At 37.8% G+C, this 144,179-nt stretch overlaps 1 protein-coding gene across 3 annotated transcripts; it reads left to right on the top strand.

The window, feature by feature from the left end:
• Positions 1 to 53,220: 53,220 nt before the first annotated feature.
• HTR1E (5-hydroxytryptamine receptor 1E) lies at positions 53,221 to 142,236 on the top strand. 3 transcript variants are annotated; one of them, XM_005552414.5, is made up of 3 exons: positions 53,221 to 53,507; positions 133,654 to 133,760; positions 137,328 to 142,236. In XM_005552414.5, the coding sequence occupies exon 3, from the start codon at positions 137,513 to 137,515 to the stop codon at positions 138,608 to 138,610; it is 1,098 nt and encodes a 365-aa protein (XP_005552471.1). In that variant the 5' UTR covers positions 53,221 to 53,507; positions 133,654 to 133,760; positions 137,328 to 137,512; the 3' UTR covers positions 138,611 to 142,236. The 3 variants fall into 3 exon arrangements, with proteins under 3 accessions (XP_005552471.1, XP_005552470.1, XP_045247145.1); XM_005552413.5 differs by lacking the exon at positions 133,654 to 133,760; XM_045391210.3 differs by lacking the exon at positions 133,654 to 133,760 and having other exon boundaries at positions 53,221 to 53,569.
• The last annotated feature ends 1,943 nt before the right edge of the window (positions 142,237 to 144,179 follow it).

The following is a 144,179-nucleotide window of genomic DNA, read 5'->3' as shown; positions in this document are numbered from 1 at the left end:
GAGGGGAAAAACCACTGAGATTGCCCCAAACTGCAGTCAACAGCACAGGAGTGCCAAATGATGATCTACAGCCAGCACTCAATGGGGAGAGGATCCCACACTTTCAGAGCATTGAGCAGGAACATGGCTGCAACTGTGAGGAAACATAGGGGAGCAACTCAACCGAACAAAAGTCTACCAACTGACAAATAAGCCTGAGTGCCACCTGCTAGATCACACTCTGAAGCTTCAAAATGAAAAATATCTTACCAATATACCTTCCTCTGAAACCAGAGACAAGAAGGCAACTTCAAAGAAAAACCCCACACAAAGCCTTGGCCTGATGAAAACATCCAGAAAATAAGTCTATTGACTGAACTCAATCTACACTGCAGTTAAAGGAACAGCCACACGCAGAGATGAGGAATAACCAACACAAGAACTCTGGTAACTCAAATAGCCAGAGTGTCTTGTGTCCTCCAAACAACCACACCAGTTCTCGAACAAGAGCTCTCAACCAGGCCAAACTGGCTAGAATGACAGAGATAGAATTCAGAATATGGATAGGAACAAAGATCATCAAGATTCAGAGAATGGCAAAACCCAATCCAAGGAAAATAAGAATCACAATAAAGTATTACAGGAGCTGAAGGACAAAACAGCCACTATAAAAAAGAACCTTATGGGTCTGACAGAGCTGAATAACACAATACAAGAATTTCACAATGCAATCACAAGTATTAACAGCAGAATAAACCAAGCTGAGGAAAAAAAAATCACAGAACTTGAAGACTGGTTCTTTAAGACAGTCAGACAAAAATAAAGAAAAAAGAATAAAAAGGAGTAAACAAAGCCTCTGAGAATATGGGATTACATAAAGAGGCCAAATCGATGAATCATTGGCATCTCTGAAAGGGAGGGGAAAAAAAGCAAACAACTTGGAAAACATATTTCAGGATATAATCCATGAAAACTTCCTCAACCTTGCTAGAGAAGCTAATGATCAAATTCAGGAAATGCAGAGAATTCCTGCAAGATTCTACACAAAAAGATCATCCCAAAGACATATAATCATCAAATTTTCCAAGGTCAAAATGAAAAAAATCCTAAATGCAGCTAGAGAGAAAGGGCAGGTTACCTAAAAAGGGAACCCCATTAGGCTAAAAGCAAACCTCTCAGGTGATATCCTAAAAGCCAGAAGAGATTGGAGACCTCTATTCAATCATCTTAGGGAAAAAAAAATCTTCAATCAAGAGTTTCATATTTGGCCAAACTAAGCTTCCTAAGTGAAGAAGAAATACAATCCTTTTCAGATTAGCAAATGTCTAAACATTCATTACCACAAGACCTCCTTTACAAGAGATCTTGAAAGGAGCATTAAATGCAGAAAGGAAAGACCACTACCTTCTAATACAAACACACACTTAAACACACAGACCAGTGTCATTGTGAATCAATCACACAAATAAGCTAACATAATAACCAGCTAACAGCACAATGACAGGATCAAATCCACACATATCAATATTAATGTAAATGGACTAAATACCTCACTTAAAAGGCACAGAGCTGGATGAAAATACAAGACCTAGTGGTATGCTGTCTTCAAGATACACATCTCACAAGTAATGACAATCCTAGGCTCAAAATAAAGGGATGGAAGAATATCTACCAAGCAAATGGAAAACAAAAAAAGCAGGGTTTGCAATCCTAATTTCAGAGAAAACAGATTTCAAACCAACAAAGATTTTAAAAAAGAGAGACAAAGCAGGACATTACATAATGGTAAAGGGTTCAATTCAACAAGAAGACCTAACTATCCTAAATACATATGCACCCAACACAGGAGCACCCAGATTTATAAAGCAAGTTATTAGAGACCTACAAAGAGACATAGACTCCCACACAATAATGTTGGGAGACTTCAAAATGCCACTAATAGCATTAGACAGATCATCAAGGCAGAAAATTAACAGAGATATTCAGGACCTAAACTCAACACTGGACAAAATGGATCTGATAGACCTTTACAGAATTCTCCACCCAAATCAACAGACTATACATTCTTCTATGTATAGTCTTCTATGTTACAGAGCACATACTCTAAAATCAACCACATAATTGGACCTAAAATAATTCTCAACTTATGTAAAAGATCCAAAATCTTATGAAGACATTCTTGGACCACAGCTCAATAAAAGTAGAAGTCAAGACTAGGAAAATCGCTCAAAACCATGCAATTACATGGAAATTAAACATGCTCCTTAATGACTTTTGAGTAAATAATGAAATTAAGGCAGAAATAAAGAAGTTCTTTGAAAATAATGAGAACAAAGATACAACATAACAGAATCTCTGGGACACAGCTAAGGCAATGTTAAGAGGTAAATACATAGCACTAAATCCCCACATCAGAAAGTTAGAAAGATCTCAAATTAACAACTTAATTTCACACCTGAAGGAATTAGAGAAGCAGGACAAATCAATCCAAAGCAAGCAGAAGACAAGAAATAACAAAAAATCAGGGCTGAACTGAAGGAAATCAAGATATGAAAAACTATTCAAAAGATCAAGGAACTAGGAGTTGGTTTTCTGAAAAAAAATAATAAAATAGGCCACTTGCTAGACTAATAAAGAAGAAAGAGAAAAGACCCAAATAAACACAATTAGAAATGAAGAGAATGTTGCTACTGACATCGCAGAAATAAAAACAACCATCAGAAGCTACTACAAACCCTTCAATGCACACAAACTAGAAAACAAAGAAGAGATCAATAAATTTGTGGACATGTACAACTTCCCAAGACTGAGCCAGGAAGAAATTGAAACCCTTAACAGACCAATAATGATCTCCAAAATTGAATCAGTAATAAGTCGCCTATCAACTAAAAAAAGCCTGGAACCTGATGGATTCACAGACAAATTCTACCAGATGTACAATGAACAGCTGGTACCATTCCCGCTAAAACCCTTCCAAAAAATTGAGGAGGGACTCCTCCCCAACTCATTCAATGAAGCCAAGATCATCTTGACACCAAACTTGGCAGAGACACAATGAAAAAAGAAAACTTCAAGCCAATATCTGTGGTGAACATCCATGCAAAAATCATCAACGAAATACTTGCAAACCAAAATAACTAACACATCAAAAAGCTAATCCACCATGATCAAGTAGCCTTCATCCTCAGGATGCAAGGTTGGTTTGGCAAACAAAAATTAATAAATGTGGCCGGGCGTGGTGGCTTACCACTGTAATCCCAGCACTTTGGGAGGCCGAGGTGGGTGGATCACGAGGTCAGGATATCAAGACCATCCTGGCTAACATGGTGAAACCCTTTCTCTACTAAAAATACAAAAATTTAACCAAGTGTGGTGGCAGGTGCCTATAGTCCCAGCTACTCGGGAGGCTGAGGCAGGAGAATGGCATAAACCTGGGAGGTGGAGCTTGCAGTGAGCTGAGATCATGCCACTGCACTCCAGCCTGGGCAATAGAGCGAGACTCCATCTCAAAGAAAAAAAAATTAATAAACGTGATTCACATAAACAGAACTAAAGACAAAAACCACATGATTATCTCAATAAATGCAGAAAAGTCTTTTAATAAAATTCTACATCCCTTCAAGCTAAAAATTCTCAATAAACTAGGTATTGAAGGAACATACTTCAAAATAATGAGAGCTATCTGTGACAAACCCACAGCCAACATTTTACTGAATGGGTAAAGGCCGGAAGCATTTCCACTAAAAAACCAGCACAAGACAAGCATGCACTATCTTATCACTCCTGCTCAGCATAGTATTGGAAGTCCCAGCCAGGGCAATCAGAAAAGAGAAAGAAATAAAATGCATCCAGATATGAAGAGAGAAAGTCAAACTATCTCTGTTTGCAGATGACATGATTCTATTTCTGGAAAACCCCATAGTCTCAACCCAAAATCTCCTCCATCTGATAAACATTTCAGCAAAGTTGCAGGATACAAAATCAATGTACAAAAATAATTAGCATGCCTTTACACCAACAACAGCCAAACCTAGAGCCAAATCAGAAAGGCAATTCCCTTCACAATTGCCCCAGAAATAATAAAATACCTAGAAATACAGCGAACAAGGGAGGTGAAAGATCTCTGCAATGAGAATTACAAAACACTCCTCAAAGAAATCAGAAAGACACAAACAAACGGAAAAACCTCCCATACTCATGAATAGCAAGAAACAGTATCATTAAAATGGCTGTATTACCCAAAACAATTTACAGATTCAGTGCTGTTTCTATCAAACTACCAATGACATTCTCCACAGAACTAGAAAAAAAACTATTTTGAAACCAAAAAAAAAAAAAGAGCCTGGATAGCCAAGGCAATATCAGGCAAAAAGAAGAAAATTGAAGGCATCATGTTAGCCAACTTCAAACTATACTACAAGGCTACAGTAACTAAAACAGCATGGTTCTGATACAAAAACAAGCACATAGACCAACGGAAGAGAATAGAGAACCCAGAAGTAAGACTGCACCTCTACAATAATCTGATCTTCGACAAACCTGACAAAAACAAGTAATGGATAGACTCCCTATTCCATAAATGGTGTTGGGATAACTGGATAGCCATATGCAGAAGATTGAAGCTGGACCCCTTCCTTACACCATATACAAAAATTAACTCAAGACAGATTATCTTAAATGTAAAACCCAAAACTATGAAAACCCTGGAAGACAACCTAGGCGGTACTAATCGGGATATAGAAATGGGAAAAAATTTTATGACAAAGACACCAAAAGCAATCACAACAAAAGCAAATATTGACAAGTGGAATCTAATTAGACTTAAGAGCTTCCACACAGCAAAAGAAACTATCAACAGGATCAACAGACAACCTAGAGAATGGGAAAAAATATTAGCAAACTACGCATCTGACAAAGATCTAATATCCAGCATTTGTAAGGAACTTAAAGAAATTTAAAAGTGAAAATCAAATAACCCCATTTAAAAGTAAGCAAAGGACATGAACAGACACTTCTCAAAAAATGCATACATACAGCCAACAAGCATATGAAAAAAGTTTAATATCACTAATCATTAGAGAAATGCAAACCATAACCACAATAAGATACCATCTCACACCAGTCAGAATGGCCATTATTAAAAAGTCAAAAAATAACAGATGCTGGCAAGGTTGTGGAGAAAAAGGAACACATATACACTCTTAGTCAGAGTATAAATTAGTTCAACTGTTGTGGAAAGTAGCTCTTCAAAGAGCTAAAAGCAGAACCACCATTCGACCCAGCAATCCCATTACTGGGTATATACCCAGAGGAATATAAATTATTAAACCATAAAGGCACATGCACACAAATGTTCATTGCAGCACTATTCGAATTAGCAAAGACATGAAATCAACCTAAATCCCCATCAATGACAGATTAGATAAAGAAAATGTATTATGCATAAACCATGAAATACTATGCAGTCATAAAAAAGAATGAGATCACATCTTTTGTGGGAACATAAATGGAAGTGGAAGCTATTGTTATTAGCAAACTAATGCAGGAACAGAAAACCAAATACTGAATGTTCTCCCTATAAACGGGGCTAAATGATAAGAATTTATGAACACAAAGAAGGAAATAACGAACACAAAGAAGGAAATAACAGACACAGGGGCCTACTTGATGGGAGAGGTTGGGAGGAGGGAGAGAAGCAGAAAAGACAACTATTGGGTAGCGGGATTAATACCTTGATGATGAAATAATATGCACAACAAACCCCCATGACATGTGTTTACCTATGTAACAAACGTTCACATGTACCCCCAAATCTAAAATAAAGGTGAAAAAAATTAAAACATAGACCTGAAGTCAAAAACTGTAAAAAGAGATGAAGACATTCTATAATGATAAAGGGGTCAATTCTTCAAAAGCATACAACAATTATAAATACATATGCAGCCAATATCAGAGCACCTAAATGTATAAAACAAATATTAAAGAATCTAAAGGGAGATATAGATTGCAATACAATATTTGTATGGGAATTTAATAGTTCATTTTCAACAATGGACAAATCATCCAGGCAGAAAATTAATAGGAAAACATTGGACTTAAACAACACTTTGTACAAAATGAACCTAACAGACACATATAGAACATTCAATCTAACAGCAAGAGAATACACATTCTCCTCAGTGAACAATGAATTCTCCAGAGTAGATCACATGTTAGAATACAAAATGATCCTTAGCAAATTTAAGAAGATTGCAATCATATCAAGTGTCTTTTCAGATTACAATGGTATAAAACTGGGAATCAATAATAGGAGGAACTTCAGAAAATTCACAAATATAGGAAATTAAACAACATGCTCCTGCAAAATCAATGATCCAATGAAGAAATTGAAAGGGAAATCAAAACTATCCTGAGAAAAGCAAAAATGGAAACCCAATATACCAAAACTTATGGGATATAGCTAAGCAGTTCTAAGAGAAAAGCTTGTAACAATAAATGTCTACATCAAAAAGAAAAAAAGATCTAAAATAAACAACTTAATGTTACTCCTCAAGGAGCTAGGAAAAGAAGGACAAACTAAGCCCAGAGTTAACAGAAAGAATAAAACAGTAATAATCAGAGCAGAAATAACTAATATAGAGACAAGAAATCACAAAAGATCAACCAAACTAAAAGTTGGATTTTTGAAAAGACAAGCAAAATCAACAAACCCTTAGCTAGACCAGGAAAAAAGAGAGAAGACTCAAATAAAATAATAAATGAAAACAGAGACATTACAATGGATACTGCAGAAATACAAAGATTATAAGAGACCACTAGGAAAAATTATATGCCAACAAATTACATAACCTGGAAATAATAAATTCTTTTTTTATTATACTTTTAAGTTCTGGGATACATGTACAGAACATACATGTTTGTTACATAGGTATACACGTGCCAGGGTGGTTGCTGCACCCATCAGCCCATCATCTACGTTTTAAGCCCTGCATGCATTAGGTATTTATCCTAATGCTGTCTCCCTTCACCCCCCATCCCCCAACAGGCCCTAGCATGAGATGTTTCCCTCCCTGTGTTCATATATTCCATGGGTCAACTCCCACTTATAAGTAAGAACATGCAGTGTTTGCTTTTCTGTTTCTGTGTTAGTTTGCTGAGAATGATGGCTTCCAGCTTCATCCATGTCCCTGCAAAGGACATGAACTCATCCTTTTTTATGGCTGCATAGTATTCCATGGTGTATATGTGCCACATTTTCTTTATCCAGTCTGTTATTGATGAGCATTTGGGTTGGTTCCAAGTCTTTGCTACTGTGAATAGTCCTGCAATAAACATATGTGTGCATGTGTCTTTATAGTAGAATGATTTATAATCCTTTGTGTATATAGCCAGTAATGGGATTGCTGGTTCAAATGGTATTTCTGGTTCTAGATCCTTAAGGAATCGCCACACTGTCTTCCACAATGGTTAAAATAATTTACACTCCCACCAACAGTGCAAAGGCTTTCCTATTTCTCCGCATTCTCTCCAATTTCTGTTGTTTCCTGACTTTTTAATGATCGCCATTCTAACTGGCATGACATGGTGTCTCATTTTGGTTTTGATTTGTATTTCTCTAATGACCAGGATAATGAGCTTTTCTTCATATGTTTGTTGGTCACATAAATGTCTTCCTTTGAGAAATGTCTGTTCAGATCCTTTGCCCACTTTTGATGGGGTTCTTTGTTCTTTTCTTATAAATTTGTTAAGTTCCTTGCAGATTCTGGATATTAGACCTTTGTCAGATGAACAGATTGCAAAACTTTTCTCCCATTCTGTAGGTTGCCTGTTCACTCTGATTATAGCTTATTTTGCTGTGCTCTTTAGTTTAATTAGATCCCGTTTGTTAATTTTGGCTTTTTTTGCAATTACTTTGGTGTATTAGTCATGAAGTCTTTGCCCATGCCTAGGTCCTGACTGGTAGTGCCTAGGTTTTCTTCTAGGGTTTTTATGGTTTTAGGTTTTAGGTTTAAATCTTTAATCCATCTTGAGATAATTTTCGTATAAGGAGTAAGGAAGGGGTCCAGTTTCAGTTTTCTGCATATGGCCAGTCAGTTTTCCCAGAACCATTTATTAAATAACGAATCCTTTCCCCATTGCTTGTTTTTGTCAGGTTTGCCAAAGATAAGATGGTGCAGATGTGTGGGGTTATTTCTGAGGCCTCTGTTCTGTTCCATTGGTCTATATATCTGTTTTGGTACCAGTACCATGCTGTTTGGGTTACTGTAGTCTTGTAGCATAGTTTGAAGTCAAGTAGCATGATGTCCCCAGCTTTGCTCTTTTTGCTTAGGATTGTCTTGGCTACATGGACTCTTTTTTGGTTCCACATGAAATTTAAAGTACTTTTTTCTAGCTCTGTGAAGAAAGTCAGTGGTAGCTTGATGGGAATAGCATTGAATCTATAAATTACTTGGGTAGTATGGCCATTTTCATGATACTGATTCTTCTTATCCATGAGCATGGAATGTTTTTCCATTTGTTTGTGTCCTCTCTTATTTCCTTGAGCAGTGGTTTGTACTCTCCTTGAAGAGGTTCTGTACATTCCTTTTAAGTTGGATTCCTAGATATTTTATTTTCTTTGTAGCAATTGTGAATGGTAGTTCACTCATGATTTGGCTCTTTTTTTTCTATTACTGGTGTATAGGAATGCTTGTGATTTTTGCACATTGATATGGTATCATGAGACTTTGCTGAAGTTGTTTATCAACTTAAGGAGTTTTGGGGCTGAGACATTGGAGTTTTCTAAATATACAATCATGTCGTCTGCAAACAGAGACAATTTGACTCCCTCTCTTCCTATCTGAATACACTTTACTTCTTTCTCTTGCCTGATTGCCCTTTCTGCAACTTCCAATACTATGTTGAATAGGAGTAGTGAGAAAGGGCATCCTTGTCTTGTGACGGTTTTCAAAGGGAATGCTTCCAGCATTTGCCCATTCAGTGTGATATTGGTTATGGATTTGTCATAAATAGCTCTTATTGAGATATATTCCATCAGTACCTAGTTTATTGAGTATTTTGGGGATGAAGGGGTGTTGAATTTTATCAAAGAATGTTTCTGCATCTATTGAGATAACCATGTGGTTTTTGTCATTGGTTCTGTTTATGTGATGGATTACATTTATCAATTTGCATATGTCAAACCAGTGTTGCATCCCAGGGATGAAGCTGACTTGATCATGGTGGATCAGCTTTTGATGTGCTGCTGTATCGGGTTTGCCAGTATTTTATTGAGGATTTTTGCATCGAAGTTCATCAGGGATATTGAACTGAAATTTTCTTTTTTTGTTCTCTGCCAGGTTTTGGTGTCAGGATGATGCTGGCCTCATAAAATGAGTTAGGGAGGAGTCTCTCTTTTTCTATTGTTTGGAATAGTTTCAGAAAGAATGGTACCAGCTCCTCTTTGTACGTCTAGTAGAATTCAGCTGTGAATTTGTCTGGTCCTGGGCTTTTATGGTTGGTAGGCTATTAATTACTGTATCAATCTCAGAACTTGTTATTGGTCTATTCAGGGATTCGACTTCTTCCTGGTTGAGTCTTGGTAGGGTGTATGTGTCCAGGAATTTATCCATTTGTTCTAACCTTTCTAGTTTATTTGCATAGAAGTGTTTATAGTATTCTCTGATGGTAGTTTTATTTCTATGGGATCAGTGGTGAATCCCCTTTAACATTTTTTATTGTATCTTTTCTTCTTTATTAGTCTGGCTAGCAGTCTATCTATTTTGTTGATCTTTTTGAAAAACCAGCTCCTAGGTTTATTGATTTTTTGAAGGGTTTTTCATGTGTCTCTCGTTCAATTCTGCTCTGATCTTAGTTATTTCTTGTCTTCTGCTAGCTTTTGAATTTGTTTGCTCTTGCTTCTCTAGTTCTTTTCATTTTGATGTTATGGTGTCAATTTTACCTCATTCCTGCTTTCCAATGTGGGCATTTAGTGCTATAAATTTCCCTCTTAACACTGCTTTAGCTGTGTCCCAGAGATTGCAGTATGTTGTGTCTTTGTTCTCATTGGTTTCAAAGAACTTATTTATTTCTGCCTTAATTTCGTTATTTACCCAGTAGTCATTCAGGAGCAGGTTGTTCAGTTTCCAAGTAGATGTGCAGCTTTGAGTGAGTTTCTTAATTCTGAGTTCTAATTTGATTGCACTGTGGTCTGAGAGACTGTTTGTTATTATTTCTATTTTTTGCATTTGCTGAGGAGTGTTTTACTTCCAATTATGTGGTCAATTTTATGATAAGTATGATGTGGTGCTGAGAAGAATGAATATTCTGTTAATTTGGGGTGGAAAGTTCTGTAGATGTCCATTAGGTCTGCTTGGTCCAGAGCTGAGCTGAAGTCCTGAATATCCTTGTTAATTTTCTGTCTTGTTGATTTGTCTAATATTGACAGTGGGGTGTTAAAGTCTCCTACTATTATTGTGCAGGAGTCTAAGTCTCTTTGTAGGTCTCTGAGAACTTGCTTTATGAATCTGGGTGCTCCTGTATTGGGTTGCATATATATTTAGGATAGTTAGTTCTTCTTGTTGAATTGAGCCCTTTACCACTATGTAATGCCATTCTTTATCTTTTTAAATTTTTGTTGGTTTAAAGGTGGTTTGTTTTATCAGAGACTAGGATTGCAACCCCTGCTCTTTTTTGCTTTCCATTTGCTTGGTAAATATTCCTCTATTCCTTTATTTTCAGCGTATGTGTGTCTTTGCATGTGAGATGGGTCTCCTGAATACACCACACAGATAGGTCTTGACTTTTTATCCAATTTGCCAGTCTGTGTCTTTTAATTGGGGCATTTAGCCCTTTTTCATTCAAGGTTAATACTGTTATATGTGAATTTGATCATGTCATCCTGATTCAAGCTGGTTATTTTTCACATTAGTTGATGCAGCTTCTTCTTAGTGTCATTGGTCTTTATATTTTGGTATGTTTTTGCAGTGGCTGATACCAGTTTTTCCTTTCCATATTTAGTGCTTCCTTCAGGGGCTCTTGTAAGGCAGGCCTGGCAGTGACAAAATCCCTCAGCATTTGCTTGTCTGGGAAGTATTTTATTTCTCCTTCACTAATGAAGCTTAGTTTGGCTGGATATGAAATTCTGGGTTGAAAATTATTTTCTTTAAGAACGTCAAACATTGGCCCTCACTCTCTTTTGACTTGTAAGGTTTCTGCAGAGAGATCCACTGTTAGTCCGATGGCCTTCCCTTTGTAAGTAGCTTGACCCTTCTCTCTGGCTGCCCTTAACAATTTTTCTTTTCTTTCAACCTTGGAGAATCTGACAATTATGTGTCTTGAGGTTGCTCTTCTTGAGGAGTATCTCAGAGGTGTTCTCTGTATTTCCTGAATTTGCATTCATTTTGCTTTGGATTGCTTTGGTTATTCAGGCTCTCTTTTGGCTCCAAGTGAATTTTAGAATAGTTTTTTTCTAGTTCTGTGAAAAATAACATTGGTAGTTTTATAGGAATAGCATTGAATCTGTAGATTGCTTTGAGCAGTATAGCCATTTCAACAATATTGAATCTTCCAATTCTTGAGCACGAAATATTTTTCCATTTGTTTTTGTCATTCATGATGTCTTGTAGCCATGTTTTGTAGTTCTCCTTATGGAGACCTTTCACCTCCTTGGTTGGACGTCTTCCTACGTATTTTATTTTTTGTGTGACTATTATAAATGAGATTGCATTATTGATTTGGCTCTCAGCTTGAATGTTATTGGTGTATAGAAATGTCACTGATCTTTGTACATTGATTTTGTATCCTGAAACTTTATTGAAGCTGTTTATCAGTTCCAGGAGCTTTTTGGCAGTCATTAAGGTTTTCTGCGTAGAGAATCATGTTGTACATAAAAAGAGATAGCTTGGCTTCTTCTTTTCCTATTTGGATGCCTTTTGTTTCTTTCTCTTGCCTAATTGCTGTGGCTAGGACTTTCTGGTGTTGTCGTTGTTTGTTTTTGTTTTTGTTTTTGTTTTGAGACAGGGTCTCATTTTGTCATCCAGGCTGGAGTGCAGTGGTGTGATCATGCCTTACTGCAGCCTCAACCTCAAGTGATCCTCCCACCAAATCTTGAGTACAGGCACATGCCAACATACATAGCTAATTTTTTTAAAAGAATTTGTAAATATGGGGTCTCCCTATGTTGCCCAGGCTGGTCTTGAACTCCTGGGCTCAAGAAATTTTCCCTCTTGGGCCTCCCAAAGCACTGGGATTACAGACATGAACAACCATGTCCAGTCTATTTTTTTCATACATCTAATTTAGCCATGCAGTTAGCCCATTTAACTTTTGTCTCTTTAAGATTATACTTAAATTTTCACTCACTGTGTTTCAAGTGTATGTCCTTATTTTACATGTGCTATTATCTAAGGTATAATTGGTAATTAAAGAATTTCTACATAATTATTCTAATGCAATTGAGATATATCTTCAAATTTCAAAAATATTCAGTTATGTTATTTCGCTGGAAAATGTAACATATTCTTTAAAGCTGTGGGCTTTTTGGTACACTAAACACTGCTCCAAAGTATAGTGTCAGTCAGTTCAAATTCAGAAGTGAGTATTTTTTAAGTTTATATTTATATGCTTCTAACACTGTCTAATGATAATTCAGGTCATGCTTTTTCATTGGTTGGCATTAAAAATCTATTATTTTATCACTATCCAACTTAATTAAGTGCCAGCTTGCTCAAAGTACCATGACCAGTAATAAATTAAATATATTCCTGGCAAGTCTATTCAAAAAGAATAGTTCTCTCATTCCCATCAAATGACATCCATATTATAATTATAATTCCAAAGGTAAAGAGGGACATTTTCTAAATATATTTTGATGATCAATTTTTTATGTTCACATATCACATCTCCAGCACAAATACCTAATTAGAAATTTTCCTTATCTTAAACTTAGATAATCATCAGTTCTCTCATGAAGTAAAAATATACAACTACAGTCTTTAGCCATCATGATAGTTTATTGTAATTAGAGCCTTTGTCACCAAGTAACCCTGCCTCTAGTTAGAATAATTCTTCACTTACAGACTTATTTTCAGGCCACCTAACTAGCTATACGGACATATAATGACATATATCCACCATCTAAGACATTAAATTTTAAGAAAATAACACAAAAATGCTCAAGAATCATTATACTACAAGGAATGCAGCATTATATACTAGATAAAACAGACCTAAAGCAAATAAATACTCTCGGGTAATATCGTTGTTGTCATAGTAAGCATGTGGGAGGCACAGAACTTCACAAAGGATGAAAAAAGATGCTGAACTTGTGTGTCTCATGGCTTCCCAGAGAAGTCATCCTATCCAGAGTTTCACAGGCTGTATAGGGAATTGCAAAATAGATGAGGGGGGATTGTGAGCACGTGCAGGGCTCAGAGGCCAAACACACCATGGCGGTCTTGGGAAACCACAAGTAGTCTGGTACTGTTGCTTCCAAAAGTGTGAAAGCCTGGGAGAAGTGAACAGGGGCCAGACCACACATGGCCTCACAGATCATGTTCAGAAGCTTGAATTTAATTCTGTAGGTAATGGGAATTATTAAAAGGTTTTCACAAAGGAGGCCAGTCAGGAGTTCTTTGTTTAGTCCAGGTAAGAAACGACAGATTTTTATCAAATGACACTAGCAAAACAAATGGAAAGACGGAATTTATACAGTGTAGGGTATAAAATGGACAGATCTTGGTGTCTGGTTAGAAGTTCAAGCTGAGGTGTGGCAGGAAAGGGAGAGACAAGCAGAGCATGAGTCCCAGGTACAACCTGACTCAGGTAAGAATCCAGTCCAACCTCTGCCATGCATTTGCACCTCAGTGTCCCCACCTCTCAAAGAAGGAATGAGACAAGATTATCTCTAAGGTCCCTTCCAGCACAAATATGTTGTAATCCTACCTTATGAATCTAGCCTTTCTGTAGCACAGAGAGAGGACAAGCTCCAGTGTTAGGCAGAAGCCTGGAGGGCTTCACTCAAAAAAAAAAAAAAGCCCAGACTTGCCGTTAAAGGCACTGAATGCAAATAGCCACAAATTCTTAAACATCTTTAAAGGTGGACTTATTTGATAAGTTTGAGGTCTTATCATCTAACCATCTCATGTTTGAAAGGAAATAAGATTGTAAGTTCTTTAAGAAAGACATCAATTTCTTGTGGTATTCATTACTACGCTGTGCCTGTTTTATCCTAAAAAAAAAAAAAAAATCAAATGTGATTGCTTGATTATAATGTTCCAGGCATTTGTAATATTGTTCTGCATTGGAAATGAATTTTACTTATATCATCATCTGAGGGACCGTGTAGTAATACATAACATATTCAAATTGCCTGCCACACAGACTGCAAAAGCCTGAGTTTTCTCTCTCTCTCTACAAAAGACAAACAAGCAAACAACAAATCCTCAAGGGCCTTGTAAATGTTACAGGAAGTTTGTAGGCTAAGTAGATTTTTGCAGTGCTAACAATTTTTCATCCTTCTTGCCAAGACTCATTTACTTGCTCAAAATAGCAACATTCCTTTTCCTTATATATTTCATTTTCCTTCTCCAAAGCCAGAGTTTAAGTACACAATTCTGAAAATTGTCAGACACTAAGCCTGATTCTCCCTGTGGCTAAGCTACTCCATAATTATAAGTTAGACATCCTCTTAGGTCACTAGGGTCTCAAATCTGTGAATATTTATAAAATAGTCTCCCCAGTAAGCAAATAAATGTTAATGCTTCTACCAAAGGTGATTAACAAAAACACTTATTCTCATGAAGAAATGCATAATTGTAATAAGATCGGAAATTACACTCTAGTAACAATTAACTTAGAATTGTTTTTAATGTAGGAAATATTATTGCAAGCTTTAGTCTGTGAGTTACAGTGCTTCTAAGACAAAAACCTCAAAAAGCATTAACACGTGGTTCTTGAAGTTTTCTGCTGGAACTCCATTTATGCATACAACTAATTCACTTATCCTACCATATGTATTCATTCAAAACATGTTGAATTCCTTTTATAAGCAAAGAACCCAGTATACAGATGTAAATACCACTGCTTGGTCCCTAGCCTCATAAAAATTAAAGTCGCCAAGTTGCCTCCTGGCAGAGACAGATAGTCAACAAGAAGTAATATAAATATTGTTTCTCCCCAAGGCTGACCCCCAGTCTCACTCCCAGCAACTTCTACCTGCTGAGTTGAAGGTACCTATATTGTCTGAGCAGCTATTCAACTTTTTATTACGCTGATGGAGGTACTGGGCAAGGTAGTAGAAAGAAAAAGAAAAGCCAGAAAATCTAGAAACGTTAATAATATTTAGAGTAGAAACAACAGAGCTACTCCTGGGAGGAAAAGAACTGCTACTATAAGAGAGGAAACAGCTCTCTATACACTGTGTTTTGATCAATGTTGCTAACCACAATGGAAAAACAAGGACTGTTGAATTTATTCCCCTGCCATAAACAACTAGAAAAATGGAAAAAAGCATGAAACAATGGCTTTCTGTTTTCTCAAGAGGAGACAGTCAAAATTTTGGTTTTTTTTAAATAAAAAGCCAGATTTCCTTGAATGCGAGCTTTAATGGTTGGCCTTGTTTGTGTTATAATTGGGCAGCTACTAGGCATCAGAGATTTAGAACCACTATACTACAAGGCTACAGTAACCAAAACAGCATGGTACTGCTACCAAAACAGAGATATAGACCAGTGGAACAGAACAGAGTCCTCAGAAATAATACCACACATCTACAGCCATCTGATCTTTGACAAACCTGAGAAAAACAAGAAATGGGGAAAGGATTCCCTATTTAATAAATGGTGCTGGAAAAATTGGCTAGCCATAAGTAGAAACCTGAAACTGGATCCTTTCCTTACTCCTTATACGAAAATTAATTCAAGATGGATTACAGACTTAAATGTTAGACCTAATACCATAAAAACCCTAGAAGAAAACCTAGGTAATACCATTCAGGACATAGGCATGGGCAAGGACTTCATGTCTAAAACACCAAAAGCAATGGCAACAAAAGCCAAAATTGACAAACAGGATCTAATTAAACTAAAGAGCTTCTGCACAGCAAAAGAAACTACCATCAGAGTGAACAGACAACCTACAGAATGGGAGAAAATTTTTGCAATCTACTCATCTGACAAAGGGCTAATATCCAGAACCTACAAAGAACTCAAACTAATTTACAAGAAAAAAACAAACAACCCCATCAAAAAGTGGGCAAAGGATATGAATAGACATTTCTCAAAAGAAGACATGCATACAGCCAACAGACATGTAAAAAAATGCTCATCATCACTTGCCATCAGAGAAATGCAAATCAAAACCACAATGAGATACCATCTCACACCAGTTAGAATGGCAATCATTAAAAAGTCAGGAAACAACAGGTGCTGGAGAGGATGTGGAGAAATAGAACACTTTTACACTGTTGGTGGGATTGTAAACTAGTTCAACCATTATGGAACACAGTATGACGATTCCTCAAGGATCTAGAACTAGAAGTACCATATGACCCAGCCATCCCATCACTGGGTATATACCCAAAGGATTATAAATCATGCTGCTATAAAGACACATGCACACGTATGTTCATTGCGGCACTATTCACAATAGCAAAGACTTGGAATCAACCCAAATGTCCATCAGTGACAGACTAGATTAAGAAAATGTGGCACATATATACCATGGAATACTATGCAGCCATAAAAAAGGATGAGTTTGTGTCCTTTGTAGGGACATGGATGCAGCTGGAAACCATCATTCTCAGCAAACTATCTCAAGAACAGAAAACCAAACACCGCATGTTCTGACTCATAGGTGGGAACTGAACAATAAGATCACTTGGACTCGGGAAGGGGAATATCACACACCGGGACCTATTATGGGGAGGGGGAAGGGGGGAAGGATTGCACTGGGAGTTATACCTGATGTAAATGACGAGTTGATGGGTGCAGCACACCAACATGGCACAAGTATACATATGTAACAAACCTACACGTTATGCATATGTACCCTAGAACTTAAAGTATAATAATAAAAAAATAAAATAAAATAAATAAATAAAAATAAACACACACACACACACACAAAAAGAGATTTAGAACCAAAGTGCAGTACTCACCTGGCCTCAGACAATATATTCACTGCATATTTGTGCAAAGGGAGCACCTTTACTCTGGCAGAAGGAATATTGCAATTACAGAGTACAGAGGTACAAAGTGGCCATTCTTAGACATTTACACAGAGCCAGAGAGAAATAATGAATACTATTCTAAGAATTCTTGATGGGTTCACTAAACTGAAGAAGCTGAAGAAATGCAGCCTACTAGCGACTCAGCTTCCATGGATATCATATTTCTTAAGAAATTAGGATCTCTGAATGAAGAAGGTGTTCAATGGCAGACAAGTTGGGATTACTTTAAGGCCTTTGCTACATTTCAACCTCCAAGATCAGATCTGCTGGAGATTCAGCTGTCACCACGAGTTAACTGGGTAAGCACACATAGGAAAAGGAATGCTACTTGAAATTTGAGAAAAGTAGGTAAGCTTCCTAGCAGGCACTGGTACTTAGTAAAACAAGAGGCTGAGTCATTTTTAGAGCATGCCACAGAAATGATGCCCACATGAATGACAAACATAAGAGAGAAATGCCACTCTCTAAGCAGCAGGGACTGGGCTGCAGTAGGTATTATGCATGTCGTCAAAATGCTCAGGATCTCTGTGTCTGTGGCAGACAACTTCACAGTTCCACAAAGAGTATACAGCAGAGTAGAGAACACCTGGGATTCACAGTCTGATCTCATAAACCTGAGCCTAAGTGACCTAAATCAAAGGTCATGACCTGGTTGTATTTGACAGGTAGAATATTTTATTTGATCTGCACAATGGTTTAGAAATTGAAACGTTTCTCACAAAAATCTATATTGTTGCATTCTCTGAAAAGATTAGAAAATCTAGAACACTAAATGATGGCAGCCAGACTTTTCTAAATGGAGCATGGACCCACCGGTCCCCTCAGTCTCTCTCTTCTCTATACTCATTCATCCAATATGGCAGAAACTACTCCTTTGCTTCTTCCTTGCAAATAGCTGACTTTCTTTAAGGCAGCAATGATGCCAGCATCCAGAAAAATACTTCGTTTTGAAAACATCCTTTTACAGTAAACAGTGGCCATGTGACAATCTTCTGGCCAGTGAAACATCAGGAAGTTATAGGAAGGCCTTACTTTTCCTCCTTAAAAGACGTACCGTGTGTGTGTGTGTGTGTGTGTGTGTGTGCGCGCGCGCGCAAAGTGGCAGATGGAGTATGGCATTGTAAGCATACTTCTCCCACTTGGAAGGACAAAGTAGCATGTAGAGATTCACACTGTGAACTTTTTTTTTTCAAGAAGCAATGCAGGAACTAAACAGGAAAACCAAAGGAATCCACAGATACTTTGAAGGAAATAATAGGCTACAGCCTATACTGTAATTCAAGTGAAGGGTTGTGAGTCCCCAGAGTGTGAAGCGGGGAAAGACTGCCTCCAGGATATACACCCCTATAGGGGAGGCTGAAAGTCCAAGCCATGGGGAAAGGTCTTAACCCTACAGAGCACAGAAACTGACTTAAGGAGAGTCCTGGAATATAAAAGTAGGAGAAGTAAGGGGAAGAACCTTGAGGTTACTCCCAGTCTCCAGCACAGACCAAGGGAAGCCATTCCTTATTGGTCTTCATGGACGACTCTGTGGAAGTCAGCCAAATAGTTCAGGCAGTGGTCACAGGTTGAAAGAAGCCCCCACCTGGGTTTCATGATATAACCTCAGGTGGGGACAAACTCCTTTGGCCAGGGACAGGGTGGGGACTGGGAAGAGAGGGGACACAAGTGAAAAGTGGACTGCAGCTGTCAGTGCAGGAGCTGGGCACCAGTCTTTGCAGGTGGATTGGGAAGTATGTGGCCTGAAATCTGTGGTTGCTAGCTTCACAGGGAGAGCTTTTGACCTGGGGCGTTTGTGAGTTCTGTGTGCAGGCTGCCTAGAATGCAGCTCACTGCTGCCGGCGGAACACTGAAGGAGATGATCTGCCTTGCCAAGTGTGTGGGATCTGTGTGGGGCTTACTGCCACCTGCTACTCCCCACTCTCTATGTGAATGTCTCTGTGCAGGAGAGGCAGCAACACTCCCCTCTAGAACACCAACCCAGTGGCCTGAGAACCACCTCTCAGGCCACTGAGGGGTGAAAAGGATTAGTATGCAGAAAAGGACTAGTATGCAAAATCTACAAGAAACTCAAAAAAAATCAGCAAGAAAAATAAATAATCCTATCAAAAAATGGGGTAAGGACATGAATAGACATTTCTCAAAAGGAGATATACAAACAGCGAACAAAAAATGCTCAACATCATTAATCATCAGGGAAATGCAAATTAAAACGACAATGAGATACCACCTTACTCCTGCAAGAATGACCATTATTAAAAAGTCAAAAAACAACAGATGTTGATATGGATGTAGAGAAAAGGGAACACTTTTACACTGCTGGTGAGAACGTAAACTAGTACAACCTCTAAGGAAAACAGTTTGAAGATTCCTTAAAGAGCTAAAAGTAAATACACCATTCAATCCAGCAATTCCACTACTGGGTATCTACCCAAAGGAAAAGAAGCCATTATATGAAAAAGACACTTGCACACGTATGATTATAGCAGCACAATTCACAATTGCAATGATGTAGAGCCAACCTAAATGCCCATTGACTAATGAGTAGATAAAGAAAATATGCTATATATACACCATGGAATACTACCCAGCCATAAAAAGGAATGAAATAATGCCTTTTGCAACAACCTAAATGGAGCTGGAGGCCCTTATTCTAAGTGAAATAATGCATAAGTGGAAAACCAAAAGCCGTATATTATCACTTATAAGTGGGAGCTAAGCTATGAGTATGCAAAGGCATACAGAGTGATATAATGGACTGTAGAGACTCAGAAAGGGGAGAGTGGGAGCGGGGCTAGGGATATAAAACTACATATTAGGTACAGTGTACACTACCTGGTGACAGGTTCACTAAAATCTCAGAATTTACCACTATATAATTCATCCATGTAACAAAAAACCATTTGTACATCAAAGGCTATTGAAATAAAATTTTTTATAAAAAGTTGTGCCCCATGCCCCTCTTCTTCTGGACTTACATAAAGATGTGATAAATGGAGTTGAAGCAGCCATCTTGTGTAAATAAAATCAACTAGTGAAACTCAGTTTGAAAGCTCTGAAATATACTTAAGAGAGGTCAAAGTGAGGTGACTATGCCTCAACTCTCTGAATATAAGCCCTCAGCAAGCACAGATCCGGGTCAGAAGGATTGGAGACAGCCTAGGGGTTTAGTTACAAAATGTACCCTCTGCTAATCAGTGTGGTGGTTTCACACAAATGCTATCACTGGTACCACATGGGCATCATTCCTTTGGCATTTCAGAAATCCTGTCTCCTTTCTTGGACAGGATAACAATCCTTGGGAGGAAAAGGGATTAACTAACTCCTTCTGCTGCCACATTCTCTCCTGGGAAGTTCCAATTATCTTCAATCTGGGATCATTAAGTACCGAGATTTTTATTCAGAATCTGTTTTCATTGTTCTTAATGTTTTCACATGCTTTCTATCCTGCTATTAGGTAGAATTTTTATAAATGTCCTAGTGAGTCTATCAGTAGAAATTGGATCTGTCCACAATTTATAGAGATGGAAAATATTAGCATAAATAAAATGTTATTTCTATCCCATATAAAGGTGTAGACTTAGGAGTGCAGAACTGGTATGGGGCTATGTTCTACAAAATCCTAAGGGGCCCAGGATCTTTTCAGCTCACGATTCCACCACCCTAAGACAAAGTCATACTCTGTGGGGTTCAAAATGACCGCTGTTGCATCCATGTTTTAGTCAGCAGGGTGGAGAAAGGGAAGAAGTGTGTGTTAAAGGTGTGTAATAGTTGTCTTTTAAAGAAGCTCCCAAAAGCTACCCCAAGACACTTCTGCTTACATCTCATTGACCAGAGTTTGGTCACAGGGCCACACCTTGCTGCAAGGCAAGCTGGTAAACAGTGTTATTATTTTATAGCCTTAGTGATGTATTAAATAAATCAATAGCAATGGAAGAATGGGGAAATATTAAGAGATAACAATCAATGTTTACTACAGAAAGTTATAGAAAACTGCTCATTGAAATCTTGCCTATCTACAAACATACAAGAGAATTAACTCTTTCCTTATTGAAACCACCAGGTCCCTCAAAATAACACACATTTTTAATACAGGACTATGTCTAATGTTTTTAAGCATTGTAAAAGGGAGATCTTTTACTGAATATTCATTTGAACTTTCTAATGTAGTATCATGTTGAAGAATTATCTATTAAAAATTAAAGTGAAAACAATTCCACTAAACAACAACGAGGTAATTGACAATCTTTCTGATCTTTGTTGAACTTATAGTAGAAAAAAATCTGTGTCGCTTTTTTGTATTGTTTATGTTTAAAACTTAGCCCACTAATGTCACTTACAACTTATATTAATCTATTTAGAGCTGTTCTCTATGACTTTAAAAAAAAAAGTGAAGCCACAAACTTGATTTCCACTTGGACAAGAGTTCATCCCCTCTGCTTAAATACTTACAAGTTTATTGTCTCTTATCCCTGTTTCCAAGTGTATTGAGTCTGCTCTTTGCTTATATTTCCTGAAAAGTTTTTTTCTTTGTTTGACATTACTAATCCAGTTTTAAGAAGACAGTAATATCTAGGATCATACAGAAAACTAACAGATTTCTTTATATGATCCTTAGCATATGAAACAAGTAAAAATGAAATTATTTATAATGGGTATATGTAGTCACTCATTTATTATTAGCTATATACTAGTACATATATACATACATACTATTCTCTTATAACAATGCAGAAGACAGTCTGTATATATAATGTATATAGCATAATGTATATAGCATGATATAGAAATATATTTGAGTGTATTAGAATGATTGTGTAAGTACACCAAATATCTCACTAAATGAGAATAATTGAGTCAGCCTGCTTTATTATAAATTTGAATAATATATTTTAAAGAAATTTCAAATGAATTAATTAGAACTACCTGAATTATGACAAAGATCATATTGTAAGACCCAGCAGTTGCACAACTCATTGCTGCTCTCATCCTATTGTCCAGAATATAGTTGCTCTGCCATAGTTATCTGCAAGAGTCTGTGAAATATGTGAAATGTTATATCTAACTGAGCAGCCATGTGCCCAACTAAGACTCAAGAGGTCTATTACTAAAATATTATTAAAAGTAAGAGAGGGGGACCAGGTAGACTGGACCTTCCATCTCTGACATATCTAGTCAGTATATTAGACAGATGTCAAGTGAATAAGGCAAATAACATTTACCGCAGAAAATTAGATCCTTAGCATATACAGCATCTCTCATATAAATTAATAAATGATTATTAATTGAAAAATTTTTTGTCCTTAATCTACCATTATTTCAAGAAAGTTAGAGATTTGATCCTGTAACACTGTTTATCTATATCTGGAAAATACCCAAATTTGGTTGCTAAGTTACTGGTTCATTTTACAGTTAAAACCTAATTAAATTAAGTAATCTTTAATAATAGAAGAGAAACTGCATAAGTAAATTTAAAGGACCCTAAATTAATTCCAATTAATGATTGTACATAGTTCTAAACAAACCAGTTAATTAAAAAGACAGTACATAAGAACTAAAAATTTATAAAAGAATAAATATAAATCACCATTTGTCTTGAACACATTTTATTTCCTTTTTCTGCTCATTCTCATAAACATAGTTAAACACAGTCATCTTTTTTGACAAGCCTCATATTAACATCTATGTGTAACAAATATGGATTTATAAGCATTTTCATGTTGAATCACAACTAAAAAAGAAGTGGAAAACATAATAGAATTAGAAGATCAGATGTGTAGATTCCCAGTGAACAGAAAGCAGAGAAATGTCCTTCCTGGCCTTATGTTCTCCAGTTACTCAACAAACATCTGGCCTGGCATGGTGGCTCACACCTGTAATCACAGCACTTTGGGAGGTTGAGGCTGGTGGATCACTTGAGGTCAGGATTCTGAGACCCGCCTGGGCAACATAGTAAAAACCCATCTACATAAAAATACAAAAATTGGCCGGGTGTGGTGGTGCACACCTGTAGTCCCTGCCACCTACATGAGGCGGGAAGGAGGATTGCTTGAGTCTGGAAGGTCAAGGCTGCAGTGATCCATGATTGTGCCTCTGTGCCCTAGCCTGGGTGACAGAGCAAGACCCTGTCTCTAAAAAATAATAATAAATAATACATAATTTTTAAAATTTGTTAAGCATCTACCCTGTGTTAGGCTTCACCCGTGCTAGGCAACACTGTCACAGCAGTAAAGGAAACATCATTTATGCTTACAAAATGCAAGTTAATTAGTTCTTTCATCACCATGTGTCATCTGTCAGCCTATTTTGAGACTACAGTTTACCCAACCACTTGTTTACTTGATTCCTCCCTTGCACTTCTCTTGGTTAGTAATGTTATCAGGGGAACCCGCCCCCAATATTTCAACTAGGTTCTTTCTATTTTCCTTAAGTGTCAGCCGGTCTGAGAAATAATGAGAAAGAGTACAAAGAGAGGAATTTTATAGCTGGGCCACCAGGGGTGACATCACATATCGGTGGATCCGTGATGCCCACCTGAACTGCAAAACCAGCAAGTTTTTATTAGGGATTTCAAAAGGGGAGAGGGTGTACGACCTACAGGGAGTAGGTCACAAGATCACATGCTTCAAGGGGCAAAAAGGAGAACAAAGATCACATGCTTCTGAGGAAACAGGACCAGGGCAAAATCCGAAACTCCTGATAAGGGTCTGTGTTCAGCAGTGCACATACTGTCTTGATAAACATCTTAACAGAAAACAGGGTTCGAAAGCCGAGAACCAGTCTGACCTCAGATTTACCAGGGCTGGAGTTTCCCAATCCTAGTAAGCCTGAGGGTACTGCAGGAGACCAGGGAGTATCTCAGTCCCTATCTCAACTGCATAGGACAGACACTCCCAGAGCGTCCATTTATAGACCTCCCCCCAGGAATGCAATTCTTTTCCTGGGGTCTTAATATTATATTCTTTGCTAGGAAAAGAATTTATATTCCTTGCTAGGAAAAGAATCCTACTTGCACGTCCGTTTATAGGCTGTCTGCAAGAAGAAAAATATGGCTCTTTCTGCCTGACCCCATAGGCAGTCAGAGCTTATGGTTGTCTTTCCTTGTTCCCTAAAATGGCTGTTATTCTGTTCATTTTCAAGGCGCACTGATTTCATATTGTTCAAACACACATGTTTTACAATCAATTTGTACACTTAACACAATCATCACAGTGGACCTGAGGGGATGTACATCCTCGGCTTGTGAAGATAATAGGATTAAGAGATTAAAGTAAGACAGGCATAAGAAATTATAAAAGTATTATTAGGGAAGTGATAAATGTCCATGAAATCCTCACAATTTATGTTTCCTCTGCCATGGCTCTAGCCGGTCCCTCCATTCAGGTCCCTGACTTCCCACAACATAATGCTATCAGGATGCTACAAGAAGACATCTGGGTTTAAAAAGATTGGGCTTTTGAGTTTCAATAGCATAACTCATGAAGGAATTAGTGCCTAAAGTTTATGTCATAAATGATAGACATGGAAGAGTAGTTAAGGAAACCGGATACCCCATCCCCAGTCTGATCTGGAGAGAAGCAGAAGAGCTCAACGGGTTCCTAACAAAAGCTTCTGTATCCTGCTGCTGACCAAGGCTCAGTGGCACATGACAGAACCTCCACTTGTAGGTTTAGGATCTAAGAACACAGAGGACTGAGAAGAGAGAATTAAGTGAAAATATTGTATCCACTTCCTTCACTTGTTTCCCCAAACTCTAACAGCTAGATTTATACTTTTCAAAAAAGAGTCTTGAAGATTTGTTGTTGGGAATCTGATCAGCCCAAGTGAAAGATATTAAGATACCATCCCAAATTCCCTGATGAAAGGGCCCTGCCAGATGTCCCTATAGTAAAGTTCACCATGGACATGCCCCACCCACATGCACATAGCTTCCAGTCAGCTATACGCATCCCTCCTTTAAATGCAAGGAGACAGCCAAAAATCACCAAACATCTGAGAAGTGTGTGTGCACGTGCACGCACATGTGTGGTAGGAGAGTGCTTCGAGAGAGGCAGCAAGGAGTATGCTATTACAACTGAGAGGGGCAGAAATATAGGACTTATACTAGTTTATGAAATTAACACATTTCTTGCTGGAGATCCAGTGACTTCTATGTTCTTCAACAGAGCCAGCAACTGAAGCCCATGGACCAAATCCAGCCTACCATCTATTTTTTTTTTTTTTTTTTTTTGAGGCAGTCTCTCTCTGTCACCCAGGCTGGAGTGCAGTGGCCGGATCTCAGCTCACTGCAAGCTCCGCCTCCCAGGTTTACGCCATTCTCCTGCCTCAGCCTCCCGAGTAGCTGGGACTACAGGCGCCCGCCACTTTGCCCGGCTAGTTTTTTGTATTTTTTAGTAGAGACGGGGTTTCACCATGTTAGCCAGGATGGTCTCGATCTCCTAACCTCGTGATCCACCCGTCTCGGCCTCCCAAAGTGCTATCTATTTTTTGTAAATAAAAATGTTATTGAAACACCACTATGCCTATCATTTATATATTGTCTATGACTGCTTTACACTGCTGTTGCAAAGTTGAGTAGTTGAAAGAGATCATTTGGCCTACAAAGCCTAAAAGTATCTACTATTTGGCCCTTTACAGGAAAAATTTGCAGGCATATCCTCTACTCAATAGATTATTTAAATGGAGTCTTCAGTTAATCATTCAATATTTTTAATGTGAGCTATATGAAGCAAGAAACAAAGATGATTAAGGCATGGATCCCATCCTCAAGAAACTTATTTAGTATGAGATAACATTTGTATAAACAATTATACTAGAGAATACATCATGGAAAGTACTATGTTGACTACAGATAATATGCTTAATATGCTATGGTTGTTGGAAGAAAGGCAAATATTTATATAGCACAAGAACCCAGAGAAGATTACTAAAGAAGATGATGTTTGAATTGGAACTTAAAGATTAGGTATAACTTTGAAATCTATACCTTCTCTTATACCCTTTGAAGTGCTTCATAGTTACTTGAAACTACAGACTTTTCAACTCAGATATTTAAAAAGTAATAATCTTGTTCTTTTTTAATGTTACCTTTTATACAAGCTATTTGTATTATCATTTTATTTAACTTCATTCCCATTTAATTCTTATTGTCAAGGGCCTTGAAAAATTTGTCTAAGGAAAGTAACAATGAATTCACATAATGTTCTCTCCAATACTTTGATTTAGGTAGGACCCATCTATTCTAAAATATTCTGTGTCAGGGAAGTAAGAAATGATTAGGTCAATGTAATTATAACCAAGCTATCCCTCTAATCACAAAGTACCTTTAGCTACCTGTTATGAATCTAATTTCACAAAACATGTCAATCACTATTGCTGGTGTGAAATAACTTTTTTAATAGAACACCATAGTTCTACAGCAACAGAAGACTAAAATGTTATTTTCAATAGTTCCAAGTTCCAAGTTTTTTAATTGTATTAGAAGTAGAGATGAATGTCTCTTCTGAGTTCCCTACAAATGAGTAAGCTGAGACTGTTCACCCACATCTGTCTGGATTGATGGTTTCTTACTTTTCTTTAAAACATAGCAGCCAGCTACTACAAACTTTACATTACAGGTCAGTCTCCTTGTGGGAGGGGTCCTGGTCACTGGAGCCCCAGCTCTTATCTCAGGATTCCTCTTTGAACATACTGGTTACTTCCTTGCGGGTATCAAGCACAGACCACAATTAATAACCAAAGCACAGAAGGGAAAAAAAAAACCTGGGACATTCACCAAGGCTTTCCTAAAGAATCCAGAATAACAAAGAAATAAACACAGAATATCACACAGAACTACATGAATAACAGCTCACCAGTACTCTCAGGCACTGTGCCATCCTCTACACTTCTGGAGAGGAAAAGGGTCACTGTTCCCACATTTAATTCCTTCAGCTTTTTCCTACACCCATTTTTTTCCTCCATGCTTCTAGGAGATACAATCATTTCACCATGAAAGAGTTTCCTTACTATTGTGTCTAAGATGGATGCAAATCAATGGTTTTTACAATTAAAATATAACTTGAAATTATTTGAATATATAATATATTGATATTTGCCATTTTAGCAGTGATATGATCCTGAAAAAGACATTTATTAAACAAGCTCAAAAAGTAAGTTGTAATCTCAGAAACAAGATAATAATAGGCATTCCGTGTCTGTCAAGGAATTAGCATTAAATCAATCACATATGACTAACTGCCTATAATGAAAGGACAAGGCTGACGCAAGATATTGCCTGCCCCATTTTCTTTCTGCATTGCATGACTGAGCTTCTCAGACCAGTCTTTTCCTTATTAATGTCTACTAATAGAATTCCAGCACTTTGCCTTGAAACTATAGGTCATTTGAATTCCTAATAAAAACAATTCAAACGATAATAAGAAAACATCATTCCCTCTCCACTACAGTTGCAGAAAAGCAAATTTAGTTTTGTGACATAAAATTTAACATAGAAATGTAATTACTAACAAATAAATCTTGTAAAACACTTAGGCTTCAAAGATAATTGCTATGCCCTGTAAAAGTAACTTCTAGCAACTAAACAATTTATTGTAATTGATTGCCTTAAAAAGTTGTTTTCCTAGTTAATATTTGTATAAACTCTTCCCTATTTGCCCACGACCTTTCCAGTTTTAGCACTGAAAGTCCCACAACCCAGGAAAACCTTTACTCCTAGATAAGCTCAAAGGGTTGGTCACCCTGACACCGTTGTGTTCTAGAAGGTACAAATGCATGTGAATTTTATTTGTAAAGTCAGAAGAGAATTATTGGTACTTAGCTCTTTTCCCTTAAGCAGGAAGGTAGTAAAACCTACGACTGCAATATTCCTTGCTTAAACTAAGAGGTTAAGGATCTGCACCTCACTTAAATTAACAATGCAAACTACTGTAAACTACAAACTTTCATAATAATTTTAAATAAGTCAAAGTGCCCTGAGTCCCATAAAATAGACATACATTTTTGTGTTTATTAAGTACTCAAAAAGAAACATGTTAAATAGATCTAACACGTAATAAAATAGATTTATGATTAATTTCAAACTGACAATTAACAATAATTTTGGTGTTCTCTTAAAACTTAGAAAGGCTTTGAGTAGAATGGTTTAGTGAGCTCAGCACTATTTAAAAACTGCCCTAACTAGAATGAACCTCGCAGTGCTGGATTAGAATTAGTGATATCAGTATGAACTCATTTTTAGCTTAACATAAAAACAGATTGATAGATATAATAACAATTATAAATATGTGTATATGGATGTATATAGATACAAGGATTAGTGCCTATGTGTGTTACCTAGCTTTGTCCTCAGAGAAGGCCTAGAAGTAAAGACAATCTAGTAGCAATTAGCACACCCAATGCCTGATCTTGGACATAGGAGCCAACATGAAAGAGCTTCCAATGGCTACAGCTGAAACAAGTTAAACAACAAAATAAATAACATAACATAGAATTAAAACTCAAAATATAAGATCCCACCAAATTTGTAATAAAGAAAACAATAAGGGCAATAAAAACAAGGAATTAAAAAAGGCAATAAGAGACAAGAAAGTGGATATTGGCAAAATAATATATTTCAAAATATATTTGGAAGAAGGAAAGGAGTTGGAAGGTTCTGGAAACTGATTAATCAAAATGGAGAAAAATATGAACAAAATTGCTCACAGAGGGACAATTTTCCTCATCAAATCTTGTGAATGCTCAGCCAGATTCAAAATAAGGTAGAGTTGAGGCACAAGGCTGAAGCAGGGGCTTTGGTTAAAAGTTCATATGTGAAACATTGGTGTTCCCCCTTACCTTCTACACGCCAGGTATAAAATCCTGGGAGCCAGGTGTCCATTCTTAAGAGGGCACCTTCTCAAGGGAAATTGAGAGGCTCAAGAGAAAAGATGCTCTCTGAGACCATAGATTAAACCTTCAGACGTAGTCAATATATGGCATCTATGAAACAAGGATGGAATGTTGATTCTTTCAAATAAAAGGAGTATCAGAAGCAAAAAAAAATTGGAAGATTCAAATTGTCAGAGAAATAATACTAGAGAAATTCTCAGAGATAACAAAGTCACAGGATTGAAAATTCCCACTGTGTCTCCAAAATACTGATCTTAAAAAAAAAAAAAAAAACTGAGTTAAAAAGAAAGACCTGAGGCACATTATTAGAAATTTTATAATGTTTTATAATGCCAGACTTGAATACAACAAATGAGAAAATACAGGTTTAGTTAACCAAGAATGAGAATGACCTGGGGTTTCCCATCAATAACCCTGGATGTTGCTAGAGCAAAAATATGAGAGAAAATTATTTTCAGCAATTAATATTCTACTCTGCAAAATTATCAGTCAAATGTAAGATAAAATAAATATATATATTTGTAAATGCACAAATTTAAATAAATTCTGCTTAGGTTAATTTAAGAATTTCTAAGGATTTTACTGAACAATATACTTCAGAAAATAATAGAGCTAACCATAAAGAGAAAGGTAAGGAAACTTGAAATGGTTCAACCTAACAAAATGGCTAAGGGAGGCCCCCAAATGCAGCTAACAACAGATCTGCAGAACAATCAGGCCAACAATCAAGAGCAAAAGAAAACAGGCCTTCAGGGAAAAAAGGAGAGGAGGTCAAATAGCATACAAACTGTAGAAAATTTAGAAAAATTTAAAGGTATATGGATGGAAACTGGACAAAATAAGGAGCACTTAGAAACACTAGGAAAAATTTTAAACTATATAATAAATGAATGTATTTAAGAAAATATTGATTTTTGATAACTTAAAGAAGATATATCTTAAAGTAGATATATATATATACACACACACACACTCCTACTTTAAGTGATATATATACTTATATATACACATATATATGGAAGGCTAGGGGAGGGGAGGGAGTGTCCCTAAACAGATAAATCTTTGCCAGTCAAAACAGGAAGTCAATAAGTGATCTCTCTCAGTTTGGAAAATAAGAAAATAATAGCATAAGCATATCACTGTAAATAAGAACATAACCACTGCAAATAAAGCAAATGAAAGATTTAAAAATTATTGTTTCTTCATGGAGATGGCAATGGAAAATGGATTGCTGGCTTTACATGTTCTATCACTAAGTAATGTTTTTAATATGTATATTTTTATGTTAAATTTGTATATTTAAAAGTAAAATATTAAAGACCTTATATTTTAAAAATCAGAGAAATAATACCAGAGAAGTACTCAGAATAAGGGGTAGAAGTGTTCAGCGCATGACTCGATTATATCATTTTGAATTATTAAAGATTAAAGAAAAGATTCAGAGATAGAAAGAGGCTTGTGTTAATTCCAGTTTATTTTATTGCCTGTATTTTCTTTTCTTTCTTTTTATTTTACTCAATAGATATTTTTCTTGAGCATCTAACGGTGCCAGGTACCATTCAAGCAACTGGGGGATATCAACAGCTGAAAATCAAAATTATTGCTCCAAAGAGCTCATTACTAGCTGGGGGAACAGATAATTTAACAATAAAATATAGCAGATATTAAGGCATGACCAGTTCTTAGGGTAAAAAAACGCAGCAGTTAAACATAGTCATTTCATAGAAAATTCTGAGTGAATTAAGCATTTTAAATAGTTTCACACTTTCTGTCAACCTGCTAATATTTCCTAAACCTTAGATTACAGCTATTGTCAAAGAAAAGTTGAAAGAATAAGCCAATAATCACCCACATACACTTCACCTAAATTAATCAATTCTTAACAATTTGCTACATTGGCTTCCTCTTATGCTCAGAGAGATAGATAGCACAAAGATAGAAAGACAGGCTATTTTATAGATTGATGATAGATAGATAGATAGATAGATAGATAGATAGATAGATAGATCAATAGATCAATACATAGACTATGATACAGTATTTAACTTTTTACTCAGCTGCTTCAAAATAAATTATAAGCATTATTACTTTACTTCACCATGTATCTCCTAAAAATAAAAGTATTTTCTCAAAAACTACAGGCCAATGTCCCCAGTAAACATTGACACAAAAATCCTTAACAAAATATGGCAAACGGAATTTAACAGCACATCAAAAAACTAATTCACCACAATCAAGTAGACTTCTTACCTGGGATAAAAGGTTCGTTCAATGTATGCAATCCTATCAATTAGACACAAATGAACAGAAAAATATTCCACACTCATGGACTAGAAGAATCAATAGCATTAAAATTGTCATACAGCCCAAAGCAATCTACAGATTCAATGCTATTTCTATCAAACTGCCAACATAAATTTTCACAGAACTAGAAAAATTTAATATAAAATAAAAATAAAGCACGAATAGCCAAAGCAATTCAAAGCAAAAAGAATAAAACTGGAGACATCACATTAACTGACTTCAAACTATACTATAAGTCTACAGTAAACAAAACAGCATGGTACTGGTACAAAAGCAGGCATATAGATCAATGAAACAGAATAGAGAATCTAGAAATAAAACCACATACCAACAGCCATCTGACCTTCAAGAAAGTCAACAAAAATAAGTAATGGGGAAAGGACTCCCTATTCAGCAAATGGTTCTGGGACAGCTGGTTAGCCATATGCGGAAGAAAAAAAACTAGACCCCATCTTTTCACCATATACAAAAATTAACTCAAGATGAATTAAAGCTTTAAATGTAAGACCTCAAACTATGAGAATTCTAGGAAAAAAACTTTGAAAACACCATGTGGACATCATCCTTGGAAAACAATTTATGAGTAAGTCCTCAAAAGCAATTACAACAAAAACAAAAATTGACAAGTGGGACCTAATTCAACTAAAGGGTTTCTGCACAGCGAAAGAAACTATCAACAGAATAAGCAGACGACCTACAGAATGGGAGAAAATATTAGCAAACTATGCATCCAACAAAGGTCTAATATCCAGAATCTATAAGGAACTTAAACTGAACAAGCAAAAACAGAAAAAAAAAAAATTTAAAAATGGGCAAAAGACACAAACAGGCATTTCTCAAAAGAAGACATGCAAGTGGGCGACAAACATAAAAAAAGATGCTCCACATCACTAATCATCAGAGAAATGCAAATCAAAACCACAGTGAGATACTATCTCACACTAGACAGAATGGCTATTATTAAAAAGTCAACAAATAACAGATATTGGTGAGGTTGCAATGAAAAGGGGATGCTTGTACACTGCTGTTGGGACTGTAAATTAGTTCAACCATTGTGGAAATCAGTTAGGAAATTTCTCATAGAACTCAAAGCTGAATTACCACTCAACCTAGCAATCTCATGAGTGGGTCTATAGCCATAGGAAAATAAGTCATTCTACTGTAAAGACACGTGCACATGTATGTTCATTATAGCACTATCCACAATAGCAAAGACATAGAATCAACTTAAATGCCCATCAGTGGTAGACTGGATGAAGAAAATTTGGTACATTACATGCAGCATGGAATACTGCACAGTTATTAAAAAAAAAAAAAAAAAAAGAATGAAATCATGTCTTTTGCAGGAACATTGGAGCTGGAGGCCATTATCCTAAGTAAACTAACATAGGAACACAAAACTAAATACCACGTGTCCTCACTTATAAGTAGGAGCTAAATATTGTTTACGTGTGGGAAGAAGGGGACAGCAGACACCAGGGTCTACCTTAGGGTGAAGGGAGGGAGGAGAGTGAGGATCAAACACCTACCTATCAGGTACTATGCTTATTACCTGGGTAGTGAAATAATCTGTACACAAAACCACCATAACACATAATTTACCTGTATAACAAACCTGCACATATACCCCTGAACCTAAAATAAAAGTTCAAAAACAGCAGTTGCTAGCAAGGCTGTGGAGAAAAGGGAATATTTATACACTGTCAGTGGGAACGTAAATTAGTTCTGCCATAGAGGAAAGCAGTTTGGAGATTTCTCAAAGAACTTAGAACTGCCATTTGACCCAGAAATCTCATTACTAAGTATATATCCAAAAAAAAATGTAAATCATTCTACCTAAAGGACATATGCATTCACATGTTCATCACAGCACTATTCACAATAGCAAATAAATGGAATCAACCCAGGTACCCATTGGTGGTGGAGTGAATAAAGAAAATGTACATATACACCATGAAATACTATGAAGCCATAATAAAAAAGAATGAAATTGTGTCCTTTGCAGGAACATGAATGTAGCTTAGGGCCGTTATGTTAAGCAAATTAACACAAGAACAGAAAACTGAAATCGCAGGTTCTCACTTATAAGTGGGAGCTAAACATAAAGATCAACATAGAAGTCATGGACATAAATATGGCAACAATAGAAACTGGGACTATCAGAATAGGGAGGTGGTGAGAGGGGCAAGGATTGAAAAACTATTGTGTACTATGCTCAGTACCTGGGCAATGGGATAATTCATACCCCAAACCTCAATATCATGCAATATACCCAAATAACAATACTACACATGTACTCCCTGAATCTAAAATAAAAGTTGAAAAGAAGAAGTGTCACAGCTTAGCAGAGGCAAACAAGCTCAAAAGCTGGTGACCTTTATAATGGAATACCAGAATAGTGGGTCACACTGCCTCTGCTTTTTGGAAGAATGTCCATGTAGTGCTAATAGAGGCTCCAGTGTCAGGGAAAATAGCATATTCATAATGGTCAATTTCTTGGCTTTCTTGTCACTTTTAGCAAAATCTATGAGGGAGAAATAAACTTAACAACTATCAAGTCTGCAAACTGAAATTAAAAAGAACACAGCTTTAAATCTGTTCTCTGCCTGTAGGCTGCAATCAAAGTTGAATGAGAGAACCATTTTGAAGCCTCCAAATTACAACAGCAACCATTGTTTTCATACTTTGGACAAAAGCAGTAATAAGAGGTGTCTGTAAAATGACCAGATCGAGATTATGGCTTCCCACGGGAACCATTATTTCAAATGTCCTCAAGAGATCAGCCTTGAAGCTGAATTAAAGCATTGTAGAGAACACCAAAGCCAAAACTTTTTTAAAAAGGAGACTTTTCAGACTTTAGAATTATGTATCTATAGAAAAGCCAGAGTACTATCATCCTTTTTGAAATGCATATAAAGCTACTGCAACAGCCCAAGACTATAACCTTGAAAAATGTCCCTGCCCCCTTGACTTGTATCTTAGAGAGAAAAAACCAGCTGCTCACTAGCAATCAATAGTCTACCCTAAAGCAGTTGTATCAGAATTGCTGCAAGGGAGGAAATCTGTTGTTGGTTTCCTTTCTCCTAAGGAGATCTAGCTGCTGTTGGCAAGACTAATGACTAGTTAATCCAATCAGAAACATTCTTCTGGGTTACCCTTCTGACCAACATAATGTTACCTTATAATCCTTGACATTTTCTGAGTCAAAATATTTTAATGCTGCTGTTTGATACTTGTCAAGGGAAGAAAAAATATGTAAAATACATCTATATCTTTTCAAATAAATGACTTAGGTTAGATAATCACAAAGCTAAATTTCAGAGATAGCTCTTACATGCCTCATGAAGGAGGTGAAGCTTGAGGGATGGGTAGAACTTAAATTAACTACAGATGATTTCAAGCAGAATAAACAGCATACACAAAAGGCTGCGAGAAGTCGTGTAGTCTGTGCACAGAAAGCTGGACTGGTTTCACTGAAGCTTCAGGCACAAATGAAGGGACACGTTGGGTAGGGCCTTGAGCACAAAGTGAAGACATTTGAATTTTGCCCTGTAAGTAACAAGGGTTCTTAGAGAACAATAGGTGATGTTTGAAAACACTGTTTTAGTAAGAGTTATATAGCAATGCCCGAAACTAAACCATGGAGTCAGCCAGGACTCAAACAACAGCACAAGTTCAACTAAGGAGAGTGAATGAGCAAAACGGGGTAAGCTGATGACTAAACTAGCAAGCCCCTTTAGTTCTCACCAGCAGTCAGGGATGGCAGGGTTAAAACGGAGTCGACTCTGCTTGTTTGGAAAAACTCTTCCATTTGTATTTCTACAGAATTAGACTAATACCAATTTGAAGACTTAGGTCGCATATGATGGATTATCCTTGCCACTTGAGAACTTTTTAAACCTTGCCTTTTTCCTTTCCCTGATTGTTTCATGGTAGATCAGCATTGGAATGCATCAAGGAGCAACAAGAGTCAGATCTGTGACTCATCTATCGAGATTAAAAGCTGTCCAAATACATAGTTAAGTGACTATGAATGTGTTAAAAATGCTAAAATAAACACAGAGGCTCTTCTAAGCTTACTAAGCAACTTTGAATTTTTTTCATCTGTTTGTATAATACACTCTCTGCAAGCTTTAATAGAGACAGGACACAAAACATTGTCTTTACTTAGTCTCGTTTATGTCCATCCGATTGTGTTACCTCACCTGGTAATGTACTAGAATTTCTTCTGAATTTTAGACAAGGTGATCGTGAAATGTGGTACTATCTCAGGTGGCTTGGCAAACAACCTTCCACATCACTGCAGTCATCTCAGCCTTTAAACCATCAGCTCTGGATTGTAAATTTGATCTGCCAGGTTATGAAGTTGAGTCAAAAACAAGAACATTATGCCTTGCTTTGAAAGGGGATTAGAAGCAAAAATGACTCAAGTGTTAATAAAAGTACTAAAAAAAGAAACAAAATATATATTCTCTCTCTCTCTCTCTCTCTTTCTCTCTCTCTCATTCTCTCTGTTTATCTCTTACCTTTCTTTTATTTGATATACTACATCCTTTTAAATTATGTTTGCCCAAAGGCAAAGATAGTTTTTGGTGGTATTTTTCTACCTCTGAAGAGAAAACAAGGGTGAGTGTCATTTGAAGATGGACAGTATCTTATTTGTCCTGTTGGAACTCCTGCACACTGCAGAGACTTGGTAAAAGCTCAAAAATAAGGAGGAAACCTTTCAGTGGTACCATCAAGATCAATGTCCAAGGTTATACTAAGAACAAGAATTTTAACTCCACAATGCCTGCATTTGTATTCTCAAAGATATAGAAAAACCCTTCTGAACTCAGGCACTTAACCAACCTGGTCTAAGCTTATAAAGAAAATGATAATTCTGATTATCTTTTTTCCTCCTTTTTCCTACTCCTAAAAAAAAAAAGCATAGCCCTCAAGCAGAAATTAACTGGACATTTTCTTTTTTAGTTTAAAGATTTATTTGACTAATAATGTGGCCTAAATTATGGGACTGTTTTCTTAGCAGGTTACCATGCTGTGTTAACACGGAGACAAAGACGATTGTCTGGTGCAGAACCCTAGGAGCTCTTCCTGGGTTGCCAAGTGTTACTGATTGAATTGTGCCCCCTACAAAGATATGTTAAAGTCACCGTGTCTAGTGCCTGTGAGTGTGATCTCATTCAGAAATAAGTTCTTTGCTGATGTAATCAAATTAAGATGAGGTCATTAGAGTGGTCCCTAATCCAATATGACTAGTGATCCTATAAGAAGAGAAAAATGCCACGTGAAGACAGAGATACATAGGGAGAATGTCATGTGACAACAGCGGCAGAGATTGGAATGCTACAGCTGCAAATCACAGAATGTCAAGGATTGTTGGCCACCCTACAAGCTAGGAACAGGCGAGGAAGATTCTGCCCAAAGTCTTGGAGGAAGCATCATCTGAAAATGCCTTGATTTGGAACTTCTGGCCTCCAAAACTGTGAGAGAATAAATTTCTGTTGTCTTAAGCCACCCAGTTTGTGTTGCTTTGTTATAGCACCCTAGGAAACTAAGACAGTGGGTGATGAGCTAGTTGAAACCAATAACTTTCCCTTTTCCCAGTCAGAGGAACTGCACCAGAACTTGACTTCTCATGGCACAGATACCACCAACAGTCTCTAGGTGCTGGGCAGCTGACAATTCCCAACATGCCTTAAACAGCCATTTTTCTCCTATTTTACCAGGCATCTCATACTCTGTCCTCATTAAAAGGTAGAGCAATGGGAAGTGGAAATCCCCTGCAGAAGCACAGGCCAAGCACAGAATACTAGAAAAATAAGAGGAGTGTCAAAACTGCTGACTTGCCGCTCATTAGTGCCACCTGCACCAAGTGACACACTGGAACTTGCCACATGCCCTTTGCAGCACATATAATGCACTCAATAAACTCTGACTTTCCATTTACATATTAAGTGACATTTGGAGTACGCATAGAGCTCATATTCTAGAGTCATGATGCCTGGCTTTGAAAGCTGTCCCCTGCACTTACTAGCAATATGACCTTGAGCAATGCATTACCCTTTTTGGCCTTGGTTTCCTTTATCATAAAATGAAGTTAATAAAAGATAACAAGAATTTCCTCTGGGGGTCCTTGGAAAAATTAAATGAAAAAAAAAATCCTTGTGAAATGGTGCACACACTTAGAATACAAGTTCTGTATAAGTTGCTTTGGTTAGTACTTCTTTTGCCTGCTGTAAGCATAAAGTAACTGAAAATTTATTTCTCATGACTGATGAAGCATTACCAGCCTCCCAGAGTGCCAGGCCTCTATCTTCTTACAACTATCACACTGACAAATTTCACTGGCTCATCATTTTCTCTTCATGAAGTCATTCTTGGGTTTCACGTCCTTAAAGACAGCTATGATTCCTGTTTCGATTATTACTTTCCCTAAATCAATAAGCAAAATAACTACTTAAATTTTTGTACTTAAGAGCAGAACTGTCTGAAGGCCTCCAGGTCCTGTCAGATGCATACAAATGGTGATTGATGAATGTCAGCTATGACCATCACAGTCATTCTGTTGCTTTCTTACTGAACTGAGAACAAGTAGCCACCATATCCCAAGACAGTTTTAAGTTGTCTTTAAGTTTTTCTAGATGCATAATTTGCAGTCATCTGGTCATCAAAACGTCTATAATGCAGCAAAAGCTAATGTTTGAACAAGAAAATATTGTGATATTAAATTCATTTTGATCCCTCACTTATTGAGAATAACCACTCACACCAGCATTGAGTTATTTGCAGAGAAAAGGGTTGCACATAACAGCCTAAACCTTTCTTTCTATCTCATTATTAAGATGCAAAATGCACCCCCCCCCGCCCCCCCCCACACACGCATGTACAAAAATATAAAAGGGTTAATTTTTTAATACAAATGCAAGAATTCCAACATCAATCATGAAAGCCTTTGGGATCCATTTTTAGGTCACAACATTTAATTAAATTTTAGTCAATATTTTAAACCAAGCATAACATAATATGTCATTATGAAATCCATTTCAACAAATCATGCTTTTTTTTTTACAAAATTAACTTAAAGAATTAAGTGATCACTCACTAGCTAAAAGAAAACAAGTCACAACTTGGCCTTATAATGTAAACCTATGTTACACATTATTCTTAGCAAACTATCACAAGAACAGAAAACCAAACACCGCATGTTCTCACTCATAGGTGGGAACTGAACAATGAGATCACTTGGACTCAGGAAGGGGAACATCACACACCGGGGCCTATCATGGGGAGGGGGGAGGGGGGAGGGATTGCATTGGGAGTTATACCTGATGTAAATGACGAGTTGATGGGTGCAGCACACCAACATGGCACAAGTATACATATGTAACAAACCTGCACGTTATGCACATGTACCCTACAACTTAAAGTATAATAATAATAAATAAATTAAAAAAAAAAAAAAAGAGACTGGAGGTCTCATTCAATAACCTCAATAAATACATACATGCATAATAAACAATAAACAAATAAAGCAAAAGAAGTCCAGAAGAACAGTCCTTTACTTTTACATTCACACTTGAGGCCCCAGGGAGTATCTGGGAGGCATGCCTCCAAATTACTCAACTTCTCCATTGGAAGCTTCTCCGTAGGCCTGGTAGGAAGAGGGGTTTTTCAGTTTAGAGCCTCTAAGCCACTTCAAATAGCCAACTTCTTCTCCTCAGTAAGACAACCCATCTATTTTTGAACTTCTCATTCTTTTCCTTCCCTTTAAATCTCAAAGTTTATTTACCCCCTTTTGCTTACCAACTGTACCGGGTCAAGCCTATTTATACTCTTCTTGGTTTTCAAAGCAGTTTTGCCCATCTCTTTTCTCTTCTGCATCTCCAGACATGAGAGAGGTGGGGTGGGACAGGATGGGAAAAGCTCCAATTAGGGTCTGGCACAGACTGGGTTATCTATGAGATAAGATGAAACTTCAAACTGTTCAAGCAGATCTTCTCTTGACATATCCCATTTATAATTATGCTTCAAAACAAAAGGAAGCCTCTGTCTCTTTTTTAGCACCTTTTAAATTGCTTTAAAAGACCCTCCTTAGTTACCCATATTTTGGTATATTTTAAGCTCCTGAAATCGGGTGAGATAGGAGAAGAGGAACCCAACCCTATGACATGTATATTATGGTTATTACTAAAAAGAAATTTATAAAATAATCTTTAATCATATGCTAATTTTTAAAAATTTTACTTGAATTACAAAATGACAACTGTAATTACTAAGCAAATTATAAAAGTATATAACTCTGTGAAACTGTCTAAGAGTCAAAAGGCAGTTGAACTACTCCATTATTCTAGACTACTAGGACTTCTCTGATATGTCCTGCTCAACAATTGATTGTATCACTTTGACACTATTTAAAGACCACTGATTCTTGATGTCACTGATTTTTAAAATTCCCCTTTGAAAACTTTAAAACAATACTAAGAAGAGAACAAAGTAATGAAGAAAACAGTAATGAAAAAAAGCTAGAAAACACTCTACGTGTATGTGTATGTGTGTGTCTTATTGTTATTGTTGTCAACAAACTCATTTGTTGACAGCAAGATTGGCTTTATGGACTGGACTGTGTCTCCCCCTCCAAAAAAAAAAAAATGCATATGGTGAAGCCCTAAGCCCCATGTGACTATATTGGAGATAAGGCCTTTAAGGAAGTGACTAAGGTTAAATGAGGCCATAAAAGTGGATCCCTGTTCCAATAAAACTGGTATCCTTATAACAGAGGAAGAGATACCAGTGAGCTCACTCTCTGCCATGTGAGGACACAGTGAAATGGCAGCTATCTAAAAGCCAGGAAGAGAAGCCCTCACCAGAAACTAAACCCTGCCGGAACCTTAATCTTGGACTTCCCAGCCTCCAGAATTGTGAGAAAATAAATTTCTTTTGTTGAAGCCACTCAGTTGATGATATTTTGCTATGGCAGCCTAAGCACATTAACACAACCACTGAATATTTGACAGAGTAAAGGAAGGGCTGCATAATATGAACAGTTTGAGAAAACCTGTCCTAAGACAAAATCACCATTTTGAAAACACATTGCATGTGAGTCTTCAGCAATCCTTTGATTTTCTTTTTAACAGATTAAGGAATTATTTGGGGGAGCTTCAAAAAATACAAATTCCTGGGCCACAGTCTCAGGAATTTTGATTCAGTAAGTTTAGGGTGGGCTCTGATTCTGTTTTCTCTCATTTCATTGTTTCATATTCCCCAGATGATTCTGACGCCTAGCCAGGTTTAGAAACCACTGCTCCAGGGTATCCAGAAATAATAGAGAGTTGTGAATGAAATCCCCTCCCCAAGTGTTTTCTCCTCCTCCTCCCAAAGCTGCCTGTTCCCTATCCACCCCTTTTCTTACAAGTAAAACAAATTTAAAGTAGTCAAGTTGTTGAATTGAAATCAGTGTGTGGAAATTTTCTGTTGAAGAACAAAAACTCCCCCCTCCCACCCTCTAGTCAAATAATCAGGTGACATGCACAAGAGCAAGACAAAACCCTTGGGAAGTCGCTGCATCCGTTCTCAACAGGTCTATTATAGATCTTCAGGTATTTGTATTCAAACTGTCTTCCTGGATTAATCTATTTACTTTTCTTTTCACCTTCCCATTTGAAACCCATAGTTTTCATGAGTAACCCAAGTCTCTGAATAGACCTTTCCTTCATAAGAAAAGAATATGGGAAGGTCACAGCAATCCCATTACTGGGTTTATACCCAAAGGATTATAAATCATTCTACTATAAAGACACATGTACATGCATGTTTATTGCAGCACTATTTACAATAGAAAAGACTTGGAACCAACCCAAATGCCCACCAATGATAGACTGGGTAAAGAAAATGTGGCCATGGAATACTGTGTCGCCATAAAAAAGAATGAGATCATGTCCTTTGCGGGGACATGGATGAAGCTGGAAGTCATCATCCTCAGCAAACTAACACAGGAATAGAAAACTAAACACCACATGTTCTCACTCATAATTGAGAGCTGAACAATGAGAACACATGGACACATCATCCTCTGCGGCCTGTTGGGGGTGAGGGGGGCAAGGTGGGTAGAGAATTAGGACGAATAACTAATCCATGCAGGGCTTAAAACTTAGATGATGTGTTGATAGGTGCAGCAAACCACCATGGCACGTGTATACCTACATAACAAACCTGTGCATTCTGCACATGTATCCCGGAACTTAAAGTATAATTTTTAAAAAAATTTAAAAATGGAATATGGGAAGGTCAAAATCAAGCCTTGAATTTATGTCTCTGGAGCCTGGGATGTCAAGCAATGGGCTGAAGCTGGAGTGTATGTGGAGCCTAGAGCTTGGAGAGAGGCAGTTCTGCAGCCTTTATCCCCTACCAGCAACTTTTCCCAATGCTGGGTGGTATACACACCTCCCTCCACACGCAACACAGCCTTGAGGCTTAGACCACATCCCAAGGCTGGGACCACTTCAGTTATAACACCAGGGACCCTTCCTCACAAGGTGAGGAGAGAGGAAGGAGTCGTAAATTCAAAGAGAAAGGCAAAATACTGCAGGATTCCACAAACAGCACTGCAATTATGATCACTGAAGTTCTTAGAGCTAAAATTTTGAGAGAAGCTCTCATGGGAAACTCATTTGATCCATTTTCCGTCCAGAGACTCACTTGAGGAAGTACTTGTTAATAATAGTTTCCAAAAGCTGAAACAGCTAAATTTGAAAACCTCTTTTTTTTTCTTTTTTAATGCCAAGCCTTTTTGAAAAGATTGTGGCCAATTCCCTCTGTACAGACACAGGATCCATGTGGAATTCTCATACTGGCCCAGTCACCTGTGAATCCAAGGATTTGTTGCAACAGAAGAAAGTCTGGGCCCTGTCACACATGCATTTTTTGCACACCAAGCTCAAAAAAAGCAAGTATATGCCTTTCATGCTTCTACTTCCCATTTCAATGCCCTCCCCTCAATACAGGCTCGTCTCTTTTCTCTCTCCCAGGATCCTAAATATCCCCATTATATTTGGTATAAATCTTTGTACAAGGTTTTGCATAAATCTTTAAGAAGCAAGCTAAAGACAAAAGTACTAACTTTGGAGTCAGCAAAACTGGATTCTAATCCAGGTCCTATCACTGCCCAGGCATGTGACTCTGGAGAAGGTCATATACACTATGCTTTTCTCAGCCCATATCTGTTCATAAAGAAGTATACTGTATATTAACACTCAACTGTACATAAAGAAGCTCTCATCCTTCATCTATACATAAAGAAGTACACTGTACACTAATGTCTATGGTGTCTAATTTCTCTAAACTTTTCTGGGATCTGATAATTTATCAATTTCATTTATGTATACATGAAGAAAAAGAGAAAATAAAACCACTTAGACATTGAACGTGTCATCTTCTAACTTCTCTAGGCCTCGATGCTGGTTCCAGATTGCCTGGTCTCAAACCCCAGTTTGCCACATACTGGCTGCAGATTTGAGAAAGTTACTTAACCTCTTCATAACAGCCTATCAATATAAAAGATGATGACAATAATAGCTTTTTCCCCACAAGGATGATGCAGGGATTAAATGAGCCAATACATAAAACATGTTTATAAAAGTGCTGCAAATAGAAAGAGTTCAATAAATGCCAGCCTCTTTTATCATCCTATTGTCATAATGTGAGAATAACAACCTGTCTTCACTTCTTCCCATGGTTCCTGAGGATCAACTAATATAATGATTGTCAAAGTGATATGTAAATTACAAAGTACTATTTAAAGGTAAAGAATTATACAAATGTTCACAAGCAGATGAATGATTTTAAAGAGTATGGCATATCCATAAATGGAAAACATTTTGGCAATTGAAAAAAAGGAACTACTGGTACATGGTTCATACGGATAAATCCAAAGACATTTCACTGAGTAGAAGAAGCTAGATGCAAAGACTGAATATTTATATGAAATCCCTAGAAAAGGCAAATTTATAAAGATAGAAAACAAGCGGGGCTCAGTGGCTCACGCCTGTAATCTCAGCATTATGGGAAGCCAAGACGGGCAGATCACCTGAGGTCGGGAGTTTGAGACCAGCCTGACCAACATGGAGAAACCCCATCTCTACTAAAAATACAAAATTAGCCGGGCATGGTGGCACATGCCTGTAATCCCAGCTACTCAGGAGGCTGAGACAGGAGAATCGCTTGAACCCGGGAGGCAGAAGTTGCAGTGAGCCAAGATCACGCCACTACACTTCAGCCTGGGCAACAAGAGTGAACCTCCGTCTCTAAATAAATAAATAAAACATACCAGTGGTTGCCTAGGATGGTTTTGGGAGTAGAGATTCACCAAAAATGGGCATGAGGAAACTTTTTAGAGTGATAGAGACATTCTACAACTAGACTGTGGTGATGGTTGAACAATTCTAGAAATGTACTAAAATCATTGAATTGCACACGCACAATGAGTGAATTTTATGTTATATAAATTATCCCTCAATAAATTATTAAAATAAATAATAAATAACTATAAAGTAACAGTGTTATCATCACCTACTATGTTATTTCATAAACAGTATCTTTTTTAGAAAATGATTTGGAATTGCCAGATTTTATGAAGATAGGGAAAGTGCTTTGAAAATTCTAAGTTTCTATACAAACTAACAATATTATTAATAAAAACAAATAATAAACCCATTTTAAAGAACTCTGTGATTTGTCTACCCCACATGTACTCACCCTGCCAAATACTCCCAGGTCAGGAAGCTGCTCCTTTAGTGACCCTGAGTTCTTCCTTCCCCCCACACGCAGTCCACTCACTCCCATAACCCAGCTTTCCCTGGAGCTCTATTAGCCCATCCTGGAACACACTGCAATGGGATGGAAAAGAACAGGCCTTAGTACAGACACAGGTTCAAGCCTCAGCTAAGCCACATTCTACCTGTGAGACATTAGGTAAGTTATTTACACCTGCACTCCTCCTTTGCTCTGTCTGTCAAATGGAAATGATAATGTCCATCTCCTAAACTTGTTTTGATTGTGACGATTAAATATAACATATGTAAATTACCTAGTATTTGCTCAACCTGGTTTTTCTCCTGTAGGGAAAAAAAAAAAAAAAAAAAACCACTCTACCATATTTTGTTAATTCTTCAGTATTTATTGTGTACCAAAGATGTTGGGGAAGTTTAAAAGAAACAAAGGTTTGAATAATTCTCCAGCAGAAGCCAAGTCTAACAGATAGCAGGTGTTTTTCTGGGGCTTTGGTAAGAAAGTGCACTGCACATGGTCATGACAGCTGCTAAATGACAAGGCCTAAAGAGCCAGGCCAGTGGGAGTGGTGTCTTGGCAATACCGAAGTCTCCTTTTTTCATACAAGAGGAAAAGCTTCCAAGCCCAAGAAAAAGAGTGGAGCATCTTTCTCCCTCATACAGGTCAGTTAGAAAAAGCCACAAGGGATTAAAGATCAAAGGAACATTTTTCTTTCCCTGAGTTGTGAATAGCTTTGGGTGAGTAATAAATTGAAAAGATTTAAGGGCAACAAGGTCCAAAAAGAAAAATTAAAAATATGTTAGAGAACAACAAAGCTCAAAGAGATGAATAAAAGAATATCCTGGGGATAAGCATGCTGATATACAGCTTGAGGAGCTAGCCCACAAAATGCACATAAAGGCCAATTCCTATGGACATCCCCCCCCCCCCACCCCCACAAAAAAAGTTATCTCCAGCTGCTGACTAGATACTATGCTGGGTGGCCTGCAGCATCCTCAAATTTAACAGGTTCAAAATTTAACTCTAGTACTTCTCCTATCTAGTTGTCTCAATCAGAAATTATACTTAACCTTTTTCATGATCTCTGCTACCATTACTTTAATGCAGCTCGCCATTACTTCATGAATAAAAGAATGAACGAAAGAATAGCTAAAGAATAATACCTAAAAGCCAAGTTTTTGGGAGGTGGTTAATTTTACTTTTTAATCAACAAATGATACTTGTACATATTCATGGGGTACATAATGATGTTTTGATATAAACAATGCATAGTGGTCATATCAGGGTAGTCAGCATATCCATCATCTCAAACATTTATCATTTCTTTGTGTTGGAAATATTCAGTATCCTCTTTCTAGCTATTTAAAATGATATAATATATTATTGTTAACTCTACTCAAGGGCCAATTTTTTAAAAAATGATTTAAAAATATGGTCGGAAAATTCTCATTCAATAAGTATTTATTGAGCATCTCCTGTATACCAAGCACACTGAGGAGCAGTGAAGTGTATAGTAGTACAGTGCAGCATAGTGTAGCATATGAATGGAGGGAAAAGTTAGAGGTGACAATGAATAGGTATTTTAGGGCTGAAAGTAATCAGAGAGATCTCCAGGATGAGAATCCAGAAAAGGGAAGTGATGTGGATAGCATAAGAGAAACCGCATTTTCCGGCTGGTCCCGGCGGCTCACGCCTGTAATCCCAGCACTTTGGGAGGCCGAGGCAGGCGGATGAGGTCAGGAGATTGAGACCCCGGTGAAACCCTGTCTCTCCTAAAAATACAAAAAATTAGCCGGGCACAGTGGCAGGCGCCTGTAGTCCCAGCTACTTAGGAGGCTGTGGCAGGCGAATGGCGTGAACCCGGGAGGCGGAGCTTGCAGTGAGCCGAGATCTCGCCACTGCACTCCAGCCTGGGCGACAGAACGAGACTCCGTCTCAAAAACTAAAAAACAAAAGAGAGAAGCAGCATTTTCTACTTTGCCACCCTAGAGAGACAAGGGAAACGAATACAAACTACACTGGAGCTTTGGAGGAAGAACTTGAGACTTGTATAAAGTAACTAAATATTCTTGTGTGCTTTGCCTTGAGATTGTGATGAACATGATTAAAATGCTATAATTCTGGATGCTAAAGGAGAAAGAATTACTGATCCAAATGTCCTTAAATACCAAGTCTAGTGCTTAAAAGTTCTTCCTTATCAAAATATTGGAGAATATATACCTAAATGTTTCTCTTTTGTTGTCCTGAATTATTTACATTTAACTATTTCATCTCTTTGGAATTTTGTTGTAATTTACATATGATGTGAGGATTTTGAATTTTTTTGTTGTTGTTGTTAATTTCTTTTTTTATTATTATACTTTAAGTTCTAGGGTACATGTGGACAATGTGCAGGTTTGTTACATAGGTATACACATGCCATAGTGGTTTGCTACACCCATCAACCTGTCATCTAAGTTAGGTATTTCTCCTAATGCTATCCCTCCCCTAGCCCCTCATCCCCCAACAAACCCTAGTGTGTGATGTTTCCCCTTCCTGTGTCCATGTGTTCTCACTGTTTAACTCCCACTTATAAGTGAGAACACACGGTGTTTGGTTTTCTGTTCCTGTGTTAGTTTGCTGAGAATGATGGTGTCCAGCTTCATCCACGTCCCTGCAAAGGATATGAACTCATCCCTTTTTATGGCTGCATAGTATTCCATGGTGTATATGTGCCACATTTTCTTTATCCAGTCTATCATTGATGGGCATTTTGGTTGGTTCCAAGTCTTTGCTATTGTGAACAGTGCCACATATTTATTATTCTTTTCACTGCTTTGTGTTATCTTACTATCACGGGTTAAGTTTGTCTATATTCAAGACCTCTCTTTGTGCTATCTTTTCTATTCTTTTTAGATTTATTTTTATAGTAATTTTATTTTTTTTTTTTTTTGAGACAGAGTCCCGCTCTGCCGCCCAGGCTGGGGTGCAGTGGTGCGATCTCGGCTCACCACAACCTCTGCCTTCCTGGTTCGAGCAATTCTCATGCTTCAGCCTCCCAAGTGGCTGAGCCTACAGGTGCACACCACCACGCCTGGCTCGTTTTTGTCTTTTTTTTTTTTCTTTTAGTAGAGACGGGGTTTCACCACACTGGCCAGGCTGCTCTCAAACTCTCGACCTCAAGTGATCTGCCTACCTCAGCCTACCAAACTGCTGGGATTACGGGCGTGAGCCACCAAGCCCAGCCAGTATTCCCTTTTAAAAATTACTTTATTCTTATAATAGATTATAACTACTTACCTAAGATAATTGTCCTCCAATTAATTCCTTTTTCAAAGTTTTCTTTACATTTCTACTACATTTATAATGTCATATAAACGTTAGAACCTTCTGTCCAATTCTCTCCATTAAAAAACAAAAAAGCTTCAGTTTTCTTATCAAGGCACATACCTCCATTTACTCAAGTTTGCTTTTTACTTTTATTATTAGCATTGGCTAGGTCTGCTGAATTTTTGAGATTAGAGGTTCTAAGTATAAGCAGCAACACCTAAAGTGCACTCAAAGAAAAACAAGTTAGGAAAGGCAATTTAAACATAATGGTACAAGAGATAGAAATACCAGCAGAGGTGCATTCTAGAAGGCAAAGGTAGAGAAAGTTTAAGAAAGACTTGTGGTAAGCAATGCTAACACTGATGAAGGGGACAAGGACAGAAAATCAACCTCTGAATTTGGGAGTTATTATACAAAGTCACTGATGATTTTCCCTAGAAAAATTTGATAGCATGACTAAAGCAGAAGCTATATTCAGTTTGTTGAGGAATGAGTGAGAGGTAAGGAAGAAGAAATGCTGACCATGAATTCTTTTTCTTTTCAGGACGTTAAATGGTAATGGCAAATAGAGGCAAAGATAATATAGATGAGAGAGAGATTCAAGAAAAAGTGGGGAGTAGAGAAGTGTACAGGGAATATTTAGGCTAGAGAATATCTATATGCAGGCTGGAAGAAAAGAGTCAGAAACCAGAGGCACAGACATTAAAAATAATCTTAGAAATGAATCTCCTTCTTACTCAGTAAATAAAAAGGAAAAGATCATAGCAATAGCTAACACCCGTTACTTACTGTGTGCCAGCCACTGTTCCATGAACTTTAATGCACTGTCTCATGTAAGAAACCCTCGTACAAGACTTATCCCCATTCTAGAGATGTTGGAAACTGAGACAAATGTACAATAAGTTGGCCTAAGGTCACTCTGCTGTAAGTAGTGAAGCTGGAATCTGAACCCTGAAGTTCAGATTCAGAATGCTTGATGACCAGCCTACATATTGTCAAGCAGAAGGGTGAAAGCAGGGAGCTGCCCTAACATTGATGAATCACCTCCCAAATCACCAAAGGCTACCTATGAACACATAACAAGGACTTCCAGCTTTGACTAGGACTCAGGAGTGGCAGAAACAAAGAAGTTCTCCATTACAAGGATGCCTATGCATGAATAGGTGTCAGTTTCACAAGCAACCACCCTGTCCTTCACACCAGTTTCCAAACCTTGATCTGCACACTGCTTGTTTTTTGTGCCTTCATGGTTTCCACTTGTAAGTTATTTATTTAATAATACAGGGACTTGGGTACAAAAAAATAGAAAGAGTGAATAAGACCAACTATTTGATAGAACAACAGGGTTACTGTAGTCAATAATACTTAATTGTACATTTTAAAATAAAGAGTATAATTTAATTGTTTGTAACTCAAAGAATAAATGCTTGAAGGGATGGATAGATACCCCATTCTCCATGATTTGCTTATTTCACATTGCATGCTTGTAGTAAAACATCTCATGTACTCCATAAATATATATACCTCCTATACACCGACAAAAACGAAAAATTCATAAAAATGAAAATAAAAAAGAACATAAAGGCAAAGGGACATAATTGTTTAGCCCACATGGTCATAACACAGGGCTTCTGGCCTGTCCATTTGAGAAAAGGGTTAGGCTGGTGAGTCCCCAGATGCACACGCATGCCACATAGTGATAGCTCCCTGGAGCACAGAGAAGCATGCTCTGGAAGGCAGGAAGACAGAAAAATTAGCCCTACACAAACAGGGCCTACTCAGACTCTACATATCTTTCCAAAGCCCCAATTCCTCCACAGAGGTTTCTCTGCTCCTTCAGCTCCTTCATGTAGTCATTCATGGAAATGCATTCACCTACCTTGGGTTTTTAGTTCTTTTAGAGAAGGGACCAAGCCCTACATCTCTTTCAAACTTCCAGGTGGGAGGTGTTCAAGAAATCGTTATTGAAAATGTATCAACTATTTCTACTCATGAGTAAGTGAGCTGCTTCTCATGATTACTTTTGATGAAAAAATGTGTTGATCATGAACTACTGTCAAGATCACTAGCGCTTGAGGTTTGTTCCACCAAGTCTGCCTTAATATTTCCTCCTGGGAACAAATATTAGCACATGCCAACAGGGAGTAAGAGCCAGTTTTTGGTCAGAGAGTAGAGCTTTTTCTCAGCACAAGGCCACCTTGCCAACTGTTCCCTGAACAGTTTAGATCTAGATGATGTATTCTAATCAATTAAGCTGTATTCTAATCAATTAAGCTATATTCTAGTTGATTAAGCTAATCAACCTAAATTCATTATTTTGCTCCCTGTATCATAAGGTTGGTGAACACAGTTAGCCAATAGTATCTGCAAATAAAACATTTTGTAGTGAAAATGCCTTCATTCAAAAGCATTGCTGGAGATTGTTGTCAATTTAATAATTAATCACAAAATATTGTGACTCTCAGGCCCATCTCTACAGAAGCCCTCCCTGGAATCCTTCCCAGTGGAGGAAGCCTGCTTTTTATTCACTTGACATCAGGCTTAGCCATATGATTTGGGTTAGCCAATGGAATGTGAGCATAAGTGATTTATCTCATAATTCAGCTGAAGCCTTAAGAACCACTGTGATGTTCCCCCATTACTCTTCCCTCTACCATGAAAATGGCCTGGCTTCTTCAGTCTGGATCCCAAAATGCAGTTGCAGACAATCCACGGCTAATACCTTTATTAGCAAGCCACTAACTTCTACCATAGCAAGCCACTGAGATTTGAGGGTTATGCTTGGTTACCTTAGCATAACTTCCTGAAAGCTGACAAATGTTAAAACCTACCTATAAACATTTCATTCTCTCCCTCTGGCCTTTGTCACACCACAGACATAAAATGCAGTTTGAAGCTCAGTCTCTGAAATCAACAGTAAAATGAGAGAACTATGTCACAGGGTTGTTGAAATTGTTTAGCGGAATAGTGTATGGAGAGCACCTAGGATGGTGTGAGCTCCCTCACCACCATAGCACCTTCCCTTCATGTTTCATTCCCATTTCCACGGTAGAGGTAGGAAATGACAGACAATGTCAACCAGAATCTTGATTCTTCTCTGTAATCATGTGATGAACAAGTTATACACAGTTCCTGCCTCACAAAACTTGTAGTCTTACTTCTAGCAGAAAAATGTACCATGTGCATGCTTGCTTCCTCATCCATTAATGTGAAGTTCTAGCATCCAAGTGAAAAGTTAACAAATGTAATTAGGATTGTCTAGGAGATGGAGGGAATCCATTGTTCATTATTTTTCCCTCTCCCAACCACTATCAACCACCCCACCACCTATACACACCACCACTGCCAGCACCACTTCCAGCAATTACTCCCTGGTCCTAAAACCTGGATTAGATTGCCCTCCTTTGTGCTCCCATAATATCCTGTACTTCCCCCTTCTCCAAACTGTTACTCTGGAATGGATTTACTAGTTTGGGACTCAGTCTTCCCACTGAGAGAATAAACTGTTTCTTCGTTATTTTAGTCATAGAAGTTGCCTTGTGCCTCAAACACGGTAGATATTTATCAACATTTTTTGAATTAACGAATGAGTGGATTTGATAATTTCTTCATAATGACTTTTTAGTTCCTGCTGCAAGTTGATGAATTTTTTATGCCAGATGTCCAGGGCTCCATGCAATCCTTATAGTTTTTTAAGTGACAAGGAATTCTCTATTATGAAATGGGGATGTATACCTACAATCTTAAAGCACTCATAGAGCCCACTGGAAATTCAAATGGGTAATACAAATTGAATTATCAGCTCTTGACTAAGAGAGCATTGATTTTATTAAAACTGGTGAAATATATGCCAGAAGTTAATTAATAGCTTGAAAATAATCAGACACTTCATAAAGCTGAACATCTGCCAAAAAGCGGGTATTCTGAGGTATGCTCAGGATCGTTTCCAAGTGTATAATATTTGTTTCCATAGTTCTTTACATTGTAATAACCAAAAAATAGGTAAATCAATTTTTTAAAAAGGAATTTAACAAACTCATATTTCCTTTATATTTTGGAGGAACTCCAAATTTGCCAGAGTAGGACAATGTCCTTACTTACTCTCTTGGAATATCTAAAAAAACTTCAGTCCTATAAGATTCTTTTTTTAAATGAGGAATGATTCTTGTTCTGTTTATTTTTACATAATACCTTTATCATCAAACAAACTTCAAGCTGTGTCATCTTTAGTAGAAAAACATATTTCCACCTCATCCTCCTGTTAGACTTCAGTCTACTTAAGCCTATTCTCAGTTTAATGGGATTAACAGAAGCAAATCACAATTCAAGACTATAGTTTACCAATCTTCCTTTCTCTTGTTCAGTGAAATTCCCCTGACATCCATCAGTCAGCCGCTGCTGGCCTTGAGAGGCACTCCAGAAGGCAGGAGGAAGGGCACGTAGGCTTGCTTTTTGAACTTAAGAAGGGTTTCATTTGGTTTAGAATTGCCAAACTTCAAAAAATAAATAAATAACTTAAAGTGCTTTTCAGATCAGCCATAAGGCTGCAAACCAGAAAGAAAAGTGTGAGGCAGGTGTTTGGGGAAGCTACCCAAGTTGCCTACATGATTTCCAAGGTCCTTCCAACTCTAAGATGCGTGTATCAGGTTGTCTACAGACCATACTCTCTCCATAAGATTGTCTAGTTCATTTTATGGCTAGTCTGAACAATCTGATTTTCTTTTTTTACAATGGCAGGGACTCGATCCATGTTAAGCTTCAAAGTTGAGTCGCCCAAGTTCTCCACAGAGAATAACCAACTAGCCCTAAGGAAGCTTCTTTTAGCATTGCCAGGATTCTGTAAAGTCCCTTCCAGCTTAACTTTTCTGACCTTGCCGCAGCAGCACATCAAAAAGAACAGCCCTGGCACCCTAAGAAGAGCACAAAGCCCTCTGCCAACCTGAGATGGCACCCAGGTAGACTTCCCTAAAAAAAAAAAAAAAAAAAAAGGCGAGGCTGCTTCACCAGGTCTTTCAGCCCCAACCACTCCATCCTCCGTCTCCTTTTCTTCTCTGCTTTCCCCATCTCTCTTCCCCACTTCCACTTTGACCCACCCCAATTTTCGTCCACTTCTCCCTCACCCCTTCCTTGTAATCTCTCTCCTTGAGGCGTTCTGTGGATGTTGACTGTAATCTCCCCTGGAGGAAAGCTAAGAAATGCACCTCCAGAGGGTTTGCCTGTTGGAGCCCCGCAGAGAAGGCGTGCAAATCTGTCAACCGCTGTTCCTCTCCCTCCTCAACCCAGGTTCTCTGCAGAAGAGGGGAGTAGGGTCTGCCCCCTTGTTGCATCTATTTTCCCCTTCTCCGCCAGGGCTGTGGCCCGCAAGGGGCTCAGGAGGTGAGTCCCTTGCACACACCGGCAACCCCGCAGGCCCCGTTTATAACACGGACAGCCCTGCCCTCTAGTGTTTGCAACCGGGAGCCCTAAGGCGCCATCAGCTCCATAATATCTCTTTTACAACCTAAGCAAGACCTGGAGCACCTCGGAGCTGCGACCTCCAGTTCACAACACCACCTGCCTCACACCCGGGCTCATCTTTTCATCCCACCCCCACCCGACCCCCCTCTCTGTTCACGGTGTCCTGGGAGGCTGCGACCTGCGTAGATGATTTAGCAGACTGCCCCTGCCCCTGCTTCTGCTCCTCCTCCTCCTCCTCTTTCTTCCCCTCTCTCTCTCTCTCTGTCGCCTCCTCTTCCAGCCCAGGCGCCCAGACTCGGCGAAGCGCAGTGCCTGCCACCCGCGGTGCCTCGGGCTGCCCGGCGCGCCGCGCTCCCAGGTTCTGTCTCGCCGCACCCCGGCGGGCACTGGCGCGGGCAAGGACGCTGGCGGGGAGAACGCCCTGGGTTCAACGCATTCCTGAATCGAATGTTGAGAAAAGCAGTGCTTTGATCCAGCTCAGGAGAAAAAGGAGCGGGTTCCGAGTGAGACTTCTGGAGCCAGCGGGACGCCCCAGTTTGCCCAGTGCGGCACGGCTGCACGCACCATCCACAAGGTGAGGGGCGCACACCTTCCGGGACGACCTTGGCTTCCTCTTCTTACCCGCACCCACTCCAGGTACTCTAGATCTGGCTTGGGAATGTTTGCCAGCTTTGAGGCGCAAAGGCGGCGGGAGTTGGGATGCGGGGTGTCGGAGGGAGACTATGAGGGTCGCCCAGGCACCGTGCCTGCCCCCTGGATTATAGTACTGAGCGCATTTCTTGTTCAAACAATTCCTCAAATGTGTGAACCTGAGAATCAACATCGTGTGTAACTGTGGTTTGAGCATTTCATCCCGCTTCCTTGCAAAAGGATTAGAGGCAGTTTAAAGATTAAATAGGTATGGAACGGGTGCTGGGGGGTGCCGGGGAAAACTTGAGTAGAAATCACAGGGAGGTGGTGTGCTCCAGGGACCCCGGGAGGACGGTGTGATTTCAAAGCCAACTGATTAAAAAATCTTTGATTAGAAAGGACTGCAGGTTGCTCCAGCCCTCAGAAAATAACTATGTGCTCAGTCCTGATAAAATACTCAGGTGAGGAGGTAACGGGACAGGCTCATTTTTTTTTTTTTAATACAAAATAAATCTTGGAAGTAAGAGTTAAGATGAGAAGTTTGATCTTAAGCCATCTCCACCCAACACTGCAAGGTGAGAGGCTGGCCCCCTACCTAATGAAAATGAAAGGAAATTGAGTTTAAAGGGAAGTGATTCCAGCTCCTATCACAGGATCATAGTGGTTTTGCATCTATATGTATGTTTCTGCCTGTGCCCAGTTTTGGAAGAAAGGACCTTGTATTCAACCCAATGCTGCTTGTCCTTGAGTTAGAAGGATAAGGCAGAGGGTGACAGCATCCCAAGGTGCTTCTTCCTAACCTCTCTTATTGTCCTTCCTTGCCTCCTGTACCAAATCTCTTGGGAAGGGAGCAGCCCAGAAGGAAGTAATAGATCGTCAAATGGGTTAGGAGAGCAGTGTTTTTTCAAAAATAATTTAGGCTCATTTCATCATTCTTATGTTTTCCCTCAAAACTCTAAGCAGTACATCGTCCTAAGCTGAATTTAACATTGCTCCAGAATATATATTTACCATGGTTATACATTCAGACACAATATGCATAACCTTAAACAGCCAGCATGCACTTGTGAGTCAGGGGCTTCCCTTACTTAACCCTGTGCAAGAGAGGCAAAGCAGGCACCGGGGTCTGATTCCCTGTGCGGTCTCCTTCATGAGGAGCATATGTGCAATACCTTTGAAATACAGAGAAGATTGAGACAGCTTTTCTCTTTCTGGTACAGTTGTTTTCCTGCTGAATTCAATAAGATGACCCTGTCTTCAACAAATAAATGACTGGAGGCGTTTGAGGCCCATTTAACAAAAGCACAAAATATGCCTACCTCGGTTTTTTCTCCCTTCAGAGCTTTAGCCTCCAGCCCACGGAGTTGTGATGATGAAGCTCACCTCCCAGGTGGGACTCAGATCAGTTTCTGTATCATATTTAAAACAGAGTATGTTGCTCATTTCTAAAATTGCATAGCACCTCACCACTAACTATTTTGCTGCATAGAGGTGGGAGAAGTACTTCTGCCCAGGTATTTCATCACTATGAGAGCTATACAGAGAAACTCAATCAAATCCTGATTCACCATTGTTGATAGAACTTAATTATTGTGTCATCATCACCTGATATGGGCTGCAGAAGCTCCAAGGATTGCTATAGATCTCAACTGAGATTTCTAATGACGACTAGAAAGGAGCCTTTTAAAGTGTAGCCATGACTCTAGTCATTAGGTATATGGATGTTCAAATATTCCCTTAGGTGACTGTTTTTGCTTTCATAACAATTTCCAAGGATGAAAACAGCAGATTATTTTTATAATGAAGAGTATTCAAATTAACAATGTGTATCCACCAGCTAACAAATTTTAAATTCCACAGAAATCAACATCACAAACATAGTAAGCTCAAGTTTTCATTCTTTCCTCTTCTGCCATAATGACTTCATTCAAGGCATAGTCCCAGATCAAGTGCATGGAGAGGATGGCTCATGTCTCTCAACATTTGCCCAAGGGAATGGTGCCTTCCTTGCAACTCAGCATGATGTCACCTTTGTTAGCCATTCTGGTGTCTATACAAAGTATTTGCTCTCCATTTCTTGTTATTGATGCCTGGTCAGAAGCAATCATATAAATAAGTTTCCATTCTTTTGAGGAAGATAACAAAGTCAGAATTTCTCAGAAGTGGTACCAAAGAAGAGACAAAATCTAGGATACGTCTCTAGTTCAGGTAACACTGCAGTGCATTTCCATTTCCTGCTGGGTTATTATTGAAGAGGGAAGCAAGATATATCATTGGCAGCACATTGTTCCCACCTGGATCAAGCACCGCCCATTCCCCAGGTGGGCTCAATATGCTACCCCCACCACCTCCAAGATACCAAGGCTTCAAATGAAAAGTAGATCTCAGCCAGGCATGATGGCTCACACCTGTAATTCCAACACTTTGAGAGGCCAAGGCGGGAGGATCACATGAGCCCATGAGTTCAAGACCAGCCTGGGCAATATAATGAGCTCTCGTCTCTACAACACATTTTAAAATGAGCCAAGTATAGTGGTGTGCACCTGTAGTCCCAGCTACCTGGGAGGCTGAAGTGAGAGGATTGCTTGAGCCCAGAAAACCAAAGTTGCAGTGAGCCAAGTTCATGCCACTGCACTCCAGCCTAGGTGACAGAGCAAGACTATGTCTCAAAAAAAAAAAAAAAGAAAAGAAAAGAAAGAAAAAGAAAGTGGATCTCTTTGCAGAAAGCCTCAGGCCCTGAACTTTTCTGTCATCTTCTCATTACTCAAGTGTCTAATTCCCTACATCTCACTTTTACACACAGGTCATTTTTTTTTTTCATGTTTGTTTTATTGCCCACCTTGGAATTCTATTTCTACACTACTCTTTAAAAGTGAAAGATCAAATCTAATACTCCAATGTGGGAAAGCATTCCCTCTATTTTTACAAGCTTATTTACACAAAAAAATAAGCTTGAGACTGATCAAAGGCTGACTTTCTACCAAATAGGAACTTATTTTTTATGTCATAAATTATCAAGGCCATCTCAAGGCAGAGGTGAGTTTAGCATCTCATGCTTTATGCTCCTTTCTTCTCCACCTACCAGATTTTTATTATGTGTGAAATTATATGAACATAAACCCCAGGAAAACATTGAAGATGAGTGTTCCATCATAAGTGACGAGGGGATAGATGAACAGGGAAGAGAAATGGGGCAGCAGCACTTTAGAATGACTTATTTCTCTCTTGTTTTTTCCTCCCCGAATCATTTTCTAAAACCGGTATTGTGGCCCCTAAATTTGGGGCTTAGGTCAGTCAACTTATCAAAGTTCATCTTCCTGGCGAGGAAAGGACTTTCATCAAAATCCCAGCTACTTTTTATTCATTCTCACATTTTGTGGATTAAGAAACTGAGAACCAGAATTTATAGAGATCATTCAATCAATTGTCATATTCCTGGATCACAACAAATTGATAAAATTCTTGAGAACCCTCTTTCTAATACAGATTGACTGTAATTTTGTCTTTCTTTTTTAGTTCTCTTATTTTCTCTTATTTCTCTTATCCACTGTGGATTATCTGGTTTACTGCAGTCCTTACCCAAATAGATGTCAGTGTTTTTGTCCCGTTGTTGTATTGCCCTAAAACACGTCAAATGAAAAGTACACATAGCCAACTGGACACTTTAATAGGTTTATTGTTAGCACTCCCTCATGTTGATCAATTCTCACCACATGCAGCTATAGGATTAGGAAGACAAAATCCTTTAGAAGAGGCTGTAAAACCTAATCCTGCATCTGGATCATTTTTAACTACAAGTTGTAAGAGGAATGAACATCTCTGGATTTCTAGTTATCAGTGCAGACCAGATGGAAGGCCTTTATGAAATCTGGTATGAGAAGGAAAGCATTTTATAGCAAGAAGAAAATATCTTGAGAATTAGCGACCAGCAGCAGCAGCTAGCTATTCTAAAACTCTCAGATCCTCCTAATGACCCCATCTACCTAAAGTGCCCAAATAAAGTAAAACCAGACCCCATGAAACATCTTTCCTCAGATGCAGCTGTTCTTTATTGCTTTATCAGATAACGAGCATGTGGTGATATTTCCAAGAGATTTGGGAAGGATCTGACACAAACATTAAAGTATAGGTTTTTTTAGGATAGCCTACCCAAGAAAGTTAAATTTGTGTCAAGATTCACATTCTTGGGAATTGAAGACAAGCCAGAGTGTCTTTTTGAAGTAAACACCAAATAGATAGTGAGATTGACAGAGAATAACTCCCAAAAAGTGACTTTAGCTACAATATCCTAATAATGTTCAGAGTCATGAGTTCATTCACCTGCACTTGTAGGGAAGCGAAAAGGAAGCAGGAGGTAACATATGCTGAGTGTCGGCTATGTTTCAGGAACTATGCTAGGAGCTGCACGTATGTTCTTTTGTTTAATGCTTACAAAAGCACTTCAATGTAAGTATTATTGGCCTCACCATTCAATCATTTATTTAAAAATTATATATATCCTCCATCTACCTAGCCTGCTGTGCTTTTACAGAAGTGCAAAAAACTCAGAGTGGCAGTGAACACACATGGGGGAAAAACAAGAGAGAAAGTTTGAGAAGTGTGTGTGAGTCATGGAGAGGAGCCTATCAAATTCCTCTTTACCTTCAGAGGAATCATTTAACAATGTTGGTGTTTTGTTTTATTTGAGACAGAGTCTCTCTGTGTTGCCCAGGCTGGAGTGCGGTGGCACAATCATGGCTCACTGCATCCTCAAGCCGGCAGGCTCAAAGGATCCTCTCACCTGTCTTCCAAGTAGCTAGGACTACAGGCACAGGCCACCATGCCTGGCTAATTTTTTTTTTTTTTTTTTTTTTTTTTTTTTTTTTTTGTAGAGATGGGGTCTCCTTATGTTGCTGAGGCTGGTCTCAAACTCCTGGGCTCAAACAATCCTCCTGCCTCGGACTCCCAAAGTATTGGGATTATGAGCATGAGCCACTGCACACGGCCCATTGTAGAATTTTTAAAGGTATTTGCGAAGAATAATACACATACAGAAAAGCGTACACATCGTAAGTGTTAAACTCAGTGACTTTTCTCAAAGTAGGCATACCTACGTAACTACCCACTGCCAAGATAAGAAATAGAACATCACCACTATACAAATTCCTTTCCTATTCCCACCCAGTCACGACTTCATCCTCCTCCTTAAACGGAACCTATCTGACTTCCAAGATCACAAATCATTGTAACTCTCATATACATGTAGATCATATGGAATGCTCTCGTCATTTGATTCAATGTTGTATTCATGAGATTCATTCATGTGGATGGTAATACCAGAGGCTTGTTTATTTTTTGTTGTTATATAATGTTATATTATATAAATATGTCACAATTTAATTACACATTCCACCACTGATGTACATTTGGGTTGTTTCTAGGTTTTCGCTATAATGAATAACACATTATAGTATCTCAAGCTATTAGCTAAGACGATTAGTTTTGTGTTAGGGAGAGTTCACTCTGGCTGTAACATGGAGTTGAAGGGAGTGGGCCTGGTAGAGGCAAAGGCTACAATGAGAGCCCGAACCGAGGCAGTAACCGTAGACATGGAGAGAGAGAAACGGAAACCAGATGAATTTCGGCTATAGGAGAAGAAGGAAATGATAATGTGTTGAGATTCAATGGATGTGAGGAGTGAAGGGGAGGATAGAATGCAGAACAACTCCTAAATTTCTAAACCTGTAGATAATGTTTCCTTTCGCCATGACTGAGAACACAGGAGAGTGAAAAAGAACGTATGTACTGAATCTCAGAAAGGCTAAAAGGACTGCCCAAGGTGACTCCAAACCTGTGCTTCTGCACAGATTATTTTCTCACTATGTCTTTTCTCACATAGTTCTCACTATGCCCCTTCCTCCTACAACAGCCCCCATCCCCACCTGCAAATGGTAATGGGTAGCCACCTAAAAAGGAATATGACTACTTCATATTTCCCGAACGGGTGAGCTATGAATCATTTGCTTTTCCCCTCAATTTTGTCTCCCTTTAGCAGCACAATTACAAAAACGAAGGAGATGTTGATCAGTTAAAACTTTGTTTTACCTTTTAGACTACAAGATAGAATTCAGGAGAAATGAATGGATACAAAGGAAGCGGAATTTGTGGAGGGTAGTCTTTGGCTGGCTGGTTCAAGAGGACACATCCAGTTAACAAAATGTTCAGAGAGTCGGTCCCCACCCTTCATGGCAGAACTTTCTAACCATATCTGAAAATACAAGTAGATTGTCCATACGGTGTGTTCTTTACATCATTAGAAGTAATTAGGCACAGCCTAGGCAGCAGAGTGAGACTTCGTCTCAAAAAAAAAAAAAGAGTGATTAGGCAATGTCTTTGGGGGCATATGTCAGGTTGGGTTCTCCAAGAAAAAGGCTCTGAGATGGGGTTTAGTATGCAGGATGTTTATTAGGAAATGCCTTTGGGAACCACGCTGAAGGAATAAAAGAAGGACGCAGGATTGGGTTGTGCTACAAAATGGGCCCAACAACATTCATAGCTGACTCCATGGTGAGCAACTCTGAGCTAAAAAGATCCATGAGAGTTGTCCCAAGATGAGCCAAAATAGGTCTTCCTTTCTCCCATAGTCACTGAGTGTGGTCTTCTCCCGGAAATGCATGCTCTTGGGGGAGGCAGCTTTCTCCAGCTGAGGACATTCCTGAAGGGGCTGACAGTCGAAGACTGTTCTGACAGCAAGACCAACAGCTGGGGCTACAATGAGAGGCAGAAATCTTGATGAACATATATGACCCCTTGATGAACAACTTCTCTTAAGAGGGTAGAAAAGGTATACTGATAACTTTCTTGAGTGGGAACTTTATAGATGATCCTAAAGAAACTGCGTTTTGCGGGGGTTGTGTGTGTGCATGTGTGTGCATGATGGTATCGTATTTAATGCTTGAAATAAACTTCACTATAGCTTTTTCATGGTTGGACCTGCATGACAACTGAAATACAACAAAAAACTGCTCATGAAAAACCTCCCTTTACTATCTCTGCCTGTTCAACTCAGTGATTGTATCCTGCAAACAAATTTTATGCTGTGCACTTTTCAAAAAGGGGCTAACTGAAGAACCTTTCCCAGGCAGAGCAGACTCTGCCAGGGAAGATTCCTTCTCTCATATCAGACACAGCAGCCCTTATGCCTCTGACTTCATGATTCATTCTGTCTTTGCTTTCGATGCTGGGACTGCTGCCCCTGGCTTTCACACACCTATATTCAGTGAATTCCTACCAAGAGCCACTCCACAAAATTTTTATGACCTAGAAGGGGCAGAATTACAGTCTGTTTTCTGCCTCCATCCCAGCTCTATTCCTGGATATGATTGACTTTCTCCTTTACTTTGACCTCCTTTAGGAAATAGTTTTGGTATCTGCAAAAACATCGTTATTAAAGAAACATGGGGTTGTTAAAGCATGCCATGGGCTATTTGACCTTTGTTGTGTTAATTTTCTGTTACATCCTTATTCCAGTTCTCCAGTTCACTTCTCTTATTTGTAATTTAATGCTCTCCCTCACTTTGTTCTTATCATGACCCAAAATAAATTATTTGCCCAGTCTGCACCTCAGTTGTTGCATCTCTAAAATGGAAATAGCAACCCCTGCCTTCAATACCAGTTGGAAGGAGTAAAGAAAGAGTGATGCTGCATAGGCTGGGAAGAAATAATAGGTGTTATTACAATTAATATCTTTATTATTATTCCCATGAGATGAGTTGTATAAATAATCCTGGCCTTAATCTAGGTGAAGTGTGTGGTGCTGGCCTTATAGAAAATAAAGACAGATAAGTACAGGCTGAGTTTCACTGCAGTGAACCCTGTCGACAAGATTTGTTCTCTTTTAATTCCCAAACTTTGCCTCAGATCAGGTACAGCCTCAAGACCTAGCGCATGCCCTTGAGTGCTATCTTCTCCAACCATAAATCCCCAAACTCTGAATCCACTGACACATTATTTCTTTATGCATGCAGGAAAAGAGACCAGTCCCTGTCTGTCACTTTGGAGTTCCATTTGCAGTTGCTCTGCACCCAGAGAGTCACATGAATTCTGTATGTTCTATAATGATGCTTCTCAAACCTTAGTGTGCAGAAGAATCACATGGAAAGCATGTTAAACCTCAGACTCCTGGCCCCCACCTGTAAAGCTTCTAGTCAGTAGTGTGGGGTAAAGCCCAGAATGTGCATTTTTAACAACCTTCCAGGTGATGCTGATGCTGCTAATCTGTAGACCACACTTTGGGTAGCGTCGATCTACAGGGTTCTGCATGATGTACAAAAAAATGTGTCTATTATAACCACATAAACAAAAGCCACATAACAGAACTTACTCTCAAAGAGCTAGCCCTGATTATAGACATGTCATCTTTAAGCAGGAAAATATGTTGCAAATATTTTATTACCAGAATTTTCTTTATGGGGAACTCAAATTGTCTTTAAAAATGAGTAAGAATATCACATCGATGAACCAAGGGTCAGCTGAAAATTTACCAAAAGTTTATAAAGTTCAACATATATCCATAGTTTCTTTAAAATTCTTAGAAAACTAGGAATAGAAAGGAACAATTTTTCACAATGAGGATGTCCTTCTCAAACAATTGTCAACATGCTATTAGTAAAACACCGTAGAGATACAAGAGGGATGCCTGCTATTCCCATCATTATTTGGCACTTATCTAAATGTATAACCAATATGTAGGGAGGAAGGAGGGAGGGAGGGAGGGAGGAAGGAAGGAAGGAAGAAAGAAAGGAAGGAAGGAAGGAAGGAAGGAAGGAAGGAAGGAAGGAAGGAAGGAAGGGAGGAAGAAGTATTTATAAATATTGGTCAGGGAAAAGCTTTAATTACAGATTACATAATTAGCTACTAGGAAAACTCAAGGGGATAAATAAAAATGCCATTAGAAAGAATGAGAGAACTCAATAAGGTGGCTAGCTACAACCGCTTGCCTGGTTAGCAACAACATAATCATAGGGATTTATATTATGCTTGTACACTGTTGGGCAGAAAACATACCCGAGAGGTATAAAAGATGCTGTTAGCATCCAAGAAAAATGGGAAAGGAAAGCCCACCTCATCTGAGGAAGATGGAGGAAGAAGAACCTACAGAAAAGGACTCCACATTCCAAACTCATCCCTCTGGATTCAATAATATTTATCCTACATGATTTCTGACAGTGTCGTTTGTCATTGTAATTATTTCCTGTAAGTAGACAAGAATTGTATACTTACTCAAGTACCTTACATTTTAAACTTTATTACATAGTGCTAATTTTAATGTTGAACTCTGCCCTAGTCAAGGAAGTATTTGTCACCTAACACAAGAATTTGATATAGAGTAATCCATAAACACTATCCTACCATATAGTTCATTACAATTTAACATTCAAGGAAAGAAGCATGATTTCCTCTTTTATTATGCTTTCATTTGAGCTGTTTTAACTTTCTTATTCTTTCCTTCTGAGCCTAATTCAGTTCCTTACGCAGATGCTCTAAAAATCAAGCATTAAATATGTAACTTAATTTATAATTAGCAAATAAATCATTTACAAGATACATTCATATTGGCAAGCATATTTTATTTCACAGATTGTAAACTGGTAAAACAAGGTAATCTCCTCACCCTCTCTGCAATACAGTAAGCCTGTTTCTAAGACTACCCGAGGTTTTACTTTATGTCCTAGCCATTGGAGAACCAGACTGTACTGACCCCAGGGTTTGGTGACTTACATATAAATGAAGCATCTTACCAAGAAGGGATGAAAAATGACTTTAGAGGAGGCAAAACTCTCAAAGCTCACAAGACTTGATTAGTTTCAGCGTGGTGACAGAGGCAATGCTCTTGTGATGCAGATGGAATAATTTCTCCAGCACAAAAGATGTCCAGCCAGGTCCCACTGGCTTTGAGATAATCTCTCACATTGTGTTAAGTGTACTGAGTGCTCTTTCTCAGACTTACGTACCATTAGCATGCATTTAATTAACAATGATTACATATTATTATCATTACCACATATTCCTGTTATATTAAAATACATGAAATTTGTAGCTATGTTTTGCCTGTTTAGTAAAATAAGTCTGAATCTAAGGGTGAGAGGGTCTACACACAGCCGAGAGGATGGGGTATTAACCCAGGCCTGTGTGAAGATATTTGCATCTCATGGAATGCTCTCCAGAGAACAAATTGACCTGCCCTGTGGATATCAGCTAACCTCTCACCAGCTTCCTCAGGTCTTGCTGACTGTACAGTGAGTGCCACGGTGCTGGCGTGGCAGTGAAACACAGGACCTGGGGTCAGAAGGCCGGGGTTAATACCCCATTCTCTTGGCTGTATGAGCTGCATGGTCTGTCATCATTACAATGGGGACAATCATACATGCCCTGTCTACCTCAGCCTCCTTTCACGGAAGTTTCTCAAAACAAAGTATGTATTGTGATTCATTGTCACCTGTGATGTCAAACTGCACCCTGTGTTATACTCCTAGGGGGTAACACAGCATGGGGCTCAAGCCCAAGCTCCGGAGTCCAGAAAGCCAGGTTCATATCCCAGCTCTGCCATCCATTAACTGCTTTCACATCTCTACACCTCAGTTTCCTCATCTGTTAGGGCTCACATAACAGTACCATGTCATAGGGCTATTATGAGGATTAAATATGTGTTATCTATGTGTTATCATTATCTATTGCTAAATAATAAATTACCCCCAAACCTAATGGCGTAAAGCAACAGATTTTTATTATCTCCATTATCATAGTTCTATGGGTTGGGAATCTGGGTATGGCTTAGCTAGGTCCTCTGGCTCAGGTCTTTCACTCACAAGCTGCCAAGTTTCAACCGAGACTGCAGACATCTCAAGGCTCAACTGGGGAAAGATATGCTTCCAAGCTCACTCATGTGGCTGTTGACAAGCCTAAGGTCCCAGCTGGCTGCTGGCTGTAGACATTCTTTTGCTACCACATGGACCTCTCTATAGGGCTACTAGCAAAACAGAGTGCTTCTTGCAGATGTTGCAGCTTACTCTCCTTGGAGCAAGGGCTAAGATTGAAAGACGGCAAAATGGAAGCCACGGTCTTTCTGTAACCTGATATCAGAAGTGATATCCCATGACTTCTGCTGTGTTCCTCATTAGAGACAAGACACTAGTTCCAGCCTAATTCAAGGGGAAGGGATTACACAGTGGGAGGAATACCTAGAAGAACCAAATCATTGAGAGCTGCCTGAGATACTGCCTGCCACAATATGATAACACATGAGAAGCTGTTTGATAAAGACTCAATTCAGTGTCACCTCATAGTTTTATCTCATAGTCATGTTCTCAGACTGAAATCAGATAATCTATGTCAAAGAATTTGTCAAATATAAAGCTCTACACAATATCAACATTTTATTAGTTTTATTAATGCTGAGAATCCAGTTCCACTTTATAGGTGGTGATATAAGAACAGCAAATCAATGATTAAGAGATGCGAATTCTACACATTGCTCTGTGTGTGACCTTGGAAAAGCCATTTATTTGTTTCATACCTTAGTTCTCTCATAAAAGTGATGATAATAACAGACTTACCAGGATAAAATAAGATAATAGACAGCCATGCAGCAGCACATTGACAATATTTTGGTCACCCACAAACCACATATATGACGGTGGTCCCAGATTATAATGGAGCTGAAAAATTCCTACAGCCTAGTGACATCATCGCTATTGCAATGTTGTTGTAGCACAATGTATCCCTCATGTGTTTGTGATGAGGCTGGTGTAAACAAACCTGTGCTGCCAGTTGTATAAAAGCATAGCACATACAATTATGTATAGTACACAATACTTGCTAATGATAATAAACAACTATGTTACTGGTTTATATATTTACTGTACTATACTTTTTATCATTATTTTGGGGTGTGTTCCTACTTAATAAAAAAAAAAAGTAAAAAGAAGTTTAACTGTAAAACAGTCTCAGGCAGGTGGTTCAGAAGGTATCCCAGTAAACAGCGTTGTTATTACAGGAGATGACTGCTCCATGCATGTTATTGCCCCTGAAGGACCTTCCAATGGGACAGGATGTATAAATAGATACAGTGATACTGATAATCCTGCGCCTGTGTAGGCTGAGGCTAATGTGTCTGTATCTTAGTTTTGTTTGTTTGTTTGTTTGTTTGTTTGAGATGGAGTCTCAGTCGCCCAGGCTGGAGTGCAGTTACGCAATCTCGGCTCATTGCAACCTCCGCCTCCCAGGTTCAAGCGATTCTCTTGCCTCAGCTTCCTAGCAGCTGGAATTACAGGCACTCGCCACCATGCCCAGCTAATTTTTTGAATTTTTAGTAGAGACAGGATTTCACAATGTTGGCCATGCTGGTCTCGAACCCCTGACCTCAAATGATTCGCCTGCCTTAGCCGCCCAAAGTGTTGGGATTACAGGCGTGAGCATCTTAGTTTTTAACAAAAAAGTTTGAAAAGGAAAGAAAAAATTTAAAGTTTTAAAAATGGAAAAAAGTTTTTAAAATAAGCTTATAAATAATGAGAATACTTTTGTATAGCTATACAATGTGTTTTAAGCTAAGTATTATTACAAAAAGAGTCAAAAAGGCTTTTTTAATTTAAAATTTTTGTGGGTTTTTTTTTTTTTTTTTTTTTTGAGATGGCATTTCGTTCTTGCCTCCCAGACTGGAGCGCAGTGGTGTGGTGATCCCAGTTCACTGCAACCTCTGCCTCCCCAGTTTCAAGCAATTCTCCTGCCTCAGCTTCCCAAGTAACTGGGATTACAGGCATGTGCCACCACGCCCAGCTAAATTTTGTATTTTCAGTAGAGATGGGGATTCACCATGTTGGCCAGGTTGGTCTCAAACTCCTGACCTCAGGTGGTTTACCTGCTTTGGCCCCCCAAAGTGCTGGGATTACAGGCATGAGCTACCACACCCGGCCTAATTAAAAAGTTTATAAAGTTAAAAAGTTATAGTAAGCTAAGGTTAACCTATTATTGGAGAAAGACAAAATATTTTTTACAAATTTGGTGTAGCTTAAGTGTACAGTGTTTTTAAAGTCTACAGTAGTGTACACTAATGTACTAGGCCTGCATATTCGCTCAACACTGACTCACTGACTCATCCAGAGCAGCTTCCAATCCTGCAGACTCCATTCATGATAAGTTCCCTATACAAGTGTCCCATTTTTTATCTTTATACCATATTTTTACTCTACCTTTCTATGTTTAGATATGTTTAGATACACAAATATCATTGTGTTACACTTGCCTACAGTATTCAATACAGTAACATGCTGTCTGGCTTCGTAGCCTAGAAGCAATAGACTATGCCACATAGCCTAGGTGTGCAGTAGGCTACACCATCTAGGTTTGTGAAAGTACACATTCTGATATTCACACAATGATGAAATGGCCTAACAATGCATTTCTCAGAATGTATGATGCATGGTTATATATAAAATTATGCTGAAATCTAAAAAAATGAGATGATGGTAATAATGACAATGATGAAGATGATTATATGTTTCAACTTCTACTCCATGGTCCTTTGAGGACAACTGAAGTAACTAGACATGATTTTCATCAGTTATGTTTTAAGTATATGTATCAAATCCAGCTACTCCAAGTTTTACAATGACTTTATATGGTTTAATCTTATCTTGCTGGACACATTAGATATGCTCCCCTGAAAGGTGGTTTGCAAACAGAATTTTTAGAAACTGAACCGTAATTAAAATGAGAGGCCAGGCACAGTGGCTCACCCTTGTAATCCCAGCACTTTGGGAAGCCAAGGCAGGCGGATCACCTGAGGTCAGGAGTTTGAGACCAGCCTGACCAACATGGAGAAACCCTGTCCCTACTAAAAATACAAAATTAGCCGGGCATGGTGGCACATGCCTGTAATCCCAGCTACTCAGGAGGCTGAGGCAGGAGAATCGCTTGAACCCAGGAGGCGGAGGTTGTGATGAGCCGAGATGGCGCCATTGCACTCCAGCCTGGGCAACAAAAGCGAAACTCCATCTCAAAAAAAAAAAAAAAAAAAAAAAATGCACAGAGAAGGTTTCTATGTATCTAGTGGAATTTTACAATGCTTGTCTCATCTTGTGATATCATTAATATTTTTGTAATATAAATAATTATCCTTATCTTATTATTTTAATTTTCTGGCATTATAGCAAGTGCCCTTGAATTGGGCACACCTGTATAAATATTTATAGTTACTTAAGAACTCACTAAACAACCTTTTGAAGTAGGCAAATAAAGCCAGCTCTTGGTTATCTCAAAGAGTTCTTTTTGTTTGATTCTTGTGTTATCTACATTTCTTCTTTCACTGTAAATTGGCATAAATTTGGCAGATGCAAAACAAGTGAAGTTCAAACTCCTCCATTCACCACTTTAAGGGATTTTTTTTTCTGCTTATAAGTATATTACATGTTCATTGTAGAAAATTTGGAAATGCAGAAAGGTATAAAAAATGTAGTTAAAGTTATTCTTATTGCCACCACTAAGAGGTAGCCACTATTGATACTTTGATGAATTTCTGCCTTACTGCTTTCCCTCTCTATAGGAAGAAAAGAGTGGTTTCTTTTTCAATTAAATCAGGAGTATATTATATACTTTTCTTGTATTCTGCTTTTCTTAATTAACATTATTTTTAAATGGTATTTCCATTTATTGATTCAACAACATAAATTAGTAAATATTGACTATATCCAAAGTGGAATTTGGATGAACTGTAAGAAATATAGTTAATAATTGAATTCAGATTTTTTAAATCGATTCCAACAATTGTGAAGTCGTTTTTTTTTTTTTTCCTTTTTTTTTAAAATTTTACTTTAAGTTTGGTGATACATGTGCAGAACATGCAGGTTTGTTACACAGGTGTACATGTGCCATGGTGGTTTGCTGCACCTATCAACCTGTCATCTAGGTTTTAAGCATGCGTTAGGTATTTGTCCTAATGCTCTCCCTCCCCTTACCCTTTACCCCGCAACAGGCCCCAGTGTGTGATGTTCCCCTCCCTGTGTCCATGTGTTCTCATTGTTCAACTCCCACTTATGAGTGAGAACTGGTGGTGTTTGGTTTTCTGTTCCTGTGTTAGTTTGCTGAGAATGATGGCTTCCAGCTTCATCCATGTCCCTGCAAAGGACATGAACTCATTCTTTTTTACAGCTGCAAACATTATCTATTTAATAAGTTTCACATATAATTAAGTATTATTTGAAAACATCATTTCTAATAAGTATATAATATTCTGTTGTATGGATATACTATATCTTATTTAACCAGTCATTACTATTGGACTTTTAGGTGGTTGCCAGTTTTTAATACTAGAAAATTATAGCATGTAAAGAAAATTTTTACATAAGTCTTTGTCATTCATTATTCTAGTTATCTTAGTACAAGTAGCAAAGGAGTCCTTGAAGTCACTAGGGGGAAATGAGGTTTGGTAATCCAAGTATAAATATACACACCACAGTCTTCTCTTCCCTCTTCCCTACCACTTCCTCTCACCTCCCACTGGCAGAAATTTGCAGACTTTTAGTGCTGGAAATTGCTGAAGTAACAATCTAATTGGGGTGGCCATCTGTTGTTTTTGGCCCATATGGTTCAGGTCACACTGAATGCACCCTTGGCTCCAAGAGTGACAGGGGACCCAGGCCCATCCAAACATCTTGTTCTCCAGGGCACTGTGATTGGTTCAGGGATGGGCCATGGTCCAAGCAGACCAATTGGAATCAATGAGGCTCAGTTGAGAGGTGTTCAGGTGCCATCATCTCCATTGGATTTGGAGATTTAAGGATACATGCCAGGAATTGCAGGGACCCAACATAAGGGGAGTGCCTCCTGAGGATAAAACTTTACACGGAGGAAGAGCCAAGAGATGGAGAAAGATTCTTGACTTATTATTTAAGTTTCTGGATCCACCTGTGCCTGATCTACCCTTGACACTGAAGTTTCATGAGCAAGTAAAGTCTCCTTCTTACTTACGCCAATTTAAGAAGATGTCTGTCATTTGTCTTTTAAAAGGTCATTAATAATCCAGAGATTTTTACCCTCTCAATTGATGAAAATGAGTTGTAGTTCAGACAGATTCTGGAGCTGAATCCTAGTTCCATCACTTGACAGTGTAACGAGGGAAGGTTACATGACCTTGCCCCAGTCAGCTTCCCTATCTATAAAATGAAAATAATGCTAACACTTATCACCTCAGAGGGGGTTTGCAGGGTTAAGTAAGTTCATATGTGAAAAAGTGCTTAGAACAGTACCTGGCATATTTTAATTACTACATTTTAATTACTACGTAAGTGTGACCCTGCTGCTGCTGTTGTTATTTTGAAGGCGGAAAGAAAACACAGGAGAGTAAATGACCTATTTCACTCATGCAGAGATTTAGCAGCCAAGCTAAAATTCAAACTTAGGTCTTCTCTTTTCTCTTCTTGTTGTTCTTTCTCAAGAGCTAAGTGTATCATCATCTTTATGATATATTTGAGCATTAAGCTTTCAGAAGTTTCTGTCCACATATTTGAACATTTCTGTCAAAAGTTTTTGAGGTAGACCAGGAGACCAGAAAATAAGTTTAAGTTACTGGCAATAACCAGATGCTACTGTAGGATTATAGGTTATCATAACTTGTAACTAAAAATTATGAGTTTTATTATAATAAGTTTAATTAAATGTATCTAATTTTAATTAACATTAAAATACATTTTATTACTATAATTTCTACTTTAACAAGTAACTGTACCTTTCACAGTGTTTTATTTAGTACCTTTCACAGTGTTGTTTTTTTAATATACCTTCCTATTAAACCAGTTGCTCTTTGCAGAATGCTTGAATCATTTGGCTCTTGGTTAGTAGGCTCCCGTTACCTAACCAAGCACTGAGTGAATGTACTTACTGGGGAGGCAGCTGGTCTCTCCCAAATGTAAATCAGATTTCATCATGTCTGGCTTGGAGAGAACGTGGCATATGGCAAATGAAGACACAGCTGCTTAGTGAAATTTTCCATCACAAATTAGTCTAATACCCAAATACAGAGTGAATAAAACATTTTCTAAATAAGAATATTATGCTCAAATTCATAATCATTGTTAAATATTAAGAGTCAGGTTATTCCCTTGACTTATATAAAATTTCACTATTCTGCTTGAAAAAGTACATGTTATCTTATATTTAATGTCATACTATTCAAATCCAGGCTGCCTTTCAACTTCTATTATTTAAAAATATTTTCAGATATCTGCATTGCCTGTTATTAAAATGCAAACTATTCTTTGAGTAGATAACCTTTCTGTAAGGCCTTACAAGGTTCTGATAGAGATGAAGTGCACAGAAGGAATGACAGTGTGGTGGGAAGGTCCATGGCCTTAGGGGAATGGGTGGGAGCCTAAGCTTTGGAGCAGTTACGTTGGAATTCAGACAAAGCCCTGCCACTTCTAGGCTGCAAAGGCATTGAACAAAGTACTTAACTACCCTCTGCCTCAGTTCCCTTATCTGTGATAAGAATAATATCGTGTAATGATAATACAAACATCATAGGATTGTCAGAATCGAAATGAGAAAATGTATGCAATATTCTTAGCATAGTACCTGCCATGTAATAGGCACTCAAAAATAATAAGACCTGCTTCATCACTGGCTCTAAAGTTTTGTCAAGTTGGTTTCATAACCCTAAAAAGGCTATCAAATCTTCCTGGGCCTCAGTTTTGTCATTAGGTGAGTAAATTGGACCAAATTATATAAAAAGTGCCTTTGGGGGGTTAAAATGCTATTACAATGCCCATACACATTGGGGTAAACCAAAAATCTATAACAGGGGCAAACTTGGGATGATTTTTTTCAAATCTGGTTTTCTACATTGAAATTGAGCTGCATCCATTCTCCAAAAGTGATCATCTTTAATAATAAAGCAAGGTTTGTCTATTTATAACTTTTTATCGATCCAGTGCTCAGATTTTTCAGCACCATTTGGGGAGGACTGTTCAATGGCTCATTGCAGAAAACCTTCTTTGTCATGATGACTTTGATAACATTATTGACATTCTTTCAGATTCCAGAGTGAGTCTTTGTCATGATCAAAGGGCTCATGATGCTGATAACATAGACAAAAGTAACCAGTTCAAGAATTAACTTGGTTAATGAGGATCACTAATACAGATAATTTCTTCCTAATTGTTTTGGCGGGATGCATTATTTGGTTGAGTGTATTATCTTGTTTACACTGATCAAGCTAGCGTGAAACTCTTCTTACCAGCCCTTAACTATGTCCTTTACCAACACGACTTTGAAATATTTGTTTTCTTTTCATGAAGAGCTTTTAAATTTTTTGCCTGGATTCCAAAGTAAGAAATCAGTTTAAATGGCGTAACTTTCAAACTAGACTTCTGAAAAACTTTATGCATCACCATTAAATCTGAATTGATATTTTTCTTTAAAAGGTGCAACTTTTCTATTTCCTATGTAAATAACTGTGACTCTGTTGATTTATAAACTCCAAGAACAATTACCGCTGGGGAAAAAGACAGGATAAAGGAGCGTTTGTTAAGCAGATATAATATTTTGAACTGATGATAATGTTTCCCTTACAAAACATGCTTGTATTAACTGATATTTATACTCATTTTTGAAAACTGAATTACAGATTTATGAAAGATATATTCAAAACTTAATTCACTGAAAGAAAAAAATAGATATCTCTATTGAAATATCCCCTAAGAAGTAGAAAAATATTTTTGTTCAGGTAATATAAATAGAATAATGCAAATAAGAATGTCACCTGAATTTTAAGTAACACACAGTATATTTGGACCCCAGATTGGCAATTGGCAACAGTACCAGAAAATAAACTAGAAATTAGATGCAGCCAGGCCTTGGCAAATATCTTTTTATACTGTTATTAAGAAACTCATAATAACTGCTTTCTCATTAATGTGAACTTTCCTTAGTTGACACTCTCTTCATTACAAGTAGAAGATGCCTACTTTAAATTATCCTTAATCATGAAGGGAATTTATTAGAAGATGTCAGGATATTTGGTGAAACTCAAGAGCTAGAGTTAGCTACTAGGAAATTATCAGGGATCTAGAACCTTATTTTTCTCTTCCCTTTTCTCTTTCCAAGACTGGCTTTCAATATTTCTACACACATGTGACTAAATGTGGGTGTCCCATAGCTCCTTAGTTTCAATTTCAGGATTCAGACAACTCACAGAGAAAACCAACGAGCATCTCTCATTCACAGCTCAAATTCCTAGAAATAAAGGGAGTTTGGCCCCGCTATAGTTAGCTTTCTATCCCTAGCCCATCAACAGTGGTGCAAACATAGGTGCTGGGAATCTAGTCTTAGCACAAGTGGAACAGTATGCAGAAAAAGGGGGATCTGGGTTGTACAGACACCCCAAAAAAGTTGTCCTTTCTTCCTTTTGGCTTACACATACACACACACACACACACACACACACACACACACACACACCCCTACCATTCTTCCCATTTATTAAAAGGTCTCCCTGCCATATATGACTTAACCATCTTACACTGAACTACACTCTCATTCAGCCTCTTCCTAAAGGGGATAATCCAATCCATCATATCTAGCAACTGAATCCTAAAATGTCATCAATAGGCCCCTCTTCACAAAATGAACAATCCCCAGAATAGTCCATTTTTTTCTGTAGATTAGGCTTCATTTTGTTCAGAAAAATAGTTTTCTCTTTTTATTCTGCAACATAATGATTAAATGGTAAAATTAGAAAGTTATCAATAGAACCACAAACATTCCCACTCAAAAAATGATTACAAGAAGCAAAAATCTTCACAGCAACATCATACATTGGGTTACCAGACCAGAGAATATGTTGCATCCTGCAGGACAAGGATTGCGAGAAAGGTAAAGAGTAGGATAAATAGGTTTTATGGGCTTCCATTATTGTTGGGGTGGGTTCCTTCCTAAATCAAGTGCTTCACTACAATGTAAAGAAAATAAAGTTAACTTCTCTGCATGCTGGCTTGACTGACTCAGCCAACCAGTTTCATATTCTTTATGTAGCTATGTTAACTGTAGCTCTCTCTACTGATACAATTTCTCTCTTAGTCAAGATCCTTTTGGTTGTGAGTAAAAATATACACAGATACAAAACCACAGACTTTAAGTTAGCTTAAGGAAAAAATATGTTGGCAGGAGTTTACTGAAAGGGTTCCATTAATTCATAACAAATGACCCTGAAACTTAATGGCATAAAACTGCACTCTTTACTTAAGTCAATTTTGGAGATTAGCTGGGTAGTTTTTCTCCTGTGGTCCAGCTCAGGTGGTCTCTGCTGAGACTGTTCATGCCTCTGCCTGAGCTGACAGGTCAGTTACAAGCCAGATGATCTGGTGTGTTCTCACATTTCTAAGGGTCGGCAGGCTGTCAGCTAATGCAAAGGAAGCAGTGGTGGGTAGGGACTAGGCCATGTGGTTCTCGACATTCAGGATGCTATACTAGGCATCTTCACAGGGTTCCTAAAAGTACAATGAAGAAAGCAGCAAAGTCCTTGAGACTCCGACTGAAAACTCACATGATTCCATTTCTGTCACATTCTATTAGTGAAAATAATTCATAAGGTCAGCCCAGACTCAACGAACAGAAAACAGATTGTATTAGTCCGTTCTCACATTGCTATAAAGAGCTACTTCAGACTGGGTAATTTATAAAGAAAAGATTGCTTGATTTACTCACAGTTCCATAGTCTGTACAGAAAGCTTGGCTGGGGAGTCCTCAGGAAACTTACAATTATGGCAGAGGCAAAGGGGAAATAGGCACGTCTTACACGGCTGGAGAAAAAGGCAGAAAGTGAAGGGGGAGGTGCTGCACACTTAAACAACAAGATCTCATGAGAACTCACTCACTACCATGAGAACAACAGAGAGAAATCCACCCCCATGATTCAATTACCTCCAACCAAGCCCCTCCTCCAGCATTGGGGATTACAATTCAACATGAGATCTGGGTGGGGACACAAATACAAACCATATCATAGATTCATCTCTTGATGGCAGGAGCTGTAGTAGGGACATTTTTGCAGTCCACAACAAGGGATATTTCAAAGAAGTCAAAGATAATTTGTATAGCCAGACACCACAAGGGGCTAGAACTGAGAACTGTAAAGCTGGCAGACCCTGAGATATTTCCATTTTTATTCAGGCTGTCTGTCTGCCTCTCATCATATGGCCTCTTACTCTGCTTCTCTCACTAAGACAACTTACTTTATTCAATTACTTTATTCAACTTACTTGATTCAATGTATGTATATAACACCCTAGAGACCTGCCCCACAAATCCCCAGTGTGCATGTCTTCAGTTCAAGTGATCTGCTCAGACAGCTGAATAGTATCTCTTAGCACCAATTCCAATTCCCAAAACAGAGGATTTGGTTGCCCCCATTTGGGGCAGTGATTCATCCCAGTTCACCCACTGTTTCTGGATAGGGAGCCACAGAATAGATACGTGGTTACTGTGAGGCCCCTCTACAGAAGAGAGTGGTGTGGGACCCTTCTCAGAGGACGAGAGACTCAGGAGATGCTTTCTATCACAGTATGTAATGGCAAAGCCTGTGTGCCCTGAAAAATTCAACTCTCTAAATGAAGTCAGTATTTTGTTACCAAGTCAGTGCCAGGAAAATGCAAGAAAAATTGAAAACAAGCTTGTCATTTTCTTTCATTTTTTTCTGAGTCTGAAGGGCCCATAGATACTCTTAGTTCTTTTAGAAAGCTTGAAAGCAATATTTAATGGAAGTCAAATTTGGTCTGCAGCAGATTTCTTTTTCATTTGATTTTCTCCCTCTTATCTTGAGAACAACCTCTAATGAGAGAAATATTCCAGAGCACCATCTCAAAATGTGTCTGGGAAAGGAACCCAGCATACACCAGAGCAAATCAACCCTCTGCTCCCCGACAGTGTGCTTGGTTGTCAACAGCTTCCCTGATCCCACATCTCATGATTTTACCACACTTTTCTACACTTCCCAGAGGTTCAGCAAGGCTTCCATCTCCCTGCTGGTCTTGTCAAGGCAATCTCTTCACTGGCACCATGGCTTATTTTCTACAGAACCACTGAAAGCAGACATGGTTCCCGTGCAGATTATCTTCCCATTTGCACTTAGCAATCATGTGAACTCAGGCAGGTCCACCTCCTGCACAATTTAGATTTCAAGTATTTTCTCTCACTGCTATCCTATATGTTTGTTACCAGATCAAAGGAGATGTCTGCATGCGGTAGCACCCCAAAAACATTAGAATGCTCTGTATGTGTAGAGAAATGGAACTTCTCTCACAGATACTTGGTGGTGAGATAAAGTGGCATGGGTCATTTCATGTCCAGTGTCATCATACAGATGTAAAATCCCACCTTGGAAATGTATGTGACCACATGTAGAATTTTACCTCTGCCTGCTCGTGAGACCCTGTGCAGAGGACTCAGCTAAGTCATGCTCAGGCTCGTGATCCACAGAAGCTGTGAGATAATAAATGTATGTTGTTTAAAGCTGCTAAATTTATGATAATTTGTTACACAGCAACAGACAACTAATACAGTGTTCAATCTCAAATGTAAAATAACATTTTAAATAACAGAATGCTATGTGTAGGCTTGAGTGAAAGAGAGAGAGAGAGTGTGTGTGTGTATGTGTGTTCCAAAGGAAACATATTTTCAAATGAAATACATTTTAACATATGGTTTTCAAAAGGCTGAGAAAATGATGATAAATTTACACTCGTTGCTGCAACATCTCAACATTGTAAACCAAAAATAAAATTCTAAGACCCCCCAATCAATTGACTGAAACCCCCTCTCAGTCAAGGGCATTCCAAAGTAAACCTGAAAAACTAGTTCAGTCCATGATGGGAATGAGGGATTAGACATGCCTCATTATACCCTTCTCTCTTTGGAATTGGGGCACAACGGACCAGCATTAACATCACAACAGAGAACCTAAGACTGACCAAACAGATTCTTTGTGGCAATAAGGTACATCACAAAATCATAGATAGCAGACCCTGAAAGGAATTGAAAGTATTTTACCCTAAAATACATTTCTTTTATGTATCTTAAAACAGCCCTGCAAAGCTGTCTCTTGTGGGGGAAATATACATTCTATAGAGAATCTTCTTCCCTTTCCAGGTCTTTTTCTGATCCCAGAAAGACTAACTAAAAGTCTGGCACCTTTGTAAATCTGATAAGAAATATTTACCATCTAATCTCTCTGAGGCCTGCTACTTGGAGGATTCGTCTGCATAATAAGAACCCTGGTCTCCACAACCCCTTATCTTCATTCAGACATTCCTTTCTATATTGATTCTAGTGCTTTAGATAATAACTTAACCCTTTCAACCAACTGTCAATCAGAAAATCTTTAAATCCACCTATAACTAGAAGCTGCCCTGCCACCGTCACTGTTTTGAGTTGTTCTGCCTCTCTGGACCAAACCAATGTACACCTTTTATGTATGGATTGATGTCTGCTTGCAACTTCTGTCCCCCTAAAATGTATAAGACCAAGCTGTAACCCAACCATCTGGAGGACATGTTCTCAGACCCTCCTGAAACTGTGTCATTGTCATTCCCTTATTCCTGACAAAATAAACTTCTAAATTGACTGAGAAAAAACAATTTTTTAAAATAAAAACATGTTTTTCTTGGTCAGAGCTGGGATACTACTTGCTTGCCATATGACCTTGCACACATTATTTATGGAGTTTTTTATGTTTCATTTTCTTTTTTTTAAGTAAGAACAACTCCACCAACTTCAGAGTCTTACGAGAATAAAATGATAAAATGTATGTGAATATGCTTAGCATACTGTTTGGCCATGCTAGAAGACTATAAGGTTAGGTTTTATTTGTTTGTTTGCTGCTTTCTTGGTGTTCACTGGGTTCAATGGCTGAATTCTATTACATGTTAACCTTGTCGTTTAGTATAGAAAACAAAGTGAGATTTAGCATGATTATTGAAACAGCTAATCTTCAGAAATCCAACAAGCCTGTGGCACTCAAACAGCTTAGTAAAACCTACCCAACAAAATTTAAGAAGTCTTGGAAGCAGATGGTTTGGGGCATCTAGGCTCCAGCCCAGGGGCATTTTTGATCAAATAGAGCTGGCATTTGTGAGACTTTTCAAAAACAATAAGCAGTCAACATTGTTCAAGGCTAAATTTTTTCCCACCTTCTGAGGTGACTACTTGAGCAACATCTTTCAAATAATTCTGATCTAAGAAGAATTTTTTATTTTAACCTTTAAAGAAGACAATAAAATAAGACATCTATTTTTTTCTCCAAATAGCTATGTACAATAACCTCTATTTATTAGGACATTTGAAAGTTTCTTACCATATATTCTGGCCAAGGCCATCTGTGTTTTTATGAAACATTGTTAGAATTAAATCCCAGAATTTCTGATGAGCTTTCCCTTACACTGTTATATTTCACCTTACCTTTTAACTTTTAAGGGACTGTCCATGAATACCTGAGCCCCAACATCTCAGTCACTTGGCACTGAAGAAAAATCACAGTGCCACCCACCTATCTTCTGAATCAATGTATCTGAATGTTTAATATTTTCCATTTGTTTTACAATTTCTTACAAAATAAATTATCTTCACAGTAAGGAAAAGAAAGATTTTTATGCATTTGCATGAAAAGGTTTCAAAGATATTGTTAAATGGAAAAAAAGGACATAACGAAGTAAAACATAGCTTGCATATCGAGATCTCATGTGCCTGGAAATGCATGGGCAAAAGCCTACAGGAGCACAATGGTGGATGCTGGTAACCCATGGAAGGTGAGTGGAGTGTGAGCAGAGAGGGGGCCTGTCACCTTTAGTAATATATACTTCCATAATAGTAAAATGTTTTAAACTCAGGCTATATCCCCATGCTATTTAATTTTTTAAATTGTTCTTAACTGGGAGTGGGCAGGAGGCATGCATTCCCTGACCAATAGAGGCATTTTTAATTTACGAGCTCATGGGAGAAGCCCATGTGCCTATACTTAAATGCCAGCTCCTCACAATGATCCCAAACATTCTGTCTAAAGTGCCCTCTCTTCTTCCAGTCTGTTTCTGTTTCCGTTTTTTCCCTCACGATACTCGCTATAATCCAAAATTAATAAGTATCTGTTGGCCTCTCTTCTCTCCCAACTAGAATATAGGCATTATGAGGGCAGGAGTCTCATCAATCTTGTTCAGTTTTCATCTCCAGTGCCTACAGGAGAATCGAGCATTGAGTAGATGCTCAAAAAATATTTGAATAAATGTAATAATGAATGAGACAAATGTCCTTGTCCCATTATTGTCTGCTGTAAAACTCTGAAGGAGCAGGGACTGCAAGCAAAAATAGCAATGTGCCCAAGTTTTACATCTGCTTCCAAAGTTCCCTTTCTTATTTGTTAGAGGAGACATTTGTTTCCAGAGATGCAAGAGAAAATTTGCCTGGTGGAAGATCCTAGCAGCCGCAGACTCTGAACAGGAAGTGTCTACCAACCAGATGTTGGCCCAGCTCCCACACAGCATAAGACAAGGTATTAATCAGGGCTCTCCAGAGAAACAGAACCAATTGTGTGTGTGTGTGTGTGTGTGTGTGTGTGTGTGTGTGTGTGTGTGTGAGAGAGAGAGAGAGAGAGATTGATGTTAAGAAATTGGCTCACACAGTTGTGGAGTCTGGCAAGTTCAAAATTTGCAGGGTAGGCCGGTAGGCTGGAGACCCAGGGAAGAGCTGACGTTGCAACTCAAGTCTGAAGACAGTCTAGAGGCAGATTTCCCTCTTCCTTGGGGAAACTCAGTCTTTTTTCTCTTGAGGTCTTCAACTGACTGCAGGAGGCCTACCACATTACGGAGGATAATCTGCTTTACCCAAAGTCTACTTTAAGTTTAAATGTTAATCTCATCTTAAAAAAAAAAAAGAAAAGAAAAAACACTCAGCCGAGCACTGTGGCTCACACCTGTAATCACAGCACTCTGGGAGGCTGAGGCGGGTGTATCACCTGAGCTCAGAGTTCGAGACCAGCCTGGGCAACATGATGAAACCCTGTCTCTACAAAAAAAAAAAAAAAAATACAATAATTAGCCAGGCACCCTGGCGCCTGTATGTAGTCCCCAGCTATTCGGGAGGCAGAGGCACGAGAAATGCTTGAACCCAGATGGTCAAGGCTACAGTGAGTGGAGATCCTGCCACTGCACTCCAGCGACTAGTGTTTTGACTAATCTGGGTACCATTGCCTAGCCAGGTTGAAACACAAAATTCATTATCCTGGGCAGATGACAGAACTTCAGCTGGAGCCTCAGCTGTGTAGGTAACACAGAGAATATCCTGTGGTGAAAAAATTAGAAACAGACATTGTGTGAGAAAGAAGGGGCAAGTTTTGTGTAACCTCCTGACAAATTTTGAATCTCTGTTAATCCTCTTTTATGCAAGTGTCAGAAGATCACTTCATGTTCAGCCATAGGAGCCCTTTCCTCGCAGCCCCATATCAGCCAAGTGCATATAGATAAAGCTGTAGGCAAAGATAAGGCGTCTCTGAATCCCCAGCTGTGTCTACAGAGACCCTCTTCCTTAATGCCACTATATTCCTCATACTCGTAAGGAAGCCAGCCAATTGTACTCAATGTACAAGTAAGTACATTGAAATGCAGACTGTCTAAATAAGCAAACTGAAGGGGCACACTGGGAAAGTTATCCAGATAATTCAGGATAAAATTGAGCAGGTGTCTTGGTCTGTTTTGTGCTGCTTTAACAGAATAGTGAAGATTGGATGATTTATAAAGAATAGAAATGTATGTCCCACAGTTCTAGAAGCTGGGTAACCAAGATCAAGGTGCCATCATATAGTGACTAGTGAGGGCCTTCTTGCTGCACCATCCCAAGGCAAAAAGTGTAAGGGCAAAAGGGGAATGAATGCTGTGTCCTCACATGGTGGAAGTGCAGAAGAGAGCAAACCCACCCCCCATAACCCTTTTTATACTGACATTAATCCATTCATAAAGGCAGACCCCTCCTGACCTAAACACCTCTCCAAAGGTCCTACCACCCAACACTGTTGCATTGGGGATTAAATTTCCAACATATGAATTTGGAGACACATTCAAACCAGGCAAGTTTGAAAAGCTTATACTTGGGGTTTACATTATTCCAGCTGGTGAACTTCACCAGTTAGGCTCCCTTTATGACACAACTCAGGTGAATGTTCTGTTATCCCGGTTGTTCAATCAAGATCCGTTGAGCTGTAGTGGGTGGGAGAAGTGAATCAGGAGCAACCACTTCAGGAAAGTGAGGATAAATGAAAGAAAGGCTGAGCTAGGCATGGAGAACCTGAATTCTAGATTTTAACACCTCTCTTGATCATTTGGGACAAGTCACTTAAACCTAAGCCTCAGTTTCCTCTCTGATTCTCCTTTAGCCCTATAATTTCATGGGATGTCTAATCTCAGACACTCTGTTGGGTTGCCTCAGAACCCTCTCCTAATGCCTGATATGTGTTAGCACCCTTGTGCTTTCAAATATCTACTACTACTGCTGGTTTTATTTCTACCATTTAAAGAATGGAAAACCTATATTTTTAAAAAAATCTATTTTCCCCACAATAGGGTGTCTGAATACAGATTCTGAATTGCTTTACACATGTACTGTATGTTTATCTAATTATAAATAGAAAATAATATTGTGCCAGTGATAAAAATGAAGCTAAGAACTATCAAGAGAGCCTGGTCCTATTTCCAAAGACCATTATGTTTTTTAGTATTTTGGTTTCAAATCAGCTTCCAATATTTGGGGAGTCAGTTTTTCTCTTTTGATATTTTTTTCTGCTCAACTGATTCAGAAAATCTCTTGTTGCTATGGAAGTCAAATGGGTTTTTTCATCTGTTTTAAAATCATCTCCTCATGCCTTTACAATTAAAAGTCATACCTTATTATAATGCTAACCTACTGAATGTGGATCACATATTAAACAAAAGAAAATATATGTTCATAATGTCAGGTTGGTAAGAAAAAGAATTTTTTTTAATTTAATTATTTTACCAGACTTTATGTCTTTCCCATTCTTACACATCCCATTTGAATGACACTAAAATGTATAAAATCAATTATATGAGTTTAATTTTCCCAAGCTTGGTATAAAATTTTATTACTCCTTTCCTGAGTATCCGGTTATTCTAATTAATTTTCTCCTCCTTATCAGCGGATTTAATGATTCATTTCCATGCCCCTCTTTTGCCAAGTGCGTCAGCATGTATTGTTAGCCAGAGGTGTCTCCATGGCTATTAAGAAGCTCTGACTCGGTGAAGAAACAGAAGCAGTGTGCTGAGCAGGAGAAGAGGGATGAGGTCATGCCTTTGAGCACCGACTGTAACCTTTATGTTGCTCTTGGTTTTTGTAATGCATACATATGCACATGCAAATGTACGTGTGCACACAAAAATGCATGCCTAGCTGTATGAATTCTCATGTCAGAAATGAGTGGCAAGTGAAGATCAGAAGAGATTTCACATTTTTAACCTAGTCTAAATTCAGCTCCTTTGCAGAACTTCATCTGAGTAATCCCTTTTAAATCTGAGCCCTCCAGTTACTCCAGATTTTCTTAGCACTTTGTTACTTACGTGCATGCTTCTGCTGTCATAGCGAACTCACAGGCTGACATCCACAGCAGGGAAGATAAGTAACAAATGCATGAACTTGTGGCACAAGATCAAGAACTGGGTGTACAGGCTCATGACTGGCATTGAGGAACATGGTAAAAAAGGAAGGGAAATAAAGCAAGTAAGATTTTTGTTTGAACATTAAGGAGAATTTTTTGGTTAGGTACAATGGAGCAGTTTATAAAATGTGGTAGTGTGATCTCCAATCCTGGAGCACATAAAGAAGAAAATAAAAACCCATTTTCCTGAAGTTACTTGGGTCAAAAATGTCAGAGATTCAGTGCAAATCATCTTATCCAGCTATTCGAGACTGGCCAGATGTAGACATGAAGAGATTAACATAATTATTCGTTCTATGAATACAGTCATACACCACATAATAATGTTTTGGTCAACAACAGACCACATATACAATGGTGGTCCCGTAAGATGGAGCTGGAAAATTCCTATTACCTAGTGACATCCTAACATCATGGCATAATGCATTACTCATGTGTTTGTGGTGATTTGGTGTCAACCTACTGGGCTGCCAGTCATAAGAAAGCATACCACAGGCTGGGCGCTATGGCTCACACCTGTAGTCCCAACAGTTTGGGAGGCTGAGGTGGGCAGATCACTTGAGGCCAGGAGTTTGAGACCAACCTGGCCAACATGGTGAAATCCTGTCCCTACTAAAAATACAAAAGTTAGCCGGGTGTAGTGGTGTATGCCTATAGTCCCAGCTTCTCAGGAGGCTGAGGTGGGAGAATCGCTTGAACCTGGAAGGCAGAGATTGCAGTGAGCCGAGATCGTGCCACTGCACTCCAGCCTGGGTGACAGAGCGAGACCCTGTCTCAAAAAATAAGATAAAAAATAAAATAAAAATAAAAGCATACTACATACAATCATGTATAGTACATAAAACGTGATCTCTGTTACCGGTTTATGTATTTACTATACTATACTTTCGTTGTTATTTTAGTGTGCTCCTTCTACTCATTAAAAAAATGTTAACTGCAAAACAGCCTTAGGCAGGTCCTTCAGCAGGTATTCCAGAAGAAGGCATTACTATTATAGGAGATGACAGCGCCATGCATGTTACTGCCCCAAAGACCTCCCTGTGGGATAAGATGTGGAGGTAGAAGACAGTGATATTGCTCATTCTGACCTTGTGTAGTCCAAGGCTAATGTGTATATTTTTGTCTTAATTTTTAACAGAAAAAATTTAAAAATAAACAAAAAAAATTTAAATAGGAGAAAGCTTATAAAATAAGGATGTAAAGAAAGAAAATATTTTTGTACAGCTGTGTTTGTGTTTTAAGCTCTGTTTTTTTAATCAAGAAGTTAAAAAAATTAAATACTTATAAAGTAAAAATGTTACAATAAGCTAAGGTTAATTTATAATTTAAGAAAATAAAACATTTATCAATTTAATGTAGCCTCAGTGTACAGTGTTTATAAAGTCTACAGTAGTGTACAGTAATGTTCTAGGCCTTCATACTCACCCCTCACTCACTCACGGACTCACCCAGAGTAACTTTCAGTCCCACGAGCTCCATTCATGGTAAATGCCCTATACAGATGTACCATTTTTTCATCTTGTATACTGTATTTTTACTGTACTTTTTTATGTTTAAATATGTTTAAATACACAAATACTTACCATTGTGTTACAATTGCCTACATTATTTGGTATAGTAACATGCTGTACACGTTTGTAACCTAGGAGAAATAGGCTATAGCATACGGTCTAGGTGTGTAGTAGGCTATACCATCTAGATTGGTAAGTACACTGTCATGGTCACACAAGGACAAAATTGCCTAACAACACATTTCTTAGAATATGTCCCTGATGTTAAGCAATGTAGGACTATACTTATTAAGCACCTATTATATGCCCAACTCTCTGTTAGGCACTGGAGACACAATAAACAGATTATTTTCAAAGCCCTCATAGTCTTAGGGGTAGGACAAACAGACAAGCAAAAATTACTCTATAGTTCAGGACATCATTCTAGAAAACCCTAGAAAAGAAGTTGCACTGGGTGCTCTGGAGAAGAAGAGAGGCACCTTCCCTGGAGCAATGGTTTGCTAGGGAAGGCTTCCCAACAATATCCAATCCTCTAGTTTGAAAAACAAAATCATCATGTGACTACGAAGAAAGCTCATATAGCCATTTGCAGGACTGAAAAAATATGCATTGGAATCGTATCTGGGGGCATGGGGCAGGTTGCACTACTAACACATAAAACAAATCAGGAATATTTACAATTATCCTTAAAAGTCCTACATATTGCTCATAAAGTACTAAGTGCATGAATATGTGCATAGTTTTATGTTGTGGCTATATTTAGTAAGTAATATATATGCCTAAATATGCCATCTATGCAATAAATGCAAGAATCACACTGTGGCCAGATGCTCTCAATGTGAGACACAAGGAAAATGTGATAGCAGGTGATATATTCATTTAGTGATATAGCAGAACTGTCTGCAGTACTTAAATTCTTTCTCTCTTTCTCTGCCTTTATATTTTCTTTCAAGCATGGGTAGTTACATTTGTCTAAATTAAACCTTTCTTTAAAACAGTGAAGTTGTAAACTTTGTCTAAGTTGTCAGCTTCTCCTTACAACAGAAATAAGTTACAGTTTGAACAAAGTTTTTGAAAATTTTTTAAATCATCTTAAAACAATGATCCACAGTACTGAAGAACTCAATGAAAGAGTAGTTACAAATTGTTAATGTTTATTAATTCTTAAGGTTCCTTATATATTAATGCCTTGAAATAATGAATTATTTCAATCATAGGAATTATAACTTGTACATAAAATTATAGTCAATGATTTTAAATTAATAAAGGAAACAACATAGTACTAGTAAAAGAAAGAAAAAGGAACATATTCAGACACATATTCTTCAAATTTATTGAGCTTCATTCTCCCACAGATTTTGTTGTTTGAGCTGTTGCTTCAGAACCAAATCTGCTCAATTAACATCACCTTCTGCCTCATTTCCCTTGTCTTTATAGGTCAAATTCCCTATCACTGCACCCACTCCATGCCTTATGTGGGCTTCCAGACCAAATCTGACTTGAGGGACTCAGTATCCCAGGGCTTTCCACCTCCTTCACTGAAGCCATCTGAGGGGCTCCTCCATCAGTCCTGGGCGTGCTCACTGCTCCTCTGACAGAGCAAGCCATTGACTCGAAGCAGTTCTCAGAGTCTCACCATCCTCTGCAGGAGTGTTCCTACCTGATAATGAGACTCTGACTCCTGGCATGGAATCTATCCCACTCCCCCCACTTTCTATGAGTTCCAGTTCAGAGGTTCTCAATGATTCTCAACTGAGAACACTAGAACTTCTTAGTACAGTGGTTCTCAAATTTGGTTTCACATTTTATTCATCTGGGAAGTTCTGTATGTTTCTTTTAATATCCGTGCCTAGCCATCACCCACATAGATTCTGATTTAATCATTCTGGAATAGGTTTGAGTCATCAACAGTTTGTAGAAATTTCCCAGGTGGTTCTAAAGTGCAGTCAGGGCTGAAGACCACTATCCTTGCAGGTTTCTTGCAGGCCTCACCTTCCCAGTCAATGTCAAGAGTCAAACCATTCCATCCAGGGGTCTACACACACATACACACACACACACACACACATACACACACACACACACATACACACACATACACATACACAACAAACTTGCTATAAGTAAATAGCTCAAGGAATGATAGCAAATAGATGGTCTCTGTTTTTCTAAGTGAAGTGACACAGGAATGTAAAACCAAACACTGTATGTCCTCACTCATAAGTGGGAGCTAAGCTATGAGGATGCAAAGGCATAAGAATGATACAATGGACTTTGGGGCCTCGGGGGAAAGTGTGGGAGGGGGCTGAGGGATAAAAGACTGCAAATTGGATGTAGTGTATACATCTTGGGTGACGGATGCACCAAAATCTCAGAAATCACTACTAAAGAACTTATTCGTGTAACCAAACACCACCTGTTCCCCCAAAAACCTATGGAAATAAAAAATAAATAGGAATTCTCTAACACCCACAAAAAAAAATAGGTGTTCCCCTATATCTAAGTTGTTCTAACTGATCCAGTCTTTCTTGGAGGGTGGTACAAAATGAAAGGATGGCTGGTTTCAAATTTTTCAGAGTCTGAAAAAAAAAAATGAATACAGGATCTGGGTAGGAAATAGTATTACCAAGAAGAGGGAAGAAGGAAAAACAGCTGAAAATAAAAGTCAGTTTAACTGATTGAGTCCAAGGTAAAAAGTTATAACACAAGAAGAAAGAGAAAAGTGAGAAGGAAATAATTGAGATTTTTCAGGAAAGTTAATGTTATTTAAATGAAAAAAAGGAAACTCTCCATCCAGTTATTAGCATCATCCAATGACTGAGGCCCTGTGGATAATGCAAAGTATACAGGTCCTGAGCTAAAGAAGACAGATGGAATCTCATCTCTACCTCTTTCCAGTTCTGCAATCTTGGGCAGTTGTGGGAGACTTTCCAAGATTCCCACAGCAAGATCTTTTCTCACACATTCTCTTCTTGCATTATGAGACTGAATCTCCTCCTGTTGTGAGGAGATCTGTGCTTCCCATCCCTTGAGTCTAGGAGGTAAGTACAGGGGTGTGTAAGATGGTGTGGGAGCTGAGAAGGAACTTGCTGACATGCCTTTGTTGGGGACTGATTCAGAAAAGAGGTGATGCTCAATCTGAGTATGGAATGCTGAGATGGAGTTTGCCAGGCAGAGAAAGGGTATTTCAAGTAAGGATAACCAACATACGTGAAGGTTTGGAGATACAAATGTGCATTTTCATCACACCAGACTTCTGAAACTCAGCTGCATGGACATATTCTTAAAAGATTTAAAGAATTTTTATTCTTTTAAAGGGTTAATATTTTATTCAAGTTTATTGAACAGATATAATTCTTCATAACCAGAGACAATACAAGGCACATAAAATGTCCATCTTTTCTAGAGAAACACAGAGCTTCTGAATTGGAGGGGACCTCAGGGATCTTTTATCTCAGCCCCCATGTACCCATGAGCCGTGGCTGAGTGAAATAGTATAATGAGCAGAAAGACTGTGAAACCAGACACGTAGCTAAAGAGCAAGTGCAATTAAAGGTTAAAATTAGATTATTATTCCTTTTGATGCCCTTCCCCCATGGCATATCACCAAATATAGAAGCAAAGGCAAGGGGGAAAAACAGCAACTGGGAAGACTATACCCTCTAGCCAACCTATCACCATTACAATGTGGTATTTGAAAGAAGAAAAGACGCTTCAGAAGGGCACCATTATTAACGCCACCAAGACGGGATTGGAAAGTTGCAGTTTATATCATTGGTTTTGTGCCAGTTCTCTTTTTTATATAAATATCAATTCTCACTGTGAATTATTGCACCATTATTTAGTTAGGAATACATTTTAAAAATGGCTTGCTAAAAGATGTAATTCAATGGAGACAAAGTATTATCAAGTAGTGCAGTGATCCATAAATAGCTATTATTATTATTTAACATTCGTTAAACACCCACAGTGAGCTAAGCACTGTACCAAACTTTGAGAGGATGTGTTTCTTACTCTGACAAGGGCAGATTAAATACGCAGAAGACAGAAAAGCTTAGGATCAGGGAAATTTATTTTTCTACTCCAACAATTCCATGCTTCACTTGTCAAATTAACGAAATTCAAGATATTATACTAGTATTAATACTAGTTATTTCTCACTTGTGTTCAGTGTTTTATACATTACAAAGTGTTTTATAAACCTATCTTATTAGAGAACTTGGCATATAGTCTCTGGAAGATGTGAGAATAAGAGAGGTAATTTTATTTCAAGAGAAGCATCAACTGATTTGTTGGAGTATGAAAGGGCAGTCATACTGAAGGAGAGGGGAGAGATTTTTTTGGATAGGTAATATATGAAAAAACAATTGTTCCTCTCACCTGGCTTTCAGCTATCAGTTTCCCTCCCTGAAGGCAGTCACTGTAATCACATTTTTGCATATCAGTCCAGAGATATTAAATGAGTATACTAACATACAGTTTACTCACGTGGTATCACACTATGTGCACTGTTCTGCACCCTATTTTCTCTTATATTTTGGAGGTTATTTCATGTTGCATTATTATTTTTAATGGTTGCATCCTATTCCATATATAATTGTACCACAATTTATTTAACTGGTCTGTTATTAAAGCATATGTATAGAACTTTTGTCATAATTTTTGTTTGTTTCTGAAAAATTCTGCTAGTACAAACAGTAATTCAATAAGTATCTTTGTAGAAACACCGCTGCAAGTATATATGTAAGACAATTTCCTAAAAGTGGAATTGCTGAGCTAAACTGTATGTGCCTTGGTAATTTGGTAGTTGCTGCTAAATTCCCTCTGGAAAATGTATACTGGCTGCAATTCCTAGGAGCAATGTATGAGTGCCTGTTTCCTCACACTGTCACCAACATGATGTGTTACCAAATTTGAGATATTTCATAATCTGATGAGTGAATAGCAGAATCTCATGGTAGTTTCATTTGCATTCCTTCTAAGTATAAGATTGCTTAAGCATTAGTTCATAGTTTAACAAAAACATTAGTGGCTTCTTTTCTGTGAACTCTATTTATATTTTCAGTTCTTTTATGGGGTGGGTGTTCTTTTTTGAATTGGTTTTTGGCAACCCCTTTAATATTGATGAAATTAGTCCTTACTACATAATCTGAATTGCAAATATTTTTCCTAGTGTGGCATTCCTTTTCATCAATGGTATTTTTACCTTACAGAATTATCTAGCTTTAATAACTTAGTGTATTAATCAATCTTTTGTGGCCTCTAAGTTTTGTTTCATATTCATAAACATCTCTATTAACACAAGATTATTTTTTAAAAAGAAACTTCCTAGTTTTCACTTAGGATTTTTTATGTAAATTGTTAATACCTTAGGTATTTATTTTGTTATGAGGTAGGGATATAACTTTATTTTTTTAATAGATGACTATTAAGTGGTCCCAACTCTACTCATGAATAATTCACCTTTCTTCCATGAGTTTAAAATACTTCTGTCATATACTAAATTCCCTTGTAGGGAAAGTGCTTTGTAAAAGTCATCATTTTTCAGTTTAGAAATGTAGACATTCCCCGGGGTTGATTCACTAGCATTGATGGTTGATAATAACCTACTGAATTCAAGCAGATGTGTGGGGCAAGAAACACAGAAAAAGCAATATGCAGAAAGCAGGAGGGGTGCCTACTTGGAATTAAGGGAGCAAATAGGAACAGAGGAAAAAAGAGATTAAAATGTCAGAGAAAAAGTAGGGACAACTCCAAAACAAATACTTTAATGATATAAAAGGTAATGAGAGGACACCTGTTCCAACTGCCCATGTGATAAAGTCCAAGCTGCATCACATGTACTCCAGGACTTTTCTGGTCTGGTCTCTACCTACCTCTCTAGCCCAGTGTAGATTTCTCACTAATTACCTTTCAGGTTTCAGCTTGAACATTATTTTCCGCCATCTACTTCCATGACTTGGCAAAGAATGAATCAAGTGTTCATTTTTTGGTCCCTGCGGCATTCTGTGCATTGTATTGTCTAGTCTCAAAGCTTTCACCTCTGTTGTGGACATTTTTCTTCACTCTCAGCTTCTAGTCATCTCTCTCAGTGACTAAGTTTCTCTCTGGATGACTTCTCCTTCTCTTACACTAAGCCCAGGTACTTCTGATGGCACTGACTCGACCCCACCACTGATGTCCCACACATGACCTAGGCAAAGCGGCTTGATATGAGTCACTCTCCACACCCCAGGGATTGGTTCAGGGATTGGCATGTGCCCAAGGAGAGCTAATGTGACACAGTGAAACTTGGCCTGGGGAGCCTGAATGAAGACTCAAACCAGAAGTCATCTTACAACAACAGATGTCTGCAGAGTGGACCAAAAATGAAGTAGGACCAAGAAATGGAAGGACAGAGAAAACCATGTGAAGCCCTGGATCAAACTGGAAACCAATCTCATCTCTGGATTATTTCATTATGTAAAGTAATAAATTCCTTGGTCTTCCTCACATCATTTTAAGTTAGATTTTCTGTCACTTCTAGAAAATGACTGCAACTTCTTAACAGTTCCTGAAGGTTGTTTCTTAAGCAAAGAAACTGTGTCTTAATGCTATTGTATTCCCAGGGCTCCATTCCTGGAGCACAACAGCATTCCATAAATATACAGGGAGGAAAAGGGAATAAATAATACGGCAAACTTCTTTTAAATCCTAAAGTAACAACTGCTTCCATGTATGGATATTCTACTTGCAAAAGATCACTGAGCTGACTGATGGCAGAATCTGGATTCAAATCTAGGCTGACTTGGGCCCAAATCCTTGGTTTGCTCACCTGTAAAATGGCAATGCTTTGAGGTTTGATATTAAAATGGTGATGATACCCTCTTTTATTGCCAGAACCAAGGAGTGTGCCAAAGAGAAGAAGGTTCCTGCTTTGCCAAAAAAAAACTCAAGAAAAAGCAAAGAAATTTTGCAGAGCTAACGATCAAGCGCCTGAGAAAGAAGTTTGCCCAAAAGATACTTGTAAAGGCAAGGAGAAAGCTTATCTGTGAAAAACTGAAGCACTATCACAAGGAATACAGGCGGATGGACAGAATGAGATTCGAATGGCCAGAGTGGCAAGAAAACCTGGCAACCTCTATATACCTGCAGAATCCAAACTGGCATTTATCATCAGGATCAGAAGTACCAATGATGTGTCCCCAAAGGTCTGAAAGGTATTATTGCAGCTTCTTCACCTTTGTCGGATCTTCAATGGAACCTTTGTTAAGCTCAGCAAGGCTTCAGGTAACATACTGAGGCTTGTAGAGCCACTTATTGCATGAGGGTACCCAAACCTGAAGTCAGTAAATGAACTCATCTACAACAGTGTTAAGGCAAAATCAATAATCGTCTTGACAGATAACACTTTGCTCAATCTCTTGGCAATTGTGGCATCATCTGCTGGGAAGATCTGATTCATGAGATCTATACTGTTGGAAAACACTTCAAAGAAGCAAATAACTTCCTGTGGCTCTCCAAATTATCCCTTCCATGAGGACGAACGAAGAAAAGACCACTCATTTTATAGAAGGTGGAGATGCTGGCAACAGAGAAGACCAGATCAACAGGCTTATTAGAGGAATGAACTAAGGTGTCTACCATGATTATTTTTGTAATCTAGTCCATTAATAAACAGTAACTGTTTTCAAATTGAAAAAAAATAAAATGATAATAATATAACAGCACATATCAAATACTTATTCTCTGTTAGAGCTGATTATTTCACGTCTTTTCTCCTGTAGCCTCACTGTTCTTCAGAAACTTTATGGATTATAAAAACTACGAACTCTCTAAACTCTAAAAGAAAGGCATCATGGATATGAGCAATTACTCTGATTTCTGCAAATAAAATTGTTTCATCTAGCTTCCAATTGCCTCTGCTAATGAGAGAATGTAAAATTGTGGATAATCAAAAGTCATTGGTATGTGTTTGGAGACCTTGTTGTATGATCAGTTCAGCAGTAAATTTTCCTTCCTAATTTCATTTTGCCTCCAGCGGCAAAAAAAAAAAATTAGTTTGGATTGTCTGAGCATATGTTAACTGGGTGACAAAAAAGATAATTATTGTGCTGGTCATGAACAGAAATCATTGTATTTTTAAATTTTATTTTATTTTAGATTTAGAGGGGATGTGCAGGTTTTTACATGGGAGTATTGCAAGATACTGAGGTTTGGGCTCTAGAGATCCCATTGCCCAAGTAGTGAACATAGGTAGTTTTTCAAACCTTGTCCCCCTCCTTCTCTCCCCTCTTTTGGAATCCCCAGTGTCTATTATTTCCATCTTTGTATCCATGTATACCCAATGTTTAGCTCCCACTTATAAGTAAGAACATACACTATCTGGTTTTCTAGAAACCATTTTTAGATGTCTTTAAAATTTACTTCATATAATCTACAAAGCAGATAACCCACAAGCAGATAATTGAGGGGTGAATGTCAATGGAATATAAGAAAATTTTTGTTCTATTGCATTATTATGATTTTAAACAGAGCATTATATTTTTTTATTTTGCAATAATTAAAAGCAATCTTACCTACTTTAGTTGGTGGAATTTTCATTAAGTATAAAATTTTATATTACTTGAATATTCTCATGTTTCAATTGCTGTCTTAAAATAGCACAAATAATGGCTGAAACATTATTCATTCTATTCATAAGTTAATGCTGCTTAAATTCTGTTAGTAAAATGCATTAAAAATTATTTATGCATTTTTTCATCCCTTACATTCTTAGCTATGCAGGGGTTAAAGTTCATGCCGAACACTTAAAGGTGTTGTTCGGTATTTTCAGGGGGAAAAAAAAGGTTACCTAAACTGAGTGAAGTAACCAACTTTTACAAGGCTCTTCTCATCTTCTCATTACAACTGGTGGTTGTACACGATGAAATATTGTTGTATAGGGCAGTTTTCCAAGTTGCATAAAAAGCCTTGAAATAGTTAGCATTTTACTCTATTACCATTTGAGAGGTTATATTAAAAAATAAAGACACAAAAAAGATATATGTCATTGCAGCACTATTTATTACAGGGGAAAAAATCTAAATTTCTAATAATGGCATATCTGTGACTTTAAAAATCATATCTGAATTATCCCAGATAGCTATATGAGTGTGTATGTGAGTTGGGGGAACTCTGGAAGAAAATCTGCCAGTGATTATTGGGGTTATGGCATATAGATGATTTTTACTTCTCATTTTACTTACTGCTAAATCATCTTGAGTTTCTGTAATAAATCTGTATAACTTTTATCGGAATAAATTCTGTTTTCATAACTAGATCCTAGTTCCCAGAGCAGGCAGATTAGGTAAACAGCACTCTTTACAAGATGGTTTCTAAAAAGAGGCTTGAACACAGGAGCACATTGTACCGCTGCTGTTTCTATTTAGCTAGTTCTTTATTACAGTTGTATTTGACAGCTTGGTCTATAATATAGAAATTCTCTAGCAAGGTTGGATACCTCCTTACTATTTAGTAGGATTTACTTTCCTGGAGGGAAAAAATGCATCTTCATTCTACCTTCCACCTTCTCCTTTTAAATCCTTGGCTTTTAACTCCACTGTAGGTTCTATGCTCCTTGTCTGAAGGCTGGAAGACCTATCAGGAGGCTGTTGCAATAGTCTAAGCAAGAAATAATGAGCCAGAACAAAGGCAGTGGCTGTGTGTGTCTGTGTGTCTGTGTGTGTAGCTGAGTGGGAAATTCAGTAAGTCTGAGACTGACAGGGAAAGCAGGAGAGGGGATCTCTCCCCACTTCTTTTCGTACTGTGCTGATTACAGCTATACCCAGCTCCATAACCTTGCAGCCACCGAGTCTCATAAAATCAATCAGTCAGACCTAAAAGAGATAGAGCACTGTAACCACAAATGTCCTGGCCATCAGCATAGAGACTTTCCAAAAGACCCTCCCCAAATACATATGTTCTGTAGGGTCTTAGCTCACCCTAACTTAACCTTTGCTTCAATTTAATAGTAAAAATCACAGAGCCCAGGGAGGACATTTAAGATGTTAATGAGACATGGGACATATAAAGAAGCATGACAAGAGACTGCACAGCTGCAGCCAACAGACCATGCAAACATGCAATAATGTCACCTGGAAGAGAGCTTAGAAAGAATAAAAGTTCAAGCTAACCCACTTTCAGGAAGCCAACAGCAGATCTCTTGCTGCTGTAGTTTCCCTTTCTGCTTCAGGTGAAAGCCGCAATAAACTGTCTTGCTGAAGCCCATCTTAGACTCTCCAACAATTTCTATTTTCTGAGGGTAGAGAACCCACTGGCCAGTCACAAGTCCACACGGCCCATGTGTATTCTCTGCCTAGAATAAATCTCCTTCACCTCTGCTTGACCAGATCCTTCTATCCTTCAACTTCCCATTCAAACATCTCCTTCTCCATAAAACTCTTCTTATACCCACAGCTGGAAGTAATTTTCCCTCCTTTGATTTTTATGTTTTTAACTTTTTCATGTATATATATATATATATACACACATATATATTTTTTTATTTTGAAACAATCAAAATTGCAATACAGAGAACTTTTTTAAACCACTTGAGAGTAAATTGCCAGCCTAATGCTCCATCGCAGCTGAATACTTCTGTGTGTATTTCCTGCAAAGAAATGAGACATTCTTTATATAACTACAGTACAACCTTCAAAATCAGAAAATTAATATTGAAACATTAAAGCCATCTATTCCTCAGTCCAGTAATGTTATTTATAGAAAAAGGATCCTGTTCAGAATCAAGTGTTGCATTTAATTATAATCTCTTTAATCTCATTCAATCTGGAATGGGGTCTCAGTCTTAAATTTCATGACCTTGACAATTTAGAAAATACAGACTAATAGAGTACTCATCAATTTGGGTTTGTCTAGTGTCTCCTCATGACTAGATCCAGTTTACACACCTTCAGTAGAAATATCACAGAAGTGATGATTTGTTCTTATTAAATGGTGCATGATTGCAATTTGTTCTATTATTAGTTATGCTCACTTTGATTGCTTAAGATGATTTCTGCCAGTCTTCTCAACTTTGAAGTTACTCTTTTCCCCTGTGTAATTAATGATATTTTATGGAGATATATTTTGAAACTTTTATTCGTTCACTTATTTTTTGTCAGTATGGACTCACTGTTTATTTTATTCTATGAGCTCTAATCCATTACTATCATTATTTCTTTTGAACCTGAAATTGACCAGATTTGGCCAGTGGAAACCCCTTCAAAGTGGTTCCTGTCTACTTTGATACATCCTCACCATTCTTTGAGCATTTCTTTGCTTTATGTCATAAGATGTTCCAAGATCATTCGTATTTTCTCTTCCCCCAACCTGGACTCATCCATAGTTCTACAAGGACTCCTGGTTCCCTTAAGAATGGTATTTAGAAACCAAGGTCTGAGTCCTAGGAGTTTTTATTGCATTTGGGGTAGTATTGCTCCAAAGACTGCTCAGTCGACAGAGCGTAAAATCATGGGAATGTGTATAAGTGCACACATGTATAAATCCACACATGTTTACACAGATAGTTATTATCTACCTATAGATACTGAAAATCATGAGTTCACACTTAAAAGTTCCAACTCCATTGAGTTTATTCCAGCTTTCTCCCTTTCCATATTTGCAATTCCTATTTCCAATAGCGAGAAACCTGGCTCCCAGTATCCTTAATATAGTTACTTACTTAAACACTTCCATATATGTCTCCCATCTTTGGAACTACCACCTTCCCACATAAATATCCTCCTTATTCCACTCAGGTCATGATTGCACATGGATATCCTCCTCTCTGTTCAGTCTCTGAAACTTATGTCAAGTTGCTCTCGCCTATCCCTCCATCTGTATGTTCTCCTAAGCCTGTGCATTCTCTGAAAATTCCATGCCAGGCCACCCACCCCCTGTGATATCCTTGTCACCCTGCTTGGGCTCTGATACCCCACTTTGGACTATCCTATATGTGTACCCTCCTCACTCTACTAGGATGCCCATACATACACATCCTCTCACTCTGATTACAAATAATAAAAATTTTTAGTTAAAGAAAAAAGAGATACTGGTAGGATTTTTAGTCTAGGAACATCCTAATACCTAAGGTCCTTGGCCAAACCTGAATTCATTAGCATACTTGAAACACACTCATGGAAAAGTGATTCCTTTCCTTCTTTTCTGCCTGTCAGACCAGACCAGTCATCAATATAATCATTGCTTACGAGAAAAAGTGTATCACTTTTTTATTAAATTTCACTCTTTCTCTCTCTCTCTCTCTCTCTCTCTCTCTCTCTGAGACACACATACACACACCACACACACATACACACACACACTCTCCCATTCCTTCACCATGAAAGTTTCTTTCACTCTTGCTCAATCCTCTGTGGATCAAAATTGGCAAAGGATAATAAAAGTACTAATATTTTTCAAGGAAAACACTGACTATTGTATTCTGTTGCTGGAAAGATTCTTCCACAAGACTGATGACAGAAACAAAGGAAATACAAGGAAGATGTTATGGAAAACAGGAGGGAGAGGGATGAGTAAATAAGAAAAAGAAAAGGTCGGAATGAGGACAGTAGCAAGAAGGGAAATGGAAAGGGTGATCTGGGAGAGAAAAACCACAGGTGGGATGCTAAATGGGAGAAATGTGAAAAGAAAGTAGTGGGAGCGGCATTCAGGAGCGTCTAACTTAGCCACCAAATCCCATGGCAAAGGGTGCCAACTTTATTATCAGCCCCAAAGCAGTGCTACTGTCAAAATAAAAAAAGTTACCTACTCCAAAATCACTTCCATGTCTAAGCCAGTAATGGAGAAACTGTTTGTTCATATGCTTTTTGAGAAGCCAACTTCTGAATTTTTGTCTACATATTTGCTTCCTGACATCTTTAAATAATTGCTGTTTGGAGCATCAGTTTTGGACACCACACATCAACATCTCCAAGGTGGTGAAAGAGTTCTTGGTTGATCAAAACTTTGTTGAAGAAAAATATTGATATACGTATAAATAGAATGCCTGCAGCATTAGCATCACATCTGATTTTGCTGCTTTTATAAAGAAAGAAACTACACATCTCATCACGTCAATGTGTCTGACTCAATCCCCTACCAACAATCCAGAAAAATGTCTTGTCTAATGCTAGGATCTTGTCAAATCTAGGTTATGAAATCATTGCCTTTTCATCACTTTGAATTCAAAAGCATACCTGAATATTCTCTTTGTATTCTTCATTATAGACCTAAGTTTGCTGGATTTCCAAAAAGTAGTTTTTGAAACATAATAAAACTTAAGGGAAAATTTTTGCTCCTTTTAGAGAAAAAGAATATCCATTCTTAGAACAATTTTTTTAAGATCCTCTATTAACTACCTTTATTGTGACACTTTCTAATACTGTATGAAAACCTTAATATTGCCAATTTCTTTTTTTCCCTCTTAACTTTTATTATAGGTGTGGGGTACACATCTGCAGGTTTGTTACACGGGTATGTTACACTCAGGGAGTAAGCTTAGTACCCAATAGGTGGTTTTTCAGTCCATGCCCCCTTTCCCCTCTCCCTCCTCTGGTAGTTCACAGTGTCTGTTGTTCCCACGTTTGTGTCGGTGGGTACTCAATGTTTAGCTCCCGCTTATAAGTGATAACATATGGATTTGGTTTTATGTTCGTACATTAATTTGCTTAGGATTATGGCCCCCAGCTCCATCCATGGTGCTGCAAAGGACATTATTTCATTCTTTTTATGGTTGCATAGTATTCCATGTATATGTAACACATTCTCTTTATCCAATCCACAACTGATGGACACCTAAGGATGATTCCATGTCTTTTTATCGTGAATAGCGAGGAAATGAACATATGAGTGCATGTGTCTTTTTGGTATAATGATCTATTTTCCTTTGGTTTTATACCTAGTAATGGGATTGCTGGGTCAAATGGTAGCTCTAAGTTGTTTGAGAAATCTCCAAACTGCTTTCCACAATGGCTGAACTAATTTACATTCCCACCAACAGTGTGTAAGCGTTCCCTTTTCTCCAGAGCCTCACTAGCATATGTTGTTTTTTGACTTTTTAATATAATAGTCATTCTGAATGAATGGCTGAAATGGTATCTCAGAATTGTGATTATGATTTCAATTTACATTTCCCTGATGATTAGTGATGTGGAGTATTTTTTCATATGTTTGTTGGCTGCTTATATCTCTCCCCTTAAGACGTGTCTATTAATATCCTTTGCCCATTTTTAAATGGGGTTATTTGGTTTTTGCTTGTTGATTTGCTTAAATTCCTTTGTCGGATGCGTAATTTTCGAATATTTTTTCCCATTCTGTAGGTTGTCTGTTTACTCTCTTGATAGTGTCTTTTATTCACAGAACAATTTGATGAAGATTTACTCCATGATTAGTTTAATTAGCAGATATTTTTGCTGAAGTAAATCATTCTATATGCTTCCTACAGATGTTATTGTAGATGCTACTGCAAAGATCAGTAGGGCACATTAGTTACTTTCCCAACATTCATTTCACTTTATTCTTTCCTAATGAAATCCTGATTTTAGTTTGGACATTCTTTCTTTCCCCCACTCACCAAATGACTGAGGAAAACAAATCTCATTGCCAAATTGTCCCTCCTTAGTTGAAGCCAGTCAGCACATGACATTGTTCTGGCTACTGTGGTAGGTAGAGGAGAAATTACATGACCTGCATTGGTCCAATCATAGTTAGCGGAAGAACTCTCTTTTACAATGTTAAGAACATATGTTACATCAGATTCTCCTGGTAGGTGACTTGTAACCATAGGAGAAGCAATCTGAATTCCAGGCTGTCTAACGGAGCAGAAATATGGAAAGAATTTATGTCTTGATAACATTATGGATCACTGAGTCACCACCCTGACCAAAGCTGACTCTACTTCTGAACTCTCTGTTATGTGAGATAATAAACTTCTTTACTGTATAATTCATCGTTGACTCGGGCTTTTGTACTTGCAGCCAGAAACATCCTAATTGATCAAATCAAGTCCAACCTCCTGTCTGAAAACTGAAATCGCAAGCAGACATGCACGCCAACTTTCAGGTGCTTGTGAAAGTGTTTCTGCAGGTTAGGCCTTCACAGCTTCCCTGCAGAAGGAAATCTGAAAATAACTGAAAACACTGAAGAGTTCCCATGCAGATTTCTTCCACTGAGACAACTTTAAAGCTTAAACACAATCCCATAATCATTTTTTTCCTGGCATAGAGAGAATTGGTAACACCAGCTTTGCAAGGTAACCTCACTGATTTGAAGAAAAAGGAAATGATGCTACACAAATTAAACCCAAGAGAGTCTTGGAGAATTCTGATGTTCTTTGACCGCAATGTACCTTTGAGTCACAGGTTTTAGTACCAGCTGCCATCAAAATAAAAATGTCAAAATCAATTGAGTGTCCAAGATAACTTTCACATTGCTATGTCAGTCTCTTTTTCAAGTTTAACATCAGATGGCTTAATTTGTACAGAGTTAATGTTTACTCTTAGGATTTTATTTATTTATTTATTTTACACAGTTTAGATTCATCTTGATTATTTCCTGAAAATCACCACTAAATTTACATGGCTTTTTCCATGAGGAAAATATTCTCTGAACAAAATCAACTTCCAGTTCAATAGGAGAAACCATAATTATATGCAAATTTGTTGTGTATGTGTATATACTTTTCTGAAAAGGGGAATTATATTTTCATCTGATTCACAAAGGAGTTCATGACTCAAAAACTATTTCTGAAGGCCAAGTAGTAACTATAGATGGTCAGAGAAATTACCATGAAAGAGGAAAAGAGAAGAAATGAAATAAGATGTATTTTTTAAGTTTTGGCCTGGTTGAGAGGACAGATATAAGGTGACTGCCTCTTGGATATGGCAACGTGGCTGTATATATAGATTTGAGTCTATTACAGTATAGTTGGGAAACACAACAAGCAAATAAGAAGTCCCTGAAGACTTTAAGATATGTACTGACAATATATTGCTGTGTGGGTACAAATTAGGTGCATATCTGGATCAATCAAAGTACTTGTAGGAAACTTAAGACACAATCCAAAAAAGGTAATTGAAGAGATTTTAATTAAAGTACCATTTACAAAAGAGTAAAAGATGGGATTAAGAGAAGCCACAGGGATGGTGAAAGAGCCTAGGATTGACAACAGGAGAAGCCATTACCACTCCTATGCCAAAGCTAGCCTATTGAGAGTCATGATGGTAGAAGGATGCCTGACAGGAGCTATGATCACAGGTGGAAGGTTACAGAAACAGTCCACCTGCAGCACCACAGGAAAGGAGCCCTGGAAATAAATACCCCATCCTCACTCTCTCCCCATCATCTGACCTCCTGCCAAAGCCTCTCACTGACCAAATCCAAACAAAAGCTGCGGGGGTGGAAGCTGGATTATCTTATCTGACAAGATCAGTCCTTTAGAACCAAAATAGGGTCATGGATGAAGAGGGATGTGACAAGGCAAACAGGCGCCACCCAACTCAGAAACTGCCCATATAACAGTACAGGAGGGCCTCTCAATAAGAAATAGAGATATTTTGTTCCACAGTAGCTCTGATACACATTTTTTGAAAGACGTATATTTCAGAATCCCTTCCATTTAGTTAATGCTAGTTTTTAGTCATCATACTCTATGTTGACAACTTTATGGATATAAACAAATACTTATTTTATAACCATTAACTTTCTGATAGTAAAGCTAATTTTCCCCCTCAGGCAAAAATATCCTTCTAGTTTCATAGCTTTGGCAGTACTTTATTCCCGTTAAAGAGTAAAGTGTTTATGTAAACTGGAAACAATTGTTTTGATTCCATCTCTAAATTATACTAATGCCTATGAGATTCAAAGTTCTCTTTTGAGTTGTTATGCACCTAAGCTGTGTCCAGGAGTATGTGTGGGTGGGTGTGTATAACGTACTGAACTGATCAATTGACAGTCCGTGTGTACATGCACCTGGAAGGCCACCACTAGCTCATCATGTCTGTGTCTTTTCAGGGATGGATTTCATAGGTTGTCTAGTGCAGTGGAGAGAGTTCTGAAGACACTGGTCATGATCTGTCTTTTCACTACGAAGCTGTAGGTCTCTTGGCAAGTCCCTCACCCTTCCAGCTACTCTTCAAAGGAGTAATGGGTTAAGGCAATAGAGGTTCAGATATCCACCGACTTTAAGTTCTGTGGTTCCCATGCCTGTGCCTGATCAGCATACCTAATGGGAACATCCACTTTGCTGCTTACTGACTGCTCTGGTTTGAAAAGAGCTTTGTTTTAAACTTACATAGAGAGTGCTAACTACTCTACTTTAAATTAAATATTAGATAAGGAAAGCAACAGATGACATTAAAATACAACAAATCCTCAGTGACTTTCTGTGGGCCTAAGAGTTACAGCCTCACACGAACCTTAGGATTTCAGTGAATTGCATAAATTATGCTTACCATTTCGCAGGCAAATATTTACATATCCAAGTAATGACTCCACAAAGCCGTGAGAAAGGAAGAAGATAATTCATGCCCTAGAATAGATCTGTACTTTGTAATTCAGCTCCGCTAGAGAAACTCTATTTAATATCATCTTCAATGTCCTGGAATGGAGGAAGGAGCTATGGAGCCACTGCTGAGGCTAAGGTATTTCATGCCAGCAGTCACATGGGTACTGGTACAACATTCTCTCATCATACAAATAAATAATTACCTACGTATTTAATACCTACTGCACACTGTGTTAAGTGTATTACATATATTGTTTAATTCTTACAACTGTCGTTTGATATTATCTCCAATTTACTGGTCTCAAAGAAATCAAGTAAATTAACCAAAGACACTACCTAGGAACGGAAAGAGTCAGGATTTCAACCTAAGATTCTAAACCTGATGCCTCTATCCTTGTTACCCTAGTGTCTCCAGCAACTCTGGCCAGACATATTCACTATCTCTCAAACACTTCCATTGGTTTTTCACAGAAAATGAAGCTGTTCACTTAACTTTGATTTCTCCCTTGAGAGATGTATCTGAACCCTTAGCCCTCCACATGTGCCTCTAGCAATATCTACCATTTCCTGGAGAATAAGAATCAGGTGGGCTGGGCCTGGCCTCAATTGCCAGTGTTCTCCAGCTCCATAACAGGGGCAAGCAACACATCAATGTGACCTGTCTTTAGGCACTAGAAGTTCTATCTCTTGTCTTTCTTCTTAATTATAGACCACATTTTCCTGTAGGTATCTACCTCCTCTTCCCTTCCACCATAATTACCCAATTGTCCAAATAGCCTACTCCCTGCTTCAACTGTCTCTAGAGAACATTCACCTTCTAAATGTGCTTTAGATAATTTTATACCTTTACTGGGCTTTGAGAATATTTTTAAGGGGAGGCACTGCCCTAACCCACTCTCCTTTTGTCTTAGGTTGGGTTTCTTGGAAATAGATTCTAAGAGAGAGAATTGTGTGCAGAAGTTTGGTTGTGATGTGCTCTCAGGAGATACACCTGCAAGGAAGTGACAGAAGAATGCCTGAGGAGGAGTGAGAATCCAGGAATGGGTCAGCCCTGAAAAGGGATCTGGGGCAGGCACCATGGTGTGCACTGTACCTGCTCAGATTGGTGGGCCTGACTTGTGTCTTCAGCTTAATTACCTATTCCTCTTCCAGGTAAAAGATCTTTAAGGTCCTAAACACCAGTCTGGAATCTGACTATGCAAAAATGAAAAGATCCTGAGCTCCCTCTCCAGGGGAACTAAGTGGAACAAAGAACAATTATAAAGTAGGAAAGTTCTAAAAATAATTAAGATGAGACTGGGTAATTTGAATGAAAGCCAGTCAAGTCTATGTGGAATATAGCATCTTACTGATTCATTATCAGCCCATATAATTTAATTACATTCCACTTACTATGCAATTTCACATCCTAAACCATCCAGCGTGAAGTCTGTGTTATCTGATTAAAGAAAGAGGAAAGGGAGAGAAGAGAGTGAGAGAGAAAGAGAGCTCCTCAAGCCATGCAAAAGAGGAGCTTCCTTAAGGATGGCAGAATGCATTGCAAATTCAGAAACATATTTCACATGTAAAAGAAATGATGTAAATTTACCTCTTATTTTCTATAAATAAGCCAGGTTTGATTATCTTAAACTATTAATACAAATATTCTTCTCTCTGTCTCTCTTAACTTGAGCCATTTGCAATTTATAACACAGAGAACCATTTTTCAGAGCTAACTTAACATGTAACTCTTCATTGTTTCAAATGAAATTAGCAAATCCGAGAAAGAAAATTCTTCCCTAAGAAATCATTTCTTTAAAGTGATTATTTAAGAGTTGCTAAGTTAGAAACACACATGTCACTATCACTATCTTCTGATCAAAATTTAAAGATATTCATTTGAAGAACATATATACCCCAAGTTCTAGGAAAAGGAGGTTTTAGTGACTGGAAGATGTTAAGGAAAATGTGAAGCTCTTAATTAAAATTATTGAGTCACATGAATATACTGAATAAAATGGTGGTTGCCAGAAGCTGGGACAAGTAATGGGAAGGGGAGATGACGAGGGGTTGGTTAATGGGTACAAAAATACAGTTAGAAGAAATAACTTCTAGTGCTTGATACCATAATAGGGCGACTATAGTTAATAATTTTTATTGTATAGTTCAGAATAGCTAGAAGAGAAGATTTAGAATGTTTCCAACACAAAGAAATTATAAATGTTGGACGTGATGGATATCCCAATCACCCAGATTTGATCATTATACATCATATGTATGTATCAAAACATTACATGTACCCCATAAATATGTACAACTATTATGCACTGACAAAAATTAAAAATAAAAAAGAAGTGAGTCAAACACAGCAGCGGTATTATCTACTCTGAAAACAATTATTTACTTTGGTCCCAATAGATCACATAAGAAATATACAAATAATGTCATTAGGTTAATCTGATCAAATTAATAAATTAATAAACACTAAAGTTTTGGGAGTGTTTCGGTATAAAAATAAAGAGGTATTTATTTAAACATTTCCCACAATGTACAGTGTCCTACAAATTATACAAAATGCTTTTTTTTCAGATGGGTGCCTTGCTATGTTGCCCAGACTAGTCTCAAACTCCTAGCTTCCTGCCTCAGCCTTCCAACAGCTGAGATTGCAGGCATGTACCACTGCACCCAGCTCAAAATAGACTTTTAAGTCTGTCTCTAAAGGAGCCACAATTAATATTTTATTTCAAATAAATTATGCTGTGAACAGGATATAATCTTGTGGAAGGCATGGTTTTTTATCTGTTTTATTTACACCACATCTCCAGCAACTGGAACAATAACTGATACAAAGTCAGTGCACAAGAAATATCTGTTGATTAATAAATTAGGACAAAATTAGTGAGGAATGTGCTTTAGATAATTTCGTACCTTTATACTTATAAGACAATAGTACAAATAATAAATTGCTCTGGCCATTCAGTGAATGTTCTTTGTCTTAGAAAGAGAACTAGCAAGTATGTAAAACAAAGGAGTTCAATCTAGTTTGGGTTGAAACTAAAACACTCTATTGACATATGTCCAGGTTCTATTTAGAGTCTTGGATTCTTACATAAATGTTCTACAATCTTTAGAATAACACAACAGGCATAAGTCCAGACCCAGGACAGCTTTGTTTCAACAGAGAGCTAAGCAATGGCATGTTGAAGAAATTTCTTTGCCACAAATTATTCATGCTGGGATATCAACAGAATGTTAATTCAACTGTAGTGCTTAACTGCATTATTTGACCAACAGATTAAACTGGTCCTGGAAAATCCAGGAAAGGCAAGATAGTTTGACAAGAAATAGCACCCTATGGAGTCAATGGTCTTCCCATAAAGACCCTAAATACTATATTATCATCACTATTACATAATGTGCCTTATAGTTTACAAAACAGAGATACCAATAGGAAACTGCTCATTAGTTTACTTTCCACTAAATGCATATACATGATCAGTATGTGCTGGTTCATGTAGTACTTATCTTAGTATCTATTAACAGGCTCAAATAGCAAGGAAGAATAAATTTGATACCACATTCCCACCAAAAAAGAGTCTTCTCAGTACAGTGCAGTTAAAGGAGGTCTTTCTTCTAATTTATTTGCGAAAGGGGAGGTTGAATGATGACCTGGAATGATTCACTGCATTTTAAATTTCTTTTTAAGAATTCTAGTATGGGAATATAGAGTTCAGTAGCTAGCCTCTCATGTTGCCTCTGATCTCTTGAACTATTATTCCACAAATAAACTCTCCAATTGTAATTATAGTAAGAGTTCTGCAACTTATTATAGGAGAATTTGAGGTGTGGGGTGGAATGGAAATTAAGACGACCCTGGGGGCCTGCCAATCCAGGACACTATTATTGCCTATGGGAACAGAGTACTTTTGTTTCTGCTGTAAGACTTCTTAAGGAAAAAATTTTAAATGTTAGATAATTTCAAGACCTTGTAAAATAATGAAAAAAAATTTTTAATTTTGAATAAACCTGTAATTACCTGAGATAATATTTATCTCATCTGTCTTCTACTTTCTATGGAAAATCTTTCATGGGTACCCCTTGAAATGTTTCCTGGGTTTTTTTGTTTGATCATTTGTTCTAGGACCAAATTAAATATGTGATTTTTTTTTCTTTTTAAAGATCAATGATCCCCAGTAAGCCTCCTACAGACAGAGCATCCTTCCAGCTTGCCCACCTCAATTTTGTTTTCCAATGAATTTAGTTTGTTTTATGGTTGTATCTATTAGTGGATTTGTTTTGGAATAATTTTATTGCCCATGAAAATGTAACCAGAGCATAGTAAAATCTTAATAATCATTGAAGAAATGCATGACAATAGTCTTAAAATGTTTCAAATCCTTTTTTTATTTATAACTGATTGAATAAACTTATTCATTGTACTAAACAATTAGTTTTCAAAAATAATCAATATTTAAAACTCAAGAAAGTCAAAGATCATATCCTGAATTACAAAAAGAATATACTTACTTTAAAATATATATATTCCTAGAATTATTTGACTTTCACGTAACTAATACTCTTTGTGATCAATCCCCCTAATTAAATTCAAATTTATGTTAACCTATATTTACATTTATTTTTGGAGGTACTCTGGAAAAGTTTTCCAAATTGCATCCTAGTTGCTGTGGCCTTTGGTTTGATGGCTTTCACTTTTGAGTTCAAGCCTCATTTCCCAAATACATTCTACAACTAGGCATATTTATTTAGAATTCAAAAGGCCACCCTCTTCAGACTTAAGAAACAAAAGCAGCAGTGGTTTCAGAATACCCGTGTGTCAAATATAATACTGTCTTCCTCGGTGAAAGGTCATATAATTCTACTCTCACATGGATGTTTTCCACAAAATGAATACATAGATTTAAACAGATCAATCCACATTCTTTCAATTGACCTCTCTTAAAAATCAAAGCACAGCCATTTGAGCTTCAGTGCTTAGGGCAGCTCTCTCTGGCCTGCGTAAGGAATTTACCCATGACTTGGGTTTCAATACTATACTCTAACCAACAGCAAGAGAGAGCCACCAACAAGAAAAAACAGGGATACTGATTTTAAGAACTTAATTACAAGAATTTATCAGTTAGAATAACCCTAAGTACTGTAACAAATAAACCCTGAAATGTCAGAGGCTTAACAAAACAGAAGGTTTTTTCTTATTCAAACAATGGCCCCACTCTGGAACTCCTGATCGCGAGGTAGCTTTTCTCTACATGGTGATTTGGGACACACTCCTTGCCTCTTGCGGTCCCGCCATTCAGGGTCTCACAATCTTCTGTATTTTGCCGATGAAAGGAGAAAGCATGGAGCAACATTCTGTTTCTTAAAAACTATGGCCCAGAGGTAACACACATCACTTTGGCTCACATTTCATTGATGTGAAATAATCATAAAATCAAACTAAGATGCAAGGTGGTGGGAGGGGGAGAGTGTAGAAAATATACTTAAACCTAAACTATGGGACAGGGAGCACAAGTTTTGGTGTACAACTATTCATCACAACCACAAACACCATTAAGCAAGAATTTATCAATACCGACTTTATCCTGGATATTGTAGTAATAATCAAAGACGGCATAGGCCAAGTGACAATAAAGAACTATAATGTATTCACTCTGTCACTCAGCAAATGCTTTCTAAACATCTACCGGCTGGCACTTGCTGGGCTGTAAACTAAGGAAATGAAGATGGTGCTCTCAATCCCGTGTAGGAGACAGGCCTAAGCGGTGCTGGGTTACCTCAAAGCAAATCAAGTACCTTTTTAGGATTCCAATGTAGGAGCACCAAAACTAGAGACAGAAAAAAAAGAGAAAGTTTTTGAAACAATTTGATCCCTGATGTGTCCTTAAATAGAACTAAAATGTTCATCAAAATAAAGTAAGAACTTTGTAGGATTTCTTTATACTTATGATTAACAATTTTTAATCACGTGTATAGAGAACATCAAAATATTTTTATAATATCCGAGCCCTTTAAGGTATCAACTTGGTCCGGATATTTAAATAAGTGTAAGGAATGCCCAAAAAGACCTCACAAATGGGATGGGATTTGAGTGCCTTAGAAAAAAAGCAGGGCTCAGATAAGCAGAAGACATGAGGGAAGATATTCCAAATCAAAGGAACTAGAATAGTGCTAGTCAGCAGAGACAGCATCAGGACAACCATTAGAGGACAGCATCAGGACAACCATTAGCGCTGCAAAAGATAAATTAACTGGGTGATGCGTCCTCTTATCAGCCCAGCTTCACTCAGATCTGCCTTCCCTGTTGAATGTGAGCACCTCAAAGGCAAAGACCATGGTCATCCTTTAGCCCCAATTACCAGTATCTACCCAGGTTTGGAGAACTGAATAAAATTCAATGTGTGCATCAACTTGCTTCTTTTAAATGCTGCAGCATACATTGCAACAAGGTGAAATTTTTAAAGCATGTCTTGACTCTGGAAACCGTATCTTGTCAGGTCAAGATGGGAGGCATGCAGTGCTCTTATCTGTCTCATATTTGAATGCTTCTGACTTTAATCACAGATTAAATTTACTGGAATTCATTTATTCTCTATACATTTCTCCTCTGTCATCCCCTCTTACTTTGTGTAATAAATATGAGATATTTTTCTCCACAGACTCTTCACCTCAGAAAACTGTCATTACCTATTCTGTCAGTCCTAAACATCTGGAGAACTGGCAAAACTATTAGTTCAAAATTTATGATGACATTCTTCACATTTTACAGAACAAATTCTGGTAACATTTACTATTTCCAATATCTGGAGGAGTGTTATTTACTATATATGCTTTTTTTCACAGGAGAAAAGTTTATATCACTACCTTGCAGTACTTCTTAGAAACATTTTTAAAGTATTGTATAGGATCACAATTCTACCAGTGTTTTTGTAAGAGCTTGAATTTATACTCATGGTGTTTGGAAGAATTTGTTTTTCTCTAGGCAGAGCTAAAATTGAAATTAGATTGCACAAAGATGACAGTCTTCAAGACCTTTGCTGCCATTTAGAAGGCAGTCTTTTTAAATTCTAGGAAAATAAAATATCTTAGTTCTTCAGATATCAATGTAGGCTAGTTGCTAGTGACTGATCACTAATCAGTCATAACTTTCTTCTGCTGAATCTGAACACTACCTCCAAATGCTCAGCCCAGCACTCCATCAGTAAGCACCCATGAGTCGAAGTTTACATGAGGTGAGACTATTCACATTTCCCATTAAATCTGAAGTACCTCACTTGTAGCAGTTAAGAAAAATAAATATAATCCTATAATGTTTATAGAGATATTAGTATCCTATCAAATTCTGCTTAGTGCGACTAATCCCCATAGACTCTTTCAACACTTTCTTAAGAAATAGTGAAATTTAATTAACCATATTCTAGAAGGAATTGTAGCTAATGATAGCTTAGCAGCTAAGAAGGTTCACCAGGGGTAAGAAGAAACATAGCAAAGTCCCCTTGGCCTCTTTCATAACCATACTATTGATGAAGGAAAAAGAAAAGGAGGCAAAAATTGACAAAGTAAATATTGGAAACTTGGAAGTCAGAAAATATGTTTATACAAAGGGAAAGCAAAAACACATTTACCATTGAGGCAAGACAACCAAATACAAAGTAAATAAACACATATAGAACAAAGATGGCAAATATATAGGATGCATGCTCCCCAACCCCTTCCCACAGCCATGGCAAGCAAATATCAATCACCAATTCACAGTAATTCTCATGCTGAGACCATATGCAATCTTAGCCCAACGCAGTGTCAGTATAATCACTGAAACATGAGATGAGATAAGGCTTAGTCGTCATTCCCAGTCTTGCATCTGTTGCTAAAGCTTTCTTAGGTTTTTTACTATACTGTATATAAAAAGCTAGGGCTCTCCAAGGCATACATGAGTCTTAAAACTTGCCACAAGTTAGCAGTGAGGCAGACAAGCTGATCTCATCCAACCTCCCTTCAATAGCAAAGGAAAAAGAAAACTATCTGGTGTTTCTCTAATGCTCTGCAATGTATAAAGAGCTTTATCAGCACTACCCAACAGAATTGTGAGCAATAATAGAAATATATATATATATGTATATATATATATATATATTCAATCCAATATGGCAGCCACTAATCACATGTGTCTATTGAGCATTTGAAAATTAGCACTAGTATAACTGAGAAACTGATTTTTACTGTAATTAAGTTTAACTGGCCATGAGTCTTAGTCATTTTGTGCTGCTACAACAAAATAGCAAGAAGGGTAATTTCTAAAGAACAGAAGTTTATTTTCTCATAGTTCTGGAGCCTGAGAATTCCAAAATCAAGACACTGGTAGGTTTGGTTGTCTGGTGAGAGCTACATCCTCCAGAGGGGAAGAATACAGTGTCCTCACATGGCAGAAGGCAGAAGGGCAAGCTCACCAAATGTGTGAAACGTCTTTTACAAGAGCCTTAATCTCATTCACGAAGGAGGAGCCTTCATGGCCCTATCACCTCTTAAAGGCTCCACCTTTTAGTACTAACACATTGGCAACACCTGACTTTCGGAGAGGACATAGTCAAACCATAGCACTATATATGGCTGCTATATTGAATAGCACAAGTATCCATATTATCTCATTTGATCTTCACAATAACTTTGTCAAGTAGGTCATCTCCATTGAAAAGAGAAGGTAAAAAGACACAGAGATATTGACTTGCCAACATTACAAAGCTAGAGAGTGACCAAATGTATACTTGAATCTCATTCTTTCAGAAACTAAGTTATCAGACCCTTCTTTGGTACCACATCAAACTTAAGGTAGGTATGGATCAAAAAAAGACCATGCCCTGAAACTAATGGTTATACGAAGCCCATTATGAGTATAGCATGGGAAGTACACTGCAAAGAACTAACTTTGAAAATCTGAGCTTTTACCCTATTTGTAAGCTAACAAATTAGCATGTCAATTTCATGAAAGCCAGCAGAACACAGGAGACTCCTGGATCAGAGTGAAAGGACTTTATTTCTCACAGTAATAGCAGTAGACAGAGTATGAACATTTTCTTACAGCAATTTCCCAAGCCCAAATTCCCACAGAATGATGGATGCAAAGAGGGCCGGATAACTCTTGTGCATGCAATGGGTTGCATTACAGTTTGCAAACTTACCTTAGAAAACCTAAATCCTTTATAGTGGGCAGAAAACATGCCTACTCCTTATTCTAAAGCGGAGTATTATCAGTATTATCTTTATCATAATAGACAGTAAGTATGACTCCCTTTCTCTATATCTATCCTCCAAGGATGCTGTCTATATAAACATTCTTGAAATGATAACTTGAAATGAAGGAAGTCCCAAAACATGCATAAATGTGAGAAACCACACACCACTTCTTCTCCTGTTTGGTGAAAAACTGTTTTCTCCTGTTTTTTCACCAAAGAGTAGAAAATAAGCCCAGAAAAGAGAAAGATGATTAAATATCAACATAAGAGCCAAGTCGAGGTGTAAGTGTGTACGTTTGATAGAAAGACTATGTGTTCAAAGTTAAACCCAGAAATTAATGTTAAGCCAGGAAATTAAAGTGAAAGTAAATTTGGGAAATAATAGTGCCATATAAGTGTGATGAATCACTGACATTTTTATTGGGCATTAACAGCATGTTTTTAAATATAATTTCCCCCAAACTAGAGGCTACTTCTTTCTTGGAACTGAATGATAAATACATGCACGTACCACTTACCCAAGGCAGCCATCTGTTCTGAGGGATCCTCCAGGTTACTGCCCCTACCCCGACACCACACTGCCTCCCATATGTCCTTCTCCCTGAAGCCAGCCCCAGATCTTCTCTCCCCAAGCAGCTGTCCTTTTTGCCTGTCTTCCTGAGTACCAGTCCCCAAATCACCAAATTCTGCCTTGAACATATTGAATGAAACTGTGCAGTGCCTTATGCCCTGATGAGAAGTGGTCTTAGAAGATGTTTTCTGTACCAACTTAAGAAGCTATCACCAAATCATGAGAAAAAATGATGAGCTACTTATACTTTGCAGACATAGGTGGTTGTTGGAAGAGAAGAGTGCCTTAGGAATCAGATAACTGGTATTGGAGGATTCCTGTGACTTTGTAAAATTCAATTAAATATCTAGGGGAAAATAATAGACAACATTGTCACCTGAGGATAAGTTATTGGTCCTTGTTGAAAAAGCAGTAGTTTCTAATCAGTTCCTTCCCAACCTATTTGCCATTAATTTCTGGAAGTTATAAACTGTATGAACAATTACCATAACACTGATTGTAGAATAAAAATCATAGGATGTTAGCCCCAAAAGATGGTCAGAAATAATGAGGTCCTAATTTTACAGATAGGGAAACAGACCTGAAGCAAGGAGTGTCTTTTTCAGGGTCACACAACTAATCATTAATAATCTAAGACACATTTGCAGGCAGATTCTGTTCTTCACTCCTCCATTTATATACAACATACTATCTCTTGCTTTTCAACCTAGTGTAGGTTGAGCCAAAAAAAAAAAGATACATACAAACCTTCTTCTTGAACATGTCCTTGCAGGTGACTGGAACAGTATCAAGTGGTCTGAGATAGCAATGCATTAGGTGGAAGCTTAGATAGATGGCACTAAGTAGAAGCCTAGCAGGAAACCTCAGCCCTGCAGGCAGCTTCCATGTGTATTCCCTTGGGTCTGCCACAAAGGCATGCTGCACTACAAAAGATTCAAAAGGCAAATGTGTGCACAGCACAGGAGGGAGCCCAGTTCTTCTCTGAGGAGTTTCCTACTTCAGTGGTGTTATTAAGCTGGGTCAAAAAAAAAAGTCATTTCATTGTTTTAAAATATGCTACTACCACCTCAAGCACCAGCTAGCTTAAATGACAGGCATCTCATAAAGTTCATTTTTATTATTCTCAGCTGAAAAGTAAATAACACTGCTACAGGTGTCCTTCCTATAAAAAGGATTTATTTGCCTTCAATAGACTCTGTATTGACTAAAACCTTATCTGTATTTCACAAGACAAATCATTTTTCCCCATCACCTTTCAAAGAGGTGTCGTTGCCAGTCTATACAGGACAAAGGAAAACAGTCTCATAAAAGAAATGGTTCAGCAGGAGCTAACGGAAAGAGTTCCCAGTGACCAAAGATGGAACAACTTGAGCAATAAAATAAATAACGTAGTATTGGATTATGACCCAAAGAATAAAATAAATAGCCATGAGTTCATACTTACATAAATAAACATAAATAGGCCTCAATAGTGAATTTATAAAAGTAATTTCCCCAGCACTAAAGGCTACTGCCCCTTGGGACTGAATCATAAATATATGCATAGTAAATATCAATATAAATAAATGACTGAACAAATAAAATAAGAGAGAAGAGATAAATCTTCCTTGCAGAATTCCATATAATGTATGTTCATATTCTCCCTCTCCAAAAGGCAGAGCTTAATTCCTCAGTTTTGGAAGTAGACTAGACTTAGTGATTCACTTCTTAAAAAATAGAGCAGGGAAAGGGAAAAATAGTAACTTTATAGCAGAGAATCATGGCAAATGCTACCTTAACCAAATGATGACCGTTAACACCACCAGTAATGTCATGTGAATATCATGTTCTCTAATATGATCTAATGAGAAGGGCTTGGCTTGTGAGCTACTCTTCACCAAAACTTATAACCCCAGTCTCAACATGAGGGAAAACATCAGATAAACTGAGATCAGGGGGACATTTTTTTCTACAGGATAGCTGGCCAGTATTCCTTAAGACAGTCAAAGTCATGAGAAACAAGCAAAGATTAGAAAGTCACAGACCAGAAGAGGCTGGGGAGATATGAAAAATTAAATACAATATGGCGTCCTGAATTGGAACAGAAAGAAGACATTAATGCAAAAACTGTTAAATCCAAATAAAGTCTGAAATTTAGTTAATCGTAACGAGCCAATGTCTTTTTCTTAATTTTGATAAATGTACGATGGTAATGTAAGATGTTAACAATGGGTAAAACTGAATGAGGGGTATATAGGAACTCTCTGCACTATCTTTACAGCTCTTCTATAAATATAAAATTCTACCAAAACAAAAAGTTTATTTCATAAAATAGATGGTGCAAATGTATCTTAGTGCATGTTGTTCCCTGGAGTATGGTAGAGTTTTATAGCGAATGCATTGCCAAATCCAAGGAAGACAGAAGACTTGAGAAAACTAAAACGTTCAGCAGCCAGGGGTGGAGTGGTGACAACACGCTGTAGAATAAAAGGAAAAGTGATGTTTTTTCAGTGAAGAACAAACTAAGTCTTATTTGTGTAGTGATCTCAGAAGCAGAATATGTTATAAACAAAAAATTAAGGAAGGTAAAAGCTCAAACCAACAAGTAAACCAGATTTCACAGAAACACAAAATGTGTAGTGGCTGCCTAGTAATGATTAAATGTTTAATAGTAGAATAGACTCCATTTGCAAACATATGTTTTATACAAACTCTTCAAATTGGAGGAATTTTTCTAAATTTTCCTTATAAGTTGTGCAGAATATTACATCTTTCACACTATCATCTAAAAGTGGTGAAACCATTTTGCCAATCGCTTGCATCACCTTTCTGCCACCCTGCCCTCTAAATTACTTCTTTTTCCCACTCAGGCCATCCTCTGCTTTCAATTCTGAAGATTTCAGTTCCTACCCAAACTGTCCCCTTCTACCCATCCCACTTACATCCCTTAGCCTCATCAGAAAAATCTCAACCACCCTCTTTCCCTTAACACCTTTTTCTGGATTTGCCTTCTGAACAATAATCCCTTCAAAATGATTTTGTGAATGAATGCAACTGATTTAATGGATAAAAAGAAATGTATCTGCTTTCTACAAAAGCTTTATGTAGATAGGGAAAATTACCTGTATAACTTGCCCTTTTTCTCCTCATCTTTCCATAGAAATATACAGTTGTGTTTCCAAAAATTCCAAGGAAGGCCTGGGCGTAGCTTGTAGAACATGTGGTATGGAGGTTATTAAAAACAGTTTTTCAATTCAAGTTCTCAAGACTACTATGAATGTTTACCAAAAAACAATGTGAACTGGACTGACAAATGCATTATACTTTGGTCAATATATATTAGGTTCACATTTTGTTTTATCACTTTGATGGCTGAAGAATAAATTTAAAAGGGATGGACTAAACATTCAAAAACACAAACACAAGTAAATATTTCAGAGTTCAATATGTAGATAACAAATCCATCAGCATATGAACATGTTCAGCCAACAATAGACTGAACAAATGTTTATTGAGTATCTCTTAGGTGATAGGAAATGTGCAAGCACTTTGGCAAATGCTGTCTCATTTAATTCTCTCTATAAATGTGTAAAGGTAAATATAGTTATCCTCATTTTTCAAATTGTAAAACCGAGTTTCCAAAGATTAAGTAACTTACCCAAGGAGAATCGATGTGTTACTTAAGATGAGTAATATTAGTTCCAAAATATCAATGGCTTAACACCATAAAATATTAAAATGTTTCTCACTCATATCACCATTCAATGCAAGTCAGTGGTGGGTGTGGCTAAGAATATTCTATCCCACCTGTCCATTCAGGGACCCAAAATACTTTCATCCCACAGCTCTGCCCTCCTCTAGGTCCCCAGAGACCTCACTATCCAATAGCTAGATGGAGATTAAGAGCACATTAAAGGGTTTTGTGTGCAAGACCTGGAAGTAGTGCATACCACTTCTGTTCAAAGTTCATTCTCCAGAAAAAGGACCAGAAAAGGAACAACCAAGCAAGAAGAAAACTTTTAGACAATGGGTAAAACTGGGTGACAGTATATAAGAACTCTCTGTACTATCTTTACACTTTTCCATCAATATAAAATTTTACCAAAATAAAAAGGTTATTTAAAAAATAGATAGTATAAATGTATCTCATTGCAAGCTCCTGCCTGGGGAATGGCGGAGTTTTATAACCAATGCATTGCTAAATCCAAAGAGGACAGTTAAAGAAACCTTGGGAAAAGTAAATGCCTTCAGCAGCCAGGTGTGGAGTGGTGACAACAGGCTGCAGAAGGAAAGGAAACACGATGTTTGCTCTTCACAGAACAAGTGAAGTATTATTTGTGTAGGAGTCTGAGAAGCAGAATATGTTCTAAATTTTACTAACTATAGCCACTATATTTCTACCAAGCACTACCAAAATAATTTTTTAAAAAGGTGACTCTCTCTCCTCTCCTGCCAGAAAAGGCCAAATTTGCTTTCCTTCTACCACTGCCTGGCAGCAATCATCCAGTACTCCTCTTCTCTCCCTGGAGCAATGTCAGAGGAAGACTGCTACAACAGAAGATTCCAGGAAGATCCAGAGTCTCATAATATAATCCCCAAAATGTCCAGGTTATAATAAAAAGTCAGTTATCATATCAAAGACCAGGAAAATTTAACTTAAATGAGAAGGAAAAAAAAACAATTCGCAGATGAAAAGAATTTTTTGAAGCCCATAGCAAAAATATCTCAGTGAAGAATTGTGAGCATACTTGAAACAAATAAAATAATAGAAAGTCTTGTCAAAGAAACAGAAGATATTAAGAAGAACCAAGTTAACATTTTAGAATGGAAAAATACAATAACTGAAATTAAAGAGCTCAGTGTATGGACTCAAGAGCAGCATGGAAGACAGAGGAAAAGATCAGTGAACCTAAAGATAGAAAAATGGAAATCACCCAATCTAATGACAGAAATAAAATAAACAGAAGAAAATGAACAGAGTACTGGGGACTTGTGAGATGTAACAGAAGATCTAACATTCATGTCAGTGGAGTCTCATAAGGGAGAAAGAAGACAGCGCTGAAAAAGTATTTTTTTAAAATAATGGCTAAAAATGTCCCATTTTGGCAAAAGATGTAGAAAAATATTCAAAGAGCTGAGCAAACCACAAATATAATAAATAAAACAAATCACACCAGACACATCATAGTTAAATTTTTGAAAATTAAAGACAAAAAATCTTGCAGCTCTGAAAGAGAAATGACACCATACCTATCAGGAGAAAAAAAAAATTGAATGACTAGGTTTTTCAGCAGAAACCATGGAGACCAGAAAAATCTGGCACATTTTTCAAGTGCTCACAGAAAAGAACTGTCAACCCACAATTCCACATGCAAAGAAAATATCCTTCACTAATGAAGGATTCAATACAGTCTCAGGTGAAGGGAAACTAAGGGAATTTGCCTGAAGATCTATACTAAAAGAATAGCCAAAGAAAGTTCTCTAAACAGAAATGATAAGGAGAAATCTTAGACCATCAGGAAAAAAGGAAAAAAAAAACAGAGCAAAAATATGAATCAATGAAATACGCTTTCATTTTCCTCTTCTTTTCTAAATTATGTTTGATAGTTAAAGTAAAATTATAACAGTCTGATGTGGTTCTCAGTAGATGTAGAGGAAATATTTAAGATAATTTTATTATAAATGGAAAGAGGGTTAAATGATATAAAACGAAGTAAGGTTTCTACACTGCACTTGAACTGGAAAATGGTAACACCAATAGATGGCATAAGTTGTGTATATATCATATAATATCTAGAGCAACTACTAAAAGAGCTCTACAAAGAGGTAAATCCGAAAACACTGTAAGTAAATTATGATGAAGTCCCTTAAAAATGTCCCCAAGTAACCCGCAGGAGCTGAGAGAAATAAACAGAAAAACATAAACAGTGAAAACAAATGAAAACCAAAAAATAAAATGGCATACTTAAGGATTAACATATCAATAATTACATTGAATTTTGAAAGGTCTACATACTGACCCGGAGCTGTGGCTCACACCTATAATCCCAGCACTTTGGGAGGCCGAGTTGGGAGGATCACCTGAGCTCAAGACTTTGAGACCAGTCTGGGCAACATAGGGAGACCTCATCTCTATAATATAATAAATAAATAAATAAATAAATAAATAAATAAATAAATAAATATCTACCTACAAATGAAAGACAAAGATTGGAAGAGTAGATTAAGAAAACATGACATGGCCAGACATGGTGGCTCAAGTCTGTAATCCCAGCACTTTGGGAGGTCGAGATGGGGGAATCACCTGAGGTCAGGAGTTCAAGACCAGCCTGGCCAATATGGTGAAACTCCATCTTTACTAAAAATACAAAAATTAGCCAGGCATGGTGACAGGCACCTGTAATCCCAGCTACTCAGGAGGCTGAGGCAGAAGAATCACTTGAACCTGGGAGGCGGAGGTTGCAGTAAGCCAAGATCATGCCACTGTACTCCAGCCTGGGTGACAGAGTAAGACTCCAGCTCAAAAAAAAAAAAAAAAAAGAAAGAAAGAAAGAAAAGAAAACGTGACCCAACTACATGCTATCTGCAAAAAAACTCCAAATGTAACTAGGTAGGTTGAAAGTAAAAGGGTAGAAAAAGATATGCCATGAAAAGATTAATCAAAGCAGTAGGAGTATCTATATTAATATCAGATAAAATGGACTTCAGAGTAAAGAAAATTACCACAGAAAGAGAATGACATTACATCATGATAAAAAGCTCACTCCACCAAGAAGACATAGCAATTCTAAATGTGCATAAACAAAATAGCACCTGCAAAATACATGAAACAAAATGTAATAGACCTGGAAAGAGAAACTGGCAAATCCACAACTAGAACTGGAGACTTCCATACCCCACTCAAAAACTGACAGAACAAAATGACAGAAAATCAACAGGAGTATAAAGGAAACCAAAAATACCATCAACCAACAAGAGCTAATAAATATTTATAAAATGCTTCAAACAACAGCAGCAGAATAATCATTCTTTTCAAGGCCCCATGATAAACCTTATCTTGGGCCATAAAATAGACCTCAGAAAACTCAAAAGAACTAAATTAACACAAAGTATGTCCTCTGATCACAATGGAACCCAATTAGAAATCAGTAACAGAAGTATAACAGGAAAATCTCTAAACAGAAACTAAACAACACACTTATAAATAATTCATATGCCAAAGAAGCAACTCAGGAGAAATCTTTAAATACTTCAAATTTTTATAGAGAAAATCAATGAAAGAAAAAGTTGTTTTTTAGAAAAGATCAATAAAATTGACAAACCTTATAACTGACATAGAAAAATAAAAGACACAAATTACTGATATCAGTAATGAATCAGGGAATATCATTACAGGCCTGCAGATATGAAAGAGATAAGAGAATACTAAGTACAATTCTATACATGTAAATATAACAACTTAGAAGAAATTGATCAATAGCCCAAAAAGCACGAACTACTACAATTCACCCATAGGAAAAAGTTTAAATAGGCCTATGACTACTAAGAAAATAATATTAATAATCTTAAAACTCCTGAAAAAGTAATATCCAGGCCCAGATTGTTTCACTAGAGAATTCTATCAAAAGATTAAAGAATTAACACCAATTACACAATCTCTTGCAGAAAATAGAAAAGGAACACTCTCCAACTCATTTTTTGAAGCCAGTATACCAAGCAACGATAGTTAAAAAAAAAAAAATCCTCCATGAGTATAGACATACAAGTCCTTAACAAAATACTATCAAAAGAATTCAGCAATATATAAAAAGAATTATACAGCACAAACAAGTGAGATTTATTCTAGAAATGCAAGGCTGTATAATCCACCAGATTAACAAGCTATAGAAGAAAAATCACATGATCATATCAATCAACACAGAAAAATTATTTGACAATTTTTAACATTCATTCATTACAAAAAAGATTCTCATAAAAGTAGTAGTAGAGGAATACTTCCTTAACTTGATAAAGAACATTTACATGAAACCTAAAGCTAACATGATTCTTAATAGAGAATAACTAAATGCTTTCTCTCTAAGATAGGGAATAAGATAAAAATGTCTGCCCTTACTACTGATATTCAACATAGTACTGGTAGATCTAACCCCTAAAATAAGACGAGAATAAAAAAGAAAAGACATACATATGAGAAAGAAGAAATAAAAATGTTCTTATGTCAAATGACATAATCATTGATGAAGAAAATTTCAAATAATCTACAAAAAAACTCATAACTAATAAGTTAGTTCAGCAAGGTAGCATAATATAAAATCTATACACAAAATAAAAAATATTTTTATATCCTAAAAATATACATGTGAAAACTGAAATTTCAAACACAATGCCATTTACAATTATTCCAAAATAAAATAAAATGGTTAGGTATAAATCTAACATAACATATGCAGGACTTGTATGCTGAAAATTACAAAATGCTAATGAAATAAATCAAAAAAGGCTTGGACAAAGAGAAAATAAGTTAAAAGATAGTAGACTTAAACCGAAGCATACCAATAATTACACTAAGTGTAAATAATGTAAACATCCCAACTAACAAGCAAAGAATGTCAGACTCGATAAAAATGCGAGATTCAATTACAGGCTAGCTATAAGAAACCTGCTTAATACAAAGACATAGATAGGTTAAAAATAAAAGGATTAAAAAAAGATATGTCATGCAAACATTAATCAAAAGAAAGCTGGAATAGCTATATTAATATTATACAAAGTAAACATCGGAACAGAGAATATTATCAGGGATAAATGGAGATTTACATAATGTTATAAGAATTATTCATAAAAAGTAAGAATCCTAAATGTGTATATATCTAATGACAGAACTTCAAAATACATGATTCAAAAATTGACAGAACTAAAGGGAGAAATTGACATACCCACAATTATAGTTAGAGATTTTAACACAATTTCCTCAAGAATTGACAGAACAAGCTGACAAAACACTGATAGAGGTATATAAGATCTGAACAAAAGTATCAAGTAAATTAGCTTATAGAACATTATGTGGAACAATCACAGAATACACATTATTTTGAAACATAAGTATAATATCACCAAGATAGACTACAAGCTGAGCCATAAAATGTCTCAATAAACTTCAATACATTAAAATCATACAGAATATATTCTATGAGCCTGAGTACAATAGAACTAAAAATATGTTTTGAAAGAATCTATAAAATCCCTAAAAATTTTAAGTTAATAAATGCCTTCCTAAATATTGTGTAAGTCAAATAAGAAATCATGAAATTAGAAAATAGTTCTGACTAACAATGAAAATACAACATACTGAAATTTGTAGGATACAGCTAAAATAATGCTTAGAGCAAATGGATAATTCTAGGTGCTTATATTGTTACTGACAAAATGTTGTAAACTAATTATCTTAGCTTTTTCATTAAGAGACCAGGAAAAGGATGATGAATTAAAGTAAAGTAAGTAAAAGGAAGGAAATAATAAATATAAAGACTGAAAGGAATAAAATAATAGATAATAATAGAGGAAATTAAGTCATTCAAAAGCTGGTTCTTTAAAAAGATCAATAAAATTGAAAAATTATTACTTAGACTGATCAAGAAAAAAGAAAAAACAACTGAAATTACCAAGATTAAGAATGAAAGAAGAAATATTACTATAGATGTTATAAGCTAAAAGAATATGAAAGGAATATTGTTTTGGGTTTTTTTGGGGGGGGGTTGTTTTTGTTTTTGTTTGTTTGTTTGTTTTGAGACAGAGTCTCACCCTGTCGCCCAGGCTGGAATGCAGTGGCGTGATCTCAGCTCACTACAACCTCTGCCTCCTGGGTTCAAATGATTCTCGTGCCTCAGCCTCCCGAGTAGCTGGGACTACAGGCACAGGCAACGACGTCAGGCTAATTTTTTTATTTTTAAGTAGAAACCGGGATTCGCCATGTTAGCCAGACTAGCCTCCAATTCCTGGCTTCAAGTGATCTGCCCACCTCATCCTCCCAAAGTGCTGGTATTATAGGCATGAGCCACTGTGCCAGGCCAGTTTTGGGGTTTTTTGTTTTGTTTTTCAAAAATAGGTTTTAAGATATACCAAATAAACTATACAGTTACCCTCTAACAATACAAAAAATTTAAAAATTAGGTTAAAGTATATAGAAAAAGTCAAATATGACAATACACCTGAATAATTTATAAAATAAGCCTTTCAATCCTAAATAAAATGGGGAGACCTCATTGAGGGCTAACATACATAAAATGAGGACTAATAGCAAGGAACAATCCTAAACATTTTCCCATGTGACTAAGCCACAAAAAGCACCTTAGAAAAAACTATTAGAGTAATTTTTTCCTACTCAATTACCACCATCTTTTCCTTTTCACCTTTTTCCTGATTTTCTCTACCAATGGTTTTTCTTTGGTTTGATCAGTTGAACCCAAAAGGTTTGGGACCTAAAATGAGTATCAACTCTTATTGGAATAGCACTTGGGAAATGCAATCCTAGAAAAGGCAAATTTTTACCCGAGGTAGCTTGAGAAAGTTCAGCATCCATCCTCAATGTGACAGCATCTCCCATGTTAATCACTAGGTTAACAGCCGCACTTAGCTAGATTACATGACCCTGCATAATACTGGAATGCTCTCTGGTGAGGTGCTGCTATTTATGCAAACACCTGCCATTAAGCTTTCCATAAATACAAAGCATCATTTTAAACCATTTCAGTAGAATAAATTTTAAAAATATATCATTTCTACTGGCCTACCTTGCTTCTTGAGCTGGGTTGGGGTGCTGTTCATGACACAGAAGACACAACAGCTAATTTGTGGCTATTTCAAGCTCTTTAAACTTCAGCACTTCCCACTCATCAAGCCTCAGCACTTTTTTGCAGCAATAATGGTATTTTCCATTAGCATTCCCATTGTCATGGGACCAACAACCCCAGGAACTGGAGTGATGTAACTGGCTTTTTTCCTGACTCCTTAAAATTCCACATCTCCAACCAACTTGGGTTTGCCAGTTATGGGATCTTGACCTCTATTTATTCCCATATCAATGACTGCTGAAAAGGGGGTCAATTAAGCAAAAAGATAAAACAATTGTAATATAAAATTATTTTTACAAAGAACTACCAGAAAACAACCAGTAACTGGCTTTTTTCCTGACTCCTTAAAATTCCACATCTCCAACCAACTTGGGTTTGCCAGTTATGGGATCTTGACCTCTATTTATTCCCATATCAATGACTGCTGAAAAGGGGGTCAATTAAGCAAAAAGATAAAACAATTGTAATATAAAATTATTTTTACAAAGAACTTCCAAAACCTAGAGAGAGATATCAATATTCAAGTACAAGAAGACGATTAAACACCAAGCAGATTTAACCCAAATAAGACCACCTCAAAGCATTTAATAATCAAACTCCCAAAGGATAAAGATTTTAAAAAGGATTCTAAAAGTAGAAAGAGAAAAGAAACAACAGACAATAGAGCTCCAATTATCTCCAGCAGCAGACTTTTCAGTGGAAACTTTACAGGCCAGGAGAGAGTGGCATGACATATGTAACATGCTTGAAGGAAAACAACTTTTATCCTAAAAGAGTATATCATGCAAAAATATCCTTCAAACATGAAATAGAAATAAAGACTTTCTCAGACAAACAATAGCTGAGAGATTTCATCAACACCAGACCTGTCCTACAAGAAATATAAAGGAAGTTCTTCAATCTGAAAGGGGGACATTAATGAGCAATAATAAATCATCTGAATGTACAAAACTCACTGGAAATAGTAAGTACACAAACAAACACAATATTATAACACTATAATTGTGGTGTGTAAACTATTCATATCTTGAGTAGAAAGATTAAGAGATAAATCTATCAAAAATAATAACTTTCCAAGACAGTATAATAAGCTGTAAATAGAAACAACAAAAAGTTTAAAAGTGGGGGATAAAGTTTACATGTAGCATTTTTATTAGTTTTCTCTTTGCTTGTTAGCTTATTATTTAGGAAATTAGTATTAAGTTGTCATCAGTTTAAAGTAATGGGCTATAAGGGATTATTTGCCAGCCTCATGGTAACCATAAATCAAAAAAATATATAACAAAAACACAAACAAGAAAACACATAAAATTAAAACATACCACCAGAGGAAATCACATTTGCCAAAAGGAAGACAGAAAGAAAAGAAGGAAGGAAAAGAAGACCAGAAAACAACCAGAAACAAATCAAAAAATGGCAAGAGTAAGTCCTTACTTATGGATAATAACACTAAATGTAAATGGACTAAACTCTCTACTCAAAAGACCTAGAGTAGGTGAATGGATTTAAAAAACAAGACCCAACAATCTGGTGCCTACAAGAAACACACTTTGTTACTGAAACACCAGGACTTCTGTCTAGGTCCTGCAGCTTGCCACACAAAAAGCCAGTCACTTAGACTATGAGTATTGCCAAGGAAGAAGATTTTAACTAGGTGCTGCAGCCAAAGAGATGGGAGCTCAGTCTCAAATCCATATCTCTGACTGACTAAAACTAGGGGTTTATATAGCAGGGAAGAAATGTAACAATGTGTAAGAAAGCAGGAACTAGACAGCAGCAAGGAAGCAATCGTGACAAATGAAGCATCTGGCCTCTCATTGTCTGGATGTAGTGATCTGGTGAGTTTCAGTTCTTTAATACTTTTTGTGAGAGGCCTGAAGGTCATTTCCTGAGGAAGGAACTCAGATAAAAAACAAATACAAGTTTCAAGCTTTAAGACCAGAAGGATCAATTTTTACGTTTATCAAAAAAGAACTATCTATGAGACTATTGGGTCAGAGACTATTGGGTCGGAGACTAAGAAGGAAACTGAGGGCCAGGCACAGTGGCTCAAGCCTGTAATTCCAGCACTTTAGGAGGCCAGGGCTGGCGGATCACCCGAGGTCAGGAGTTCGAGACCAGACTGGCCAACATGGCAAAACTCCATCTCTACTTAAAAATAAAAAAATTAGCCAGGCATGGTGGCACACACCTGTAGCCCCAGCTACTTGGGAGGCTGAGGCAGGAGAATTGCTTGAACCTGGGATGCAGGATTTGCAGTGCACCAAGATTGCACCATTGCACTCCAGCCTGGGGAATAGAGTGAGACTCCATCTCAATAAAAAACAAAAAAAAAAAGAAAAGAAAAGAAAAAGAAAAAAAGAAGGAAATCGAAAACTTTCTTGAAGCGAATGAAAATAGAAACACAACATATCAAGACCTATGGGATACAGCAAAAACTTACAGCAATAAGTGCTTACAAGAAAAAAGTAGAAAAACCTGAAATAAACAACCTAACAATGTATCTTATACAACTAGAAAAGCAAAAGCAAACCAATTTCAAAATTATTATAAAAAAAGGAAGTAATAAAGATCAGAGCAGAAATAAGTTAAATTGAAACAAAAAATACAAAAAAATCAAAGAAATAAAAAGTTGTTTTTTAAAAACATAAACAAAATAGACAAACTATTAGTCAAACTAAGAAAAGGGAGAGAAGATTCAAATAATATCAGAGATGAAACGAGGAGACATTGCAACTGATATCAGAGAAATTCAAAAGATCATTAGAGGCTACTGTGTGCAACTATATGTCAATAAACTGGAAAACCTAGAAGAAATAGATAAATCCCCGGCCACATACAACCTACCAAGATTGAACCAAGCATAAATCCAAAATTTGATCAGACTAACAACAAGTAATGAGATCAAAGCTGTAATAAAAAGTTCTCCCAGCAAAGGAAAATCCAGGACGTGATGGCTTCGCTGCTCAATTTTACCAAACACTGAAAGAAGAACTAATACCAATTCTAGTCAAACTATACCAAAATATAGAGGAGGAGGAAATACTTCCAAATGTATTCTATGAAGCCAGTATTACCTTAATATGAAAACCAGACAAAGATATCAAAAAAAGAAGACTACAGACCAATATCCCTAATGAACGTTGATGGAAAAATCCTCAACAAACTACCAGCAAGCCACATTCAAGAACACAATAAAGATCACTCATTATGACTAAGTGGGATTTATCCCTGGGATGCTAGAATGGCTCAACATATGCAAATCAATGAATGTGGTACATTGTGTCAACAGAATAAAGGACAAAAACCATATGGTCACTTCAGTTGATGCTGAAAAGCATTTGATAAAATTCAACATCCCTTCATGATTGATAAACCTCAAAAAAATGGGTATAGAGGTACATACCTCAACACAATAAAAGCCACATGACAGACCCACAGCTAGTATCATAATGAATAGGGAAAAACTGAAAGCCTTTCCTCTATGATCTGGAACCCAACAAGGATGCCCACTTTCACTACTGTTATTCAGTATAGTACTGGAAGTCCTAGCTAGAGCAAGCAGATGAAAGAAAGAAAGGGCACTCAAATTAGAAAAGAAGTCAAATTATCCTTGTTTATGGATAATATGATCTTACGTTTGGAATAACCTGAAGACTCCACCAAAAAAAACTATTAGAACTGATAAACAAATACAGTCAAGTCAAGGATACAAAATCAACATATAAAGATCAGTAGCATTTCTATATGCCATCAGTGAACAATCAGAAAAAGAAATTAAGAAAGTAATTATATTAACAACTGCTACAAATAAAATAAAATACCTAGGAATAAACTTAACCAAAGAAATAAAAGATCTCTATAGTGAAAACTATAAAACATGATGCAAGACATTGAAGAGGATACAAAAAAGTGAAAAGATATTCCATGTTTATGGATTGGAAGAATCAATATTGTTAAAATGTCCATGCTACCCAAAGCAATCTACAGCTATAAGGCAATCCCTATCAAAATACCAATGACATTCTGCACAGAAATGGAAAAAAAAATCTTAAAATTTATATGGAACTACAAAAGACCTAGAGTAGTCAAAGCATTCTGAGCAATAAGAACAAAACTGGATGAGTAACATTACTTGACTTCAAGTTATACTACAGAACTATAGTAACCAAAACAGCATAGTACTGTCATAAAAACAGACACATAGACCAATGAAACAAAATAGAGAACCCAGAAATAAATCCGTACATCTACCATGAACTCATTTTTGACAAGGGTGCCAAGAACTTACATTGAAGAAAGAACAATCTCTTCAATAAATGCTGCTGGGAAAACTGGATATCCATATGCAGAAGAATGAAATAGACCCCTATGTATCACCATATACAAAAGTCAAATCAAAATGGATTAAAGACTTAAATCTAAGACCTCAAACTATGAAACTACGACAAGAAAACATTGGGGAAACTCTCCAAGACATTGGTCTGGACAAAGATTTCTTGAGAAATACTCCAAAAGCACAGGCAACCAAAAGTGAACAAATGGGACCATGTCACATTAAAAAGCTTCTTCACAGCAAAGGAAACAATAAAGTGAAGAGATAACCCACAGAATGGGTGAAAATATTTGCAAACTACCCATCTGACAAGGTAATGATAACCAGAATATATAAGGCGTTCCAACAACTCTATGGGGAAAAAATCTAATAATCTGATTTTAAAATAGGCAAAAGATTTGAATATACATTTCTCAAAAGAAGATATACAAATAGTGTATGAAAATGTCTTCAACATCACTGATCATCAGATAAGTGCAAATCAAAACTACAATGAGATATCATCTTACCCAAGTTAAAATGGCATTTATCCAAAAGATAGGCAATAACAACTGCTGGTGAAGAATTGGAGAAAACAGAATCCTTGTACACTGTTGGTGGGAATGTAAGTTACTACAACACTATGGAGAACAGTTCAGAGTTTCCTCAGTATGATTCAGCAATCCCTCTGCTAAGTATATACTCGAAGGAAAGAAAATCAATATATTGAAGAGACATCTGCACTCCCATGTTTATTGCAGCACAATTATAGCTAAGATTTGGAAGCAATCTAAGTGTTCATCAACAAATGAATGGATAAGGAAAATGTGGTACCAAAGAGATACCATCTCACACCAGTCAGAACAGTGATTATTAAAAAGTCAAGAAACAACAGATGCTGGCAAGGATGTGGAGAAATAGGAATGCTTTTACACTGTTAGTGGGAATGTAAATTACTTTAACATGTGGAATACAGTGTGGCAATTCCTCAGAGATCTAGAACCAGAAATACCATTTGACCCAGCAATCCCATTACTGGGTATATACCCAAAGGAATATAAATTATCCTATTATAAAGATACATGCATGTGTATGTTCACCGCAGCACTATTCACAACAGCAAAAACATGAAATCAACCCAAATCCCCATCAATGATACACTGGGTAAAGAAAATGTGGTACATGTAACCATGGAATACTCTGCAGCCATAAAAAGGGAATGAGATCATGTCCTTTGCAGGGACATGGATGGAGCTGGAAGCCATTATCCTCAGCAAATGAACCCAGGAACAGAAAACCAAATACCACATGCTCTCACTTATAAGTGGTAGCTGAACAATAGAACACGTGGACACAGGGAGGGTAACAACACACACTCAGGCCTGCGGGTGGGGGTGGAAGGAGGCAGGGAGAGCATTAGAAAAAATAGCTAATGCAAGTGGGGCTTAATAACTAGGTGATGGGTTGATAGGTGCAGCAAATCACCAGGGTACACGTTTACCTTTGTAACAAACCTGCACATCCTGCACATGTACCCTGGAACTTAAAATAAAAACAAAAATTAAAAAGAAAAGAAAATGTGATACATATGTACAATCAAGTAATGTTCAACCATAAAAAAGAATGAGGTCCTGTCATTTTCAACAACATGAATGGAACTGGAGATCATTATGTTAAGTGAAATAAACCAGGCACAGAAAGACAAACTTCACAGGGTTTCACTTACTTGTAGGAGCTAAAATTTAAAACAATGAATTCATGGGGATAGAGAGTAGAACGATGGTTACCAGAGGCTGGGAAGGGTACCAGAGGCAGGGGATGGAGAGAATGGGGATGGTTAATGGGTACAAAAATATAGTCAGATAGAAAAAAATAAGATCTTGCAGCTGATATCACAACAGGGTGACTATAGTCAACAATAATTTATTCTACATTTTAAAATTACTAGAAGAGTATAATTGGACTTTTTGTAACACAAAGAAAGAATAAATGCTGAGATATTAGATACCCCAGTTACCTTGATGTGATGATTACTTTTTGTATGCCTGCATCAAAATATCTCATGTACCCCCTAAATATATACACCTACTATATACCCACAAAAAATTTAAACATTTTTAAAAATTAAACTCTTCTGGCCGGGTGTGGTGGCTCACACCTGCTATCCCCTCACTGTAGGAGGCCGAGGTGGTGGATCGCTTGAGCTCAAGAGTTCAAAACCATCCTGGGCAACACAGTGAAATCCTGTCTCTACAATAAATACAAAAATTAACCAAAGTAGTGGCACATGTCTGTGGTCCCAACTGCTTGGGAGGCTGAGGCAGGAGGATAGCTTGACACCAGAAGGCAGAGGTTGCAGTGAGCCAAGATCATGCCACTACACTCCAGTCTGTGTGAAAGAGTGAGACTCTGTCTCAAAAAAAAAATTAAACTATTCTGCTTGTCAAAAGGCAACAAAAGGCAAACCACAGAATGGAAGAAATGTTCGCAAAACATTGTGACAACAAAAGACTTGTATCCAGAGTATATAAACATCTCCTAAAACTCTATGCACTGTTTTGAGTTTATAAAATGGTAATGTGTTCTTGTTTATGAATATAATAACCTTGTAATAATCACATGTCATATTCCAATCACAATTTAAATAAATAAAAAAAGAAAAAGAGAATAAAGAATCCCACACTGCAGGATCTCCTCTACCTCTTCCCACTGCTTCTACTGAAGATCTAATTGGGAAACAGATCATCCACCCTTCCTTTTCCCTGGAGAGGCAAAGAAAAGTATTTCCAAAGGCTGAGAAAGTAAATTTAACAAACAGAAAGATAAAATTACTAATGTGAGGGCAAGGTGCCATTCCTGAAATAATAAAAAAGAAGAAATTGGTACATATTGAAGACTTCTTTAAATGATTGGAAGTAATTTGGGCAAAATGAGAACAACCAAAGAAGAGATGAAAGAATATTTATGGTGAATTAACAGTTATTGAAAACCAATAGATTAGCTAAATTGGTGAAATTAAAAATGAACTGAGCATGCCACATACATCAATGTCCAAAAGCAGCCATTCTCTGTGGGGAAAGGTGAGTGTTGACTCTTCCTGGAGACAAGAGGTCCTTCATAATTAAGTTCACAGGCACTGATTTTAGAGTATGAAATGCAGCTTGCTGATTAACGCATGAAACAGAATTCCAGGCTGAATTATTATTTACATTTAAGAGCATCTTTTTAAACCTCTTAAATTAAAATAAATGTACAGTTTATTAAATTATTATAAGATAATCACCCCTGCAAACCACTACCCAGATCAAGAAATGTAACTTAGCTGAACACAGAAGCTATGTCTCAATCACAATCATGTTTCTCCCCTGTAAAAATAACCATCCTCCTTATGTTTAAGCTTCCTTGAAAGTTACATCACTCAAATACATATCCCTGATACTGATAGTTTTGGTTTGCTTGCTTTTATTTTTATGTGTCTTTTAAGTCCCTTTTAGTCTATATGCCACACTTCTCATCGCCTTCCTTGTCTGCAATTTATTTTTGAAGAAATTGGGTGATTTAACCCATGAATTTTTTTACAGTTTGGATTCCAATGATTGCCTAATCATAAGGTAGTGTTAGTTTCTTGATTCTCTGTGGTTTCTTTAAAGTAGTTATTGGTCTAAGATGCTTAAACTTTTAATACATTGACTTTAGACAGCTTCAATGCCATTTGCAATAGCTATTGTATGACCTCTGAATTTTTGGTAGGCAAGAGGCAGAGCAATTGCAACCCAGAACATCACGTGGAGCCAGGAAATGCTGCTAGGAGAGAGGGTGGCTACACTGACAGAATTGAGGGCAGTTTTCCCGGCTGGGTTTAGAGGCCATGTGCAAAACAGAAACCTTGTAGCAGGAGGGAATGGCTTATCAAAGGGAAGTGTTATCTGGAAGTGTCTAGGAAGGGACAGAAGTCAGGACTTATACAGGTTGGGAAAATACTGGGAACTAAATAGAGAAAGGCAAGTATACCCTGGGGTCCTTCAAAACAGTTCTGGAAAATATTCTCTAAATGATGATGATTGCATGCAAAGTAAATGAGTTGATCGGGAATGCTCCGGGTCCACAAGCATGTTAAACTTTTAATGGTTGAGATGTTATATAATATTTTCCGATAATTCAAAGTCTTAGCAAAACTTTGTGGTAAGGCTATTTGTCTCATATTTCAGATAACCCAAAAAATGCCAGGAAAGAGGAGTATGTCCACAAGCAATGTTACATGTATGGCTGGATGCTATTTTCTATTTTTTCTCTCCCTCAGTCAAGCATGTGGCCTGGTTTACGCTTCCTTACCTCACAGATATTTCAGAAAGCAGAAGTATCAGACAGTAATCCCTATTTATGTTCTCAAAGCCAAGCCCATAGGAGATCTATTAATAAAAGGTTTGTAAATAAGCAAAAAAGGAAAAGAGAGCTTTTAGAAGGTGGCTGAAAGGGTTAGGGAAAAAAAAAGTGGAAGGAAGAAAGGAATTTCTCCCATGGTCTACATACCTATCCCCTGAAAAATGGAGGAACAGAAAAGATCCTGGGAGTCTAAGACTCGGGCCAGAAGTTCTGAAAGTCCCTTGGAGAGTCTATAATATTTTTAAAAGGGATAAATGCATGGTGTGGCTAGGGACTTAGGGCCTAGGCATGGGGTTCCTGACACTGGGACATTTCCTAAGAATGTTAGGGAAGCAGTCTGGATCTGAAAGAACTGTAGGAGTAGGGGACAGTAAATATATTACCAGGGACTTTCTCTGTGCAAGTGACACCTGAAACCTCTCTCCCCAATCAAACCTCAATGCCTTGGCCCTGCATAATCCTCCAGAGACTTGGGGATGTGGTTGGGATTAGAGAAAGTCTCAAGCATGAGAAGTGAGAAGCTTAGAGGCAGCAATTAAGTTGACACATGTTCTCGCTTATAACTGGGAGCTAAATATTGAATAACACATGAACACAAAGAAGGGAGCAATAGACACCAAGGCCTACATGAGGGTAGAGGGTGAGTGGAGGGTGAGGATTGAAAAACGACCTTTTGTGTACTGTGCTTATTACCTAGGTGGTGAAATAATCTGTACACCAAACCCTGTGACACGCAGTTTACCCATGGAACAAATCTGCACTTGTACCCTCAAAACCTAAAGTAAAAGTTGGAAAGAAAAAAGAAAGAAAGAATGAAATTAAGTTGACTTATGTTTAATAGGCTTTTATTACACATCAGAGTTTGTGGGATGAAATTTGCCTCCATTACCCAATGCAGAAAACACTGAGGAAATTCATATAACAAATGACCTCTAACACTTACATAGCACTTACTATGTATTAAGCGTTGTTCTCAGTTTCTACGTGTATTAACACATTTGATCTTCACATTACCGTAATCTTAGAGAAAGATGTCATTACTCCTGATTTAAAGAGGAGGAAATTGAAGCAGGCTAAGGTTAAAGAACATGCTTAGGATTACACCGCAGCTGACAGGTGGCAGAGTCAGCATTCAGAGTCCATGTGGGTAGTCACCACTCCAAACTTCCTCTCCAAAACCGCTGACTCAGGCACACTTTTTAGTTTAAAGTAAATCAGGACTTATGAAGTGCATGTCAGTTTTCTATTGGAGGAACCAGATCCAAAATATAAAACCCTCTTTAAGAGAATTTTTAAGATGAGCAGGTGCCAGCTGACTCCTCCTTCTTGATAATGCTTAGGTGCTTTGGAAACTCTTCCCGGATGAGGAAGAGATTCTTGTCCCTCTTCAACTGCTGCAAAGGACAAACCCTTGAAGAATAGTATGACAAAGTCGGCCTTAACATCTATCATCCCTGTAACCTCCTCTCCCTAGTGCTCTGACCTTCACTGGGATGGTATAGCAGAGGCTCCAGAGTATCCCAGGAAATGAGGAGCAGCGTACACTAACCAGTTTGGTTTAGAGTAATTCTCTCTTATTTGTAATTTTTATGAAAAGCCATTTAAATATGGCCTTGGACTTCATGATATTTTTTATGTCACAATAAAGTGGAAATTTAAAGTTACAAATTCCCCAAAAAGGTCCTCCATCAACTCCTCACAGGACGTATCCATTTTTACCTCTGATTATTGCAGTTAACTTTCCATTCTGGTGGACTGATAAAAGTCTGGTATGTTGATATTAGTATTTGGCTTTGTTCTGCAGAATGTATTTTGAGTTGAGTGTTATTATAGTCCCTCCTCCCACACTATGTGAAAAGCTGAAGAGGCTTAACAGATTCCCAGGTGCTATTTAACCAGCTCTGTTCTACTTAGAAATCATACTATGGAGTTGGTAGTGGTTAAGGTAGCGGTTAGAAAAACACTAAGGAATTGGTAGTGGTTAGAAAACCACATGTTATTTTCCTGAGAAGTTAAAGAAACTCAACACAATTGAGGTTGAATCATTTCCTGAGTATGACTATTATCTTTGACGTCTTCACTGCCCCCACATGATCCCTAAAATTGCTCAAGGAACTCTACTTCTTTGATGCCTCCAGGCCCCATTGACCACTTTCATCAGCCTCCCCCACTACTGCTTTTCTTCTTCCTCTTTTACATTTCACTCACTCCAAAAATGCTCTCTGTCCCAATATAAAGGATACTGAGTGTAGTAGCAAAGAAAACTGTAAATAGCCTAGTTAAAAAAGACGATCTATCTCCAAAAAAAAAAAAAATTCACTCCACATTCTTCTCCATAGCTATTATTTCTCTACTCCCCATTTCAGCAAAGCACTTGAAATAACCTTTCTTATTTATTGTCTATCTTATCTTCTCCCATTCTTTCTTGAAACCCCCACCTTCAGCCTGACTGACAACATAGGGATACAAAATTTAACTCTTACTGTGAAAGGCTTAGGCACAAAATAAACCAGGAAGTCATGTTAAGAGCTAAGAAAGTAGCTCTCAACCTGTAATATTTTTACTAATTTAACTAGAAGTAGTCCAAAATGTGAATCAGGCATACATCCCACCCACTAGAAATGTATAGTCTGTTGGGGAGAATAAAAAAATAGTCACAAAATAAGGAAGAAAATGTCACCAGAGAGATGACAGTTAGGAGTTATGGGAGCTCAGATAAACTGAGCAGATTTAAAAGATCTATAAAGCTGAATTATTTCTGATGTTTTTAAACTGCATGCTTTCAAAATCACTACATTTCCTAATTACCTCTACTATAAATCGAAATTTCTAAAGTTTTCCTTATCAATGCTACTCTCTATACTCTCAATCTTACAACCAGAATGGAAAAGCCTTTTTATTGAGAACCATTCTACCCAATAAATCTCTAGAACCCAAGGAAAACATAACCAAGGATTAGTACATGCACAAAAAAAAAACACAACTTTTTTCATTCAATTAGAGAGAAAGAGGTCAACGTGAAGAAACTTTGACCATGCAACACAGGGAACAACGGAGAGAGGTCGGTCCAAGCAGCTAGTAGATGGCACCGCTGGAATCTGAACCCAGGTCTGTCTAATTCCAAAGCCCACAATCTTTCCATTTTACAGTCTATCTCAGATACAAATGCAAGTTTAAACTGTTTGTAAAAAGGAGGGAAAGGTACCAGCAGAGAAGAAAATATTCAGTCTACAAAAGAGAGGGGGTTGTTCATAGAACTAGCCCCATGGAAGAACTAGAGAAACACAAGAGTCATTGAATAGTAGGTATAGTCATAGAAATGCTGTGAGTGCATAATGGAAACAGGCTAAAAGATTGTCATTTAATTACAGAAAGATACAAACTGTCTTGAAAACAATTGACACATTTGTGGTCTTCAGTGAACTTCTTGTTTTCTTTTATTTTCTATATCTGAAGGCTAAATGTCACCTATCTCTCCCCCTTCTTGGTTTTTGCTCTATAAGCAGAAGAAATTAAAACTAGGGCTAGATCTCATCCACAGGCTGGAGGTTTTTATTCCTGCCACCTATCTCCAAACCACCCAAAGACTCCCTCCAACATTCACACCCTCTTACACATGTGCCTCACCTGCTCCTGCCTCCATTCCTTGCTGAAATCACTGTCTGTTAAATCTTATGCACATCAATCTATATCTCTTCTTAAAACTGCTAACATTTCCTTGAAGTCTTCCTGGACCAAATCCCGTGGAGTCAAATCATAGAATTTGATAAGCCTTCTATCCAGCAGTCATTAACTGTGAATATTTCCATGTAATTTTGATTGCTGTGCTCTCATGAATATACATTTGTATTTGATTTTATATTTCTATAAAAATGACACTAGCTCATTGACTGACCAGCTTAATCACAGCTATCTTGGAGAGAATGAGAGAGGAGAGGAGAGGAGAGCAGAGGAGAGGAGAGGAGAGGAGAGGAGAGGAGAGGAGAGGAGAGGAGAGGAGAGGAGAGGAGAAGAGAAGAGAAGAGAAGAGAAGAGAAGAGAAGAGAAGAGAAGAGAAGAGAAGAGAAGAGAAGAGAAGAGAAGAGGAGAGGAGAGGAGAGGAGAGGAGAGGAGAGGAGAGGAGAGGAGAGGAAGAAGGAGGAGGAGGAGGAGGGAAAGAGAGGAGAGGAGAGGAGAGGAGAAAGGAGGGGAGGGGACGGGAAAGAAGAGGAGATAGAGAGAAGAGCACGAAGAAGAAAGAAGAAGGGAGAAGGAGGAGAAGGAGAAGAAGAAGAAAAGAAGAGGAAGAAGAAGGAGGAGGAGAAGGAGGGAGAAGAAGAAGGGCAGGGGGCAGGAAAGAGGGAGGGAGGGAGGCAAGGAAGGAGGGAAGGAAGGAAGGAAGGAAGGAAGGAAGGAAGGAAGGAAGGAAGGAAGGAAGGAAGGAAGGAAGGAAGGAAGGAAGGAAGAGAGGGAGGGAGGGAAGGGAAGGGAAAGGAAGGGAAAGGAAGGGAAGGGAAAGGAAGGGAAGGGAAGGGAAGGGAAGGACAGCCACAAATGTCAAGTGAAACAAAATACTTTTTTTAATATAGACATCTTTAGTTTGGTGATGATGCTGTTTCACAGTTGATTTATTGTATTACTCAGAGAATAATTTTCCACAAATATCAATGTAATGTTATATGCTTTTCTCCAAAAAAAAATAGAACAGTATGATGCATAAAATGTTAGAAATAATTAGACAAAGTTGTGTAATCCCACTGTGACACTTACATACCTTTGGAGTTTAATATTTACTGTGAAAGTTTTGTTTTTGTTTTTGTTTTTGAGACAGTCTCACTTTGTCACCCAGCTAGAGTACAGTTGCACAATGTTGGCTCACTGAAACCTCCGTCTCCCAGGTTCAAGCGATTCTCATGCCTCAATCTCTCAAGTAGCTGGGACTACAAGTGTGTGCCACCACACACCTAGGTAATTTTTGTACTTTTAGTAAAGATGAGGTTTCGCCATGTTGGCCAGGCTAGTCTCAAACTCCTGACCTCAGGTGATCTGCCCACCTCAAACTCCCAAAGTGCTGGGATTACAGGTGTGAGCCACCACACCCAGCCTATTTACTGTGAAAGTTTAAAATCTAATTTGAAAGCTGCTTCTTATAAGCAATATAATTTTTTCTTTAATGTAATGATCCCAGAATTTTTAATGTTACATAATATGAATACATATTTCAAATGCAAAAAAAAAGCCTTTTTACATATGAACATGTATAAAAGAATAAATATAATAAGAAATTAATTGGGGTGGCAAAGTACATTTAAAATTTTGTGATGTTTTTGTCAAAAACGGTTTGAACAAATTTACAAGAAAAAAACAACCCCATCAAAAAGCAGGCAAAGGATATGAACAGACACTTCTCAAAAGAAAACATTTATGCAGCCAACAAACATATGAAAAAAAGTTCATCATCACTGTCATTAGAGAAATGTAAATCAAAACCACAATGAGATACCATCTCAGGCCAGTCAGAATGGCAATCATTAAAAAGTTATCATTCTGAGCAAACTATCGCAAGGACAGAAAAACCAAACACTGCATGTTCTCACTCATAGGTGGGAATTGAACAATGAGAACACTTGGACACAGGGCAGGGAACATCACACACTGGGGCCTGTCGTGGGGTGGGGGTATGGCGGAGGGATAGCATTTAGAGAAATACCTAACATAAATGACAAGTTAATGGGTGCAGCAAACCAACGCGGCACATGTACACATATGTAATACACCTGCACGTTGTGCACATGTACCCTAGAACTTAAAGTATAATTAAAAAAAAAAAAAAAAGTCAGGAAACAACAGACACTGGAGAGGATGTGGAGAAATAGGAATCCTTTCACACTGTTGGTGGGAATGTAAATTAGTTCAACCGTTGTGGAAGACAGTGTGGTGATTCCTCAGGTGATCTAGAACCGGAAATACCATTTGACCCAGCATTCCCATTACTGGGTATGTACCCAAAGGATTATAAGTCATTCTACTATAAACACACATGCACACATATGTTTACTCCAGCACTGTTTATAATAGCAAAGACTTGGAACCAACCCAAATGCCCATCAATGATAGACTGGATAAAGAAAATGTGGCACATATACACCATGGAATACTACACAGTCATAAAAAAGGATGAGTTCATGTCCTTTGCAGGGACATGGATGAAGCTGGAAACCATCATTCTCAACAAACTAACACAGGAACAGAAGACCAAACACCGTGTGTTCTCACTTATAAGTGGGAGTTGAACAAAGAGAACACAGGGACACAGGGAGGGGAACATCACACACCAGGGCCTTTTGAGGGGTGAAGGGCTAGGGGAGGGATGGCATTAGGAGAAATACCTAATATAGATGATTGGTTGATGGATGCAGCAAACCACCATGGCACGTGTATACCTATGTAACAAACCTGCACGTTCTGCACATGTACCCCAGAACTTAAAATATAATTTAAAAATAAAAAAACAGTTTGAAAACTTCCCCGAAGTGAAAAAGTATCCTTTGAGGAACAATGTAAAGATGAGCTCAAGTTCCACAGGAAAGAGAAAATTAAAATTTATAAAGAATGTATAAATATCAAACTATTTTCATGTTTTCCAGGAAAAGTGGGGCTTTCTCATTCATTAACCAATAGCATAATATTTTCCAGGAACCTTCACTCAGAAGAAATGCTGTGGCCCTTCCCTTTACCAACAGAAAATGGAACACAAGAGACCACATAGCTGAACAAATTACAGCCTCCTTACAAGTGAGAAACCTTCGAGGCTACGTAGTTTTCAGCCAAAGAAAAATAACCAACAGCTTCTCCACAGTGTAAACTGAAACAGGGAAAACATGAACATCACAAACTGTACCACAGAAGCCGGCATGGCTGTGAGGCCCAAGACCATCACTGAAAAGATGCTCATTTGCATGACTCTGGTGGTCATCACCACCCTCACCACGTTGCTGAACTTGGCGGTGATCATGGCTATCTGCACCACCAAGAAGCTCCACCAGCCTGCCAACTACCTAATCTGTTCTCTGGCCGTGACGGACCTCCTGGTAGCCGTGCTCGTCATGCCCCTGAGCATCATATACATTGTCATGGACCGCTGGAAGCTTGGATACTTCCTCTGTGAGGTGTGGCTGAGTGTGGACATGACCTGCTGCACCTGCTCCATCCTCCACCTCTGTGTCATTGCCCTGGACAGGTACTGGGCCATCACCAATGCTATTGAATACGCCAGGAAGAGGACGGCCAAGAGGGCGGCGCTGATGATCCTCACCGTCTGGACCATCTCCATTTTCATCTCCATGCCCCCTCTGTTCTGGAGGAGCCACCGCCGCCTAAGCCCTCCCCCTAGCCAGTGCACCATCCAGCACGACCATGTGATCTACACCATTTACTCCACGCTGGGTGCGTTTTATATCCCCTTGACTTTAATACTGATTCTCTATTACCGGATTTACCACGCGGCCAAGAGCCTTTACCAGAAAAGGGGATCGAGTCGGCACTTAAGCAACAGAAGCACAGATAGCCAGAATTCTTTTGCAAATTGTAAACTTACACAGACTTTCTGTGTGTCTGACTTCTCCACTTCAGACCCTACCACAGAGTTTGAAAAGTTCCATGCCTCCATCAGGATCCCACCCTTCGACAATGATCTAGATCACCCAGGAGAACGCCAGCAGATTTCTAGCACCAGGGAACGGAAGGCAGCGCGCATCCTGGGGTTGATTCTGGGCGCATTCATTTTGTCCTGGCTGCCATTTTTCATCAAAGAGTTGATTGTGGGTCTGAGCATCTACACCGTGTCCTCGGAAGTGGCCGATTTTCTGACGTGGCTCGGTTATGTCAATTCTCTGATCAACCCTCTGCTCTATACGAGTTTTAATGAAGATTTTAAGCTGGCTTTTAAAAAGCTCATTAGATGCCGAGAGCATGCTTAGACTGTCAAAAGCTAAAAGGCACGACTTTTACCAGAGCCTCATGAGTGGATGGGGGTAAGGGGTGCAACTTATTAATTCTTGGACATACTTGGTTCAGGAGAGTTTGTAAGTATGTGTGGTCTTGTTTTCTTGTTTGTTTGTTTGTTTGTTTTGTTCTGTTTTGTTTGAGGATTGTTATTCGGCGTGCTGTTTTCTACCTCTGGTCTTATCTGTGATACATAATTTCAAATAAACATTATCATACAAAAACATAAATTTTGTAGAAGTAATAATAAGGTGAAATAGTAAATACTTTTTATGGGCTTGGTTTTTCCTAGTCATTTCAGTTACCCTGCAATTAAAGAATGCCAAAAATATCTTTATTTGCAGAATTTCTTATTACTTATAAATTAAATACCTGATAATGCCCTCTATGGCATTAAATCTGAGATTATGGCTCTATCTGCATACATATTCCAGTGGGAATTGCATGACTACATAAAGAATTCAAAGAAAGTGATGTGCTGTCATCTACTGCTTGCAGACCTGAGCTAAAGTCGTTTACTGTAGCACTGTGACTACATAGCCTATTCCTTTCAGGTAAAAATAGTACAGCTGGCTTGTCCTTTTTAGTTCTTGATTAAATACACTTCCTCGTTTTCTAAAATGGAAATACCTGGAATAAATGCACTGGCAGTTTTCTGTCTTTTACTATGAATATAAAACATAAAGCAAATAAGAAATCATCTAAATCTACTTTGGTCAGTGTGTTGCGATATTACCTGATAGACACATTGGGTCTCCTCCAATTCTAAAATCTATCCCAGCTAAGCCTCCCATATACACTTTCACTGTAGCAGGGCTAAGGTGGGAGTACATGTCAAATTTGGAAAACTTTTTAAGAAGCTTAATGAGGTGCAGTGATCAAATGACAGAATATATTATCCGAAGAACTTCCTTGGAGAATATTACTCATTAAATTAACAGTTGCGGCTGGGCATGGTGACTCATTCCTGTAATCCTAGCACTTCAGAAGGCTGAGGCAGGTGCATCACCTGAGGTCAGGAGTTCGAGACCAACCTGACATGGTGAAACCTCATATCTGCTAAAAATGCAAAAATTAGCTAGGCATGGTAGCACGTGCCTGTAATCCCAGCTACTCGGGAGGCTGAGGCAGGAGAATCACTTGAACCTGGGAGGCAGAGGTTGCACTGAGCAGAGATCGTGCCACTGCACTCCAGCCTGGGCAACAGAGTGAGACCCTGTCTCAAAAAAAAAAAAAATTACCAGTTGTGCTCTTGGAGAAAAAAAGTAAAAGTTGAAAATCTGTGTTTACACTAAAGGCCACTCATCAGGATATGAGAATGAAATTGTATCTCCCAGAATAACTGTGGCTTCCGTGCCAGACTCTACCCTGGGACTAGGAGGCTGCAGATGGGACCTGAGGCCATGGGTGTGGCCTGAGAAGGAGTGACTGCTATAGTCACATGGAGGAGTACACCATTACAAAGTCAAGAGTGAGGGCAGGAGGACTGAAAGTTTGTACATTCTTGCACCTACTCCTAAGTAGGTGACCGTTCTCAACCTCTGCTCCTAGTCTCTCATCCACAGCCTCTCCCCATCTCTTCACTCTTCTTTGTAAGGAGAAGACATTGATTTGCCTCCTTTCCACCTCTGTGTTTTTAGTCCTTCAATCAATCCCTTCTCAACCTTACTAGAATCTTACTTCTTACACCCAACCTCCCTCTGCACCTTCCTTTCTCCCTCTCCATCTCAACACTTTTCCTCCCCACTCCTCTTTAATCTCATCTATTACTTTACTCAAATCTCTTGGACACAAAAATCAACTTCCTCTGGCCCTACTTCCCCATCAAGATCCTACTTCATCTCTCCCTTAACTCTCTCACCTCGGTTTCTCCAATCATTAATCCATTCATTCTGCATCCACTTCTCACCTTCCACTGACTTTTCTATCCTTTTCCATCTGAGTATACCCTAGTTCTCCCAAACTTATCTCCCAAAGGTCACTGGAGACTTGCCAGTAGCCCTTCTCTGCGTCTCTACCTGTCATTCTCTCATCAGTTACAACAGCTAACCATCCCTTTCATGTTTAAGCCCATACCTTCCAGGATATTTTGCTCTCCTGGTTATCCAACTACCTACTTGTCTCTTTATTCTTTGTCTCCTTTCCTTCCTCCTGGGGCTTTGTCCTCAGCAATCACCTCCTATAGCTCTATATTCCATCCCAACTTTGGCCATTTCAACTGTTAGTTTCATGCCTGTAGCTCCCAAATTTGTGACTTTAGTCCTGATCTTTCTCTTAAACTGCAGACCCATAAGTTACATCTGGTGAGCCTCTCCCTATGAATATTTCTTTGGTACCTCAAACACAGCCTTCCTATACTTAACTCAGGATAATTTCCCCACACTCAAGCCTTCTCCTCTTTCTACCTTCTCAGTCTCAGATAACAGAATTACCATGCTTTTTATCGTTCCTATTAGATGAATGTTATTCTCTCTCTTTGCCTCAGGTCTCCAACATCCAGATAGTCCTGAAGTCTTGTCCATTTACCTCTACAGAAACATGTGTTTATGCCACCTTACTCTCCAATAAGTTGGTCCTCTCCCCTAGATCAAATGTTATTTGATCCACCTGCCTCTGGATTCTCCCACCTGCAACTCGGCCCTCACACATCTCCCAGTGTGAGTTTCTCACTGAGGCATCTCCAGACTGGCCGCATTAGCGGCACCTGAGAACTTGTTAGAAATGCAAAATCAAGGGCCCCATTCGAAACCTACTGAATCAAAAATTAAGAGTGGAGCCCATTAATCTCTATTTTAATAAGCCTTCCAGGAGATTCTGATACAAGCTAAAGTTTGAGTCACTATTTTAGAGCATACAGTAGATTTTTAATTGCATTGTTCAAAATCCTTTACTCTTTCCCTAGCAATATAAAATAAATTAATAGTCCATAGTATAGCATTCAAGGCCTCTTACTTTGTGACCCCAAACTATCTTTGCAGAGTTATATCTCACCACTTCTTCTCACCTACTTCATGCTCCAGAAAAATTACCTGTGCTTTCTAAACTCCCCTAACATTCGATCCCATTGCTTTAGAAACCTGACCTCCATGGCTTCACATCTTTCTTCCACCAATGCTTCATATGTAGCTCAAATGCAATCTCTTCTAAAAAGTCTTCCTGAGATACTTCTTCCTTCCCTGTCCCTATGGAAGTCCTCTCTCCCAGCTCTATGCTCCCATATAACTTCACTTGTATCTCTAATATTATATGCATCCTATCGTCTAGTGCATTTGTTTGTGTATTTGTGCTGTCTTCTCTAGTATATTGTGAGCTCCTTGAGGGCAGGGACTGTGTCTGTTTCCTCTCTGTATCTCTAGGGACTCCTACAGTATTTTACACACAGTCAGCACTCAGTGTCTGTTAATGTGAATGGAATTAAGTCCCTGGAGGAGAAAATGTAAATGTGACATCTTTTCTCAGTGAGAAAACAAAAGTTCCAAAATTCCATGGTTCTATACTGACCCTTTTTTTTTTCCAAAGCTTACCCTGACATTCCAGGTTTGTTTCGAAAAATTCTGGGAAAAACTTATATATAGAAAGAAAATAAATTTCTCACTGAATATAAGTGAATATCCTTTATTCTTTAGGATTCCAGATACGCTGTTCTCAAAAGAGAGAAAGGAAAAAGGAGAGATTCGATACAAGGGGACAAAGAACAATATCTGCCACAAGGGGCTATTGGTTTCCGTATGAGCAACTCAAATATTACTGGGAAAGTCACATGGCTGCCCAGCTAGTGGTGATCTATGTACAAGGATGTTGGCATCTAAATTACAGGTGATTTTACCAAGATTGTGCCTATGCTTAAAACTAGTATTTATTATGACTACAATATCTAGAAAGTATATGAGCAACTCACACTGCTTTCCCATCATCCTCCAGATATTATCTTTGAAAATTCTTGGCAATTATAAAAGTTTTAAAGTTTTAAGAGTCTAAGTAAATAAAAAGCAAAAAGCAGATGCATAATAATTTTTACTTGCTTATTTTCATTAACTCATTTCCTAATTATGAGGTAAGTCCTAATTAAATAGATTTATCTCACAGCTGCCTCTGCCCTTAGCAAAGAAGTTGCATATATTTCCTGGTATAAACCAAACCTGTTGAAAAATAATCTATTATTTGCTTTGCTTATTGAGCCAATAGTGCCAGCTGCCATTGACTACTATTGTCCCCTTTAAATTAAAGCTTGAATGAAGTAATAGTACCTTTTAATAAGGTCAGAGTTTCTCATGCAAACTTTAGTATGCTAAAAGTCAGTCCTAGGGATGACATTTTGATTGCCTTCATTAGAAATTAGGACTTCTTAGTTTTCTATTCTTGAAGAAAGAATTCTTGAATATAAGTCACCCCCCGGTAGACCTGACAGGTCCTTTAGATACAACAGGTGGCAGTAAGAACCCCCATTAGCATTGCTACCATGGTCTGCTTTGGGTAACACTACAGGCCTCCTATACTTTTGGACTTCAGTTTTCAAACTCTGATAATTACTTTTGAGGTAAGTTCCTAAATAAATTCCAGCAACTGCACTGGCTTCCAGCACAACGCATTTTAGTTTCAACCATCACACTGGTCTTGGTCTACTAATGTGTGTGCTGCCTTAGCTTAGTTTGTAAGGTCTTCTACACACAACTTTTAACTCTATTATGCACAGCATTTGCAAAAGCAGTGATAGCATTGGAAAAATTAGTGAAAAGAAGCATATGACTATGACAAGAATACAAGTAAAGACAATTTTTAAGTAAAAGTGCTAAGAAAATGACAACCATTGCATATGAGAATGGGATCAAATCTTGCTCAATCTTCAAGGACTGCCACACATAACAGGTGAAGACCACTGCACCTAAAGTATGGACTATAATTAAGGAGAAAAGAAGGAAAAGGGACTGTGTCTGTTTCCTCTCTGTATCTCTAGGGACCCCTACAGTGTTTTACATACAGTCAGCACTCAATGTCTGTTAATGTGAATGGAATTATAGAGATATAAAAGTGTCTCAGCACCACACAGTAGTTTTAAAAGGAGTTTGGGAATATGTGTAGGCATTTCAGTTGTCTCCATAGAGAATAGTAATGGCATTTTTGTGGTAGTATTCAGTAAGTCTAAATCCTGCAGTAGATCAACCAGTCCCACTCAATAAAGGATTGTCCCACCCAAAATACCAATATCACCACCTGCTGAGAAATTCACAAGTATCAGCATCAACATGGGATGCTCAGAAGTCTAATGTTAATTTAGAAGTTGACTAGGGGTTGTTTGAGAACTTAAAGGTGAAGCATGGTGAACATGTGGCTTACAAAATTTCATTAAGAGCCATGAAAGGTTTCAAAGTTTCAAAGCCAATTTGAATTTACTCAACATTAAAGTGAGGGTCAAGCCAGCAAATGAAAACACCACAATGATTAAAGAGTTTCCCATGATATTGGCAGAAGTAACTAAGAAAGGGGCCCAATAAAATGCCTATCAGCAAAGAGCAGCATGTGCATGGTATTAATGCTTCAGAGGAT

Source organism: Macaca fascicularis, chromosome 4, assembly GCF_037993035.2.
Source record: "Macaca fascicularis isolate 582-1 chromosome 4, T2T-MFA8v1.1".
Classification (NCBI taxonomy): Eukaryota; Metazoa; Chordata; class Mammalia; order Primates; family Cercopithecidae; genus Macaca; species Macaca fascicularis.
This window is presented reverse-complemented; position numbering and strand designations above follow the sequence as displayed.

What these genes read in the sequence shown, in the direction of transcription:
- HTR1E (XM_005552413.5), top strand. Translation starts at nt 137,513, where the DNA reads ATGAACATCACAAACTGTACCACAGAAGCCGGCATGGCTGTGAGGCCC.